Source organism: Taudactylus pleione, unplaced genomic scaffold, assembly GCF_031769625.1.
Source record: "Taudactylus pleione unplaced genomic scaffold, aTauple2 ptg001034l, whole genome shotgun sequence".
Taxonomy (NCBI): domain Eukaryota; kingdom Metazoa; phylum Chordata; class Amphibia; order Anura; family Myobatrachidae; genus Taudactylus; species Taudactylus pleione.
This window is the reverse complement of record NW_028285435.1, coordinates 187,958-332,136: the sequence shown is the minus strand read 5'-3', so window position 1 is coordinate 332,136 and position 144,179 is coordinate 187,958. Positions and strand designations below refer to the sequence as shown.

Here is a 144,179-nt window from a genome sequence, read left to right as displayed (position 1 = left end):
CGCTGATCACTGCTACACACACCACACACTGATCACTAATACACAGACCACACGTTGATCACTGCTACACACACCACACGTTGATCACTGCTACACACACCACACGCTGATCACTGCTACACACACCACACGCTGATCACTGCTACACACACCACACGCTGATCACTGCTACACACACCGCACGCTGATCACTGCTACACACACACCACGCCGATCACTGCTACACACACCACACGCTGATCACTGCTACACACACCACACGCTGATCACTGCTACACAGACCACACGCTGATCACTGCTACACGCACCACACGCTGATCACTGCTACACACACCACACGCTGATCACTGCTACACACACCACACGCTGATCTCTGCTACACACACCACACTGCTACACAGACCACACGCTGATCACTGCTACACGCACCACACGCTGATCACTGCTACACACACCACACGCTGATCACTGCTACACACACCACACGCTGATCACTGCTACACAGACCACACTGCTACACACACCACACGCTGATCACTGCTACACAGACCACACTGCTACACACACCACACGCTGATCACTGCTACACAGACACCACACGCTGATCACTGCTACACACACCACACTGCTACACACACACCACACGCTGATCACTGCTACACACACCACACGCTGATCTCTGCTACACACACCACACGCTGATCACTGCTACACACACCGCACGCTGATCTCTGCTACACAGACCACACGCTGATCACTGCTACACACACCACACGCTGATCTCTGCTACACACACCACACGCTGATCTCTGCTACACACACCACACGCTGATCACTGCTACACACACCGCACGCTGATCTCTGCTACACAGACCACACGCTGATCATTGCTACACACACCACACGCTGATCACTGCTACACACCGCACGCTGATCTCTGCTACACAGACCACACGCTGATCACTGCTACACACACCACACGCTGATCACTGCTACACACACCACACGCTGATCTCTGCTACACACACCACACCCTGATCACTGCTACACAGACCACACTGCTACACACACCACACGCTGATCACTGCTACACAGACCACACGCTGATCACTGCTACACACACCACACTGCTACACACACCACACGCTGATCACTGCTACACAGACCACACTGCTACACACACCACACGCTGATCACTGCTACACAGACCACACTGCTACACACACCACACGCTGATCACTGCTACACAGACACCACACGCTGATCACTGCTACACACACCACACTGCTACACACACCACACGCTGATCACTGCTACACACACCACACGCTGATCACTGCTACACACACCACACGCTGATCTCTGCTACACACACCACACGCTGATCACTGCTACACACACCACACGCTGATCTCTGCTACACAGACCACACTGCTACACACACCACACCCTGATCACTGCTACACAGACCACACTGCTACACACACCACACGCCGATCACTGCTACACACACACCACACGCTGATCACTGCTACACACACCGCACGCCGATCACTGCTACACACACCGCACGCCGATCACTGCTACACACACCACACGCTGATCACTGCTACACACACCACACACTGATCACTGCTACACACACCACACGCTGATCACTGCTACACAGACCCCACACTGATCACTGCTACACACACCACACGCTGATCACTGCTACACACACCACACGCTGATCACTGCTACACACACCACACGCTGATCACTGCTACACACACCACACGCTGATCACTGCTACACACACCACACGCTGATCACTGCTACACACACCACACGCTGATCACTGCTACACACACCGCACGCTGATCACTGCTACACACACCACACGCTGATCACTGCTACACACACCACACGCTGATCACTGCTACACACCACACACTGATACAATGCTAAAAAAAAAAAAAAGTGAAAAAACTCCAAACTTACCAGAGTCCAGTGTCCGGAGTTCGATGTCCTCCCTCCAGTTAGCTGGTCTCCCATTCTGCACTGCGGCCTGGTCATCACCTGACAGGGTCCCAGTGCATTATGAGATGTCAGCTGACCGGAGGAACAGAGGACATCACCGGAGGCTCAATAACTGCAGGTAATTAAGGGAGAGAGGGGGTCGTGGGGGGGAGGGGGGGGTAATGGGGGTCCACAATTGTGGGGCGGGGCTTAGCAATGGGGGTGGGGCTTGGCGACGGGGGGGTGGGGTAGCAGCGGCGGCCGGTCTGCGCATGCGCGGGGCACTTGTTATGGTATTTTTTGCGAAAATACCGTGATAAGGCTCCAGAGGGGATTCCCAGGAACAGAGCTTTATCGCAAGCTCTGTCCCTGCAATGGATTGTAGTAAATCCCTGTGATATCGCAATGCGAATTCAATCGGTAATATCACACTACAATCTGCAGTAGAAATGCGGATTGTAGTAAATAGAGCCCTTAGAGACGCCATAGACTCTCATTTCCCCAGGTAATGTCTCTCCAATGATCAGCCTGACACAGCTGCAAGCCCTGATTAGCCTCCTGTGAGGACAAAAACTCCAACTGGGCCTAATGAATGGATCCCGCCCCCTCTCCATCCATAAACCCCCCGGGGATCCCTCTCCCACATCGCTGTTACCCACAGACATTATCCTGGGGTTTTAGAACACATATGTCAGGAACATAGGAGAAATATAGCGACCTTCCACCACTATACCAGTGACCCTGTCACTATTATTTTATATATATATATATATATATATATATATATCTCACACACACAGTATATATGAGTTTATGTATTTTTAAAAATAATATGTTTGTATATGCGATTCTGTAAATAATTCGATATACATGTATTATGTACCTTTAATTATTTCTAGTGGGGTATTCAACAAATAATTTTATTTATAAATCTTTATTTCCAAGGACAGCAGAGAGAACGACAGGTGGCCCCCATCACCCCCTCCCATGTAAATTCTCACGCCCCTGCCCACCCAGCATCCCCTCCACACTCCGCCATCACACAATCATTTGCATAAATGGGTCCCAAACAGGACCCTACAAGGCAGATTGTCAATCACACTGCAGGTGGGCTGGTCTGCCAGGGAGAACGCAGGAACCATTCTGTGCTTAACGTATAGAATATATCCTGAGATGAACATACATCTCAGAGTAAGGGGTCTATTTACTAAGCAGTGTTAGGTAAGGTACCAGCCAATCAGCTCCTGTCATTTTTCAAACACAGCCTGTGAGATGGCAGTTAGGAGCTGATTGGCTGGTACCTTATCTCATTTCACTGCTTAGTAAATAGACCCCTTAGTCTTTAGTCAAGTCCTAATTTGATTGTGAGGCCCTCATTTATCATTTTGGGGCATATTCAATATGGGAGTGAAAAGTCTGCGCTGGACTTTTCGCTCCACATCGGAGGTTTGAGTGGGGATAAGTATTGGGTGCGTGCCCACTTATCCCCGTATTCAATTTAAAAGGTGCAGAATCTGGACCCGGCGAAATACTCACTGGCGAAAAGTCCTCTGAATTTTTGGGAATTGATCCTGGCACACCCCAAAGTATGTCCTGACATGGGGAATCACTATACGTACCCCCGATTTGGCCTTCTGCATGTTGTCAGGATTTTTAAATAGCCGCGACAGGTGTTTTTTCCCGACTTTGAAGAAGTAATGAAGAATAGTACTTCGTAAATTTTTGCCCAAAACGAAACCTATGCCCATCAAATTTGGGGTACGTGAATGGGTGAAAGCATATTTTTAAGTCCCTAAAGTGCATTTTGAAAATTCTTCAAAAATACACCTGCTGCTACCACCCGCATTCTTTTAAACACCTTCCGCATACTTAGGAACCCCCCCTGAATTAATTTTGTTATTTAAAAACTTGTTCCTCATATTTATTTATTTTTAACCCCAAAATTAAAATTATTTTTCTGGGTTGTCCTTATTTTTTTTTAAACTTTTTTTGACAGTTCATTTTTAGGGGCTATTCCCAGGGGTGCCGGCTATTTTTTTAAGCTTGCACCCCTAAACCCCAATTCTGCACTTTTTTTCGCCATGCGAAAAGTCTTTGAAATTGAATACGGGGATAATTGAAACAAGCAAAAATTATGTCATTGGTGATAAATTATCGCCGATTTTGACTTTTCGCAGCCAAATTGAATACGGCCCTTAGTTACAAAGATTCACAAGAAGTTTTGATAATTGTTGACAGCGGTTCTCCTGCTAATCACCGTCAAAATGTAATATTAAAGCTGCATACACACGTAAAGACTTTCTGGTAAGGTATGGGGGTAACTGATGATCAGCAATTTGCTCCTAAATGCCAGAAAACAGATGAAAATGATGTCAGACAAGTTTGAACAAATTGTTTAGATCAAACATTTAACAAACAGTTTTTGTCCATATTCCGGCGTTTGGGAGCAAATTGCTGATTGTCATTTACTTTCATGTTACCAGGTTTTCATTCTAACCAATCACCTAGTTGGCTGGTTGGACAGATGATCTTTACACGTGTACCCAGCATTAGGCAGATGCAACAGGAGGAAATAGAAGCAGGTGCGCAAAATAGTCTGCTGGAAGCCATCTTGTCAAATGAGCAGCTACACAAAGAGGGAACTGTAACCCACTAAAACAGAAACAAATGTGAATAAAGGAATGGTAACGCCGATTGACAAAATAAAAACAATTTATTAGAACACATGTAGCATATTGCAATGGGACAAATAAAACACAATGTGTCCATTCTATATCATAAGAGTACATTAAATACACCAGCTGCAAATCTAATCAGACCACGTATCTCCCTGATTGGTCCCTCAGTGGTTTTTCCCAATGGTGTATATGCAGAAATGAAGGAACAAATCCCTGTAAATAGATGATCTCACCTCTTTACAGATGTAGTTAGTAAGGCGTCCTTGTATACAAACCATTAAGCTTAATACTAAAATAATGACAATGACACCAATGCATTGGTTTAAAATACAAAGTTATTAATTTATTATTTGTAATTCACTTTATTCAAATAAGGGTGGCAAAGAAGGACGCTACCAAGAACCAGCTCTAGCCAATAGATTCTCTTAAAAAATTGGGTGATGACTAAAACGTCCCCCCTCAATAACGGCATAACCTGCGCTGTGCAGGACTCACCACCCTTTACTATGGCACAGTATGGACGCTCCGTAACAAAATGCCCACTGTCCTCCCACAGGGGTAGGACACACCCGCCGTCTTTCAAAAGGGTAAGTGCCCCACAGCGACCACTTATGCCACCTGTGGCCGCTGGCTATTAGTGCCTTCCTGCCACAGCTAGGTTCTAGAAACCGCAGCCTGCCACCCTTGAACAACCCCTATGCCCAACTGGACCCAGCCCCTACTCAATTAAGAAATGAGAAAATATCCTTCAGGAATAAACCTAAACCGAACTCAGTAAGATGCACCCCATCTAACCTAAAGTATTGTGGACTCTGTAAAGTCAACAATGGTTGTGTAATTCATACACCCCCATAAGAAGCCACAAACCTAAAAATGGCCGCATTAATATCTTTTTCATGGATTTGTCCATGGCCACCAGATCCCTGGAACGTCTCCAAACAAACCTAGGTATTAACTCCGACCATACCACATGAGCCTCAGGCCAGCGTGAGGCCACCTCTACCAAATCAGCCTTCACTTTTAAGATAAAGTCGATTCCTTTTACCTGCCCTACATCATTGACCCCAAGGTGCACAATTAACCAGTCTGACCTCCCTCAAAGTTGTTCCTTCCTGAAAATTATCTCCAAAAAAGCAGCCCACCTTAAACCTCGAACTCCTATCCAACTGACCCTTCGTCCCCCCAACAACAATGAGGCCTTCCTAGCTAACGAATGACGTTCAGCCCAAAATATGTAGGAGTGACCCACAATCCACACTTGTTCCGTTGATGTATGTGAAGCTGAAAAAGAAAGGAACGATGAACCAAATAACTGAGTTAGTGACAAACAAGAACCCAAGTGAAGGAGAAAACTTAAAAACCTCCCGTGGACCATAATATTCAGCCAATTGTAATTTAGGCCCCCTCAGATGAAAATTAAAAATCCCTTCACACCCCCAGTTTTTGAATGCTAGCCATTCAAAAACTGACGGGTAAGCAGCGTTTTTGGGTTAGCACAACATCAAACCTTATCAAGACATACATAAGCCTATGAATACCCATAAATCGCTAGAGAGAAATAATTGCTTTCCAGACTTTGATTGTGGTTCCAAAGCACAAAAAGTTCTTATTGCAACAAAAAGTAAGTTACACACTTTGATCTATCACAATTAGCGCAAAGACAATTAAATACAAAAGGTACAGCTTGATACATACACATGCGCACTGGTCCCAGTATACAGACATCAATCCTGAGGTCTGTGGTCATCCAAGAGAATGGCTACTGACTGGGACCGGTGAGCAGGTTATATACCCTACACATCATGATAACAACAACGTAGACAGACAATCATAATTCCATTGGTTCTTGCTCTTTGTAGTACGCTGTAGTTCATAGGACTGTTCACATGTTGTCACTAGGGGTATGTCCCAATTCTCCAACAGTGTCTTGAGATTACATGGTCTTTCTTTAACTGGTTTAAGACACTACATACAGAGTATACATTCTAACCAATAATTTCCTATGATCCATAACCATCGAACGTAAGATGCGACTCCATCATTGATAGATTTGAATATCTGGAAATAAACAGGGTGTCAGTATAGTACCAACATGCCATGTCTACCATGTTGTATACCTTAAATATCATATATGCACACTTTATACCATAATGATTGTCTAACAAAACCTTTTCTTTAAGTGCTTGCATAAGTAATAGTGAGATATTTACAGAAATACATAAGTATGTTTTGTGCATCTGAGCACAGCGCAAATGTTGCGATGCGTGTATGTGCACAACGCAATTATTCACAGAGTGTTTATGCATTTTATCTTACATACACTAATGTGCGTTGTGTGTCCTCATATTAAAATAGTTACAGGGTATGTTCATGGGTATGTGCGTGAGCATAAGAGCGTCTATGTGTTTGCATTGTGGATACACATGCAATAGTCTATGTTTATGCATGTGTGATATATATATATATATATATATATATATATATATCTTTATCCAATAACTGGTATTTTTGATTATATATATATATATATATACACACACACACACACACACGAATTTGTGCGCATCGGCTTGCTTCCGATTTACTCTTTATCAGCCGATTTCCTCTTTATCAGCCCATAACTACTAGATCGTCAGATAATAATTGTAAACAATCATAACCAATTATTTGACTTCGACAAGCCGAAGACTTCCAACGACCCATCTCCTGTGTAGCTGAAGCTGGTAAACCGCTGGCCGCTGCGCAAGTAGCCACTCCAATGCGAAAAGAGTGGGTGCCGCAGTCCTCACTCTTCAGTCCCAACTTAACCAGACACCGCTTGAAAACTGCTGCAAATTGAAATTTAGTAAGGGCTAGGGAATCCGTATGCAATAAAAACTGCCCACCTCCTGCTGGCCGCAAGAGCAAGTAATGCCCAGATAAGCACCCCATTGGCAAATCTCAGCCACTACATTATTTTTTTATAGACAACCACTTACCCCTGCCCATCTGATCCATGATTGAGTGAGGAATCTTACAAAGTACGGCCTCTCCCTTCAACACAACGTTTTTAAATAACAAACCTGTATCCCCTGATCTCTTATTTGAAGCCACTAACTCATTAATTCTAAAGGCCCCAAAGAAAGCAAAGGAAAAAGCCAGTTGAAACAGTTCAGCCTCAAATTCTGAATCTGCCACCGATTTCAGGACTACAAGCAGGTCTTGCAACAACTCCAAATCAATGGACCTACGGGAATCAGCCGGGGGCGGTTTTACTTTGGCCCATCCCTTCAGTGCCTTGGACAGGACAAATTACCTACTGGGATCATGAACGTGATTAATATTAACAAAGAAGGAAGTCCCAGCTAAAGCAGAAGCCATGGAAGATTTGGAACTTCCCCGATTATAGTGCCCCCAAACGAATACCAGCAAACATTCATCATCTGACTTACCCTCCTGCTGATACCTAACCTGATATGCTTCCCACTCGTGCCAGGCTGATGAATAGGCTCACAATGTAGATGGCGCCAAGGATTTCCGTGCCAATTCCGCTATGCCTGATTGATAATCTGCCAGGAGGACACGTTAATCCGGAGGGTTCCGCTTCCGGCACCAAAATGTGAAACTTATCAAAGTTGAACCGAGACAAAGCGTCTGCTATCTTGTTATCAACCCCTGGCACATGTTTTGCTATAAAGTTGATATTAAACTGTATACACTTCAAAATGAGGTGCTTTAAAGGACGAAGGGCCTGTGGTGAAGAGGAATGCTGGTTGTTAACTTCGTGAACCACTCCCAAATTGTCGCACTGAAAGACAATGCTCTGATTTGACAATTTTGTGGTCCACAGTTCAATGCCCACAATTATTGGAAACAAATCCAACAAAAGCAAGTTGGCTGAAAAACCGCGGGAGACCCAAGATGAGGGCCAGGGAGCAGCACTCCATTCCCTATGGAAAAAAGCCCCGAAACCATAAAAGCCAGCCGCATCAGTAAACAACTGAATGAACGAATTTGACACTGGCCTGGAAGGCCAGATCAATTCCAAAATGAAGTTAATCAAAAATTTAGACCATACCCTTAAATCTTCCTTTATTTCCTTTGATAATCTTATAGTGTGGAGTGGCTTGACAACCCCTGCAGTTGCCCTCTCTAGCTTCTGGCAAAAAACTTTCCCCATAGGAATCACTCTACAAGCAAAATTGGAGGAGCCAAGGAGTGATTGAACCTAATGCAGCTTCACCCTATCCTTGCTCAAGCACTTCACTATTTGGGCCAAAAGCTTTTGGACTTTGTCCACAGGAATGCGACAACCCACTCCTGTGTCCACCTCAATACCCAATTAAGAAAGGTAACACGTAGGGCCTTCCGTCTTGTGCAATTGGGCCGGCTGGCACGGGCCAAAAAGAAGAGATCTTGACAAACATTACTGCCTCTTGAGCCTATAAAGAGAAAATTGTCTAAATAATGTACAATTCCCTTATGGCCGGTGCCTGCTTTTATACACCAATGCAGAAAAGTACTGAATTTCTCAAAATAAGCACAAGAAACAGAACAACCAATGGATAAACATTTATCTAAGTAAAAGAGCCCGTCTAACTTGAAACCCATGAACCTCAGGGAATTGGGATGAAGCGGTAAGAGACAAAAAGCGGACTCGATGTCCAATTTCGCCATCAATGCCCCAGGGCCAAAACCCCATATCAAGTCGAGGGCCTTCTCAAACAACTGATACCAAACTCTACAAAACTCCTCAGGAATCACGTCATTAACAGAGGACACATGAGGGTAGGACAAATGCAGGATTAAGCGGAACCTCCTTGGGCACCACCCCTAACGGAGAAATGCACAAGCCGGGCATGGGCTCAAATGAAAAAATACCGCACATGCGGCCCAATTTAATTTCCGTCTCCACCTTTTGTCTCACCACATGAGGTAGTTCTCTTGCTGACCTTAAATTCCTGCATGCCTCAACCTGAACCGACTCAATAATGGGCAAACTGAAACCTAAACTAAACCCATCACCCAAAAATTGAGCATCTTCTCTCCTGGGGTACATTGCCAGCCATTTATTCAATTCAGACAGAACTACTGGGGATGAAGCCTTATTTATTACTTCCGCTACCTGTACCCATATTGGGCTAACTCCCCCCTGCTGGCGACTTACACTCTTTAGAAAAGGGAGGGGGTTTTAACCCCCTATTGTTCCTCAGCACACTGAATTGTACTAGCAACAACATATGAACACTATATGGTAATAGAAATCAGATATATTGGTTGCATGCATTTGCAAATACATGGGAAACTGCTAGGCCTCATCACGACTTCTCTGTCACTAGCAGTACCTAACACTAACGGGTTCACGTCTGGGGCACAGAGCACCCCAAAAAATGTCCAGCCCAGGACCCCCCCAGGGCATCACACAAAAATGGAAAAAGAGTGACAGTGCAGTGTAAAGTATAGATGTGTACGAGTAATCAATAAGTGTGGAATGAGAGGTTAAAATATATATGAAAAAATACATGAATAATAACCAAACATAAAAGGTGATGTGAAAAGTCACTATGTGTATTAAGTGGTGATGCCCTGAGGAGGCCCAGCCAGAGCAGCCTCGGGGGCCCTACGCCCAAACACTCACCCCAAATGTAATATATGCCAATTAAAGCCTCATAATAAAGGCACATATGTATTTTGGCAAATGTAAGGCCTCATGATAAAGGCACATACAGTACATAACTGCATCCAAATTGAGAGCCAGCTTACCTTGGAGTCACCCCTGGGAACTCCAACTAGCACTACTAGAACCAGCATGCCCTACTAATGCTGGCTCCTTCATGCATCTCATGACCACAAACAAAAAAATTGCAGCAGCTCAATCAATCTGGTAGTACTTTTTTCAGGTGCATGAAAGGGAGGGGTCATACCAAGTAGAAAAGGGAGGGGGTTTTAACCCCCTATTGTTCCTCAGCACACCGAATTATACTAGAAACAATATATGTACACTATGGGCCAAATGTAATAGGGTGAGAGATTAGAAAATGTGAGAGTTTAGCAGTAATCTCTCACATTGGTTGAGTTTTATCTTCAAAATGGGATAACATCTGAATGAGATTTTAAATCGTGAGAGTTTTCTAAGTCTAAAAAAAACATGCAAGTTCCCTCTGTTACTCTGTTTTTGGACTATTACATTTACAAAGTTTAAAAAGTGTCAGAAACTCTCACCCTATTACATTTGGCCCTATATGGTGATAGAATTTCAGATATATTGGTTGCATGCATTTGCAAATACATGGGAAGCATGCAACCAATATCTCTGAAATTCTATCACTATATAGTGTTCATATATTGTTGCTAGTATAATTCGATGTGCTGAGGAACAATAGGGGGTTAAAACCCCCTCCCTTTTCGACTGACACTCTTTGGCTGGAAGACCTGCTCCACAAATTCTACAGGAGTGTCGAAAACGACAACTCGTGCCCCTGTGATATTTGGAGTCATTGTACGCAAAGCATTTACTCTTCTGCCCGTACCCAGCACCTGCTTTGGAGACAGGGGTGTGTTTTTTATCCTGGCCCTCAAGCGCATTCCTGCTTTGTTGTGTGAACTCCAACCAAGCCTCCACGTCTTTACAACCTAAAGGCATGGTTGGGTTTCCGTCTTGCTTGCGATAACATATTTCATCGTATTCCCTCCATACGTAACCCCTTGATTTCATGAACATCTCATGAACTAAAAATATGTATTTTAAAATGTTGGGATGTTCATGTTTATTGGGCCTCGTATCTAAAGAAGATGTTGAAAAAAACAAGAAACCTCTCAGCCAGTGGTGGAAACTACGGAAAGCGTTTTCTCCCATGCCTCTCGCCTTTTTAGCCTTTTCAACATCCTGCCTCATTGCTTCGGTCAACGTAAACACATCTATGTACTGCCCCTTCTTTACCTTTTCCTTCATCCTTTTCCTTAGCCCCCTAGTCACTGTTGTGTTGGAGCAATGCACCATTTCTGAGATAAGCGCAGGCTTAGAGCGAGCTCCTGCTGAACACGTCTTTCTGCTTTGCAGCTTTTTTAGCCAACCTGTGCGCAATTAATTTAGCCAATTTTTGCGGGTGCTTGGGGGAACCCAAAGATTCGCTGCTAGTTGAAGATTCAGATGTTGAACTTACAGAAGACATATGAGAAACACCATGCTCACCAAATTCAGATGGCCCCGGAATCTCCAAAGCGTCCGCATTGGTTGCTACTACCGAACCAGATGGTCCTCCAGTTAATGCCACCTGTTCGCCGCCATCTGTCTCTTCCTCCGAACTGCCTCCCCCGGCACAACCTGCACCGTTGACGTGCTAGCTACAGCTTCAGAACCGGAAACAGAAATGAATGACTGGCTGGGAATAACGAGCTCTGCGGCTGGTGCAGGGGGAAGAGGGGGAGTTTCTACGCTTCCTGCAGCTGGGGGAACTGGAGGTAAAGGAGGTGCGGGGGGGCGTGAGTGAGGGGTGGGAAGGGGGAGCTGAAAGGAAAGGGTTGTGACTTGTGACAGTGTGAGCATGGGGATACCCAGGCAAACAAGGACTTGGCGTTGCATATCCAGATTGCCAAGGGTAATTGTATGGGCTTGGCGGTTGCTGCGCAAGGTTTGACGCTGGTTGCCAATACGGTGTCTGGCTAAAAACTGGTGTTGGCGGGGTAATGAATTGGTACGGTGCTGCCAATGCCAAAGGATGGGGGGGAGGTACAATATTCTGTTACACACTGGGACCACAGTGGGGCAGGAAACCACTGCAGGGAAATATGGGGCGGGCTGTCCCCAGCGCTCACGACGCTTAGGCCAGCATCATCTGTGTGGTAACTGTCCCGCTACTCGCCGGAGCTCGCAGGGAGCCTGGGGCCGCGGGGGAGAGGGGAGCGGTGACACAGACAGCCGTGAAGCCAGAGGGCACGAGTAACAGTAAGGGAGGGGAAGCGACGCTTCAATCCCGCTCCCCAGCTAAAGGGGAACAGGAGCCAGGGGATGCTCCGGGGATGACCTGCATGGCTGCGGTGAAAGAGGCGCCTCCATGCCGCTCCCCAGCTGGAGGTGAGACCTCACTCACGCTGGGGCGGCGGTAACCGGCGGACACCAGCGGGCGAGCTGCCTCAGCCAGGCACTGTGGGGGGAACAATTTGGTGTAAAAGGGTGGGAGGGGGATGTTCTGAGCTGTATAGGGGGTTGATTGCTGGGCAGCAGGGATGGAACAGGTAAAAAGGGGGGAAACATTTATAGAGAAAGGGAGGATTAGGGAACAATCAAAAGGAAGTAAAGAAAAGACTTGAATGCAATGAAATAAACAGTAGGAACTGAGATAATGACAGAGAATAGAACAGTATATGGGAAAACAACGTCTGAGGTAAAATAAATCTGACACAAATTCTACTCAGCCTGACTTCCAAACCGAGAACAGGCTGCACCGTAATCATATCTCACCTTATATAGCCCCTTCAAAGGTGTACGCCCCAAACCACACTCATAGGCCAATTCTTTACACCAGTGATTCCCAACCTCAGGGCCTGATTCAGAGCCGGACGCTCTGACCAGAGCGCTCGCTCTGAATCAGGGTCCTCCTCCATTAAAATGGAGCGTTCTCCTGGACGCTTGTATAGCTGTGGGTCACCACCCACAGCATATACGAGCGTGCAAAAAGATGGTCGCGATGGTCTTGACCATTGCGACCATCGGACTTGCGACGGAAACCCTGCGGTCGGGTTTCCCAGCCACAAGCCCTGGAGTGATTTTGGCTCTATCAGAGCCAAAATCACTCCCACTGACATCACTAGTGATGTCAGTGGGGCCGGCTTCAGACGTTAGGCGTTCCCATGGGAACGCCTCCGTCTGGCAGGCACGCCCGACAAAGGGGGCGTGCTGTCAGTCACAGCTTGGCTGTCGCAGTCCGGGTCTCGCGCATGCGCACGACGGAGCTCCCTCCGTCATGCGCATGCGCAGTGGGGAACATCGAACCAATTGCGAGCGTACTGCCGCTTGCGAGTGGGTCTGAATGACCCCCTCAGTCCTCAAGGCACACTAACAGTCCTGGTTTTGGTGATATCCATGCTAAAGCACAGGTGGTTTAATCAAAATAACTGATGTACTAATTAAGTTGCCTGTGCTCAATTATGGCTATCCTTAAAACCTGGACTGTTAGTGTGCCTGAGGACCGTGGTTGGGAACCCCTGCTTTAGACCAATCAATACGAACAGACCAACTAATTTGCTAGCAACAGGTTCCTAACCTCTGGCCATTACAAAACATTAGGCCACTTATATTGCTTTGTGCTTATCCAGCCCTCAGCTTAATGAATGTCAAATCCAGTGTATACAGAAATACTTGAATAATGAAGCCTGAAAGGTACAAAGGTGTAGTGGGGCTGCTAATACTGGGGTCAGAAATAACTGAGGGTGCTGGGGAATATTACCCGTACAGTGGTCCTGCGGCTCACCTCAGCCTTAACCGGCAAGCGATAGCAGTCTCCCGGGCTGTGATAGCTGTCTCTCTCCTGTACAGACTCCCGGGCTGTGATAGCAGTCTCTCTCCTGTACAGACTCCCGGGCTGTGATAGCAGTCTCTCTCTTGTACAGACTCCCGGGCTGCGATAGCAGTCTCTCTCCTGTACAGACTCCCGGGCTGTGATAGCAGTCTCTCTCCTGTACAGACTCCCGGGCTGTGATAGCAGTCTCTCTCTTGTACAGACTCCCGGGCTGCGATAGCAGTCTCTCTCCTGTACAGACTCCCGGGCTGCGATAGCAGTCTCTCTCCTGTACAGACTCCCGGGCTGCGATAGCAGTCTCTCTCCTGTACAGACTCCCGGGCTGTGATAGCAGTCTCTCTCCTGTACAGACTCCCGGGCTGTGATAGCAGTCTCTCTCTTGTACAGACTCCCGGGCTGCGATAGCAGTCTCTCTCCTTTACAGACTCCCGGGCTGCGATAGCAGTCTCTCTCCTGTACAGACTCCCGGGCTGCGATAGCAGTCTCTCTCCTGTACAGACTCCCGGTCTGTGATAGCAGTCTCTCTCCTGTACAGACTCCCGGGCTGTGATAGCAGTCTCTCTCCTGTACAGACTCCCGGGCTGTGATAGCAGTCTCTCTCCTGTACAGACTCCCGGGCTGTGATAGCAGTCTCTCTCCTGTACAGACTCCCGGGCTGTGATAGCAGTCTCTCTCCTGTACAGACTCCCGGGCTGTGATAGCAGTCTCTCTCCTATACAGACTCCCGGGCTGTGATAGCTGTCTCTCTCCTGTACAGACTCCCGGGCTGTGATAGCAGTCTCTCTCCTGTACAGACTCCCGGGCTGTGATAGCAGTCTCTCTCCTGTACAGACTCCCGGGCTGTGATAGCAGTCTCTCTCCTGTACAGACTCCCGGGCTGTGATAGCAGTCTCTCTCCTGTACAGACTCCCGGGCTGTGATAGCAGTCTCTCTCCTGTACAGACTCCCGGGCTGTGATAGCTGTCTCTCTCCTGTACAGACTCCCGGGCTGTGATAGCTGTCTCTCTCCTGTACAGACTCCCGGGCTGTGATAGCAGTCTCTCTCCTGTACAGACTCCCGGGCTGTGATAGCAGTCTCTCTCCTGTACAGACTCCCGGGCTTCTGATAGCAGTTTCTCTCCTTTACAGACTCCCGGGCTGCGATAGCAGTCTCTCTCCTTTACAGACTCCCGGGCTGCGATAGCAGTCTCTCTCCTGTACAGACTCCCGGGCTGTGATAGCAGTCTCTCTCCTGTACAGACTCCCGGGCTGTGATAGCAGTCTCTCTCCTGTACAGACTCCCGGGCTGTGATAGCTGTCTCTCTCCTGTACAGACTCCCGGGCTGTGATAGCTGTCTCTCTCCTGTACAGACTCCCGGGCTGTGATAGCAGTCTCTCTCCTGTACAGACTCCCGGGCTGTGATAGCAGTCTCTCTCCTGTACAGACTCCCGGGCTTCTGATAGCAGTTTCTCTCCTTTACAGACTCCCGGGCTGCGATAGCAGTCTCTCTCCTTTACAGACTCCCGGGCTGCGATAGCAGTCTCTCTCCTTTACAGACTCCCGGGCTGCGATAGCAGTCTCTCTCCTTTACAGACTCCCGGGCTGCGATAGCAGTCTCTCTCCTTTGCAGACTCCCGGGCTGGGATAGCAGTCTCTCTCCTTTACAGACTCCCGGGCTGCGATAGCAGTCTCTCTCCTTTGCAGACTCCCGGGCTGCGATAGTAGTCTCTCTCCTTTGCAGACTCCCGGGCTGTGATAGCAGTCTCTCTCCTGTACAGACTCCCGGGCTGCGATAGCAGTCTCTCTCCTTTACAGACTCCCGGGCTGTGATAGCAGTCTCTCTCCTGTACAGACTCCCGGGCTGCGATAGCAGTCTCTCTCCTTTACAGACTCCTGGGCTGCGATAGCAGTCTTTCTCCTTTACAGACTCCCGGGCTTCTGATAGCAGTTTCTCTCCTTTACAGACTCCCGGGCTGTGATAGCAGTCTCTCTCCTTTACAGACTCCCGGGCTGCGATAGCAGTCTCTCTCCTTTACAGACTCCCGGGCTGCGATAGCAGTCTCTCTCCTTTGCAGACTCCCGGGCTGGGATAGCAGTCTCTCTCCTTTACAGACTCCCGGGCTGCGATAGCAGTCTCTCTCCTTTGCAGACTCCCGGGCTGCGATAGTAGTCTCTCTCCTTTGCAGACTCCCGGGCTGTGATAGCAGTCTCTCTCCTGTACAGACTCCCGGGCTGCGATAGCAGTCTCTCTCCTTTACAGACTCCCGGGCTGTGATAGCAGTCTCTCTCCTGTACAGACTCCCGGGCTGCGATAGCAGTCTCTCTCCTTTACAGACTCCTGGGCTGCGATAGCAGTCTCTCTCCTTTGCAGACTCCCGGGCTGCGATAGCAGTCTCTCTCCTTTGCAGACTCCCATAACCTCTTCCTCAAGGTAAGTTGACATGTGGAGAAATATATCCAGGTATAAATAATCAAATATATACTAATCACGTTCATAAAACAGAGAAACCCTCGTGGTACAACGGCGTACCCCACTCACAGCAGAAACACGGTGTATACGCCTCAAATGGTTTCTTTATAAGGTACCATCACCCCGAGATTTCAGAAAAATAGACACAAAGACAAGTATCCTGCGTACATTACTCACATCTGAACAGATAAGGACACCACATATAAAGGTTTCTTTCATGGATAGATATAGCAGGCGTACCAAAACTCACATCAGAACAGATAAGGACACCACATATAAAGGTTTCTTTCATGGATAGATATAGCAGGCGTACCAAAACTCACATCAGAACAGATAAGGACACCACATATAAAGGTTTCTTTCATGGATAGATATAGCAGGCGTACCATAACTCACATCAGAACAGATAAGGACACCACATATAAAGGTTTCTTTCATGGATAGATATAGAAGGCGTACCAAAACTCACATCAGAACAGATAAGGACACCACATATAAAGGTTTCTTTCATGGATAGATATAGCAGGCGTACCATAATTCACATCAGAACAGATAAGGACACCACATATAAAGGTTTCTTTCATGGATAGATATAGCAGGCGTACCAAAACTCACATCAGAACAGATAAGGACACCACATATAAAGGTTTCTTTCATGGATAGATATAGCAGGCGTACCAAAACTCACATCAGAACAGATAAGGACACCACATATAAAGGTTTCTTTCATGGATAGATAAAGCAGGCATACCAAAACTCACATCAGAACAGATAAGGACACCACATATAAAGGTTTCTTTCATGGATAGATATAGCAGGCGTACCAAAACTCACATCAGAACAGATAAGGACACCACATATAAAGGTTTCTTTCATGGATAGATATAGCAGGCATACCAAAACTCACATCAGAACAGATAAGGACACCACATATAAAGGTTTCTTTCATGGATAGATATAGCAGGCGTACCATAACTCACATCAGAACAGATAAGGACACCACATATAAAGGTTTCTTTCATGGATAGATATAGCAGGCGTACCAAAACTCACATCAGAACAGATAAGGACACCACATATAAAGGTTTCTTTCATGGATAGATATAGCAGGCGTCACAAAACTCACATCAGAACAGATAAGGACACCACATATAAAGGTTTCTTTCATGGATAGATATAGCAGGCGTACCAAAACTCACAATAAAGATGGTGGTTATATGCCCAATCCTTTGATAAAGTGAAGGCTTTAGAACGAAAAGACCTTCTTAAAGATAAGAAAAGTCAACCATCTTTTAAAGATGATAAGTATCAATGGGCTTTCATTACTGATTATCCCAAGCAATATAGGGATATTGAAAAGATCCTCAAAAAACATTGGGGAATCCTTAAGAGAGACCCAATTTTGGCCACAATTTTACCGGATAAACCAACATGTATATATAGGAAAGCCCCGAATCTCAAAAACAAATTAGTAAATAGTTTTCTTGAACCATCTAAAAGTAAAACTAATGTCCTATCAAAAGGTTTTTTCAGATGTGGTACCTGTTTAGGTTGTAACTCCATCAAAGGGGATGGAAGAAATAAAATAGAAATGGTCCAAATCAATGGAGAGGATTTTCACGTTAAAGATTTTATAACTTGCAATAGCAAAAATGTGGTATATGGGATTCAGTGCAAGTGTAATAAATTTTACATTGGTCGCACTTCCAGACCATTAAAAGTCAGATATAGTGAGCATCTACGAAATATAAAGAAGGGTATGGAGACTCATGCCCTTTCAATGCATTTCAAGGAATTCCCTGGATGCTCTATAGATGGTAGAATTGGTTTTTATGGACTGAAAGCAATAAAGGGCAATCTTAGATCGGGAGACACAGCCACAATGTTAGCAAAGGCGGAAATGAAGTGCATTTTTTCATTAAAGACCCTTTACCTTTGGGGTTAAATAAGGACTTTGAGCTAAAATGGTTTTTGTAATTTGATATCATGTTTTTTATACTTTATTATATGGTCCTTAATGTAATTTGTTTTTTTATGGGATTCTATGAAGATTTATGGACTATATACTATCTGGGACAACCTTGAAAAATCAAGATCTGAACAGAACATCCTGTTCCATCCATTTTATGTGAAGCTTTTGTATGGAGGACCTGATACTAATATGTCATCGTGTATGCAATTTAAAGTCTCTTCTGCAAGTGTTCGGATAGTATTATGTTATGTTTGAGAATCTTTTATTATATTGTGTTTTACTGTGTGATGTCGGGTGACACATTCTGTGTTATTTGTGGCAGTCACCATAATTAAATATCCTTATGAAGATCTAATATATTTATCTTGACAGAATTATTGTTTTGTCTATTTTAGGGTTTTACCACGTTTCTGTAATTTACCAATAATATGCTATTTCCAGGTTTGATGTCTAGCGTTATTGTTTATACATTTGAGTTTATTTTATTTGCGTTTCACTGTTTGCCGCAAACATGTTTCCGGCGGCTGGCAATACGTCACTTCCGCCTGCCACATGACGTGGAGGAGTCCTTTGGCATTGTAAGGAACATCATATCCGGTTACTTCCGGTTTATTTAACAATTGACGTTACCAAACATGTGAGTTCAATGCATATGGATTGGTTATGGTTTAGAGGGCTTGCCCCACGGATTGCTGTGATTGGTGGACTTTAGTTTAAATAGTAGCTTGTCACACTATCCCATATGTCTTGACAAAGGCTCCTGCACGAGCCGAAATGCGCGTCGACTAGGAAGTGTGAGTTCATCTTTCAGATCCCCTGTGTTGAGGTATGTCCAATTAGGCTTTGGAGCACAATTTTTGTGAGAATTTTTGCCAAAGCATTTCATATTGTTGACACTACCCACAGGGAGATCATTTATCGTTTTTTGTCTATGTATTTTTAATTTTTATTGCTACCATTTTTAGTCCATTTTATATGTTTTAACATTGTTAACTTTGCGGTATTGTAGTCTATTTCCATACCGATAAATAGATAAATTTTTTTCTGATACGGTATCCATCGATTCCATCATTTGGAGAATATATTATATATATAAATAATCAAGAGGAGAAGAGGGAGAAAAAAAAGAAACTGTTATGGGCATATAACCACCATCTTGATTGTGAGTTTTGGTACGCCTGCTATATCTATCCAAGGTACCTTTATATGTGGTGTCCTTATCTGTTCAGATGTGAGTAATGTGCGCAGGATACTTGTCTTTGTGTCTATTTTTCTGAAATCTCGGGGTGATGGTACCTTATAAAGAAACCATTTGAGGCGTATACACCGTGTTTCTGCTGTGAGTGGGGTACGCCGTTGTACCACGAGGGTTTCTCTGCTTTATGAACGTGATTAGTATATATTTGAGTATTTATACCTGGATATATTTTTCCACATGTCAACTTACCTTGAGGAAGAGGTTATCTAACATCAAATTCCTGCTCAGATAATAGAAAAGAAGAGAATAAGAAGAAAGAAAAAAGACCTAATTTTTATATAGGATGTATATATCTCTGACTATCTAGATCTATTTACTAAGCGCCTAGGTGCTAGCTTGTGTAAGAGGGTTTCAATCCTCAGTCACTGCAGCCAACGCGTTTCTACCACCTTCTGGGTCTTTATCAAGGCTAAAGTGAGATGTGACGGATCCGGGTTTAAATACCCCTAAGATAACTCATTTCCTGTTCGGAGCTGACCAACAGGAAGTGGTTGTGGAACGTGAATATATCATGTATATGATTCTATAAGATGGCTTAAACTTTAGTTCCATATATGAGCTCCACGAAACGGGTTAAACCGCATATAAAATGTAAACAGCAAACATGTAAATACAATAAACGTCAGAAAAAAAAATTGATCAGAAGTGACATCACTTCCGGTATTCATGGTTGTCCTTTCAAGAAAGGGTTCCTTGCTATGCCTCCTCGTGGCTGAAGGACCTTGTATTTCTGGAGATCCCCATGGCTTTATGGGGTGGGATCTTATTGCTCAATGCATTTCTCCCGTCGATCGCGGTGTTTCCGGTTTCCGCCAGAAGTGACGTGACGCGGTATTCTGTAATCTCCTGAGGGCTGGTTTAATATGAAGACCCGTGGGCAGACATTTTGTATATGATACTTTATTTGGTCCTAAAGGTGAGGACCCAAGTAGTTCTAGGCTGCGAGAGGAACACTTTCCCTCATCCCCATGAGCGCCATGTCACATATCCTCAGAGTATTTTATATTTATCCAGGTTAGTCTGTCTGGTATAGCAGCAAAAAAAGCCCAAAAGCCTTATCGGGTTTCTCCAGGACTTGACTCCCAGTTTCTTCAGAAGGAGGGCATGAATAGTCTGCAGTCCCATAGTGGGCTTATATAGGTCTCAGAATACCCATCAATGAAAGGGGTGTGATTTTTAATAAACACCTGTGTTACTACTATGCTCTCACTTAGGATAATTAATTACAGTCTAAATACAAGGCAAAGTGAAGATACAATAAAAATAATAATAATAATACAAAACATAGCTATAAATTACAGTGATATAAATTAAAAGGGACATTCTCCACAACCCTGGGAAAAATGTCAGATATTCAAACAATGTTATTTTTAACTATGTGTCTATATCAAAAAAACCACTAAAGGCGGGTATTCACTAATAGGTATATCTAGTGATGTGCCTACATGGAACGTTCACTCGTTCAGTCCAGGCACATCCCACATCCCCGCACACAAGATTGTCAGGGTGACCAGCATGTACGGGCGATGTCGGATGTCGGAAGCGACCCGCGGGCACGCGCATTGCTGGTCGCTTCCGACCAAAACATGCCCGATGCATGCACAAAGCATACGCAATTTGTAAGCGATTGCAAGATAACGACGTCGTTATCGTGCAATCGCTTGGATAAATCGCTAAGTTGATACCCCCCTTAAGTCTAGTATGTTAGGAAGATAACCTGCAAACCTGCAATGCTAAATCAGAAAGAAAAAATCATGTTAGTTTAAATTATCTGGATTATATTGTAGCAATTCTATTAGACACATATATCTCTCTAGGTAGCTTTATAACAATTCTATTAGATACATATCTCTCTAGGTATCTTTATAACAATTCTATTAGATACATATATCTCTAGGTAGCTTTATAACAATTCTATTAGATACATATATCTCTAGGTAGCGTTATAACAATTCTATTAGATACATATATCTCTCTAGGTATCTTTATAACAATTCTATTAGATACATATCTCTCTAGGTATCTTTATAACAATTCTATTAGATACATATCTCTCTAGGTATCTTTATAAAAATTCTATTAGATACATATATCTCTAGGTAGCTTTATAACAATTCTATTAGATACATATATCTCTAGGTAGCTTTATAACAATTCTATTAGAATTGTTATAACGCTACCTAGAGATATATGTATCTATTAGATACATATATCTCTCTAGGTATCTTTATAACAATTCTATTAGATACATATCTCTCTAGGTATCTTTATAACAATTCTATTAGATACATATCTCTCTAGGTATCTTTATAACAATTCTATTAGATACATATATCTCTAGGTAGCTTTATAACAATTCTATTAGATACATATCTCTCTAGGTAGCGTTATAACAATTCTATTAGATACATATATCTCTCTAGGTATCTTTATAACAATTCTATTAGATACATATATCTCTCTAGGTAGCTTTATAACAATTCTATTAGATACATAGATCTCTAGGTAGCTTTATAACAATTCTATTAGATACATATATCTCTCTAGGTAGCTTTATAACAATTCTATTAGATACATAGATCTCTAGGTAGCTTTATAACAATTCTATTAGATACATATATCTCTAGGTAGCTTTATAACAATTCTATTAGATACATATATCTCTAGGTAGCTTTATAACAATTCTATTAGATACATATATCTCTAGGTAGCTTTATAACAATTCTATTAGATACATATCTCTCTAGGTATCTTTATAACAATTCTATTAGATACATATATCTCTAGGTATCTTTATAACAATTCTATTAGATACATATATCTCTAGGTAGCTTTATAACAATTCTATTAGATACATATATCTCTAGGTAGCTTTATAACAATTCTATTAGATACATATATCTCTAGGTATCTTTATAACAATTCTATTAGATACATATATCTCTAGGTATCTTTATAACAATTCTATTAGATACATATATCTCTAGGTATCTTTATAACAATTCTATTAGATACATATATCTCTAGGTATCTTTATAACAATTCTATTAGATACATATCTCTCTAGGTAGCTTTATAACAATTCTATTAGATACATAGATCTCTAGGTAGCTTTATAACAATTCTATTAGATACATATCTCTCTAGGTATCTTTATAACAATTCTATTAGATACATATATCTCTAGGTATCTTTATAACAATTCTATTAGATACATATATCTCTCTAGGTAGCTTTATAACAATTCTATTAGATACATATCTCTCTAGGTAGCTTTATAACAATTTTATTAGATACATATCTCTCTAGGTAGCTTTATAACAATTCTATTAGATACATATATCTCTAGGTAGCGTTATAACAATTCTATTAGATACATATATCTCTCTAGGTAGCTTTATAACAATTCTATTAGATACATATCTCTCTAGGTATCTTTATAACAATTCTATTAGATACATATATCTCTAGGTATCTTTATAACAATTCTATTAGATACATATATCTCTCTAAGTAGCTTTATAACAATTCTATTAGATACATATATCTCTAGGTAGCTTTATAACAATTCTATTAGATACATATATCTCTCTAGGTATCTTTATAACAATTCTATTAGATACATATCTCTCTAGGTAGCGTTATAACAATTCTATTAGATACATATCTCTCTAGGTATCTTTATAACAATTCTATTAGATACATATATCTCTAGGTATCTTTATAACAATTCTATTAGATACATATATCTCTAGGTATCTTTATAACAATTCTATTAGATACATATATCTCTAGGTATCTTTATAACAATTCTATTAGATACATATATCTCTAGGTAGCTTTATAACAATTCTATTAGATACATATCTCTCTAGGTAGCGTTATAACAATTCTATTAGATACATATATCTCTAGGTAGCTTTATAACAATTCTATTAGATACATATCTCTCTAGGTAGCGTTATAACAATTCTATTAGATACATATCTCTCTAAGTAGCTTTATAACAATTCTATTAGATACATATCTCTCTAGGTAGCGTTATAACAATTCTATTAGATACATATCTCTCTAAGTAGCTTTATAACAATTCTATTAGATACATATCTCTCTAGGTATCTTTATAACAATTCTATTAGATACATATATCTCTAGGTATCTTTATAACAATTCTATTAGATACATATATCTCTAGGTAGCTTTATAACAATTCTATTAGATACATATCTCTCTAGGTAGCGTTATAACAATTCTATTAGATACATATATCTCTAGGTAGCTTTATAACAATTCTATTAGATACATATCTCTCTAGGTAGCGTTATAACAATTCTATTAGATACATATCTCTCTAAGTAGCTTTATAACAATTCTATTAGATACATATCTCTCTAGGTAGCTTTATAACAATTCTATTAGATACATATCTCTCTAGGTAGCGTTATAACAATTCTATTAGATACATATCTCTCTAAGTAGCTTTATAACAATTCTATTAGATACATATCTCTAGGTATCTTTATAACAATTCTATTAGATACATATATCTCTAGGTAGCGTTATAACAATTCTATTAGATACATATCTCTCTAAGTAGCTTTATAACAATTCTATTAGATACATATATCTCTAGGTAGCTTTATAACAATTCTATTAGATACATATATCTCTCTAGGTATCTTTATAACAATTCTATTAGATACATATATCTCTAGGTAGCTTTATAACAATTCTATTAGATACATATATCTCTAGGTAGCTTTATAACAATTCTATTAGATACATATCTCTCTAGGTAGCGTTATAACAATTCTATTAGATACATATCTCTCTAAGTAGCTTTATAACAATTCTATTAGATACATATCTCTCTAGGTAGCTTTATAACAATTCTATTAGATACATATCTCTCTAGGTAGCGTTATAACAATTCTATTAGATACATATCTCTCTAAGTAGCTTTATAACAATTCTATTAGATACATATCTCTAGGTATCTTTATAACAATTCTATTAGATACATATATCTCTAGGTAGCGTTATAACAATTCTATTAGATACATATCTCTCTAGGTATCTTTATAACAATTCTATTAGATACATATATCTCTAGGTAGCTTTATAACAATTCTATTAGATACATATATCTCTAGGTAGCTTTATAACAATTCTATTAGATACATATCTCTCTAGGTAGCGTTATAACAATTCTATTAGATACATATCTCTCTAGGTAGCGTTATAACAATTCTATTAGATACATATCTCTCTAGGTATCTTTATAACAATTCTATTAGATACATATCTCTCTAGGTAGCGTTATAACAATTCTATTAGATACATATCTCTCTAGGTATCTTTATAACAATTCTATTAGATACATATATCTCTAGGTATCTTTATAACAATTCTATTAGATACATATATCTCTAGGTATCTTTATAACAATTCTATTAGATACATATATCTCTAGGTATCTTTATAACAATTCTATTAGATACATATATCTCTAGGTAGCTTTATAACAATTCTATTAGATACATATCTCTCTAGGTAGCGTTATAACAATTCTATTAGATACATATATCTCTAGGTAGCTTTATAACAATTCTATTAGATACATATCTCTCTAGGTAGCGTTATAACAATTCTATTAGATACATATCTCTCTAAGTAGCTTTATAACAATTCTATTAGATACATATCTCTCTAGGTAGCGTTATAACAATTCTATTAGATACATATCTCTCTAAGTAGCTTTATAACAATTCTATTAGATACATATCTCTCTAGGTATCTTTATAACAATTCTATTAGATACATATATCTCTAGGTATCTTTATAACAATTCTATTAGATACATATATCTCTAGGTAGCTTTATAACAATTCTATTAGATACATATCTCTCTAGGTAGCGTTATAACAATTCTATTAGATACATATATCTCTAGGTAGCTTTATAACAATTCTATTAGATACATATCTCTCTAGGTAGCGTTATAACAATTCTATTAGATACATATCTCTCTAAGTAGCTTTATAACAATTCTATTAGATACATATCTCTCTAGGTAGCTTTATAACAATTCTATTAGATACATATCTCTCTAGGTAGCGTTATAACAATTCTATTAGATACATATCTCTCTAAGTAGCTTTATAACAATTCTATTAGATACATATCTCTAGGTATCTTTATAACAATTCTATTAGATACATATATCTCTAGGTAGCGTTATAACAATTCTATTAGATACATATCTCTCTAAGTAGCTTTATAACAATTCTATTAGATACATATATCTCTAGGTAGCTTTATAACAATTCTATTAGATACATATATCTCTCTAGGTATCTTTATAACAATTCTATTAGATACATATATCTCTAGGTAGCTTTATAACAATTCTATTAGATACATATATCTCTAGGTAGCTTTATAACAATTCTATTAGATACATATCTCTCTAGGTAGCGTTATAACAATTCTATTAGATACATATCTCTCTAAGTAGCTTTATAACAATTCTATTAGATACATATCTCTCTAGGTAGCTTTATAACAATTCTATTAGATTCATATCTCTCTAGGTAGCGTTATAACAATTCTATTAGATACATATCTCTCTAAGTAGCTTTATAACAATTCTATTAGATACATATCTCTAGGTATCTTTATAACAATTCTATTAGATACATATATCTCTAGGTAGCGTTATAACAATTCTATTAGATACATATCTCTCTAGGTATCTTTATAACAATTCTATTAGATACATATATCTCTAGGTAGCTTTATAACAATTCTATTAGATACATATATCTCTAGGTAGCTTTATAACAATTCTATTAGATACATATCTCTCTAGGTAGCGTTATAACAATTCTATTAGATACATATCTCTCTAGGTAGCGTTATAACAATTCTATTAGATACATATATCTCTAGGTATCTTTATAACAATTCTATTAGATACATATATCTCTAGGTATCTTTATAACAATTCTATTAGATACATATATCTCTAGGTATCTTTATAACAATTCTATTAGATACATATATCTCTAGGTATCTTTATAACAATTCTATTAGATACATATATCTCTAGGTAGCTTTATAACAATTTTATTAGATACATATATCTCTAGGTATCTTTATAACAATTCTATTAGATACATATCTCTAGGTATCTTTATAACAATTCTATTAGATACATATATCTCTAGGTAGCGTTATAACAATTCTATTAGATACATATCTCTCTAGGTATCTTTATAACAATTCTATTAGATACATATATCTCTAGGTAGCTTTATAACAATTCTATTAGATACATATATCTCTAGGTAGCTTTATAACAATTCTATTAGATACATATCTCTCTAGGTAGCGTTATAACAATTCTATTAGATACATATCTCTCTAGGTAGCGTTATAACAATTCTATTAGATACATATATCTCTAGGTATCTTTATAACAATTCTATTAGATACATATATCTCTAGGTATCTTTATAACAATTCTATTAGATACATATCTCTCTAGGTAGCGTTATAACAATTCTATTAGATACATATTTCTCTAGGTAGCTTTATAACAATTCTATTAGATACATATATCTCTAGGTAGCGTTATAACAATTCTATTAGATACATATATCTCTAGGTAGCGTTATAACAATTCTATTAGATACATATCTCTCTAGGTATCTTTATAACAATTCTATTAGATACATATATCTCTAGGTATCTTTATAACAATTCTATTAGATACATATCTCTAGGTATCTTTATAACAATTCTATTAGATACATATATCTCTAGGTAGCGTTATAACAATTCTATTAGATACATATCTCTCTAGGTATCTTTATAACAATTCTATTAGATACATATATCTCTAGGTAGCTTTATAACAATTCTATTAGATACATATATCTCTAGGTAGCTTTATAACAATTCTATTAGATACATATCTCTCTAGGTAGCGTTATAACAATTCTATTAGATACATATCTCTCTAGGTAGCGTTATAACAATTCTATTAGATACATATATCTCTAGGTATCTTTATAACAATTCTATTAGATACATATCTCTCTAGGTAGCGTTATAACAATTCTATTAGATACATATCTCTCTAGGTAGCTTTATAACAATTCTATTAGATACATATCTCTCTAGGTAGCGTTATAACAATTCTATTAGATACATATATCTCTAGGTATCTTTATAACAATTCTATTAGATACATATATCTCTAGGTATCTTTATAACAATTCTATTAGATACATATCTCTCTAGGTAGCGTTATAACAATTCTATTAGATACATATCTCTCTAGGTAGCTTTATAACAATTCTATTAGATACATATATCTCTAGGTAGCGTTATAACAATTCTATTAGATACATATATCTCTAGGTAGCGTTATAACAATTCTATTAGATACATATCTCTCTAGGTAGCGTTATAACAATTCTATTAGATACATATCTCTCTAGGTAGCGTTATAACAATTCTATTAGATACATATATCTCTAGGTATCTTTATAACAATTCTATTAGATACATATCTCTCTAGGTAGCGTTATAACAATTCTATTAGATACATATCTCTCTAGGTAGCTTTATAACAATTCTATTAGATACATATCTCTCTAGGTAGCGTTATAACAATTCTATTAGATACATATATCTCTAGGTATCTTTATAACAATTCTATTAGATACATATATCTCTAGGTATCTTTATAACAATTCTATTAGATACATATCTCTCTAGGTAGCGTTATAACAATTCTATTAGATACATATATCTCTCTAGGTAGCTTTATAACAATTCTATTAGATACATATATCTCTAGGTAGCGTTATAACAATTCTATTAGATACATATCTCTCTAGGTAGCGTTATAACAATTCTATTAGATACATATATCTCTAGGTATCTTTATAACAATTCTATTAGATACATATCTCTCTAGGTAGCGTTATAACAATTCTATTAGATACATATATCTCTAGGTATCTTTATAACAATTTTATTAGATACATATATCTCTAGGTAGCGTTATAACAATTCTATTAGATACATATATCTCTAGGTAGCGTTATAACAATTCTATTAGATACATATCTCTCTAGGTAGCTTTATAACAATTCTATTAGATACATATCTCTCTAGGTAGCGTTATAACAATTCTATTAGATACATATATCTCTAGGTATCTTTATAACAATTCTATTAGATACATATATCTCTAGGTATCTTTATAACAATTCTATTAGATACATATCTCTCTAGGTAGCGTTATAACAATTCTATTAGATACATATATCTCTCTAGGTAGCTTTATAACAATTCTATTAGATACATATATCTCTAGGTAGCGTTATAACAATTCTATTAGATACATATATCTCTAGGTAGCGTTATAACAATTCTATTAGATACATATATCTCTAGGTAGCGTTATAACAATTCTATTAGATACATATCTCTCTAGGTAGCGTTATAACAATTCTATTAGATACATATCTCTCTAAGTAGCTTTATAACAATTCTATTAGATACATATATCTCTAGGTAGCGTTATAACAATTCTATTAGATACATATCTCTCTAAGTAGCTTTATAACAATTCTATTAGATACATATATCTCTAGGTAGCGTTATAACAATTCTATTAGATACATATATCTCTAGGTAGCGTTATAACAATTCTATTAGATACATATATCTCTAGGTAGCTTTATAACAATTCTATTAGATACATATCTCTCTAGGTAGCGTTATAACAATTCTATTAGATACATATATCTCTAGGTATCTTTATAACAATTCTATTAGATACATATATCTCTAGGTATCTTTATAACAATTCTATTAGATACATATCTCTCTAGGTAGCGTTATAACAATTCTATTAGATACATATATCTCTCTAGGTAGCTTTATAACAATTCTATTAGATACATATATCTCTAGGTAGCGTTATAACAATTCTATTAGATACATATATCTCTAGGTAGCGTTATAACAATTCTATTAGATACATATATCTCTAGGTAGCGTTATAACAATTCTATTAGATACATATCTCTCTAGGTAGCGTTATAACAATTCTATTAGATACATATCTCTCTAAGTAGCTTTATAACAATTCTATTAGATACATATATCTCTAGGTAGCGTTATAACAATTCTATTAGATACATATCTCTCTAAGTAGCTTTATAACAATTCTATTAGATACATATATCTCTAGGTAGCGTTATAACAATTCTATTAGATACATATATCTCTAGGTAGCGTTATAACAATTCTATTAGATACATATATCTCTAGGTAGCGTTATAACAATTCTATTAGATACATATCTCTCTAGGTAGCGTTATAACAATTCTATTAGATACATATCTCTCTAAGTAGCTTTATTTATTATTTATTTATTTATTAACAGTTTCTTATATAATGCAGCATATTCCGTTGCGCTTTACAATTGTAAACATTAATAGAACAAAACTGGGTAATAACAGACAGATATATAGGTAGGAAGGCCCTGCTCGTAAGCTTACAATCTATAGGGAAATAGCCACTGATACACAAGGATAGGTGCTATATATGATACACAGGGATAGGTGCTATATATTGCATTTTGGTCCGGCCAGAATGCAGAGTTTCTTGGTGACTGCATGATCCAGTCACCCAGGAATGTTGGCCAAATGTCATGAGGATGTGAGAGAAAGACGATGTGTGAGGTTGTGTGTGGACTGTAAAAAGGGGATGTAATTAGATATGGAAGCTATGAAGGTTATGTGGGAGGTTCTGGAATCTGATAAGCTTGCCTGAAGAGGAGTTTTCAGGGATCGCTTGAAGGATTGGAGACTAGATGAAAGTCTTATTGTGCGAGGTAGTTCATTCCATAGAGTGGGTGCAGCGCGAAGAAAGTCCTGTAACCGTGAATGGGAGCAAGTAATGTGTGGGGATGAGAGACGCAGATCTTGTGCTGAACGGAGAGGTCGGGTTGGGAGATATTTTGAGATGAGTGAAGAGATGTATGTTGGTGTAGTTTGGTTAATAGCCTTATGTGTAAGTAACAGTATTTTATATTGAATACGGTAGAAAACCAGCAACCAATGGAGGGACTGACAGAGCGGGGCAGCAGAAGAAGAACATTTTGCAAGGAAGATAAGCCTTGCAGCTGCATTCATAATGGATTGTAATGGTGATAGCCTGTTTTTGGGAAGACCAGTAAGGAGGCTATTGCAATAGTCAATTTGGGAAATAATAAGTGCATGGATTAGAGTTTTTGCAGTGTCTTGTGTGAGATATGGTCGAATTTTGAATATGTTTTTTAAATGTATGTAACATGATTTTGAGACAGATTGAATGTGGGGAACAAAGGACAGTTCAGAGTCAAGGATGACACCAAGGCAGCGAGCTGGTGGGGTGGATAGAGAGATCAGATTGGTAACTGTTATTGGCCTGTGGAAATACAATTAATTCTGTTTTAGAAATATTAAGTTTCAGGTGGCGAGATGACATCCAAGATGAAATGGCAGAAATACATTCAGTGACACGGACCAATACAGATGGTGATAAATCTGGAGAGGATAGGTAGATTTGAGTATCATCCGCATACAGATGGTACTGAAATCCAAAAGAGCTGATTAGTTTGCCAAGAGAGGTGGTATAGATTGAGAATAACAGAGGCCCTAACACAGAGCCTTGTGGTACTCCAACTGATAGAGGTAGCGAAGAGGAGGCAGAATCAGAAAAACGAACAGAAAAAGAGCGATCAGATAGGTAGGAAGAAAACCAAGAAAGAGCTGTGTCCTTAAGACCTAGGGATTGTAATGTTTGTATGAGAAGAGAGTGGTCAACAGTGTCACATGCAGCAGAGAGATCTAGAAGAATTAGGAGTGAGTAATGGCCTTTAGCCTTGGCAGTGACAAGATAATTTACTATCTTAGTCAGTGCTGTCTCTGTGGAGTGCTGGGAACGAAAGCCGGACTGAAGTGGGTCAAATAAGTTGTGTGAGTTAAGAAAGTGTGTGAGGTGGGTGTAGACAAGTCTCTCAAGTAGCTTGGAGGGGCATGGGAGCTGGGAGATAGGATGGTAATTTGAGAGAGTACTAGGGTCAGAATTTTGTTTTTTCAGAATGGGAGTAATCACTGCATGCTTGAACAGTGATGGAAAGTTGCCAGTAGAGAGAGAGAGATTACAGATTTTAGTTAGGGTTGGGATAAGCACAGGAGACAAAGCTTTACTGATTTGTGAGGGTATAGGATCTAGAGGAGAAGTAATAGAGGAGGAGGATGAGAAGAGTGTAGATACTTCATCTTCGTTTGTGAGATCAAATGAGGAGAATGTGCCAGAGGGTTCAGGTAGGGAATTGAGCAGGTCACTAGCTGAGGAAGAGCCTACTATTTAATTTTGGATCTTATCAATCTTATCCCTAAAATATGAAGCAAGATCTTGTGCACAGATAGTAGCAGGTGGTTTGGGTGATGGAGGGGTAAGAAGCAGTTTAAATGTATTAAAAAGTCGCTTTGGATTAGAAGCTTGAGCAGAGATTAGAGATTGGAAATATGTTTGTTTGGCAGTGTCCAGAGCAGTACGATAAGAATTGTAGATAGTCTTATATGTGAGGAAGTCACTTGGAGTATGAGACTATCGCCACTGACGTTCAACTTTATGTGAGAGTTTTTGTAGATGCCTTGTTAAGCTAGAATGCCACGGTTGACGTCTAACTCTACGTGGTGTGTGATGGGTAGCTGGAGCTACTTTATCGAGGGCTTTTTCTAGAATCTGGTTTAGGTGTGATGCAGCAGTCTCAGGAGAAGTGAATGTAGAAATTGGTGAAAGTTGTTGTTGTAGAGAGGTAGATAGTTGTTGAAGGTTATTGGCATTAATATTTCTACGGGTTTTGGGTTTAGGTTTTGTTGATTTCAGTGATGTTGATGTAATGGAGGAGAGTGTGCAGGTGATAAGGGTGTGATCTGAGAGAGGGAAAGGAGCATTAGTGACACTGAGGGTGATGTAATGGAGGAGAGCGTGCAGGTGATAAGGGTGTGATGTGAGAGAGGGAAAGGAGCATTAGTGAAATCAGAAACTGAGCATAGTCTGGTGAATACAAGATCAAGGCAGTGGCCCTCCTGATGAGTAGAGGAGTCAGTCCATTGGGAGAGGCCAAGAGAGGATGTTAAAGAGAGTAGTTTGGAGGCATGAGGAGATTGTGTACTGTCAATGGGGATATTGAAATCACCCATAATGATGGTGGAGATGTCTGAGGATAGAAAGTGAGGGAGCCAGGCAGAAAAGTGTCCCAGAAATTGTTGAGGTGGCCCAGGTGGGCGGTAGATAACAGCAACTCGCAGAGAGAAAGGGGTGAAAGTCCTGATAGAATGTACTTCAAATGATGTAAATGTGAGTGAAGGTACCTGTGGGAGAACTGTGAATGTGAAAGATTGGGAGAGTAATATTCCTACCCCACCTCCTTTACAATTACCAGGCCTGGAGGTGTGTGAGAAGTGTAGGTTACCATGTGACAGTGCAGCAGGGGAGACAGTGTCTGATTGTGTTAGCCATGTTTCTGTTATTGCCAGAAGGTTGAGGTTAGTTGAAATAAAGAGTTCCTGGATGGATGTTAGTTTGTTGCAGACAGAGCGTGCATTCCATAAGGCACATGTTAGTGACTTGGATGGTGAAGGGAGGCACGCAATGTTTATGAGGTTAGCTGGATTTATAGTTCGTTGTGGGTGTGGAATGTGGGTTGGGCCTGGGTTAGGTGATATGTCACCAGCTAATAGAAGCAGCAGGAGAGAGATATAAGTATAATGGTTGGATTTGTCCAAAAGATTTTTATGGCGACAGGTTGTGGATGTTATTGTCAGTGTGTATAGATAAGGTAAAAGCTCATATGTGTTTGTAAGTGGAGAGTAGATTAATGAGGCAGCAATATTATTATTATTATTATTATTATTATCAGTTATTTATATAGCACACACATATTCCGCAGCGCTTTACAGAGAATATCTTACCATTCACATCAATATGTACAGAAGGGTGAGCTGCAGGAAGATTAAAGGATATAGTCGCCTTAGAGAGGATTCCATGGAGTGAGATTATAAAAAGAAGTATTTGATACATTGTCTTTTTTTGTATTTGGAAAAAATAAAATTTTCTAAGTAATGGGTTTGTAATTACCTGGTCTTCAATGTTGTTCAACTGTTATTTAACTGTTCAGAAAGCACACTTGATTTTAACCACTTAATGCATAACCACATCAAGCTGCCCTAAGGCTGAATGGTAAGAAATATTATGGCTGATTAGGACCCTAGCTTACATCTGAGCCAATTGGTCAGCTGGTTGAAATGCAGATTGATCAGTAGACACATAATGCACTAAGTTTAAGTAAACAGGCAGTATGGCACTATACACTATGCTTCAGTGATCCCCATCCAAACACAGGGCATGACTATGGCTAGCAAGTCAAAAAAGATTCACAGACATTTAAACAATACTAATTACAAACATGTACAGCATTAAACACATACTTTAAATACACAGCTAATTTTGCATTAATGCAACTATAGATTAGGAGTTGTGGTTTGCAGGATGTCAAATAATATCACATACATTGCCTATACAGCTGATGGTGCATGGGGGTTACTGCAGGCTCTGGCAGTTTTACTCAACAAGCTTTATAACAATTCTATTAGATACATACAGTCAGGTGCATCAATATTGGGACATTGACAGAATTATCATATGTTGGCCTCTAGTCACCACCATAATGGCTTTGCAATGAAACAAACAAGATGTGATTTACCTGCAGACTTTCAGATTTAATTTGAGGGTAATTACATCCAAATCAGGTGAACGGTGTAGGAATTACAACGGTTTCTATATGTGTCTCCCACTTTTTAAGAGGCCAAAAGTAATGGGACAAACTAAACAATCCTAAATCTAACTTTCACTTTTTAATACTTTGTTGCAAATCCTTTGCAGGCAATTACAGCCTGAAGTCTGGAACGCATAGACATCACCAGACGCTGGGTTTCATCCCTGGTGATGCTCTGCCAGGCCTCTACTGCAAATGTCTTCAGTTCCTGCTTGTTCTTGGGGCATTTTCCCTTCAGTTTTGTCTTCATCAAGTGAAATGCATGCTCAATCGGATTCAGGTCAGGGGATTGACTTGGCCATTGCATAACATTCCACTTTTTAGCCTTAAAAAACTCTTTGGTTGCTTTTGCAGTATGCTTCGGGTCATTGTCCATCTGCACTGTGAAGCGCCGTCCAATGAGTTCTGAAGTATTTGACTGAATATGAGCATATAATATTGCCCAAAACACTTCAAAATTCATTCTGCTGCTTTTGTCAGCAGTCACATCATCAATAAATACAAGGTAACCAGTTCCATTGGCAGCCATACATGCCCATGCCATGACACTACCACCACCATGCTTCACTGATGAGGTGGTATGTTTTGGATCATGAGCAGTTCCTTTCCTTCTCCATACACTTCTCTTCCCATCACTCTGGTACAAGTTGATCTTTGTCTCATCTGTCCATAGGATGTTGTTCCAGAACTGTAATGGCTTTTATAGATGTTGTTTGTCAAACTCTAATCTGGTCTTCCTGTTTTTGTGGCTCACCAATGGTTTACATCTTGTGGTGAACCCTCTATATTCACTCTTGTGAAGTCTTCTCTTGATTGTTGACTTTGACACATATACACCTACCTCCTGGAGAGTGTTCTTGATTTGGCCAACTGTTGTGAAGGGGTTTATTTTCCACCAGGGAAATAATTCTTCTGTCATCCACCACAGTTGTTTTCCGTGGTCTTCCGAGTCTTTTGGTGTTGCTGAACTCTCCGGTGTGTTCTTTCTTTTTAAGAATGTTCCAAACAGTTGATTTGGCCACACCTAATGTTTTTGCTATCTCTCTGATGGGTTTGATTTGATTTTTCAGCCTAATGAAGGCTTGCTTCACTGATAGTGACAGCTCTTTGGATCTCATATTGCGAGTCGACAACAACTGATTCCAAATGCAAATGTCACACCTAGAATCAACTCCAGACCTTTTACCTGCTTAATTGATAATGAAATAACGAGGGAATAGCCCACACCTGTCCATGAAATAGCTTTTGAGTTGATAGTCCCATTACTTTTGGCCCCTTAAAAAGTGGGAGGCACATATAGAAACCGTTGTAATTCCTACACCGTTCACCTGATTTGGATGTAATTACCCTCAAGTTAAATCTGAAAGTCTGCAATTAAAGCACCTCTTGTTTATTTAATTTCAAAACCATTGTGGTGGTGAATAGAGGCCAAAATATGAAAATTCTGTCAATGTCCCAATATTTATGGACCTGACTGTATCTCTAGGTAGCTTTATAACAATTTTATTAGATACATATATCTCTCTAGGTATCTTTATAACAATTCTATTAGATACATAGATCTCTAGGTAGCTTTATAACAATTCTATTAGATACATATCTCTCTAGGTAGCGTTATAACAATTCTATTAGATACATATATTTCTAGGTATCTTTATAACAATTCTATTAGATACATATATCTCTAGGTAGCTTTATAACAGTTCTATTAGATACATATATCTCTAGGTATCTTTATAACAATTCTATTAGATACATATCTCTCTAAGTAGCTTTATAACAATTCTATTAGATACATATATCTCTAGGTAGCTTTATAACAATTCTATTAGATACATATATCTCTCTAGGTATCTTTATAACAATTCTATTAGATACATATATCTCTAGGTAGCTTTATAACAATTCTATTAGATACATATATCTCTCTAGGTAGCGTTATAACAATTTTATTAGATACATATATCTCTAGGTAGCGTTATAACAATTCTATTAGATACATATATCTCTAGGTAGCGTTATAACAATTCTATTAGATACATATATCTCTAGGTATCTTTATAACAATTCTATTAGATACATATATCTCTAGGTAGCTTTATAACAATTCTATTAGATACATATCTCTAGGTAGCGTTATAACAATTCTATTAGATACATATCTCTCTAGGTAGCTTTATAACAATTCTATTAGATACATATATCTCTCTAGGTAGCTTTATAACAATTCTATTAGATACATAGATCTCTAGGTAGCTTTATAACAGTTCTATTAGATACATATATCTCTAGGTATCTTTATAACAATTCTATTAGATACATATATCTCTAGGTATCTTTATAACAATTCTATTAGATACATATATCTCTAGGTATCTTTATAACAATTCTATTAGATACATATATCTCTAGGTAGCGTTATAACAATTCTATTAGATACATATATCTCTAGGTAGCTTTATAACAATTCTATTAGATACATATATCTCTCTAGGTAGCTTTATAACAATTCTATTAGATACATATATCTCTCTAAGTAGCTTTATAACAATTCTATTAGATACATATATCTCTAGGTATCTTTATAACAATTCTATTAGATACATATCTCTCTAGGTAGCTTTATAACAATTTTATTAGATACATATCTCTCTAGGTAGCTTTATAACAATTCTATTAGATACATATATCTCTAAGTAGCGTTATAACAATTCTATTAGATACATATATCTCTCTAGGTAGCTTTATAACAATTTTATTAGATACATATCTCTCTAGGTAGCTTTATAACAATTCTATTAGATACATATATCTCTAAGTAGCGTTATAACAATTCTATTAGATACATATATCTCTAGGTAGCTTTATAACAATTCTATTAGATACATATATCTCTAGGTATCTTTATAACAATTCTATTAGATACATATCTCTCTAGGTAGCTTTATAACAATTTTATTAGACACATATCTCTCTAGGTAGCGTTATAACAATTCTATTAGATACATATATCTCTAGGTAGCTTTATAACAATTCTATTAGATACATATATCTCTCTAGGTAGCGTTATAACAATTTTATTAGATACATATATCTCTAGGTAGCGTTATAACAATTCTATTAGATACATATATCTCTAGGTAGCGTTATAACAATTCTATTAGATACATATCTCTCTAAGTAGCTTTATAACAATTCTATTAGATACATATCTCTCTAGGTAGCGTTATAACAATTCTATTAGATACATATCTCTCTAGGTAGCGTTATAACAATTCTATTAGATACATATATCTCTAGGTATCTTTATAACAATTCTATTAGATACATAGATCTCTAGGTAGCTTTATAACAATTCTATTAGATACATATATCTCTAGGTATCTTTATAACAATTCTATTAGATACATATATCTCTAGGTATCTTTATAACAATTCTATTAGATACATATATCTCTAGGTAGCTTTATAACAATTCTATTAGATACATATATCTCTCTAGGTAGCGTTATAACAATTCTATTAGATACATATATCTCTCTAGGTATCTTTATAACAATTCTATTAGATACATATCTCTCTAGGTAGCGTTATAACAATTCTATTGAGAACATGATCTCAGTATTATCTCAATTACAAAAAGATGTTCATCATAATTTAGACAGGAGTAAGACGTTGGGTCACTTGTGTTGCTCACTGTAGAAAGTTAAAGAAAAGGAGAAGAAAACGAGGAAGAACGGTCGGAACCAATTGATTAAACGTAAATGAAGATCTCATCTGCTGGACTAGAATCAGCCTCATATATCCAGTTCAATATTCTCATTATGACCTTCAGGAAAAAGCGTATGTATAATAGGTGTCCACTAAGCTTCTCTTGCATGTTGTCTACAATATCCGTCACCCCCTCCTTGTGTGGGCTATACCTGCTCTATTATGGTGGCGTTTAAAAGTTCAGGGGTCGCATTCTGCGTCTCTGAGAAGTGGCGTAACAGACTATGGTTTTGAAATCTGTTCTTTATATTTCCGCAATGTTCGAGATACCCAATATGCAACATGATGCAAAATCTAATGTTTTATTATATGTATTTTTAAATGTCAGATGCAGAAAAATAGAGGGAGGACAGGGATACGACTCCGGGCAGAAGTGCACAATTTGCTCCAAAGTTTGGTTGAGATGTTCGGGTCTGTTGACGTATTTTAAATTTAATTTAAAACTTTTTTTAGTAGTATGTATAGATTATGGGGCAGATTCATCAAGGATGGTAATTGCTAATTGCACGCACGCAGCACGCAGGCATCCTCGCAGTGGCAATCCTTCCTATTATGCTAATGGAGCAGGAGGTGTATGACAACCCCGGCTGCATCTGTGACGCCAGCACAGTGACGGAGGCTGGGATTACGATTACAACCATCACCACCATCGGTGTTAGCTGGTTACAATGGTGTACAGTCCTGGCCTATGGACGTGTGTGTGAGTAAGCGTGACCCATTCTGCATGCTCAGAGGGGGGATGTAAATGCTCAGAGGGGGGATATAATTATTCTACGTTGCAAGTTTCCATGTTTAGACATGATGCCATTTACAGTCAGGGTTCTGGGGAGGAGCAGACAGCCTCCAGCTCTACACAATAACCTGTCATGTAGTGATTGCTGGTGTGGTGCAAAGTACATGGGAGAAAAATACAAATCTAACTTGATTGTTCGTAACCTAAAATGAATTCCATAAGGTCTGGAGTGTGTGTGTATTTATATTGTGATGACGGGGTAATTAGCTGGTAGATGGGTGTCAGTGGTGCAGTGTTTAATGTGCTCAATCACGGTCCAACACAGCTTTCTGGTAAATAAATGGAAAATAAATGGAATGGTCCTTTACTTTTCAGCATAAATCAGGTGCAACACAAATGAACAGAAAACAATAAACGCCCCTTGTTCAGGGCAACTAACTCACTTCCTCGCCTGCTGTTATGTCACACTGGGTTTCATTCAGACCCGCTCACGAGCGCAGGACGCTCGCAAGCGGGTCGATGGTACCCAAATGCGCATGCGCACAATGGAGGCTGCTCCGTCGTGCGCATGCACGAGACCCGGCGAGCGACGGGGAAGCCGTCGCTCGGGGTCTTGCACCAAAGGGTGCATGCTGTCGATGGTGAGTGACAGCACGCCCCCTTTGGTGGGCATGCCGGGGCGTGGCTGCCCAGACGGAGGCGTTCCCATGGGAATGCCTACCGTCTGGAGCTGGCCCCACTGACATCACTAGTGATGTCAGTGGGAGTGATTTTGGCTCTGATAGAGCCAAAATCACTCCAGGGCTTGCGGCAGCGAGACCCTACCGCAGGGTCTCGTCGCAAGCCTGATGGTCGCGATGGTCTTGACCATCGCGACCATCATCATGGACGCTCGCATAAGCTGTGGGTGGTAACCCACAGCTATGCGAGCATCCAGGAGGATGCACGAAATAAAAAAAACAAAAACGCCCTGATTCAGAGCGGGCGCTCGTTCAGAGTGTCCGGCTCTGAATCAGGCCCACAGTCTTTTGAAGTTTCAGGGTTCTCCCTACCTCCTGTAGGTCTGAACTCCGCTTCCTAGCCACCAGTGGCTTCCCAGCCCACACTGGTTTCCAACTGCAGTCCCACCTAGACTGGACACACAAGCCCCAGCCTGTCCTGACTGCAGAGTACTGCAGACTGAGGGGTATATTTACTAAAAAGTGTGGGTTTTCAGAAATGGATTTGTTGCTCATAGCAACCAATCAGATTCTACTCAACATTCATCTAGCACCTTCTTGAACAGTGGTTCTCAAACTTGGTCCTCAAGACCCCACACAGATCACATTTCCCAGGTCACCCAGCAGGAGCACAGGTGTATTCATTACTCACTGACATATTTCCCAGGTCACCCAGCAGGAGCACAGGTGTAATCATTACTCACTAACACATTTCCCAGGTCACCCAGCAGGTGCACAGGTGTATTCATTACTCACTGACATATTTCCCAGGTCACCCAGCAGGTGCACAGGTGTATTCATTACTCACTGATACATTTCCCAGGCCACCCAGCAGGAGCACAGGTGTAATCATTACTCACGGACACATTTCCCAGGTCACCCAGCAGGTGCACAGGTGTATTCATTACTCACTGACACATTTCCCAGGTCAACCAGCAGGTGCACAGGTGTATTCATTACTCACCAACACTATTCCCAGGTCACCCAGCAGGTGCACAGGTGTATTCATTACTCACTGACACATTCCCAGGTCACCCAGCAGGTGCACAGGTGTAATCATCATTCACTGACACATTTTAAAAGATCCACAGGTGGAGTAATTATTTCACTAATTATGTAAGGAGACTTGGAAAACATGAACTGTGGGGTCCTAAGGACCAAGTTTGAGAACCTGTGTTCTAGAAGATAATAGCTAGAATCTGATTGGTTGCTATGAGCAACATCTACACTTCTAAAAACCTGCACTTTAGTAAATATACCCGACTCTCTCTCACTACACCACGTAGGTGGCAAAGCTTAGTATTTCTACCGTGTGTGGGCGGATCTCTCTTGCTCCACGAAAAATCTGCTGCTCACCAGCGCCATCTCTCGTGATTCTGCCACATATCCCCCTCCCCAGCTTGAAACCCCTGGGTTCAGCGACATGGGACAAGGCACTTTCATGACAATGTCCCTCTTCACTCTCCTTGTGTGGGAAATCCACCTCATACAAGGTCATACAGACTCTTGTGATCTCTGGGGGTCTCATCCTCCAGGTTCCAGAGATTATCTTCCTCCTAACCTTTTTTCTCACTGTATGGTACTCTTTGTACTCTTTGCTTTCTTTATGCAGTACTTGAGGGCTCATCCGCGGGTACCACGTTAGGCATTAAGAACTTGAAGTAACTTTTCCCAACTCTTCATCTTCACTGTTCTCAACTTCAGCAAAACCCAGCAAGTTTTCTTCCTCAGAATCTTCTGATTCAGACCAAGAGCAGCGTTTTCTTTGTTTATTTTTCTTAGAACAAAGGTTTCTATTGGTTAAGGTGCCCACACACATAGCGATATTTTACACGATCTGGCCGATTCCGACGCATTGGAACGACAGATCATGTAAAATATGGCCAAATCGTGAGTAAATTGTGAGACCCCACTCATGATCATGATGCAATGCGCGTCCCCGCTGGTCATACAACGCATCGTCAGATCTGCCGTGCTGTAGGACAGATCTGACAATCTGGGACCCGATGCACTGGAAAAAGTGTGAATGAGATCGTTTGAAGGTTGGACACTGCAAACACCAAATCATGTGCAGAGCTGCCGAGGAGAGTTTTCAAGGGAAATCGTGCACAATGTTGGATCGTGAGCACATCGCTATGTGTGTGGAACCTTTAAACCTTTTATAGGCACACCTTTTGGCCAACTTCTGTTTGTCACATCTTTAACCTTCAGCCTTGAATCCTTGTATTGGCATACTTCACTGGCAAATACTTTTCTTTCAAAATGCCACCCTCATCCTGAGAGTCACCAGCATCACAACTTCCGGTCCTTGGCTTTATGTCAACAGACCATGTATGGCTAGTTACTAAAAATCTTTGTCTCGGGCGACCATGTTGGGCCGGCCCCAGGAGGAGCCGTGCCCTGTGCAGACAAGGACTCCGACAACCCTAAACCCAAAAAAGGGGGCATGACCTTATTACCTGAGATCATGCCCCCTAAATTATGCTATTTAGGGGCGTGACCGTATGGCATGCCTCCCATTTAATGGTCAGGCTGGGGGTGAGCCCAGCACTCTGTCAGTAGCTGGGCTGCCCGCGGCATCCATTCCTCTTCTCCGGGGCCGGAACACAGCTGCGGTGGTGGAGTCATCCAACCTCCCGACCACCGGCGGGACACTTCAGCCCGTGTGTGGAACAGCAGGGCAGTGCCCAAAAAAATGGGACTGTCCCGCTGATATCGGGATGCTTGGGAGGGGTGCACCCTCTTTGGGGTGATGCCCCTGTTCGACGGCACTGGTGGAACGTGCCTCGAGCCGGCCCTGCATAAATGAGCAGAAGGATGGATTGATCTTTATAAAATTATAAAGAAAACTCTGCTGAACATCAGTTGCTGAAATCAATACATCCAGTAATTCACGTGTCTACAAAACCAGAATACAGATTATCTCTCCTCACCCTGCCAGCCACCTGGTATACCTATATGTCATACTTACGTGTGGCCCCTGGCATTCCCATCATCTCCATTAGGGTAAATAGATCCCATAGGCAAATACTGAATGTGATGCCCATTTCTGTGTACATAGAACATACAACCCTTAGCAATAGCATATCTGGCATAGGGGCTCACCACACTGTGGGCCTGATTCAGACCCGCTCACGAGTGCTTGCAAGCGGGTCGAAGTTGGCCCCGCGCGCATGCGCATGACGGAGCCGGCTCCGTCGTGCGCATGCGCGAGACCCGGATAGCGACGGACAAGCCGTTGCTCTGGGTCTCATACCACAGGTGGCGTGCTGTCGATGATGAGTGACAGCACGCCCCCTTTGGTGGGTGTGCCGGGGGCATGGCTGCCCAGATGGAGGCTTTCCCATGGGAACGCACAAGTGATGTCAGTAGGAGTGCTTTCGACTCTGATAGAGCCAAAAGCACTCCAGGGCTTGCGGCAATGAGACCCTACCACAAGGATCTCGTCGCAAGCCCGATGGTCGCAATGGTCTTGACCATCGCGACCATCTTCCTGGCCGCTCGCTATAGCTGTGGGTGGTCACCCACAGCTATACGAGCAGCCAGGAGGCCGCTCTAAAAATTAAGAAGGAAGGCCCTGATTCAGAGCGAACGCTCTGTATCAGGGCCTGTGGGACAGATGTATCAAGAATCGCATTTTGAATGTGATACATCCAATCACTTACTGCATGAATAGCGGCATTTACTGTATTAACACTGTATGCATGTAGATTTGCAATTAAAACTACAAATATTACTTCTTCCAACAAGAGCTGTCCATTGTGGTTATAGGACGTCTGCGCATCAACGACCATCGCATACGCGAGCTGCGGGGACCCTGCGAGCGATGCTATTGGATTCTTGTTGGGGAATTATGTGAAAAGAAGCCCAAAGACTTCTATAAGGCAATGCAATCCCCGTCACAGCAATAGAGTTCCCTTTACTTTCCACTTAATTCTCTAATCTGCTCACTGCCTACCGTTACTTTATCTCTCTCCATGCTCCTGTCCCTCGCTGCCTCTGTCTACACCATACATAACCTCTAACTGCCACTCATTACCATCACTGTACCCCTTATACCATAGTCACCTCTACCTGCCACTCATTACCATCACTGTACAACTTATACCACAGTCACCTATATCAACCCATCATCTCCCATCACTGTACGATTTATACCACAGTCACCTATATCTACCCTTCATCTCCCATCACTGTACCCTTATACCACAGTCCCCTATATCTGCCCATCATCTCCCATCACTGTACACCTTATACCACAGTCACTTGTATCTGCCCATCATCTCTCATCACTGTACCCATTATACAACAGTCACCTAAATCTGCCAATCATCTCCCATAACTATATCCTTATACCACAGTCACCTATATCTACCCATCATCTCCCATCTCTGTACCCCTATACCACAGACACCTATATCTGCCCATCATCTGCCATCACTGTACACCTTATACCAAAGTCACTTATATCTCTCCATCATCTCCCATCACTGTACCCCTATACCACAGACACCTATATCTGCCCATCATCTCCCATCACTGTATCCCTATACCACAGACACCTATATCTGCCCATCATCTCCCATCACTGTACCCCTATACCACAGTCACCTATACCTGCCCATCATCTCCGATCTCTGTACCCCTATACCACAGACACCTATATCTGCCCATCATCTCTCATCACTGTACCATTTGTACCACAGTCACCTATATCTGCCCATTATCACTCATCCCTGTACCCCTTATACCACTGTCACCTATATCTGCCCATCATCTCCCATCACTGTACCCCTTATACCAAAGTCACTTATATCTACCCATCATCTCCCATCACTCTACCCCTATACCACAGTCACCTATATCTGCCCATCATCTCCCATCACTCTACCCCTTATACCACAGTCACCTATATCTACCCATCATCTCCCATCACTGTACACCATATACAACAGTCACCTATATCTGCCCATCATCTCCCATCACTGTACCCCTTATACCACAGTCACCTATATCTGCCCATCATCTCCCATCACTCTACCCCTTATACCACTGTCACCTATATCTGCCCATCATCTCCCATCACTGTACCCCTTATAAAAAAAGTCACTTATATCTACCCATCATCTCCCATCACTGTACCCTTTATACCACAGTCATCTATATCTGCCCATCATCTCCCATCACTGTATCCATATACCACAGACACCTATATCTACCCATCATCTCCCATCACTGTACCCTTTATACCACAGTCACCTATATCTGCCCATTATCACTCATCACTGTACCCCTTATACCACTGTCACCTATATCTGCCCATCATCTCCCATCACTGTACCCCTTATACCAAAGTCACTTATATCTGTCAATCATTTCTCATCACTGTACCCCTAATACCACAGTCACCTATATCTGCCCATCATCTCCCATCACTGTACACCTTATACCAGTCACCTATATCTGCCCATCATCTCCAATCACTGTACCCCTTATACCACAGAAACCTATATCTGCCCATCATCTCCCATCACTGTACCCCTTATACCACAGACACCTATATCTGCCCATCATCTCTCATCACTGTACCCCTTATACGACAGTCACCTATATCTGCCCATCATCCTATCCCTTTATACCACAGACACCTATATCTGCCCATCATCTCTCATCACTGTACCCCTTATACCACAGTCACCTATATCTGCCCATCACTGTACCCCATATACCACAGTCACCTATATCTACCCATCACTGTACCCATTATACCACAGTCCCCTATATCTGCCCATTATCTCCCATCTCTGAACCCCTTATACCACAGTCACCTATACCTGTCCATCATCTCCCATCACTGTACCCCTTATACCACAGTCAGCTATATCTACCCATCATCTCCAATCACTGTACCCCTTATACCACAGTCCCCTATATCTGCCCATTATCTCTCATCACTGTACCCTTTATACCACAGACACCTATATCTGCCCATCATCTCCCATCACTGTACCCCTTATACCACAGTCACCTATATCTGCCCATCAACTCCCATCACTGTACCCCTTATACCAGTCACCTAGATCTGTCCATCATCTTCAATCACTGTACTCCTTATACCAAAGTCACCTATATCTGTCCATCATCTCCCATCACTGTACCCCTTATACTACAGTAACTAATTTCTGCCCATCATCTCCCATCACTGTACCCTTTATACCAATGTCACCTATATCTGCCGATCATCTCCCATCACTCTACCACTTATACCACAGTCTACTATATCTGCCCATTATCTCTCATCACTGTACCCTTTATACCACAGTCACCTATATCTACCCATCATCTCCCATCACTGTACCCCTTATACCACAGTCACCTATATCTGTCCATCATCTCCCATCACTGTACCCCTTATACTACAGTAACTAATTTCTGCCCATCATCTCCCATCACTGTACCCCTTATACCACTGTCACCTATATTTGCTCATCATCTCTCATCACTGTACCCCTTATACCAAAGTCACCTATATCTGGCCATCTCTCATCACTGTACCCGTTATACCAAAGTCACCTATATCTGTCCATCATCTCCAATCACTGTACCCTTATACCACAGTCACCTGTATCTGTCCGTCATCTCCCATCACTACCCCTTAAACCACAGTCACCTATATCTGCCCATCAGCTCTCATCACTGTACCCCTTATACCACAGTCACCTATATCTACCCATCATCTCCCATCACTGTACCCCTTATACCAAAGTCACCTATATCTGTCCATCTTCTCTCATCACTGTTCCCCTTATACCAAAGTCCCCTATATCTGTCCATCATCTCTCATCACTGTACGCCTATACCAAAGTCACCTATATCTGTCCATCATCTCTCATCACTGTTCCCCTTATACCAAAGTCAACTATATCTGTCCATCATCTCTCATCACTGTACCCTTATACCACAGACACCTATATCTGCCCAGCATCTCCCATCACTGTACCCCTTATACCACAGTCACCTATATTTGTCCATGATCTCTCATCACTGTACCCCTATACCACAGTCACCTATATCTGTCCGTCATCTCCCATCACTATACCCCTTATAACACAGTCACCTATATCTGCCCATCATCTCTCATCACTATACCCTAATACCACAGTCAGCTATATCTGCCCATTATCACTCATCGCTGTACCCCTATACCACAGTCTCCTGTATCTGCCCAACACTGTACCCCTTATACCACAGTCACCTATATCTGCCCATCATCTCTCATCACTATACCCCTTAAACCACAGTCACCTATATCTACCCATCATCTCCCATCCTTGTACCCCTTATACCAAAGTCACCAATATCTGTCCACCATCTCCTATCACTGTACCCCTTATACCACAGTCACTTATATCTACCCATCATCTCCCATCACTGTACCCCTTATACCACAGACCCCTATATCTGCCCATTATCTCCCATCTCTGTAAGCCTTATACTACAGTAACTAATTTCTGCCCATCAACTCCCATCACTGTACCCCTTATACCACAGTCACCTATATCTGCCCATCACCTCTCATCACTGTACCCCTTATACCACAGTCACCATCTATCTGCCCATCATCTTCCATCACTGTATCACTATACCACAGTCACCTATATCTACCCATCATCTCCCATCTCTGTACCCCTATACCACAGACACCTATATCTGCCCATCATCTGCCATCACTGTACACCTATACCACAGACACCAATATCTGCCCATCATCTCCCATCACTGTACCCCTATACCACAGTCACCTATACCTGCCCATCATCTCCCATCTCTGTACCCCTATACCACAGACACCTATATCTGCCCATCATCTCTCATCACTGTACCATTTATACCACAGTTACCTATATCTGCCCATTATCACTCATCCCTGTACCCCTTATACCACTGTCACCTATATCTGCCCATCATCTCCCTTCACTGTACCCCTTATACCAAAGTCACTTATATCTACCCATCATCTCCCATCACTCTACCCCTTATACCACAGTCACCTATATCTGCCCATCATCTCCCGTCACTCTACCCCTTACACCACAGTCACCTATATCTGCCCATCATCTCCCATCACTGTATCCATATACCACAGATACCGATATCTGCCCATCATCTCCAATCACTGTACCCCTTACACCACAGTCACCTATATCTGCCCATCATCTCCCATCACTGTATCCATATAGCACAGATACCGATATCTGCCCATCATCTCCCATCACTGTACCCTTTATACCACAGTCACCTATATCTGCCCATCATCTCTCATCACTGTACCCTTTATACCACAGTCACCTATATCTGCCCATCATCTCCCATCCCTGTACCCCTTATACCACAGTCACCTATATCTGCCCATCATCGTACCCTTTATACCACAGTCACCTATGTCTGCCCATTATCACTCATCACTGTACCCCATATACCACAGTCACCTATATCTGTCCATCATCTCCCATCACTGTGCCCCTTATACCAGTCACCTATATCTGCCCATCACTGTACCCCATATACCACAGTCACCTATATCTGCCCATCATCGTACCCTTTATACCACAGTCACTTATATCTGCCCATTATCACTCATCACTGTACCCCATATACCACAGTCACCTATATCTGTCCATCATCTCTCATCACTGTACCCCTATACCACAGTCACCTATATCTACCCATCAACTCCCATCACTGTACCCTTTATACCACAGACACCTATATCGCCCCATCAACTCCCAACACTGTACCGCTTATACCACAGTCACCTATATATGCCCATCATCTCCCATCACTGTACCCCTTATACCAAAGTCACTTATATCTGCCCATCATCTCCCATCACTCTACCCCTTATACCACAATCACCTATATCTGCCCATCATCTCCCATCACTCTACCCCTTATACCACAGTCACCTATATCTGTCCATCATCTCCCATCACTGTACCCTTTATACCACAGTCACCTATATCTGCCCATCATCTCCCATCTCTGAATCCATATACCACAGACACCTATATCTGCCCATCATCTCCCATCAAAGTACACCTTATACCAGTCACCTATATCTACCCATTATCACTCATCACTGTATGCCTATACCACAGTCACCTATATCTGCCCATCATCTCCCATCACTGTACCCCTTATACCACAGTCACCTATATCTGCCCATCATCTCCATTCACTGTATCCCTATACCACAGTCACCTATATCTGCCCATCATCCCCCATCACTGTACACCTTATACCAGTCACCTATATCTGCCCATCATCTCCAATCACTGTTCCCCTTATACCACAGTCACCTATATCTGCCCATCATCTCCCATCACTCTACCCCTTATACCACAGTCACCTATATCTGTCCATCATCTCCCATCACTGTACCCTTTATACCACAGTCACCTATATCTGCCCATCATCTCCCATCACTGTATTCATATACCACAGACACCTATATCTGCCCATCATCTCCCATCACTGTACCCTTTATACCACAGTCACCTATATCTGCCCATCATCTCCCATCACTGTACACCTTATACCACAGTCCCCTATATCTGCCTATTATCTCTCATCACTTTACCCTTTATACCACAGTCACCTATATCTGTCCATCATCTTCCATCACTGTACCCCTTATACTAAAGTCACCTATATCTGTCCATCATCTCCCATCACTGTGCCCCTTATACCAGTCACCTAAATCTACCCATCACTGTACACCATATACCACAGTCACCTATTTCTACCCATCATCTCCCATCACTGTACCTCTTATACCAGTCACCTATATCTGCCCATCATCTTCCATCACTGTACCCCTTCTACCACAGTCACCTATATCTGCCCATCATCTCCCATCACTGTACCCCTTATACCACAGTCACCTATAACTACCCATTATCTCCCATCACTGTACCCCTTATACCACAGTCCCCTATATCTGCCCATTATCTCTCATCACTGTACCCTTTATACCACAGTCACCTATATCTGTCCATCATCTCCCATCACTGTACCCCTTATACCACAGTCACCTATATCTGTCCATTATCTTCCATCACTGTACCCCTTGTACTAAAGTCACCTATATCTGTCCATCATCTTTCATCACTGTACCCCTTATACCAAAGTCCCCGATATCTGTCCATCATCTTTCATCACTGTACCGCTTATACCAAAGTCACCTATATCTGTCCATCATCTTCCATCACTGTACCCATTATACCAAAGTCACTTATATCTACCCATCATCTCTCATCACTGTACCCCTTATACCAAAGTCACCTATATCTGTCCATCATCTCTCATCACTGTACCAATTATACCAAAGTCACCTATATCTGTCCATCATCTCTCATCACTGTACCCCTTATACCAAAGTCACCTATATCTGTCCATCATCTCTCGTCACTGTAACCCTTATACCAAAGTCACCTATATTTGTCCATCATCTCTCATCACTATACCCTTTTACCACAGACACCTATATCTGCCCATCATCTCCCATCACTGTACCCCTATACCACAGTCACCTATATCTGTCCATCATCTCCCATCACTATACCCCTTATACCACAGTCACTTATATCTACCCATCATCTCCCATCACTGTACCCCTTATACCACAGACCCCTATATCTGCCCATTATCTCCCATCTCTGTAAGCCTTATACTACAGTAACTAATTTCTGCCCATCAACTCCCATCACTGTACCCCTTATACCACAGTCACCTATATCTGCCCATCACCTCTCATCACTGTACCCCTTATACCACAGTCACCATCTATCTGCCCATCATCTTCCATCACTGTATCACTATACCACAGTCACCTATATCTACCCATCATCTCCCATCTCTGTACCCCTATACCACAGACACCTATATCTGCCCATCATCTGCCATCACTGTACACCTATACCACAGACACCAATATCTGCCCATCATCTCCCATCACTGTACCCCTATACCACAGTCACCTATACCTGCCCATCATCTCCCATCTCTGTACCCCTATACCACAGACACCTATATCTGCCCATCATCTCTCATCACTGTACCATTTATACCACAGTTACCTATATCTGCCCATTATCACTCATCCCTGTACCCCTTATACCACTGTCACCTATATCTGCCCATCATCTCCCTTCACTGTACCCCTTATACCAAAGTCACTTATATCTACCCATCATCTCCCATCACTCTACCCCTTATACCACAGTCACCTATATCTGCCCATCATCTCCCGTCACTCTACCCCTTACACCACAGTCACCTATATCTGCCCATCATCTCCCATCACTGTATCCATATACCACAGATACCGATATCTGCCCATCATCTCCAATCACTGTACCCCTTACACCACAGTCACCTATATCTGCCCATCATCTCCCATCACTGTATCCATATAGCACAGATACCGATATCTGCCCATCATCTCCCATCACTGTACCCTTTATACCACAGTCACCTATATCTGCCCATCATCTCTCATCACTGTACCCTTTATACCACAGTCACCTATATCTGCCCATCATCTCCCATCCCTGTACCCCTTATACCACAGTCACCTATATCTGCCCATCATCGTACCCTTTATACCACAGTCACCTATGTCTGCCCATTATCACTCATCACTGTACCCCATATACCACAGTCACCTATATCTGTCCATCATCTCCCATCACTGTGCCCCTTATACCAGTCACCTATATCTGCCCATCACTGTACCCCATATACCACAGTCACCTATATCTGCCCATCATCGTACCCTTTATACCACAGTCACTTATATCTGCCCATTATCACTCATCACTGTACCCCATATACCACAGTCACCTATATCTGTCCATCATCTCTCATCACTGTACCCCTATACCACAGTCACCTATATCTACCCATCAACTCCCATCACTGTACCCTTTATACCACAGACACCTATATCGGCCCATCAACTCCCAACACTGTACCGCTTATACCACAGTCACCTATATATGCCCATCATCTCCCATCACTGTACCCCTTATACCAAAGTCACTTATATCTGCCCATCATCTCCCATCACTCTACCCCTTATACCACAATCACCTATATCTGCCCATCATCTCCCATCACTCTACCCCTTATACCACAGTCACCTATATCTGTCCATCATCTCCCATCACTGTACCCTTTATACCACAGTCACCTATATCTGCCCATCATCTCCCATCTCTGAATCCATATACCACAGACACCTATATCTGCCCATCATCTCCCATCAAAGTACACCTTATACCAGTCACCTATATCTACCCATTATCACTCATCACTGTATGCCTATACCACAGTCACCTATATCTGCCCATCATCTCCCATCACTGTACCCCTTATACCACAGTCACCTATATCTGCCCATCATCTCCATTCACTGTATCCCTATACCACAGTCACCTATATCTGCCCATCATCCCCCATCACTGTACACCTTATACCAGTCACCTATATCTGCCCATCATCTCCAATCACTGTTCCCCTTATACCACAGTCACCTATATCTGCCCATCATCTCCCATCACTCTACCCCTTATACCACAGTCACCTATATCTGTCCATCATCTCCCATCACTGTACCCTTTATACCACAGTCACCTATATCTGCCCATCATCTCCCATCACTGTATTCATATACCACAGACACCTATATCTGCCCATCATCTCCCATCACTGTACCCTTTATACCACAGTCACCTATATCTGCCCATCATCTCCCATCACTGTACACCTTATACCACAGTCCCCTATATCTGCCTATTATCTCTCATCACTTTACCCTTTATACCACAGTCACCTATATCTGTCCATCATCTTCCATCACTGTACCCCTTATACTAAAGTCACCTATATCTGTCCATCATCTCCCATCACTGTGCCCCTTATACCAGTCACCTAAATCTACCCATCACTGTACACCATATACCACAGTCACCTATTTCTACCCATCATCTCCCATCACTGTACCTCTTATACCAGTCACCTATATCTGCCCATCATCTTCCATCACTGTACCCCTTCTACCACAGTCACCTATATCTGCCCATCATCTCCCATCACTGTACCCCTTATACCACAGTCACCTATAACTACCCATTATCTCCCATCACTGTACCCCTTATACCACAGTCCCCTATATCTGCCCATTATCTCTCATCACTGTACCCTTTATACCACAGTCACCTATATCTGTCCATCATCTCCCATCACTGTACCCCTTATACCACAGTCACCTATATCTGTCCATTATCTTCCATCACTGTACCCCTTGTACTAAAGTCACCTATATCTGTCCATCATCTTTCATCACTGTACCCCTTATACCAAAGTCCCCGATATCTGTCCATCATCTTTCATCACTGTACCGCTTATACCAAAGTCACCTATATCTGTCCATCATCTTCCATCACTGTACCCATTATACCAAAGTCACTTATATCTACCCATCATCTCTCATCACTGTACCCCTTATACCAAAGTCACCTATATCTGTCCATCATCTCTCATCACTGTACCAATTATACCAAAGTCACCTATATCTGTCCATCATCTCTCATCACTGTACCCCTTATACCAAAGTCACCTATATCTGTCCATCATCTCTCGTCACTGTAACCCTTATACCAAAGTCACCTATATTTGTCCATCATCTCTCATCACTATACCCTTTTACCACAGACACCTATATCTGCCCATCATCTCCCATCACTGTACCCCTATACCACAGTCACCTATATCTGTCCATCATCTCCCATCACTATACCCCTTATACCACAGTCACCTATATCTGCCCATCATCTCTCATCACTGTACCCCATATACCAAAGTCACCTATATCTGTACATTATCACTCATCACTGTACCCCATATACCACAGTCACCTATATCTGTCCATCATCTCCCATAACTGTACCCCATATACCACAGTCACCTATATCTGTCCATCATCTCCCATCACTGTGCCCCATATACCACAGTCACCTATATCTGTCCATCATCTTCAATCACTGTACTCCTTATACCAAAGTCACCTATATCTGTCCATCATCTCCCATCACTGTACCCCTTATACTATAGTAACTAATTTCTGCCCATCATCTCCCATCACTGTACCCTTTATACCAATGTCACCTATATCTGCCCATCATCTCCCATCACTCTACCACTTATACCACAGTCTACTATATCTGCCCATTATCTCTCATCACTGTACCCTTTATACCAGTCACCTATATCTGCCCATTATCTCTCATCACTGTACCCCTTATACCAAAGTCACCTATATCTGTCCATCATCTCCCATCACTGTACCCCTTATACCAAAGTCACCTATATCTGTCCATCATCTCTCATCACTGTACCCCTTATACCAAAGTCACCTATATCTGTCCATCATCTCTGATCACTGTACCCCTTATACCAAAGTCACCTATATCTGTCCATCATCTCTCATCACTATACCATTATACCACAGACACTTATATCTGCCCATCATCTCCCATCATTGTACCCTTTATACCACAGTCACCTATATCTGTCCATCATCTTCCATCACTGTACTCCTTATACCAAAGTCACCTATATCTGTCCATTATCTCCTATCACTATACCCCTTATACCAGAGTCACCTATATCTGCTCATCATCTCTCATCACTGTACCCCTTATACCAAAGTCACCTATATCTGTCCATCATTTCCCATCACTGAACCCTTTATACCACAGTCACCTATATCTACCCATCATCTCCCATCACTGTACCCCTTATACCACTGTCACCTATATCTGCCCATCATCTCCCATCACTCTACCCCTTATACCACAGTCCCCTATATCTGCCCATTATATCTCATCACTGTACCCCTTATACCACAGTCAGCTATTCCTACCCATCATCTCCCATCACTGTACCCCTTATACCACAGTCACTTATATCTACCCATCATCTCCCATCACTGTACCCCTTATACCACTGTCACCTATATCTGTCCATCATGTCCCATCACTGTACCCCTTATACTACAGTAACTAATTTCTGCCCATCATCTCCCATCACTGTACCCCTTATACCAAAGTCACCTATATCTGTCCTTCATCTTTCATCACTGTACCCCTTATTCCAAAGTCACATATATCTGTCCATCATCTCCCATCATTGTACCCCTTAAAACACAGTCACCTATATCTGTCCATCATCTTCCATCACTGTACCCCTTATACCAAAGTCACCTATATCTGCCCATCATCTCTCATCACTGTACTCTTTATACCACAGACACCTATATCGGCCCATCATCTCCCATCACTGTACCCCTTATACCAAAGTCACCTATATCTGTCCATCATCTTCCATCACTGTACCCATTATACCAAAGTCACATATATCTGTCCATCATCTCTCATCACTATACCCCTTATACCAAAGTCACCTATATCTGTCCATCATCTCTCATCACTGTACCAATTATACTAAAGTCACCTATATCTGTCCATCATCTCTCATCACTGTACCCCTTATACCACAGTCCCCTATATCTGCCCATTATCTCTCATCACTGTACCCCTTATACCACAGTCACCTATATCTGCCCATCATCTCCCATCACTGTACCCCATATACCACAGTCACCTATATCTGTCCATCATCTCCCATCACTGTACCCCTTATACCACAGTCACCTATATCTGCCCATCATCTCCCATCACTGTACCCCATATACCACAGTCACCTATATCTGCCCATCATCTCCCATCACTGTACCCCTTATACCACAGTTCCCTATATCTGCCCATTATCTCTCCATCACTGTACCCCTTATACCAGTCACCTACATCTGTCCATCATCTCTCATCACTGTACCCCTATACCACAGTCAGCTATACCTACCCATCATCTCCCATCACTGTACCGCTTATACCACAGTCACCTATATCTGCCCATCATCTCCCATCACTATACCCCTTATACCAAAGTCACCTATATCTGTCCATCATTTCTCATCACTGTACCCTTATACCACAGTCACCTATATCTGTCCATAATCTCTCATCACTGTACCCTTATACCACAGTCACCTATATCTGTCCATCATCTCTCATCACTGTACCCCTTATACCACAGTCACCTATATCTGCTCATCATCTCTCATCACTGTACCCCTATACCACAGTCACCTATATCTGTTCATCATCTCCCATCACTGTACCCCTTATACCAAAGTCACCTATATCTGCCCATCATCTCCCATCACTATACCCTTATATCACAGTTAGCTATATCTGCCCATTATCACTCATCGCTGTACCCCTATACCACAGTCTCCTGTATCTGCCCAACACTGTACCCCTTATACCACAGTCACCTATATCTGCCCATCATCTCTCATCACTATACCCCTTATAACACAGTCACCTATATCTACCCATCATCTCCCATCACTCTACCCCTTATACCACAGTCACCTATATCTGTCCATCATCTCCCATCACTGTACCCCTTATACCACAGTCACCTATATCTGCCCATCATCTCCCATCACTATACCCCTTAAACCACAGTCACCTATATCTGCCCATCATCTCCCATCACTGTACCCCATATACCACAGTCACCTATATCTGCCCATCATCTCCCATCACTGTACCCCTTATACCACAGTCACCTATATCTGCCCATCATCTCCCATCACTGTACCCCATATACCACAGTCACCTATATCTGCCCATCATCTCCCATCACTGTACCCCTTATACCACAGTCCCCTATATCTGCCCATTATCTCTCCATCACTGTACCCCTTATACCAGTCACCTACATCTGTCCATCATCTCCCATCACTGTACCCCTTATACCACTGTCACCTATATCTGCCCATCATCTCCCATCACTCTACCCCTTATACCACAGTCCCCTATATCTGCCCATTATATCTCATCACTGTACCCCTTATACCACAGTTAGCTATTCCTACCCATCATCTCCCATCACTGTACCCTTATACCACATCACTTATATCTACCCATCATCTCCCATCACTGTACCCCTTATACCACTGTCACCTATATCTGTCCATCATCTCCCATCACTGTACCCCTTATACTACAGTAACTAATTTCTGCCCATCATCTCCCATCACTGTACCCCTTATACCAAAGTCACCTATATCTGTCCTTCATCTTTCATCACTGTACCCCTTATTCCAAAGTCACATATATCTGTCCATCATCTCCCATCACTGTACCCCTTAAAACACAGTCACCTATATCTGTCCATCATCTTCCATCACTGTACCCCTTATACCAAAGTCACCTATATCTGCCCATCATCTCTCATCACTGTACTCTTTATACCACAGACACCTATATCGGCCCATCATCTCCCATCACTGTACCCCTTATACCAAAGTCACCTATATCTGTCCATCATCTTCCATCACTGTACCCCTTATACCAAAGTCACCTATATCTGTCCATCATCTCTCATCACTGTACCAATTATACTAAAGTCACCTATATCTGTCCATCATCTCTCATCACTGTACCCCTTATACCACAGTCCCCTATATCTGCCCATTATCTCTCATCACTGTACCCCTTATACCACAGTCACCTATATCTGCCCATCATCTCCCATCACTGTACCCCATATACCACAGTCACCTATATCTGCCCATCATCTCCCATCACTGTACCCCTTATACCACAGTCACCTATATCTGCCCATCATCTCCCATCACTGTACCCCATATACCACAGTCACCTATATCTGCCCATCATCTCCCATCACTGTACCCCTTATACCACAGTCCCCTATATCTGCCCCTTATCTCTCGATCACTGTACCCCTTATACCAGTCACCTACATCTGTCCATCATCTCTCATCACTGTACCCCTATACCACAGTCAGCTATACCTACCCATCATCTCCCATCACTGTACCGCTTATACCACAGTCACCTATATCTGCCCATCATCTCCCATCACTATACCCCTTATACCAAAGTCACCTATATCTGTCCATCATTTCTCATCACTGTACCCCTTATACCAAAGTCACCTATATCTGTCCATCACCTCCCATCACTGTACCCCTTATACCACAGTCCCCTATATCTGCCCATCATCTCCCATCACTGTACCCCTTATACCACAGTCACCTACATCTGTCCATCATCTCCCATCACTGTACCCTTATACCACAGTCACCTATATCTGTCCATAATCTCTCATCACTGTACCCTTATACCACAGTCACCTATATCTGTCCATCATCTCTCATCACTGTATCCCTTATACCACAGTCACCTATATCTGCTCATCATCTCTCATCACTGTACCCCTATACCACAGTCACCTATATCTGTTCATCATCTCCCATCACTGTACCCCTTATACCAAAGTCACCTATATCTGCCCATCATCTCCCATCACTATACCCTTATATCACAGTTAGCTATATCTGCCCATTATCACTCATCGCTGTACCCCTATACCACAGTCTCCTGTATCTGCCCAACACTGTACCCCTTATACCACAGTCACCTATATCTACCCATCATCTCCGATCACTCTACCCCTTATACCACAGTCACCTATATCTGTCGATCATCTCCCATCACTGTACCCCTTATACCACAGTCACCTATATCTGCCCATCATCTCCCATCACTATACCCCTTAAACCACAGTCACCTATATCTGCCCATCATCTCCCATCACTGTACCCCATATACCACAGTCACCTATATCTGCCCATCATCTCCCATCACTGTACCCCTTATACCACAGTCACCTATATCTGCCCATCATCTCCCATCACTGTACCCCATATACCACAGTCACCTATATCTGCCCATCATCTCCCATCACTGTACCCCTTATACCACAGTCCCCTATATCTGCCCATTATCTCTCCATCACTGTACCCCTTATACCAGTCACCTACATCTGTCCATCATCTCCCATCACTGTACCCCTTATACCACTGTCACCTATATCTGCCCATCATCTCCCATCACTCTACCCCTTATACCACAGTCCCCTATATCTGCCCATTATATCTCATCACTGTACCCCTTATACCACAGTCAGCTATTCCTACCCATCATCTCCCATCACTGTACCCTTATACCACAGTCACTTATATCTACCCATCATCTCCCATCACTGTACCCCTTATACCACTGTCACCTATATCTGTCCATCATCTCCCATCACTGTACCCCTTATACTACAGTAACTAATTTCTGCCCATCATCTCCCATCACTGTACCCCTTATACCAAAGTCACCTATATCTGTCCTTCATCTTTCATCACTGTACCCCTTATTCCAAAGTCACATATATCTGTCCATCATCTCCCATCACTGTACCCCTTAAAACACAGTCACCTATATCTGTCCATCATCTTCCATCACTGTACCCCTTATACCAAAGTCACCTATATCTGCCCATCATCTCCCATCACTATACCCCTTAAACCACAGTCACCTATATCTGCCCATCATCTCCCATCACTGTACCCCATATACCACAGTCACCTATATCTGCCCATCATCTCCCATCACTGTACCCCTTATACCACAGTCACCTATATCTGCCCATCATCTCCCATCACTGTACCCCATATACCACAGTCACCTATATCTGCCCATCATCTCCCATCACTGTACCCCTTATACCACAGTCCCCTATATCTGCCCATTATCTCTCCATCACTGTACCCCTTATACCAGTCACCTACATCTGTCCATCATCTCCCATCACTGTACCCCTTATACCACTGTCACCTATATCTGCCCATCATCTCCCATCACTCTACCCCTTATACCACAGTCCCCTATATCTGCCCATTATATCTCATCACTGTACCCCTTATACCACAGTCAGCTATTCCTACCCATCATCTCCCATCACTGTACCCTTATACCACAGTCACTTATATCTACCCATCATCTCCCATCACTGTACCCCTTATACCACTGTCACCTATATCTGTCCATCATCTCCCATCACTGTACCCCTTATACTACAGTAACTAATTTCTGCCCATCATCTCCCATCACTGTACCCCTTATACCAAAGTCACCTATATCTGTCCTTCATCTTTCATCACTGTACCCCTTATTCCAAAGTCACATATATCTGTCCATCATCTCCCATCACTGTACCCCTTAAAACACAGTCACCTATATCTGTCCATCATCTTCCATCACTGTACCCCTTATACCAAAGTCACCTATATCTGCCCATCATCTCTCATCACTGTACTCTTTATACCACAGACACCTATATCAGCCCATCATCTCCCATCACTGTACCCCTTATACCAAAGTCACCTATATCTGTCCATCATCTTCCATCACTGTACCCATTATACCAAAGTCACATATATCTGTCCATCATCTCTCATCACTATACCCCTTATACCAAAGTCACCTATATCTGTCCATCATCTCTCATCACTGTACCAATTATACTAAAGTCACCTATATCTGTCCATCATCTCTCATCACTGTACCCCTTATACCACAGTCCCCTATATCTGACCATTATCTCTCATCACTGTACCCCTTATACCACAGTCACCTATATCTGCCCATCATCTCCCATCACTGTACCCCATATACCACAGTCACCTATATCTGCCCATCATCTCCCATCACTGTACCCCTTATACCACAGTCACCTATATCTGCCCATCATCTCCCATCACTGTACCCCATATACCACAGTCACCTATATCTGCCCATCATCTCCCATCACTGTACCCCTTATACCACAGTCCCCTATATCTGCCCATTATCTCTCCATCACTGTACCCCTTATACCAGTCACCTACATCTGTCCATCATCTCTCATCACTGTACCCCTATACCACAGTCAGCTATACCTACCCATCATCTCCCATCACTGTACCGCTTATACCACAGTCACCTATATCTGCCCATCATCTCCCATCACTATACCCCTTATACCAAAGTCACCTATATCTGTCCATCATTTCTCATCACTGTACCCCTTATACCAAAGTCACCTATATCGGTCCATCACCTCCCATCACTGTACCCCTTATACCACAGTCCCCTATATCTGCCCATCATCTCCCATCACTGTACCCCTTATACCACAGTCACCTATATCTGTCCATCATCTCCCATCACTGTACCCTTATACCACAGTCACCTATATCTGTCCATAATCTCTCATCACTGTACCCTTATACCACAGTCACCTATATCTGTCCATCATCTCTCATCACTGTACCCCTTATACCACAGTCACCTATATCTGCTCATCATCTCTCATCACTGTACCCCTATACCACAGTCACCTATATCTGTTCATCATCTCCCATCACTGTACCCCTTATACCAAAGTCACCTATATCTGCCCATCATCTCCCATCACTATACCCTTATATCACAGTTAGCTATATCTGCCCATTATCACTCATCGCTGTACCCCTATACCACAGTCTCCTGTATCTGCCCAACACTGTACCCCTTATACCACAGTCACCTATATCTGCCCATCATCTCTCATCACTATACCCCTTATAACACAGTCACCTATATCTACCCATCATCTCCCATCACTCTACCCCTTATACCACAGTCACCTATATCTGTCCATCATCTCCCATCACTGTACCCCTTATACCACAGTCACCTATATCTGCCCATCATCTCCCATCACTATACCCCTTAAACCACAGTCACCTATATCTACCCATCTGCCTCTCATCTCCCTTTCCCATATCCCCCTTCCCCTAACACCATATCCTGGCCCCCAATCACCACTCTCTGCCCCTCATCTCCCCTTACCTTATTCCCCTACCCCTAACACCATATCCTGGACCCCCAGTCACATTCTGTCTGTCCATCATCTGCCCTCACTGTCCTTCCCTAAATTTTATTATACATCCTTGTCCCACTTCACCTATATCTAATTTTTATACATTATTGGATCTCCCCTTACCTCTGTGTGCCCCTAATCTTTCCTCACCACCTCTCCTAGCCCTTTCACCACATGCTGGATCACTATTCACCTCTATCTGCCCCTCATCTCCCTCACAAACTCCTTCTATCCCTTATAACGGGATCCGAACACATAATCGACTATGTCGATACCAGAATGTTGACATGGTTCAACATCCTCAGAATGTTGACATGTTCACAATGCTGACATTCTCACAATACTGACAGTTAGGGTTAGGCACAGCTTGGCGGGCAGGGTTAGGCGCAGCTTGGAGGGTTAGATGCAGCTTGGAGGGTTAGGGTCAGGGTTATGCGCAGCTTGGAGGGTTAGGGATAGGCGCAGCTTGGAGGGTTCGGGTTAGGCGCAGCTTGGAGGGTTCGGGTTAGGCGCAGCTTGCAGGGTTAGGGTCAGGGTCAGGCACAGCTTGGAGGGTTAAGGTTACCCGCAGCTTGGTGGGTTAGGGTTAGGCACAGCTTGGAGTGTTAGGGTTAGGCACAGCTTGGAGGGTAAGGGTTACACGCATTATGGTGGATTAGGGTCAGTGTAAGGTGCAGCTTGGAGGGTTAGGCACAGCTTGGAGGGTTAGGCGCAACATGGAAGGTTAGGCATTGCTTGGAGGGTTAGGAACAGCTTGGAGGGTTAGGGCCAGGGTTAGGCACAGCTTGGATGGTTAGGAGCAGCTTGGAGGGTTAGGGTTAGGCACAGTTTGGAGGGTTAGGGTTAGGCACAGCTTGGAGTGTTAGGGCTAGCCGAAGCTTGGTGGGTTAGGGTTACCCACAGCTTGGAGGGTTAGGGTCAGGTGCAGCTTGGAGGGTTAGGGTTATGTGCAGATTGGAGGGTTAGGGTCATGTTTAGGCATAGCTTGGAGGGTTAGGCACAGCTAGGAGGGTTTAGTTTAGGGTTAGGTACAGCTTGGAGGGTTAGGGTTAGGCACAGCTTGGAGGGTAAGGGTTACACGCATTTTGGAGGGTTAGGGTCAGTGTAAGGTGCAGCTTGGAGGGTTAGGCACAGCTTTGAGGGTTAGGGTTAGGCGCAGATTGGAGGGTTAGGGTCAGGGTTGGGCACAGTTTGGAGGGTTAGGCGCAACATGGAGGGTTAGGGTTAGGCATAGCTTACAGGGTTAGGAACAGCTTGGAGGGTTAGGCACAGCTTGGAGGGTTAGGTGCAACTTGTAGGGTTAGGCAGAGCTTGGAGGGTTAGGGTCAGGGTTAGGCACAGCTTGGAGGGTTAGGTGCAGCTTGGAGGGTTAGGGTTAGGCACAGCTTGGAGGGTTAGGGTCAGGGTTGGGCACAGCTTAGAGGGTTAGGCACAACTTGGAGGGTTAGGCATAGCTTGGAGGGTTAGGTGCAGCTTGGAGGTTTAGGGTTTGGCACAGCTTGGAGGGTTAGGCGCAACTTGGAGGGTTAGGGTCAGATTGGAGGGTTAGGCGCAGCTTGGAGGGTTAAGGTCAGGTTTAGGTATAGCTTGGAGGGTTAGGCACAGCTTGGAGAGTTAGGGTTAGGTGCAACTTGGAGGGTTAGGGGTAGGCTCAGCTTGAAGGGTTGGGGTTAAGTGCAGCTTCGCGGGTTAGGCGCAGCTTGGAGGGTTAGATTTAGGTGCAGCTTGGAGGGTCAGAGTTAGGTGCAGCTTGGAGGGTTAGGGTCAGGGTTAGGCATAGCTTGGAGGGTTAGTGTCAGGGTTAGGCATAGCTTGGAGGGCTAGGCGCAGCTTGGAGGGTTAGTGTCAGGTGCAGCTTGGAGGGTTAGGGTCAGGGTTAGGCGCAGCTTGGAGGGTTAGTGTCAGGGTTAGGCATAGCTTGGAGGGTGTCAGGTGCAGCTTGGAGGGTTAGGCTTAGGCACAGCTTGGAGAGTTAGGGTTAGGCAGAGCTTGGAGGGTTAGGCGCAGCTTGGAGCATTAGGGTTAGGCACAACTTGAAGGGTTAGGAGCAGATTGGAGGGTCAGGGTTAGACGCAGCTTGGGTTAGTGTCAGCGCAGCTTGGAGGGTTAGGGTTAGGCACAGCTTGCAGGGTTAGGCGCAACTTGGAGGGTTAGGGTTAGGCTCTGGAGGAGCTTAAAGTGGCCGTTTCAAAGTAACCACGATTTCGGCAACAGACAAACTGGTGGATACAGCAACACCCAGCTCTGAATCAGGCCTCAACTGTCCTATCACTTACATCCAGGGGTTAAAGTGGGCAGGAATGGGGTGGAACTGAGGGCCTGATTCAGAGCCGGACGCTCTGAACGAGCGCCCGCTCTGAATCAGGGCGTGTTTTTTTTAATTGCGAAGCGGCCTTTTGGACGCTCGCATAGCTGTGGGTTACCACCCACAGCTTATGCGAGTGTCCATGATGATGGTCGCGATGGTCAAGACCATCGCGACCATCGGGCTTGCGATGAGACCCTTGCGGTAGGGTCTCGTGGCCGCAAGCCCTGGAGTGATTTTGGCTCTATCAGAGCCAAAATCACTCCCACTGACATCACTAGTGATGTCAGTGGGGCCGGACCCAGACGGTAGGCGTTCCCATTTGAACGCCTCCGTCTGGGCAGCCATGCCCACCAAAGGGGGCGTGCTGTCACTCACCATCGACAGCACGCCCCCTTTGGTGCGAGACCTGGAGCGACGGCTTCCCTGTCGCTCGCCGGGTCTCGCGCATGCGCACAACGGAGCTCCCTCCGTCATGCGCATGCGCACTTGGGCACCATCGACCCGCTTGCGAGCGTACAGCGCTCGCGAGCAGGTCTGAATGAGACTTTGAGTTCCATCACCTCTAATGGTAATAATCTTATTGCCTTTGAGCTCTTTTGGCTTAATTTGTGCACATTGAGTTTGCCACAAGTCACGCTTCAATTTTTTTTTTTCTTTTTAAATGTTCTATCCCCATTTTGGTTTTAAAACTAGTTCCACCTTCACCAAGTCCCTGCACAGAAGTCCCACAGAGATCCACTCATTGTCTGCCTAGGAAGGCTCAATTTCTTCAGAGGCTTATTTCAGAGAAACCAGCATATAGGGAAGGTAAAGAATCAAATGAAGGAAATAAATAGGGGTTGCAAAAAAAACATTGGGCATCCAAGTGACATACACTAGTTTGTGGGGACCCCATAAAAAACTCAGAGGCACGACAGAAAAATAACACTGATGATAAGTGCCTAAGCGGCCCCCAGCCATTCATTTTACCGTTTCCTATACACAGTGTGTATGTGTTTGTGTAGAGAACAGTTTTCACACTTATTTTGGCCTGTCAGACTAGCGTGGGAGTAGGCGGCAGGAGAGAGGAGTTCCACCACTGCTCCAGGACTACTTTACGCCCTGCTTACATCACATTGTTTCCCCTCCACATCATCTATCACTGATTCCCCCCTCACCTACATCTCATATTACATCCCCTCCCTTACATTATATATTTGTACCCTCTTTACCCATATCTTCCCCTAATACTTCTCATCTGTATCTGCCCTTCACACCCTGATCCCCTCCCACGTCTCTCTGCTTCTGTCTCCCCCTCCCCACTTACATCATATCCTGGCATCCGCCTCACTCCAATCACCATCTCCCCTACATCACATCCCCACTCATTTCCATCCCTAAATATTATATAATGCCTTGGTCCCACAAATACCTCAATATTGCTTTAATTCCCCCTGCACTGCCCTAGACATCTTACCCTGGCCTCCCCTCTCACCTCTATCTACCACTTATCCCCTACATCATATACTGTCAGACCTCCTCCACCTCAATCAGCCCATCCTCTCCCCTACCCCACCCCTTACATTATATCTGTCTCCATTCACCTCTATTTGCCCCTCATTCCTCCTCACCACCTCCCCTACTCCTTATATGACATCCTGCTACCTCTATCTGTCCTTAATCTCCCCTCAACACCTCTCATACCTCTTAGATAACATCCTGTCCCCATTCACCTTTATCTACCCCTCATCACCTCCCCTACCCCTTATATCACATCCTGGTCACCCTCCCCTGTATTTGCACCTCATCTACCTTCAGTACCTCCCCTACCCCTTATATCACATCGAGGTCCCTATCACTTCTATCTGCCCCTCATCTCCACTAGTTCCCCTAGCCATTACATGACATGTTGCTCGCCCTCACCTCTATCTGCCCCTCATCTTGTGTCACCGTCTCCGCCGAACCCTTATACTCTCCATTATCTCCCCCTCACCACCTCCTGTAACCCTTATATCACGCCCTGGTCCTTTTTCACCTCTTCTCCCCTCACCACCTCCCCTACTCCTTACGTCAGACCCTGTTCCCTCCTCCTCACCACAACATACCCTGGTTCTTCTTCACCCTCATCTGCTCCTAATTTCCCCTCACCATCTTGTATAACCCTTATATCACACCCTGGTCCCTCATTACCTCAATCTGCCCCATTATATCCTTCCTCACCACCTCTCCTACATCTTACATCACACCGGGGTCCCCCTTCACCCCTGCCTGCCCATAATCTTTCCGCACATCCTCCCGCAACCCCGATATCACATCCTAGTTCCTACCCACCTCTAGCTGCCCCTCATCCCTACTCATTACCTCCCCACTCCTAATTTTACACCCTGCCCCCTCACCTCCATGTGCCCCACCCCTCACCACCTCCCCTACCCCTTACAACACACTACACCCTTCTCCCCTCCTCATCCTCTCCTATCTCTTATATCACACCTTGGTCATCGCTCACATCTGTCTATTCATTAGCCCCTTTCACCACCTCTCCTACCCATTCACCTCTATCTTCCCCTCATCCCTCCACACCATCTCTCCTACATCTTACATCACACCCTGGTCCCCCTTCATCTCTCTCTGCCCCTAATCCCCCTCACCACCTCCCGTAACCCTTATATTACACCCTGGTCCCTCCTCATCTCTATCGGCCCCCTCATCATGCCTCTCCACCTCCCTTACCCTTTATTTCACACCCTGCCCGCCCTCACCTGTATGTGCCCCTCTCCTTCCCCTTACATCACACCATGTCCCTCCTCCTCACCACCTCCCTTACTCCATATATCACAACATTGTCTCCCCCTTCACCTCTCTCTGCCCCTCATCCCTACTCACCACCTCTCCTACATCTTACATCACACCCTGGTCCCTTCACCTCTATCTGCCCCTAATCTCCCCATACCACCTCCAGTAACACTTATATTACACCCTGGTCCCCCCTCACCTATTGCTGCCTCTCATTCCCCCTCACCACCTCTCCTACCCCTTACAACACACCCTCACCTATATCTGCCCCTATCACCCTCATCACCTCCCCTACCCATCACATCACACCCTCATCCTCCCTCACCTCTATCTGCCCCCATTCCCCTCATCAAATACCCTACCCATTGCATCATACCCTTGTCCCCCCTCACCCCTATCTGCCCCTTATCCCCCTCTCACATCCTCCTCCCTCCCGCGCCACGTCTCTACCATACAAGGCAGTGATAATCGGGGCTGGGCGGTGTCTGGGTCCCGGGATATAAAGCTGGGGGTCCGGGCAGCTCTCCTCCAGCCCCCGGACTTCAGCAGCTGCAGCAGTAGCCGGAGCCCCGCTCTCAGACCCGGACCCAGCAGTAGCCGGAGCCCCGCTCTCACCCCCGGACCCAGCACAGCCGGAGCCCCGCTCTCACCCCCGGACCCAGCACAGCCGGAGCCCCGCTCTCAGACCCGCAGCCATGGACGCCATAAAGAAGAAGATGCAGATGCTGAAGCTGGACAAGGAGAACGCGATAGACCGGGCGGAGCAGGCGGAGGGCGACAAGAAGCAGGCGGAGGACCGGTGCAAGCAGGTACTACTACCCCCAGCCTGTCACTACTACTACCCCCAGCCTGTCACTACTACTACCCCCAGCCTGTCACTACTACTACCCCCAGCCTGTCACTACCACCACTCCCAGCCGGGATCTCACTATTACTACTACCCCCAGCCGGGGTCTCACTACTACCCCCAGCCGGGGTCTCACTACTACCCCCAGCCGGGGTCTCACTACTACTACTACCCCCAGCCTGTCACTACTACTACCCCCAGCCTGTCACTACCACCACTCCCAGCCGGGATCTCACTATTACTACTACCCCCAGCCGGGGTCTCACTACTACCCCCAGCCGGGGTCTCACTACTACTACTACCCCCAGCCTGTCACTACTACTACCCCCAGCCGGGGTCTCACTACCACTACTACTACCCCCAGCCGGGGTCTCACTACTACTACTACCCCCAGTCGGGGTCTCACTACTAATACTGCCTCCAGTCTGTCACTACTACCCCCAGCCGACGTCTCACTACTACTACCCCCAGCCGAGGTCTCACTACTACTACTGCCCCAGCCTGTCGTTACTGTTCCCAGCCTATTACTACAGCTCCTAGCTGGGGTCTACTACTGTTACCCCCATCGGGGTATAACTACTACTGCCTCCTATTATCCCCACCATGGTCTGACTACTACTGCCCCCAGTGTCCTCCTACAGCCAATCTCATTGTTACCACCACTACTACCCCCAATGGATTGCCTCTTTTTAAAAGATTATTAAACTCATCATCTCTGTACCCACAACACCCATTGCAAACCCCAGTACTCTCCCCTGGTGTCCTGCCTTACACTTTGCTCACTTTGGAATCTGCCAAGCAAGTGAAGCTGGACTGAGGAGCTAACAATCTACTGGACAGCAGACACACGTGGAATCTTGGCTATATATTTAGGACCTTTAATTGCAAACACAATATTGAAGTAACCAGTGTTGGTGAAGTTTATAACCAGTGAGATTATTGAGGTTGATTTTAAGCCAAAAGTTTTTACAATGTAATTAGTTTCTTACAGTCAAAATCTTTATTACATTCTGCATGTGGTGTTGCAGGGTAGTTATCTCACAGTGGAAATAGCCAGTTAGGGTGAGACGTTTGGCCCATTTATATATCTCTTGTCATGAAGCTGTGGGAAATAACCTGGTTAGTAGGTGAGTTTATCATATTTTGGATGGGGTGACCTCAGGTAGATGGCAAGAGGCCTTTTGGTGACCCCTAGGCACAGTAGATAAGAGGTCTGAAAATGCCTCTCAGGCAGATGATAAAAAGTATGGGGGTGACCCTCATTTAGCTGGTAAGAGGCCTGGGGGTGTCCCTCACGTAGATGGTAAGAGGCCTGGGGGTGACCCTCATTTAGCTGGTAAGAGGCCTGGGGGTGTCCCTCAGGTAGATGGTAAGAGGCCTGGGGGTGACCCTCATTTAGCTGGTAAGAGGCCTGGAGGTGTCCCTCAGGTAGATGGTAAGAGGCCTGGGGGTGTCCCTCAGGTAGATGGTAAGAGGCCTGGGGGTGACCCTCATTTAGCTGGTAAGAGGCCTGGGGGTGTCCCTCAGGTAGATGGAAAGAGGCCTGGGGGTGTCCCTCAGGTAGATGGTAAGAGGCCTGGGGGTGACCCTCATTTAGCTGGTAAGAGGCCTGGAGGTGTCCCTCAGGTAGATGGTAAGAGGCCTGGGGGTGTCCCTCAGGTAGATGGTAAGAGGCCTGGGGGTGTCCCTCAGGTAGATGGTAAGAGGCCTGGGGGTGTCCCTCAGGTAGATGGTAAGAGGCCTGGGGGTGTCCCTCAGGTAGCTGGAAAGAGGCCTAGGGGTGCCCCTCAGGTAGATGGTAAGAGGCTTTTGGGTGAGTGGTCTGGGGGTGATCCTGAGCTAGACAGAAATATACAGAGGACACACTAAGGGACACTTGGAGAAACTGCAGCCCAGTGTGCAGTGTTTGTCCTTGCACTATAGCGACATCTTGTGTTAGGTATTGCAATGTGCAGTGTATTTATCTGGCTATATATTTATATATACATTATTTATCCCCAGTGATGTCATCACCAGGGTTCCCAGTGATGTCATCACCAGGGTTCCCAGTGATGTCATTGCCAGGATTTATTCATCCCCAGTCATGTCATTGCCAGAGTTTATTAATCACCTGTGATATCATTGCCAGAGTTTATTCATCCCCAGTGATGTCATTGCCATAGTTTGTTCATCCCCAGTGATTTTCTTGCCTTTTCCGCTACAGCAGAGCCGGGCCCTCGTATGTTCCACATAATTTACTATATAAAAGCGAAAATTTGTCCTTCTGTCTTTCTATACAAATCCACAGTTTACAAGCCAAGATCGTGAAATTTTACATACGAGCATATTAAAACACGGCAGAGGCATCTAAAAAAATCGAATTAATGTTAATTTTGAATTAATTAAAAAACACAATTTTTGCTGGACGCTCATTGTGGAGCTTCACGGCATATGGGTAGGGCCTCGGAGCCTGCGTTTTGTGTTGTCATGTTTTGTCATGATCTTAAGGTTTATTATCGAAGAGAACTTTAGCAGGCTTTCCCAGCATTCTCAGCTCTCTGACTATACCAAATTATGCAACAACATTGACTTTTTTCTTCCCACTGTGTCAAAATTATGACTTTGCAAGGACCCTGCTGTACTGTGAGCTACCAAATTATTAAACATGGAATGCTCCTGGAAAAGTTTCTGTGCAGAAAACGGAGTCGCTGTAGATGGTCATCCTGGTATCAGAGCAACAGAAGCTCTTGGCCGTGTTTACACTGTACATCCGACACATTTTGAATGCTTCCATCTCCGAAGTTTGCTTTACACCATTACAGGTCCTACTTCCTTCGAAGACCATAGGGCTGTTGATGGGGAAGTTTGTCACACTTTTCGTGAGGCTCTGCCTTAGGACAGGTTTGGTGGAGGATGATGTTTAAACAAACATTCTTAAAATCCCGGTCAACGCCGGCTACTCCAGCTAGTTGTATATAATTCACAGAATTGCTCTGTCATAATTATTCTGTGGCAAATGTGAAGTCATTAGTGCAAATATTACTGCAGTCATTAAAGCAGGAACCCATGGAGGAATCATGCACAAGTCCATGTTGTATATGATGTGATAAATATATATTGCATATGATGTATATAAAATCTGTGTCTGCAGCTGGAGGAGGAGGTGATGGGGCTACAGAAGAAGACGAAGGGTACGGAGGACGAGGTGGAGAAGTACACAGAGTCTGTGAAGGATGCTCAGGAGAGGCTGGAACTAGCGGAGAAGAAAGCAGCCGATGTGAGTGCTTAATATTATTCCTGTATTACATCTATATTCCCTTATGCTTCATTACTCACCCCATATCTCCCATCCCCCATATTTCCATCTCACCCCATATCTCCCATCCCCCATATTTCCATCTCACCCCATATCTCCCATCCCCCATATTTCTATCTCACCCCATATCTCCCATCCCCCATATTTCCATCTCACCCCATATCTCCCATCCCCCATATTTCCATCTCACCCCATATCTCCCATCCCCCATATATCCATCTCACCCCATATCGCCCATCCCCCATACTCCACCATATTTCCATCTCACCCCATATCTCCCATCCCCCATACTCCACCATATTTCTGTCTCACCCCATATCTCCCATCCCCCATACTTCTATCTCACCCCATATCTCCCATCCCCCATACTCCACCATATTTCCATCTCACCCCATATCTCCCATCCCCCATATTTCTATCTCACCCCATATCTCCCATCCCCCATATTTCCATCTCACCCCATATCTCCCATCCCCCATATTTCCATCTCACCCCATATCTCCCATCCCCCATACTCCCCCATATATCCATCTCACCCCATATCGCCCATCCCCCATACTCCACCATATTTCCATCTCACCCCATATCTCCCATCCCCCATACTCCACCATATTTCTGTCTCACCCCATATCTCCCATCCCCCATATTTCTATCTCACCCCATATCTCCCATCCCCCATACTCCACCATATTTCCATCTCACCCCATATCTCCCATCCCCCATATTTCCATCTCACCCCATATCTCCCACATCATTAGTGAGCCTCCCATCCCCCAATACTTCCGTCTCACCCCATATCTCCCACATCATTAGTGAGCCTCCCATCCCCCATACTCCCCCCATATTTCCGTCTCACCCCATATCTCCCACATCATTAGTGAGCCTCCCACCCCCCATACTTCCATCTCACCCCATATCTCCCACATAGTTAGTGAGCCTCCCACCCCCCCCATACTCCACCATATATATATCCGTCTCACCCCATATCTCCCACATCATTAGTGAGCCTCCAATCCCCCATACGCCCCAATATTTCTGTCTCACCCCATATCTCCCACAGCATTAGTGAGCCTCCCATCCCCCATATATCCGTCTCACCCCATATCTCCCACATCATTAGTGAGCCTCCCATCCCCCATACTCCCCCCCATATTTCCATATCACACCATATCTCCCACATCATTAGTGAGCCTCCCACCCCCCATACTTCCATCTCACCCCATATCTCCCACATAATTAGTGAGCCTCCCACCCCCCCCATACTCCACCATATATATCCGTCTCACCCCATATCTCCCACATCATTAGTGAGCCTCCCACCCCCCATACTTCCATCTCACCCCATATCTCACACATAATTAGTGAGCCTCCCACCCCCCCATACTCCACCATATATATATCCGTCTCACCCCATATCTCCCACATCATTAGTGAGCCTCCAATCCCCCATACGCCCCCATATTTCTGTCTCACTCCATATCTCCCACAGCATTAGTGAGCCTCCCATCCCCCATATTTCCATCTCACCCCATATCTCTCACATTAGTGAGCCTCCCACCCCCCATATTTCAGTCTCACCCCATATCTCCCACATCATTAGTGAGCCTCCCACCCCCCATATCTCCTACATCATTAGTGAGCCTCCCACCCCCCATATTTCTGTCTCACCCCATATCTCCCACATCATTAGTGAGCCTCCCACCCCCCATATATCCTTCTCACCCCATATCTCCCACATCATTAGTGAGCCTCCCACCCCCCATACTCCCCCATATTTCTGTCTCACCCCATATCTCCCACAGCATTAGTGAGCCTCCCATCCCCCATATTTCCATCTCACCCCATATCTCTCACATTAGTGAGCCTCCCACCCCCCATATTTCAGTCTCACCCCATATCTCCCACATCATTAGTGAGCCTCCCACCCCCCATATCTCCCACATCATTAGTGAGCCTCCCACCCCCCATATTTCTGTCTCACCCCATATCTCCCACATCATTAGTGAGCCTCCCACCCCCCATATATCCATCTCACCCCATATCTCCCACATCATTAGTGAGCCTCCCACCCCCCCATACTCCCCCATATTTCTGTCTCACCCCATATCTCCCACATCATTAGTGAGCCTCCCACCCCCCATACTCCCCCATATTTCCGTCTCGCCCCACGCTCCCAGCACTTGCATGTTTGGCGTGAATTACATGTTATTTATAGGGTGTGAATAAAATGAGGATCTCAGTTACAGCCAGTGAGTATTTTCCCCAGACCACATTTCATCTACCAGTAAACACCTTTATATAACTCAGTATATAATGTATCCCCAACGCTTCCTATAAAGTCATACCCAACACCCGATAATTCACCACATCTAGTAATACTCGGTTATTAAAGTAACCATCCTCACTCACATAACCTTATGCCAGTATATTGGTAACATCATCCCAACCAAGTGTATAGTTACCTGTAATCCTCGCTGACAAAATAATACTCAGTTCTAACACTAAGCAATCCTCACTGGTATCATTATACCCTAGTATTATAGTCGCCAATCTTCATTATACCCTAGTATTATAGTCGCCAATCTTCATTATACCCTAGTATTATAGTCGCCAATCTTCACTGGTATCATTATACCCTAGTATTATAGTCGCCAATCTTCACTGGTATCATTATACCCTAGTATTATAATCGCCAATCTTCACTGGTATTATTGTACCCTAGTAACATAGTGTAACCGGGGCTTATCTGTACTTTCCGGTTACTGATTGATTAATTAATTGATGTATAATTTTTCAATCACACTCAGGGGTCTAGTTACTAAGCAGTGTTAGGAGACAGAGTGAAAAGTGATAAGGTACCAGCCAATCAGCTCCCAACTGTCTCCTAACACTGCATAGTAAATAGACCCCCTGTGGTACATTTACTAAGCTTGAATGACATCGAAAGCGGCAAAAATCGGACGTTAAATGCATATTCGTAATTTACTAAGCGCTAAAATCAGCCAACTTTGCTCTATTTGATGTCTAAAACCCAGTCGAGGACACCTAAATATCTGACGATAACATGTTTTCAGACAAATAGACCATCGATTCAACTTGGCAGCCTTTTGCCATAGATTCAATAGGACCTCAGAATTTACTAAGGATTCGTATGTTACAACGGCCCGATAAATAGTGCAAATCAGCCACAAAAAAGACGCCAAAACCACCCAAATAGAAATCTCAAATAGAACATAATTTCAATTTCAGTTTCACATCTCAACATACTTAATCCCCATCTATTAGGCACATAAGTTGTCAGTGATGGTTAAACACATGAACGATGTGATGGCCAATACAGATGAACGCATGGATCAGGAACATCCGTCTGTGCTTCTGGGTCTCACAAAATGAAAACCTGTGTGAAAATAAGAATAATAAAAAAAAAACCTGTGTGCCCCTCCCCCCTCCCCCCCCACCCCCAGCACTGTGCTCTGATCTGGTCCTGGTTATCGAACTAGAGGGGACAAAAAGCGTAGGGGTCCCCTGTAATTTCCATATCCAGCACCGGACTCTTCCTAGCGGGGGGGTAATGCCACAGCCAGGGGGACCCTTTCACCAGGTCCCCCAGCCAAAGCATTACCCCTGACTGCTAGTCAGCCCAGGCCGGGGATCCCTGGGGAGCTGGGGACCCCCCCAATAAAGGAACCCCTGGAGTGGAGGGTACCTGGTTGATTATTTAATGTGTGATGCGATTGAAAGAGTTAAGAATATTAATTTTTTGCAGTGAAACTACTGGCCCCAGCCAGCCTCCCCCGCATCCTGGTACTTGGAAAACCACAAGTACCAGAATGCGGGGCATTACAGAACCGCTGGTACCTGTAGTTCCACTGCAAATAAATACTTAATAAAATGTTACTGTCACGGTGGGTGTGTGTTTTGTGTTTTTTTTAAAACATACATGCACTCTCACTCTCTCACCTATGTATTCCTAAAGCCCATCACGCCCTCTTCTCCAGTAAGAATCCATAGGTACCTGTAAAAACATTCTATACTCACCTCTCACTATGTGCGGATCACGTCCTCTTAGTTCCATGTAGGCATCCATAGGGCTTTTCAAAACAGAAATCCGAAACTTCGCGGAGCACGGGACACTGGTACCAAGGACAGTACTACCCGAATGCCACCGGATTTCACTATAGAAATCCCAGTGCTGAGCGCTCATTGGCTGAGAGAGGCAAGCCTTCCATCTCTCAGCCAATGAGCGATTCCCACCATTGACTTCAATAGTGAGACCTGCAAAGGTAACGTAAGGTTACTTTCGCTGTTCTCACCATTGAGTGACAGGAAGTGCCATTTGTGGGTGGTGACGGGGGGTGGTCGGGGAAACGCGGCGTGCCAGTGCGTTTGAACACCGTTGTATGGGCTTGCATAAATTATCCACTGTGATGCCTTACACAGCCTGAGGCCTGATAGCGTGCGCTGAAGTTACCAATTCCTGAGTAAGGTCTGACATTGTGCACGTTTGCGTGAGGCTGCGATGGTACTCGCCGTTACCGATGGTTTTGCAGACTTGCTGAACATCATGGATGTAGTAAATGAAGCGGGCGTCCTTATGTAGTGCTGCGACGGCATAGCGAATGGATTAGCGTACTATCGCACATTTAGTCACATTTTATTTTACCACTGAAAATGTCATTCCTCTCCCACCCAGCGACAAACGGCATCGTCACTACGGCAACATAAATGTATATCTATGAATATCTAAATATTCCTGTTCATGGAAATCACGTCCTGTATGAGTCTACCTGAAACTCATTACGGCAATGTTATACCACTACCAGTAGCTTCCAATACAGAATTATATCATTTCATATAAATAACAATCAACACAATTATATATATATATATATATATATATATAGCGCAGCTTTTATAGTAATCCTTACGTATTGCAAGTCACCACAATAAGGACATTAGTCTCTATTTACTACAATCCGCATTCAAATGCAGATTGTAGTGTGATATTACCGACAGAATTCGCATTGCAGTATCACAGGGATTTATTAAAAATCTCTTGCAGGGACAGAAGTATATAGGTATATTACAGTAATAGCAGAGTATGGAGAGTAGAGGTATATAGATGTATATTACAGTAATAGCAGAGTATGGAGAGTAGAGGTATGGGAGTATGATCAGGATAGATAGTGATATATATGTTAGGTGTATATGTAGGTGTAATAGGTACAGTATGTGTGTATAGTATCTGTGGGAGTGTGATCAGGATAGATAGTGATATATATGTTAGGTGTATATGTAGGTGTAATAGGTACAGTATATATGTGTATAGTATCTGTGGGAGTGTGATCAGGATAGATAGTGATATATATGTTAGGTGTATATGTAGGTGTAATAGGTACAGTATATATGTGTATAGTATCTGTGGGAGTATGATCAGGATAGTGATATATATGTTAGGTGTATATGTAGGTGTAATAGGTACAGTATATGTGTGTATAGTATCTGTGGGAGTGTGATCAGGATAGATAGTGATATATATGTTAGGTGTATATGTAGGTGTAATAGGTACAGTATATATGTGTATAGTATCTGTGGGAGTGTGATCAGGATAGATAGTGATATATATGTTAGGTGTATATGTAGGTGTAATAGGTACAGTATATATGTGTATAGTATCTGTGGGAGTGTGATCAGGATAGATAGTGATATATATGTTAGGTGTATATGTAGGTGTAATAGGTACAGTATATATGTGTATACTGTCTGTGGGAGTATGATCAGGATAGATAGTGATATATATGTTAGGTGTATATGTAGGTGTAATAGGTACAGTATATATGTGTATAGTATCTGTGGGAGTGTGATCAGGATAGATAGTGATATATATGTTAGGTGTATATGTAGGTGTAATAGGTACAGTATGTGTGTATAGTATCTGTGGGAGTGTGATCAGGATAGATAGTGATATATATGTTAGGTGTATATGTAGGTGTAATAGGTACAGTATATGTGTATAGTATCTGTGGGAGTGTGATCAGGATATATAGTGATATATATGTTAGGTGTATATGTAGGTGTAATAGGTACAGTATATGTGTGTATAGTATCTGTGGGAGTGTGATCAGGATAGATAGTGATATATATGTTTGGTGTATATGTAGGTGTAATAGGTACAGTATATGTGTGTATAGTATCTGTGGGAGTGTGATCAGGATAGATAGTGATATATATGTTAGGTGTATATGTAGGTGTAATAGGTACAGTATATATGTGTATAGTATCTGTGGGAGTGTGATCAGGATAGATAGTGATATATATGTTAGGTGTATATGTAGGTGTAATAGGTACAGTATATATGTGTATAGTATCTGTGGGAGTGTGATCAGGATAGATAGTGATATATATATGTTAGGTGTATATGTAGGTGTAATAGGTACAGTATATATGTGTATAGTATCTGTGGGAGTGTGATCAGGATAGATAGTGATATATATGTTAGGTGTATATGTAGGTGTAATAGGTACAGTATATATGTGTATAGTATCTGTGGGAGTGTGATCAGGATAGATAGTGATATATATGTTAGGTGTATATGTAGGTGTAATAGGTACAGTATATGTGTATAGTATCTGTGGGAGTATGATCAGGATAGATAGTGATATATATGTTAGGTGTATATGTAGGTGTAATAGGTACAGTATATGTGTATAGTATCTGTGGGAGTGTGATCAGGATAGATAGTGATATATATGTTAGGTGTATATGTAGGTGTAATAGGTACAGTATATATGTGTATAGTATCTGTGGGAGTGTGATCAGGATAGATAGTGATATATATGTTAGGTGTATATGTAGGTGTAATAGGTACAGTATATATGTGTATAGTATCTGTGGGAGTGTGATCAGGATAGATAGTGATATATATGTTAGGTGTATATGTAGGTGTAATAGGTACAGTATATGTGTATAGTATCTGTGGGAGTGTGATCAGGATAGATAGTGATATATATGTTAGGTGTATATGTAGGTGTAATAGGTACAGTATATATGTGTATAGTATCTGTGGGAGTGTGATCAGGATAGATAGTGATATATATATGTTAGGTGTATATGTAGGTGTAATAAGTACAGTATATGTGTATAGTATCTGTGGGAGTGTGATCAGGATAGATAGTGATATATATGTTAGGTGTATATGTAGGTGTAATAGGTACAGTATATATGTGTATAGTATCTGTGGGAGTGTGATCAGGATAGATAGTGATATATATGTTAGGTGTATATGTAGGTGTAATAGGTACAGTATATGTGTGTATAGTATCTGTGGGAGTGTGATCAGGATAGATAGTGATATATATGTTAGGTGTATATGTAGGTGTAATAGGTACAGTATATGTGTATAGTATCTGTGGGAGTGTGATCAGGATAGATAGTGATATATATGTTAGGTGTATATGTAGGTGTAATAGGTACAGTATATATGTGTATAGTATCTGTGGGAGTGTGATCAGGATAGATAGTGATATATATATGTTAGGTGTATATGTAGGTGTAATAAGTACAGTATATGTGTATAGTATCTGTGGGAGTGTGATCAGGATAGATAGTGATATATATGTTAGGTGTATATGTAGGTGTAATAGGTACAGTATATATGTGTATAGTATCTGTGGGAGTGTGATCAGGATAGATAGTGATATATATGTTAGGTGTATATGTAGGTGTAATAGGTACAGTATATATGTGTATAGTATCTGTGGGAGTGTGATCACGATAGATAGTGATATATATGTTAGGTGTATATGTAGGTGTAATAGGTACAGTATATATGTGTATAGTATCTGTGGGAGTGTGATCAGGATAGATAGTGATATATATGTTAGGTGTATATGTAGGTGTAATAGGTACAGTATATGTGTATAGTATCTGTGGGAGTGTGATCAGGATATATAGTGATATATATGTTAGGTGTATATGTAGGTGTAATAGGTACAGTATATGTGTGTATAGTATCTGTGGGAGTGTGATCAGGATAGATAGTGATATATATGTTAGGTGTATATGTAGGTGTAATAGGTACAGTATATGTGTGTATAGTATCTGTGGGAGTGTGATCAGGATAGATAGTGATATATATGTTTGGTGTATATGTAGGTGTAATAGGTACAGTATATGTGTGTATAGTATCTGTGGGAGTGTGATCAGGATAGATAGTGATATATATGTTAGGTGTATATGTAGGTGTAATAGGTACAGTATATATGTGTATAGTATCTGTGGGAGTGTGATCAGGATAGATAGTGATATATATGTTAGGTGTATATGTAGGTGTAATAGGTACAGTATATATGTGTATAGTATCTGTGGGAGTGTGATCAGGATAGATAGTGATATATATATGTTAGGTGTATATGTAGGTGTAATAGGTACAGTATATATGTGTATAGTATCTGTGGGAGTGTGATCAGGATAGATAGTGATATATATGTTAGGTGTATATGTAGGTGTAATAGGTACAGTATATATGTGTATAGTATCTGTGGGAGTGTGATCAGGATAGATAGTGATATATATGTTAGGTGTATATGTAGGTGTAATAGGTACAGTATATATGTGTATAGTATCTGTGGGAGTGTGATCAGGATAGATAGTGATATATATGTTAGGTGTATATGTAGGTGTAATAGGTACAGTATATGTGTATAGTATCTGTGGGAGTGTGATCAGGATAGATAGTGATATTTATGTTAGGTGTATATGTAGGTGTAATAGGTACAGTATATGTATGTGTATATTATTTGGGCTCCTGGCATAGGTAAAATGACAGGCATCGGGATTTCGACGCCTGTCATTAAACCCATGCCGGAATTAGACAGTCGGGAAGCCGGCGTTCGGGAGCACCGGCCCTAACCAGTGTTAGGCAGCCTGAACCGTCTGGGCTTGTGCCCCTGTGTTCAGTACATTTCTTGTTATCAAGGCACCATTATATAATACTTATTTCTGGATAGAGTTAAAGTGGACGGAGATAATGAACCAGCCAATCAGTTCCTAACTGTCATTTTTCAAATGCAGCCAGTGACATGACAGTTAGGAGCTGATTGGCTGGTACTTTATCTCCGTCCAAGGCTTACTAAATAGACCCCTATGTGAGAACAGCACCTCTATAATACACACATTGAAATAACATTGTACATTAACATTATATACATATGATACTCTCCCTTCAACCTGACATATTCCCCATCTCCATACCAAATAGTAATCAACCTTCATTTGTATAATCCCACCCTAGTATTATAGTAATTAAAATCCCACCCCAGTATTATAGTTACAAATCAGTTATAATCCTACCCCAGTGTTATAGTAACCAGTATTAACAGGTCTAATAACTCCCTAGCATTATAGTAACAAATCTTCAATTATAATCCTCCCCGAGTATTATAGTAACCAATGATCACAGGTATAATCCTGCCCCAGTATTATAGTAACCAACGATCACAGGTATAATCCTGCCCCAGTATTATAGTAACCAACGATCACAGGTATAATCCTGCCCCAGTATTATAGTAACCAATGATCACAGGTATAATCCTGCCCTAGTATTATAGTAACCAACGATCACAGGTATAATCCTGCCCCAGTATTATAGTAACCAACGATCACAGGTATAATCCTGCCCCAGTATTATAGTAACCAATGATCACAGGTATAATCCTGCCCTAGTATTATAGTAACCAACGATCACAGGTATAATCCTGCCCTAGTATTATAGTAACCAATGATCACAGGTATAATCCTGCCCCAGTATTATAGTAACCAATGATCACAGGTATAATCCTGCCCTAGTATTATAGTAACCAATGATCACAGGTATAATCCTGCCCCAGTATTATAGTAACCAATGATCACAGGTATAATCCTGCCCTAGTATTATAGTAACCAATGATCACAGGTATAATCCTGCCCCAGTATTATAGTAACCAATGATCACAGGTATAATCCTGCCCTAGTATTATAGTAACCAATGATCACAGGTATAATCCTGCCCTAGTATTATAGTAACCAATGATCACAGGTATAATCCTGCCCCAGTATTATAGTAACCAATGATCACAGGTATAATCCTGCCCTAGTATTATAGTAACCAATGATCACAGGTATAATCCTGCCCTAGTATTATAGTAACCAATGATCACAGGTATAATCCTGCCCTAGTATTATAGTAACCAATGATCACAGGTATAATCCTGCCCCAGTATTATAGTAACCAATGATCACAGGTATAATCCTGCCCCAGTATTATAGTAACCAACGATCACAGGTATAATCCTGCCCTAGTATTATAGTAACCAACGATCACAGGTATAATCCTGCCCCAGTATTATAGTAACCAATGATCACAGGTATAATCCTGCCCCAGTATTATAGTAACCAACGATCACAGGTATAATCCTGCCCTAGTATTATAGTAACCAACGATCACAGGTATAATCCTGCCCCAGTATTATAGTAACCAACGATCACAGGTATAATCCTGCCCTAGTATTATAGTAACCAATGATCACAGGTATAATCCTGCCCTAGTATTATAGTAACCAATGATCACAGGTATAATCCTGCCCCAGTATTATAGTAACCAATGATCACAGGTATAATCCTGCCCCAGTATTATAGTAACCAATGATCACAGGTATAATCCTGCCCTAGTATTATAGTAACCAATGATCACAGGTATAATCCTGCCCCAGTATTATAGTAACCAATGATCACAGGTATAATCCTGCCCTAGTATTATAGTAACCAATCTCTGTGAGGTGATCTTTGGTTACTATAATACTGGGACAGGACGAGTACTGTAGTAATTTAACTTTTTATTTTACACTGGGGGTACGGGTGCCGGCCACCTGCTGTCACCTGTAGTTCCACTGTAAAATACAATAGTTTTGAACTATTTCCCCCATTATTATCCCTGTACCCACAGTCCACTACAAAGCACAGGGAGCAGTGATCCCTCTATGATCCCTTTACCACAGGTCACTATAAAGCACAGGGAGCAGTGATCCCTCTATGATCCCTTTACCACAGGTCACTATAAAGCACAGGGAGCCGTGATCCCTTTACCACAGGTCACTATAATGCACAGGGAGCAGTGACCCCTCTATCACAGATCAGTGTAAAGCACAGGGAGCCGTGATCCCTTTACCACAGGTCACTATAATGCACAGGGAGCAGTGATCCCTCTATCACAGATCAGTATAAAGCACAGGGAGCAGTGATCCCTCTATCACAGATCAGTATAAAGCACAGGGAGCAGTGATCCCTCTGTCACAGGTCAGTATAACGCATAGGGAGCAGTGTCAGGTCAGTATAAAGCATAGGGAGCAGTGTCAGGTCAGTATAAAGCATAGGGAGCAGTGTCAGGTCAGTATAAAGCACAGGGAGTAGTGATCCCTCTGTCACAGGTCAGTATAAAGCCTAGGGAGCAGTGTCAGGTCAGTATAAAGCACAGGGAGTAGTGATCCCTCTGTCACAGGTCAGTATAAAGCATAGGGAGCAGTGTCAGGTCAGTATAACGCATAGGGAGCAGTGTCAGGTCAGTATAAAGCATAGGGAGCTGTGTCAGGTCAGTATAAAGCATAGGGAGCAGTGTCAGGTCAGTATAAAGCACAGGGAGTAGTGATCCCTCTGTCACAGGTCAGTATAAAGCATAGGGAGCAGTGTCAGGTCAGTATAAAGCACAGGGAACAGTGATCCCTCTGTCACAGGTCAGTATAAAGCATAGGGAGCAGTGTCAGGCCAGTATAAAGCATAGGGAGCAGTGTCAGGTCAGTATAAAGCACAGGGAGTAGTGATCCCTCTGTCACAGGTCAGTATAAAGCACAGGGAGTAGTGATCCCTATGTCACAGGTCAGTATAAAGCATAGGGAGTCGTGTCAGGTCAGTATAAAGCATAGGGAGCAGTGTCAGGTCAGTATAAAGCACAGGGAGCAGTGATCCCTCTGTCACAGGTCAGTATAAAGCATAGGGAGCAGTGTCAGGTCAGTATAAAGCATAGGGAGCAGTGTCAGGTCAGTATAAAGCACAGGGAGTAGTGATCCCTCTGTCACAGGTCAGTATAAAACATAGGGAGCAGTGTCAGGTCAGTATAAAGCACAGGGAGTAGTGATCCCTCTGTCACAGGTCAGTATAAAGCATAGGGAGCAGTGTCAGTTCAGTATAAAGCACAGGGAGTAGTGATCCCTCTGTCAGATGTCAGTATAAAGCATAGGGAGCAGTGTCAGGTCAGTATAAAGCACAGGGAGTAGTGATCCCTCTGTCACAGGTCAGTATAAAGCATAGGGAGCAGTGTCAGGTCAGTATAAAGCACAGGGAGTAGTGATCCCTCTGTCACAGGTCAGTTAGAAGCACAGGGAGCAGTGTCAGGTCAGTATAAAGCATAGGGAGCAGTGTCAGGTCAGTATAAAGCATAGGGAGCAGTGTCAGGTCAGTATAAAGCACAGGGAGTAGTGATCCCTCTGTCACAGGTCAGTATAAAGCATAGGGAGCAGTGTCAGTTCAGTATAAAGCACAGGGAGTAGTGATCCCTCTGTCACAGGTCAGTATAAAGCATAGGGAGCAGTTTCAGGTCAGTATAAAGCATAGGGAGCAGTGTCAGTTCAGTATAAAGCACAGGGAGTAGTGATCCCTCTGTCACAGGTCAGTATAAAGCATAGGGAGCAGTTTCAGGTCAGTATAAAGCATAGGGAGCAGTGTCAGGTCAGTATAAAGCACAGGGTGTAGTGATCCCTCTGTCACAGGTCAGTATAAAGCACAGGGAGTAGTGATCCCTCTGTCACAGGCCAGTATAAAGCATAGGGAGCAGTGTCAGGTCAGTATAAAGCACAGGGAGTAGTGATCCCTCTGTCACAGGTCAGTATAAAGCACAGGGAGTAGTGATCCCTATGTCACAGGTCAGTATAAAGCATAAGGAGTCGTGTCAGGTCAGTATAAAGCATAGGGAGCAGTGTCAGGTCAGTATAAAGCACAGGGTGTAGTGATCCCTCTGTCACAGGTCAGTATAAAGCACAGGGAGTAGTGATCCCTCTGTCACAGGTCAGTATAAAGCACAGGGAGTAGTGTCAGATGTCAGTATAAAGCATAGGGAGCAGTGTCAGGTCAGTATAAAGCACAGGGAGTAGTGATCCCTCTGTCACAGGTCAGTATAAAGCACAGGGAGCAGTGTCAGGTCAGTATAAAGCATAGGGAGCAGTGTCAGGTCAGTATAAAGCACAGGGAGCAGTGTCAGGTCAGTATAAAGCACAGGGAGCAGTGTCAGGTCAGTATAAAGCACAGGGAGTAGTGATCCCTCTGTCAAAGGTCAGTATAAAGCATAGGGAGCAGTGTCAGGTCAGTATAAAGCACAGGGAGTAGTGATCCCTCTGTCACAGGTCAGTATAAAGCACAGGGAGTAGTGATCCCTCTGTCAAAGGTCAGTATAAAGCATAGGGAGCAGTGTCAGGCCAGTATAAAGCATAGGGAGCAGTGTCAGGTCAGTATAAAGCACAGGGAGTAGTGATCCCTCTGTCACAGGTCAGTATAAAGCACAGGGAGTAGTGATCCCTATGTCACAGGTCAGTATAAAGCATAGGGAGCAGTGTCAGGTCAGTATAAAGCATAGGGAGCAGTGTCAGGTCAGTATAAAGCACAGGGAGTAGTGATCCCTCTGTCACAGGTCAGTATAAAGCACAGGGAGTAGTGATCCCTCTGTCAAAGGTCAGTATAAAGCATAGGGAGCAGTGTCAGGTCAGTATAAAGCACAGGGAGTAGTAATCCCTCTGTCACAGGTCAGTATAAAGCATAGGGAGCAGTGTCAGGCCAGTATAAAGCATAGGGAGCAGTGTCAGGTCAGTATAATGCACAGGGTGTAGTGATCCCTCTGTCACAGGTCAGTATAAAGCACAGGGAGTAGTGATCCCTCTGTCACAGGTCAGTATAAAGCACAGGGAGTAGTGTCAGATGTCAGTATAAAGCATAGGGAGCAGTGTCAGGTCAGTATAAAGCACAGGGAGTAGTGATCCCTCTGTCACAGGTCAGTATAAAGCACAGGGAGCAGTGTCAGGTCAGTATAAAGCATAGGGAGCAGTGTCAGGTCAGTATAAAGCACAGGGAGCAGTGTCAGGTCAGTATAAAGCACAGGGAGCAGTGTCAGGTCAGTATAAAGCACAGGGAGCAGTGTCAGGTCAGTATAAAGCACAGGGAGTAGTGATCCCTCTGTCAAAGGTCAGTATAAAGCATAGGGAGCAGTGTCAGGTCAGTATAAAGCATAGGGAGTAGTGATCCCTCTGTCACAGGTCAGTATAAAGCACAGGGAGTAGTGATCCCTCTGTCAAAGGTCAGTATAAAGCATAGGGAGCAGTGTCAGGCCAGTATAAAGCATAGGGAGCAGTGTCAGGTCAGTATAAAGCACAGGGAGTAGTGATCCCTCTGTCACAGGTCAGTATAAAGCACAGGGAGTAGTGATCCCTATGTCACAGGTCAGTATAACGCATAGGGAGCAGTGTCAGGTCAGTATAACGCATAGGGAGCAGTGTCAGGTCAGTATAAAGCATAGGGAGCAGTGTCAGGTCAGTATAAAGCACAGGGAGTAGTGATCCCTCTGTCACAGGTCAGTATAAAGCATAGGGAGCAGTGTCAGGTCAGTATAAAGCATAGGGAGCAGTGTCAGGTCAGTATAAAGCACAGGGAGTAGTGATCCCTCTGTCACAGGTCAGTATAAAGCACAGGGAGTAGTGATCCCTCTGTCAAAGGTCAGTATAAAGCATAGGGAGCAGTGTCAGGTCAGTATAACGCATAGGGAGCAGTGTCAGGTCAGTATAAAGCATAGGGAGCAGTGTCAGGTCAGTATAAAGCATAGGGAGCAGTGTCAGGTCAGTATAAAGCACAGGGAGTAGTGATCCCTCTGTCACAGGTCAGTATAAAGCCTAGGGAGCAGTGTCAGGTCAGTATAAAGCACAGGGAGTAGTGATCCCTCTGTCACAGGTCAGTATAACGCATAGGGAGCAGTGTCAGGTCAGTATAACGCATAGGGAGCAGTGTCAGGTCAGTATAAAGCATAGGGAGCAGTGTCAGGTCAGTATAAAGCACAGGGAGTAGTGATCCCTCTGTCACAGGTCAGTATAACGCATAGGGAGCAGTGTCAGGTCAGTATAAAGCATAGGGAGCTGTGTCAGGTCAGTATAAAGCATAGGGAGCAGTGTCAGGTCAGTATAAAGCACAGGGAGTAGTGATCCCTCTGTCACAGGTCAGTATAAAGCATAGGGAGCAGTGTCAGGTCAGTATAACGCATAGGGAGCAGTGTCAGGTCAGTATAAAGCATAGGGAGCTGTGTCAGGTCAGTATAAAGCATAGGGAGCAGTGTCAGGTCAGTATAAAGCACAGGGAGTAGTGATCCCTCTGTCACAGGTCAGTATAAAGCATAGGGAGCAGTGTCAGGTCAGTATAAAGCACAGGGAACAGTGATCCCTCTGTCACAGGTCAGTATAAAGCATAGGGAGCAGTGTCAGGCCAGTATAAAGCATAGGGAGCAGTGTCAGGTCAGTATAAAGCACAGGGAGTAGTGATCCCTCTGTCACAGGTCAGTATAAAGCACAGGGAGTAGTGATCCCTATGTCACAGGTCAGTATAAAGCATAGGGAGTCGTGTCAGGTCAGTATAAAGCATAGGGAGCAGTGTCAGGTCAGTATAAAGCACAGGGAGCAGTGATCCCTCTGTCACAGGTCAGTATAAAGCATAGGGAGCAGTGTCAGGTCAGTATAAAGCATAGGGAGCAGTGTCAGGTCAGTATAAAGCACAGGGAGTAGTGATCCCTCTGTCACAGGTCAGTATAAAACATAGGGAGCAGTGTCAGGTCAGTATAAAGCACAGGGAGTAGTGATCCCTCTGTCACAGGTCAGTATAAAGCATAGGGAGCAGTGTCAGTTCAGTATAAAGCACAGGGAGTAGTGATCCCTCTGTCAGATGTCAGTATAAAGCATAGGGAGCAGTGTCAGGTCAGTATAAAGCACAGGGAGTAGTGATCCCTCTGTCACAGGTCAGTATAAAGCATAGGGAGCAGTGTCAGGTCAGTATAAAGCACAGGGAGTAGTGATCCCTCTGTCACAGGTCAGTTAGAAGCACAGGGAGCAGTGTCAGGTCAGTATAAAGCATAGGGAGCAGTGTCAGGTCAGTATAAAGCATAGGGAGCAGTGTCAGGTCAGTATAAAGCACAGGGAGTAGTGATCCCTCTGTCACAGGTCAGTATAAAGCATAGGGAGCAGTTTCAGGTCAGTATAAAGCATAGGGAGCAGTGTCAGGTCAGTATAAAGCACAGGGTGTAGTGATCCCTCTGTCACAGGTCAGTATAAAGCACAGGGAGTAGTGATCCCTCTGTCACAGGTCAGTATAAAGCACAGGGAGCAGTGTCAGGTCAGTATAAAGCACAGGGAGTAGTGATCCCTCTGTCACAGGTCAGTATAAAGCACAGGGAGTAGTGATCCCTCTGTCACAGGTCAGTATAACGCATAGGGAGCAGTGTCAGGTCAGTATAAAGCATAGGGAGCAGTGTCAGGTCAGTATAAAGCATAGGGAGCAGTGTCAGGTCAGTATAAAGCACAGGGAGTAGTAATCCCTCTGTCACAGGTCAGTATAAAGCATAGGGAGCAGTGTCAGGCCAGTATAAAGCATAGGGAGCAGTGTCAGGTCAGTATAAAGCACAGGGAGTAGTGATCCCTCTGTCACAGGTCAGTATAAAGCACAGGGAGTAGTGATCCCTATGTCACAGGTCAGTATAAAGCATAGGGAGTCTGTCAGGTCAGTATAAAGCATAGGGAGCAGTGTCAGGTCAGTATAAAGCACAGGGTGTAGTGATCCCTCTGTCACAGGTCAGTATAAAGCACAGGGAGTAGTGTCAGATGTCAGTATAAAGCATAGGGAGCAGTGTCAGGTCAGTATAAAGCACAGGGAGTAGTGATCCCTCTGTCACAGGTCAGTATAAAGCACAGGGAGCAGTGTCAGGTCAGTATAAAGCATAGGGAGCAGTGTCAGGTCAGTATAAAGCACAGGGAGCAGTGTCAGGTCAGTATAAAGCACAGGGAGCAGTGTATGGTCAGTATAAAGCACAGGGAGCAGTGTCAGGTCAGTATAAAGCACAGGGAGTAGTGATCCCTCTGTCAAAGGTCAGTATAAAGCATAGGGAGCAGTGTCAGGTCAGTATAAAGCACAGGGAGTAGTGATCCCTCTGTCACAGGTCAGTATAAAGCACAGGGAGTAGTGATCCCTCTGTCAAAGGTCAGTATAAAGCATAGGGAGCAGTGTCAGGCCAGTATAAAGCATAGGGAGCAGTGTCAGGTCAGTATAAAGCACAGGGAGTAGTGATCCCTCTGTCACAGGTCAGTATAAAGCACAGGGAGTAGTGATCCCTATGTCACAGGTCAGTATAAAGCATAGGGAGCAGTGTCAGGTCAGTATAAAGCATAGGGAGCAGTGTCAGGTCAGTATAAAGCACAGGGAGTAGTGATCCCTCTGTCACAGGTCAGTATAAAGCACAGGGAGTAGTGATCCCTCTGTCAAAGGTCAGTATAAAGCATAGGGAGCAGTGTCAGGTCAGTATAAAGCACAGGGAGTAGTAATCCCTCTGTCACAGGTCAGTATAAAGCATAGGGAGCAGTGTCAGGCCAGTATAAAGCATAGGGAGCAGTGTCAGGTCAGTATAAAGCACAGGGAGTAGTGATCCCTCTGTCACAGGTCAGTATAAAGCACAGGGAGTAGTGATCCCTATGTCACAGGTCAGTATAAAGCATAGGGAGTCGTGTCAGGTCAGTATAAAGCATAGGGAGCAGTGTCAGGTCAGTATAAAGCACAGGGTGTAGTGATCCCTCTGTCACAGGTCAGTATAAAGCACAGGGAGTAGTGATCCCTCTGTCACAGGTCAGTATAAAGCACAGGGAGTAGTGTCAGATGTCAGTATAAAGCATAGGGAGCAGTGTCAGGTCAGTATAAAGCACAGGGAGTAGTGATCCCTCTGTCACAGGTCAGTATAAAGCACAGGGAGCAGTGTCAGGTCAGTATAAAGCATAGGGAGCAGTGTCAGGTCAGTATAAAGCACAGGGAGCAGTGTCAGGTCAGTATAAAGCACAGGGAGCAGTGTCAGGTCAGTATAAAGCACAGGGAGCAGTGTCAGGTCAGTATAAAGCACAGGGAGTAGTGATCCCTCTGTCAAAGGTCAGTATAAAGCACAGGGAGTAGTGATCCCTCTGTCAAAGGTCAGTATAAAGCATAGGGAGCAGTGTCAGGCCAGTATAAAGCATAGGGAGCAGTGTCAGGTCAGTATAAAGCACAGGGAGTAGTGATCCCTCTGTCACAGGTCAGTATAAAGCACAGGGAGTAGTGATCCCTCTGTCAAAGGTCAGTATAAAGCATAGGGAGCAGTGTCAGGTCAGTATAAAGCACAGGGAGTAGTAATCCCTCTGTCACAGGTCAGTATAAAGCATAGGGAGCAGTGTCAGGCCAGTATAAAGCATAGGGAGCAGTGTCAGGTCAGTATAAAGCACAGGGAGTAGTGATCCCTCTGTCACAGGTCAGTATAAAGCACAGGGAGTAGTGATCCCTATGTCACAGGTCAGTATAAAGCATAGGGAGTCGTGTCAGGTCAGTATAAAGCATAGGGAGCAGTGTCAGGTCAGTATAAAGCACAGGGTGTAGTGATCCCTCTGTCACAGGTCAGTATAAAGCACAGGGAGTAGTGATCCCTCTGTCACAGGTCAGTATAAAGCACAGGGAGTAGTGTCAGATGTCAGTATAAAGCATAGGGAGCAGTGTCAGGTCAGTATAAAGCACAGGGAGTAGTGATCCCTCTGTCACAGGTCAGTATAAAGCACAGGGAGTAGTGTCAGATGTCAGTATAAAGCATAGGGAGCAGTGTCAGGTCAGTATAAAGCACAGGGAGTAGTGATCCCTCTGTCACAGGTCAGTATAAAGCACAGGGAGCAGTGTCAGGTCAGTATAAAGCATAGGGAGCAGTGTCAGGTCAGTATAAAGCACAGGGAGCAGTGTCAGGTCAGTATAAAGCACAGGGAGCAGTGTCAGGTCAGTATAAAGCACAGGGAGCAGTGTCAGGTCAGTATAAAGCACAGGGAGTAGTGATCCCTCTGTCAAAGGTCAGTATAAAGCACAGGGAGTAGTGATCCCTCTGTCAAAGGTCAGTATAAAGCATAGGGAGCAGTGTCAGGCCAGTATAAAGCATAGGGAGCAGTGTCAGGTCAGTATAAAGCACAGGGAGTAGTGATCCCTATGTCACAGGTCAGTATAAAGCATAGGGAGCAGTGTCAGGTCAGTATAAAGCATAGGGAGCAGTGTCAGGTCAGTATAAAGCACAGGGAGTAGTGATCCCTCTGTCACAGGTCAGTATAAAGCACAGGGAGTAGTGATCCCTCTGTCAAAGGTCAGTATAAAGCATAGGGAGCAGTGTCAGGTCAGTATAAAGCACAGGGAGTAGTAATCCCTCTGTCACAGGTCAGTATAAAGCATAGGGAGCAGTGTCAGGCCAGTATAAAGCATAGGGAGCAGTGTCAGGTCAGTATAAAGCACAGGGAGTAGTGATCCCTCTGTCACAGGTCAGTATAAAGCACAGGGAGTAGTGATCCCTATGTCACAGGTCAGTATAAAGCATAGGGAGTCGTGTCAGGTCAGTATAAAGCATAGGGAGCAGTGTCAGGTCAGTATAAAGCACAGGGTGTAGTGATCCCTCTGTCACAGGTCAGTATAAAGCACAGGGAGTAGTGATCCCTCTGTCACAGGTCAGTATAAAGCACAGGGAGTAGTGTCAGATGTCAGTATAAAGCATAGGGAGCAGTGTCAGGTCAGTATAAAGCACAGGGAGTAGTGATCCCTCTGTCACAGGTCAGTATAAAGCACAGGGAGCAGTGTCAGGTCAGTATAAAGCACAGGGAGCAGTGTCAGGTCAGTATAAAGCACAGGGAGCAGTGTCAGGTCAGTATAAAGCACAGGGAGTAGTGATCCCTCTGTCAAAGGTCAGTATAAAGCACAGGGAGTAGTGATCCCTCTGTCAAAGGTCAGTATAAAGCATAGGGAGCAGTGTCAGGCCAGTATAAAGCATAGGGAGCAGTGTCAGGTCAGTATAAAGCACAGGGAGTAGTGATCCCTCTGTCACAGGTCAGTATAAAGCACAGGGAGTAGTGATCCCTATGTCACAGGTCAGTATAAAGCATAGGGAGCAGTGTCAGGTCAGTATAAAGCATAGGGAGCAGTGTCAGGTCAGTATAAAGCACAGGGAGTAGTGATCCCTCTGTCACAGGTCAGTATAAAGCACAGGGAGTAGTGATCCCTCTGTCAAAGGTCAGTATAAAGCATAGGGAGCAGTGTCAGGTCAGTATAATGCACAGGGAGTAGTGATCCCTCTGTCACAGGTCAGTATAAAGCACAGGGAGTAGTGATCCCTCTGTCACAGGTCAGTATAAAGCATAGGGAGTCGTGTCAGGTCTGTGTACTGGGTGACATCTGTGTTCTCCCTCAGGATCAAACACATTACACTGTATTAGTGCTGGTTACACTGTATCTGTTGTATCATTGCCGGTAGTACAGAGCTGTACAATGTTACCAGTAGAAGGTAATGGAGGGAGAGGAAGGGTTAAGGGGCGGGGGGATAACAGGGAGTGGACATGATGGGGGCTGAGGAGGAGGGGGGGTCCTAGGAGGAGAGAGTAACTAGAAGAGACATTTCCACATCTGGAAGTCCTGACACACAGTGCAGGGTGAGCGAGCTGAGTGATACAGGATGAGGTATGAGGCACACTGTACCTGAGAGGGGACTTATCATATATTATTATTATACTGCTTTATCCAGCTTTTACGTGTTACATGTAATCGGTAATGCGGCAGATTCTCCCAGAGGCGTCTGATGGCGATAGACTGGTCATGTGACTTCCATTCTGCGTTATCCCCTCATTCTGCTGTCACAGGGACTGATTCAGCTCAGATCGCAGTTGCTAATACGCACTAAATCATCTGATTGTTGTGCGCGTGCGCATGTGCCAGCCGCCACTGCGATCGCAGACCCATTGTAGAGTGATTGACAGGAAGTGCCATTTGTGGATGGTGACAGGTGGGTGGTTGGAGAAATGCAGGCGTGCCAGTGCGTTCGCACGCCGTTTCAGGGGCGTGCATAAATTATCCATTGCGTGGCCATACGCAGTGCGAGGTTTCATAGCGTGCGTGGCCAGACGCAGTTTGAGGTTTCATAGCGTGCGTGGCCAGACGCAGTGCGAGGTTTCATAGCGTGCGTGGCCAGACGCAGTTTGAGGTTTCATAGCGTGCGTGGCCAGACGCAGTGCGAGGTTTCATAGCGTGCATGGCCATACGCAGTGCGAGGTTTCATAGAGTGCGTGGCCATACGCAGTGCGAGGTTTCATAGCGTGCGTGGCCATACGCAGTGCGAGGTTTCATAGCGTGCGTGGCCAGACGCAGTGCGAGGTTTCATAGCGTGCGTGGCCAGACGCAGTGCGAGGTTTCATAGCGTGCGTGGCCAGACGCAGTGCGAGGTTTCATAGCGTGCGTGGCTGGTAGCAATCTCTGAGGAAGGGCAGGGCTTGTGCACGTGTGCGAATGGCTCCGATGTTACCGATAATTTGGCTATATTCTCCCATCCTAACTCCCTGCTACATGCTCCTTCCTCCCCTGTACCCCATCTGTGTTACCTGTTTGTCTGTCCCTCCCCTTTAGAATGTAAGCTCTTACGAGCAGGGCCCTCTACCCTCTTGTGCTTCTCCTTACTTTACTTTCACCTACTTCTTACCCCGCACTAGGGCACCTAACACTCGGCTGCTTATCTGGGTGTTATGGTCACTAATGTAGCATTATATATTACCCATGTCCTGGTCCTGTACTGTACTGTAAGTCACTGGTCACTAATGTAGCATTATATATTATCCATGTCCTGTACTGTACTGTAAGTCACTGGTCACTAATGTAGCATTATATATTATCCATGTCCTGGTCCTGTAAGTCACTGGTCACTAACGTAGCATTATATATTATCCATGTCCTGTACTGTAAGTCACTGGTCACTAATGTAGCATTATATATTATCCATGTCCTGGTCCTGTAAGTCACTGGTCACTAACGTAGCATTATATATTATCCATGTCCTGTACTGTACTGTACGTCACTGGTCACTAACGTAGCATTATATATTATCCATGTCCTGTACTGTACTGTAAGTCACTGGTCACTAATGTAGCATTATATATTATCCATGTCCTGTACTGTACTGTAAGTCACTGGTCACTAATGTAGCATTATATATTACCCATGTCCTGGTCCTGTACTGTACTGTAAGTCACCGGTCAGTAATGTAGCATTATATATTATCCATGTCCTGTACTGTACTGTAAGTCACTGGTCACTAACGTAGCATTATATATTATCCATGTCCTGGTCCTGTACTGTACTGTAAGTCACCGGTCAGTAATGTAGCATTATATATTATCCATGTCCTGTACTGTACTGTACTGTATGTCACTGGTCACTAATGTAGCATTATATATTATCCATGTCCTGTACTGTACTGTAAGTCACTGGTCACTAACGTAGCATTATATATTATCCATGTCCTGTACTGTACGTCACTGGTCACTAATGTAGCATTATATATTATCCATGTCCTGTACTGTAAGTCACTGGTCACTAATGTAGCATTATATATTATCCATGTCCTGTACTGTACTGTAAGTCACTGGTCACTAATGTAGCATTATATATTATCCATGTCCTGTACTGTACTGTATGTCACTGGTCACTAATGTAGCATTATATATTATCCATGTCCTGTACTGTAAGTCACTGGTCACTAACGTAGCATTATATATTATCCATGTCCTGTACTGTAAGTCACTGGTCACTAATGTAGCATTATATATTACCCATGTCCTGGTCCTGTACTGTACTGTAAGTCACCGGTCAGTAATGTAGCATTATATATTACCCATGTCCTGGTCCTGTACTGTACTGTAAGTCACTGGTCACTAATGTAGCATTATATATTATCCATGTCCTGTACTGTACTGTAAGTCACTGGTCACTAATGTAGCATTATATATTATCCATGTCCTGTACTGTACTGTACGTCACTGGTCACTAACGTAGCATTATATATTATCCATGTCCTGTACTGTACGTCACTGGTCACTAATGTAGCATTATATATTATCCATGTCCTGTACTGTACTGTAAGTCACTGGTCACTAATGTAGCATTATATATTATCCATGTCCTGTACTGTACTGTACGTCACTGGTCACTAATGTAGCATTATATATTATCCATATATTGTACTGTACGTCACTGGTCACTAATGTAGCATTATATATTATCCATGTCCTGTACTGTACGTCACTGGTCACTAATGTAGCATTATATATTATCCATGTCCTGTACTGTACTGTACGTCACTGGTCACTAATGTAGCATTATATATTATCCATGTCCTGTACTGTACTGTAAGTCACTGGTCACTAATGTAGCATTATATATTATCCATGTCCTGTACTGTAAGTCACTGGTCACTAATGTAGCATTATATATTATCCATGTCCTGTACTGTAAGTCACTGGTCACTAATGTAGCATTATATATTATCCATGTACTGTACTGTACTGTACGTCACTGGTCACTAATGTAGCATTATATATTATCCATGTCCTGTACTGTAAGTCACTGGTCACTAATGTAGCATTATATATTATCCATGTCCTGTACTGTAAGTCACTGGTCACTAATGTAGCATTATATATTATCCATGTACTGTACTGTACTGTAAGTCACTGGTCACTAATGTAGCATTATATATTATCCATGTCCTGTACTGTACTGTACGTCACTGGTCACTAATGTAGCATTATATATTATCCATGTCCTGTACTGTACTGTACTGTACGTCACTGATCACTAATGTAGCATTATATATTATCCATATATTGTACTGTACGTCACTGGTCACTAATGTAGCATTATATATTATCCATGTCCTGTACTGTAAGTCACCGGTCACTAATGTGCCTATGTACTATGTAAGGCGCTGCGGAACACTTGTGGCGCCATATAAATAAAGGATAATAATATATTGCTAAAGTATACGGATGTAAGTAGGGGGAAGTGGGTGAGCTTAGGTCAGGCTGCGATCGCAATATGAATGCAATAATTTGCATATCATCGCTGATCTTAGTAACTGCGCTACATGTGTATTAGCAGAATTGCGATCCTTACTGAATCAGCCCCACAGTCTGCGGTCTCCCAGGACTCTCTCCTCACTACTGCTCCAGACTCCTCTGTTTCTTCCCGTCTCTCTCTTCCTGACTGTCTCTATAGACTCGCTCTCTCCAACACTATTTCTCTGGTCGCTCTCTCTCCCTTTCCCTGTCCTGGGTCTCTGATCTCTCTCTCTCTCCCAGCTCTTTATATGGAGTGTATACAGACTGACAGCTCTTTATATGGAGTGTATACAGACTGTTCCATGTAAGGATAACTTGTGCTGCAGAATGGGGGGAGGACAGAGGTTTCTCTGGTGTCTCTGGGGTGTCTCTCTCTGTCTCTCTCTCTCTCTATGGAGTGTATATAGACTGACAGCTCTTTATATGGAGTGTATATAGACTGACAGCTCTTTATACGGAGTGTATATAGACTGTTCCATGTAAGGATAACTTGTGCTGCAGAATGGGGGGAGGACAGAGGTTTCTCTGCAGCAGGATTAATAATTTTGGCATTTCAGGGTTCTCAGGAATCTTCATTGTTAGTTGCAGTGAGATCTACTTATACTCTATGGACCTGATTCAGAGCCGCTCGCTAGATGCGGCCGCTCGCTCCCAGCGTATGGAAATTCAGCTAAATGACGGCAAGGCATAAGCACAACCCACTATGTCTGGGCGAGCGATCACTTTGTGCTTACAGACGCCCACCAGCCTGTCTTTAGCCGCCCACTTGTGTACGACGTCTCCAGGAAGTATATACAACCATCGGTACATCGGGTTCCGTCGAATCTGACCACAGCGCTTGTTGTCTATACCCTACCGCAAGCACTGCGAGCACTTCAGTGTATAATTCAGCCTGGTGACGTGTACTATGACGCTGCCTGTTAATTATGCACGTCTCTGAAACGGCGTTGAAACACTCTGGCACGCCTGCGTCCGCAACTCCACTCCCCCGTTACTACTAGCCTTCCCCTGTTACCACCCACAAACGGCCTCACCTGTCACTCAAACCACTGGCTGTCTTTGCAGGGCGAGCACGAAATTTCCGATCCATCGCACTAGTTTACGCACTGCGAACTACACGAATGCGCACATTAGTAAAAATAGTCTGCAACAAGCGGCCGCTTGCTGGCGAGCAGGTCTGAATGAGCTCCTATATGTGTAGCCAGGTGGATGTTATATCTGTGTATATGCGATAACGGATGAGCTATAGCATAGGCTCACCGATAGGTCTGCCATGCCCGGTGCCAATTCCATAGCAGCCGTAAGGAAGAAGATCCAAAACCTGCAGCAGATGGTGGATAACGCTCAGGAGCGCGGGGACCGGCTGCAGAAGGAGGTGGATATGGAGAGAGAGGCGCGGGAGAGGGTAAGATGGGGGCGGTTATAGGTGTCAGCCACATGTGACACGTATGATAGAATGTGAGCCACCTGTGACACGTATGACAGAATGTGAGCCACCTGTGACACGTATGACAGAATGTGAGCCACCTGTGACACGTATGACAGAATGTGAGCCACCTGTGACATGTATGACGTATGATAGAATGTGAGCCACCTGTGACATGTATGATAGAATGTGAGCCACCTGTGACATGTATGATAGAATGTGAGCCACCTGTCACATGTATGACGTATGATAGAATGTGAGCCACCTGTGACATGTATGATAGAATGTGAGCCACCTGTGACATGTATGATAGAATGTGAGCCACCTGTCACATGTATGACGTATGATAGAATGTGAGCCACCTGTCACATGTATGACGTATGATAGAATGTGAGCCACCTGTGACATGTATGATAGAATGTGAGCCACCTGTGACATGTATGATAGAATGTGAGCCACCTGTCACATGTATGACGTATGATAGAATGTGAGCCACCTGTCACATGTATGACGTATGATAGAATGTGAGCCACCTGTCACATGTATGACAGAATGTGAGCCACCTGTGACATGAATGACAGAATGTGAGCCACCTGTGACATGTATGATGTATGATAGAATGTGAGCCACCTGTGACATGTATGATAGAATGTGAGCCACCTGTGACATGTATGACGTATGATAGAATGTGAGCCACCTGTCACATGTATGATGTATGATAGAATGTGAGCCACCTGTGACATGTATGACAGAATGTGAGCCACCTGTGACATGTATGACGTATGATAGAATGTGAGCCACCTGTGACATGTATGATAGAATGTGAGCCACCTGTGACATGTATGATAGAATGTGGGCCACCTGTCACATGTATGACGTATGATAGAATGTGAGCCACCTGTGACATGTATGATAGAATGTGAGCCACCTGTGACATGTATGATAGAATGTGAGCCACCTGTCACATGTATGACGTATGATAGAATGTGAGCCACCTGTGACATGTATGATAGAATGTGAGCCACCTGTGACATGTATGATAGAATGTGAGCCACCTGTCACATGTATGACGTATGATAGAATGTGAGCCACCTGTCACATGTATGACGTATGATAGAATGTGAGCCACCTGTGACATGTATGACAGAATGTGAGCCACCTGTGACATGTATGACAGAATGTGAGCCACCTGTGACATGTATGATGTATGATAGAATGTGAGCCACCTGTGACATGTATGATAGAATGTGAGCCACCTGTGACATGTATGACGTATGATAGAATGTGAGCCACCGGTCACATGTATGACGTATGATAGAATGTGAGCCACCTGTCACATGTATGACAGAATGTGAGCCACCTGTTACATGTATGACAGAATGTGAGCCACCTGTGACATGTATGACGTATGATAGAATGTGAGCCACCTGTGACATGTATGACAGAATGTGAGCCACCTGTGACATGTATGACAGAATGTGAGCCACCTGTGACATGTATGACGTATGATAGAATGTGAGCCACCTGTGACATGTATGACAGAATGTGAGCCATTGGTGACATGTATGATAGAATGTGAGCCATCTGTGACATGTATGACGTATGATAGAATGTGAGCCACCTGTGACATGTATGATAGAATGTGAGCCACCTGTGACATGTATGACGTATGATAGAATGTGAGCCACCTGTGACATGTATGACAGAATGTGAGCCACCTGTGACATGTATGACGTATGATAGAATGTGAGCCATCGGTGACATGTATGATAGAATGTGAGCCACCTGTGACATGTATGACGTATGATAGAATGTGAGCCACCTGTGACATGTATGACGTATGATAGAATGTGAGCCACCTGTGACATGTATGACGTATGATAGAATGTGAGCCACCTGTGACATGTATGACGTATGATAGAATGTGAGCCACCTGTGACATGTATGACGTATGATAGAATGTGAGCCACCTGTGACATGTATGACATATGATAGAATGTGAGCCATCGGTGACATGTATGACAGAATGTGAGCCACCTGTGACATGTATGACGTATGATAGAATGTGAGCCACCTGTGACATGTATGACAGAATGTGAGCCACCTGTGACATGTATGACGTATGATAGAATGTGAGTCACCTGTGACATGTATGACAGAATGTGAGCCACCTGTGACATGTATGACGTATGATAGAATGTGAGCCACCTGTGACATGTATGACGTATGATAGAATGTGAGTCACCTGTGACATGTATGACGTATGATAGAATGTGACTGACGTGTGATATGCTGGATGGTATAATGACATATGAGAACCATGTATGAAATGATGACACACGTATGTATCAGGAAGTTGTATGATTGTCAATATGAAGTCTGGAAACATTTTTGCCCTGTATTGGAAGCTTTCCTGTCCGGAGTCGCTGTATAATTTGAGGATGAAGAGATGATCTGAGTGTGTATATTTCTACCTGGGGGCACAGGACATGTATGACATCTTTCTCTGTATGGGTGACATGTCAGGTTACATCCACCCCCATATGTACTCTCATGGCTTCCCCCAGGGACCTACGGCCAAGACTGACATCTCTCCATATTCCTGAATAATTAAAGTCAGGTGACAGCTCCTCGGATGGCGCCGTTATCTGTATACAGTGTCCTCAGGAATAATTCATTACTGTATCCGTGCCCTGTCACATACCTGCACACAATGACATTACTAGTACTATGGGGGAGGTGACACCAGTATACGTATATACACACACAATGACATTACTAGTACTATGGGGGAGGTGGTGACACCAGTATACGTATATACACACACAATGACATTACTAGTACTATGGGGGAGGTGACACCAGTATACGTATATACACACACAATGACATTACTAGTACTATGGGGGAGGTGGTGACACCAGTATACGTATATACACACAATGACATTACTAGTACTATGGGGGAGGTGACACCAGTATACGTATATACACACACTGACATTACTAGTACTATGGGGGAGGTGGTGACACCAGTATACGTATATACACACAATGACATTACTAGTACTATGGGGGAGGTGGTGACACCAGTATACGTATATACACACAATGACATTACTAGTACTATGGGGGAGGTGGTGACACCAGTATACGTATATACACACACAATGACATTACTAGTACTATGGGGGAGGTGGTGACACCAGTATACGTATATACACACAATGACATTACTAGTACTATGGGGGAGGTGGTGACACCAGTATACGTATATACACACACAATGACATTACTAGTACTATGGGGGAGGTGGTGACACCAGTATACGTATATACACACAATGACATTACTAGTACTATGGGGGAGGTGACACCAGTATACGTATATACACACACAATGACATTACTAGTACTATGGGGGAGGTGACACCAGTATACGTATATACACACACACTGACATTACTAGTACTATGGGGGAGGTGGTGACACCAGTATACGTATATACACACACAATGACATTACTAGTACTATGGGGGAGGTGGTGACACCATTATACGTATATACACACAATGACATTACTAGTACTATGGGGGAGGTGACACCAGTATACGTATATACACACACACTGACATTACTAGTACTATGGGGGAGGTGGTGACACCAGTATACGTATATACACACACTGACATTACTAGTACTATGGGGGAGGTGGTGACACCAGTATACGTATATACACACAATGACATTACTAGTACTATGGGGGAGGTGGTGACACCAGTATACGTATATACACACACACTGACATTACTAGTACTATGGGGGAGGTGGTGACACCAGTATACGTATATACACACAATGACATTACTAGTACTATGGGGGAGGTGACACCAGTATACGTATATACACACACAATGACATTACTAGTACTATGGGGGAGGTGACACCAGTATACGTATATACACACAATGACATTACTAGTACTATGGGGGAGGTGGTGACACCAGTATACGTATATACACACACAATGACATTACTAGTACTATGGGGGAGGTGGTGACACCATTATACGTATATACACACAATGACATTATTAGTACTATGGGGGAGGTGGTGACACCAGTATACGTGTACAGGCCGGGTATACGCCACCATTAGAGGCACTCAGGCAGTAGCGGTATCACCGGGGTGTATATAGATGAAATGAGTTTCCCTGTATTACAGACGCCCTGATAATAGGACGGTTATTGGCTTCTTCACACTTCACTTGTTCACATTGTGAGGATGTCGACACGTTGCGCACATTGATGTGTCAGCATCATAACTATCAACATTATAATTGTCACATTGTCATCGTTAACCTTTTGACACCATCCCGATCATATATGGTAGAGTATAATAATCAGGCGCTATAGTATGTACAGGGGCCGGATTCAGCGATGGCGTCTAATGCGATCGCAGCTGTGAAAATATGCGAATCTCTGCGGACGCCCACTGCTGCCTTCTTACCTGCGTGTGACGACGCATACCTGCTTAAATATCGGTAACATCGGCGACCATCTTGGCCGTGGGACGTCTTCAGACAAGCAGAACTACATACAATCGCAGTGGCTAATTTATTCACGCCCTTTTGAACGGCATTTAAACAGTCACACGGCTGCGTTTCTCCACTCCCCCCCCCAACCTTCTCCTCTCCCCCCCCTAACCCTAACCTCCCCCCCCCAACCCTCCCCTCCCCCCCAACCTTAACATTACCCCCTGCCCATCCCCAGGGAATCTAGTATAACTTACACGAGTCTGGGGGTTCGGGATGCCGGCGTCGGTAAATCGGTTGCCGGCTATATAGCTCCATCCCCTGTATTAGGGAGGTAGCAGGGGTGGGAGAGCCAGACGCGGTCGTGTTGCTGTCGGCTCCCAGCGGCCATGACAGATGGAGAAATTCTCATAGATCGGTCTTTAATCGCACAACGGTGGATTGCGCCGCAGTTGGTGGCAGTCTCAGTACGAAGACCATCGGCCACAGCATTGGCATAGAGACGCGGCTGCAATAGCGAATAGCGTACATATATCCCGTACCTCTATATACTGCACTGTGATGTCATATACACCCCCTTATCTCCCGTACCTCTATATACCGCACTGTGATGTCATATACACCCCCTTATATCCCGTACCTTTATATACCGCACTGTGATGTCATATACACTCCCTTATCTCCCGTACCTCTATATACCGCACTGTGATGTCATATACACCCCCTTATATCCCGTACCTTTATATACCGCACTGTGATGTCATATACACCCCCTTATATCCCGTACCTCTATATACCGCACTGTGATGTCATATACACCCCCTTATATCCCGTACGTCTATATACCGCACTGTGATGTCATATACACTCCCTTATATCCCGTACCTCTATATACCGCACTGTGATGTCATATACACCCCCTTATATCCCGTACCTCTATATACCGCACTGTGATGTCATATACACCCCCTTATATCCCGTACCTCTATATACCGCACTGTGATGTCATATACACCCCCTTATATCCCGTACCTCTATATACCGCACTGTGATGTCATATACACCCCCTTATATCCCGTACCTCTATATACCGCACTGTGATGTCATATACACCCCCTTATATCCCGTACCTCTATATACACTGCACTGTGATGTCACATATACACTCCCTTATATCCTGTACCTCTATATACCGCACTGTGATGTCACATATACACTCCCTTATATCCCGTACCTCTATATACTGCACTGTGAAGTCACATATACACCCCCTTATATCCTGTACCTCTATATACCGCACTGTGATGTCATATACACCCCCTTATATCCTGTACCTCTATATACCGCACTGTGATGTCATATCTCCTCACTGCTTCCTACTCTGAATGTTTCAGGCTGAGGCCGATGTCGCTTCATTGAACAGACGCATCCAGCTGGTGGAAGAGGAGCTGGATCGGGCGCAGGAGCGTCTGGCAACCGCACTGCAAAAGCTGGAAGAGACCGAGAAGGCCGTGGACGAGAGCGAGAGGTAACAGGGCACCCACTCAGGACATGGCGCCCCCTCACTCACAGGGCACCCACTCAGGACATGGCGCCCCCTCACTCACAGGGCACCCACTCAGGACATGGCGCCCCCTCACTCACAGGGCACCCACTCAGGACATGGCGCCCCCTCACTCACAGGGCACCCACTCAGGACATGGCGCCCCCTCACTCACAGGGCACCCACTCAGGACATGGCGCCCCCTCACTCACAGGGCACCCACTCAGGACATGGCGCCCCCTCACTCACAGGGCACCCACTCAGGACATGGCGCCCCCTCACTCACAGGGCACCCACTCAGGACATGGCGCCCCCTCACTCACAGGGCACCCACTCAGGACATGGCGCCCCCTCACTCACAGGGCACCCACTCAGGACATGGCGCCCCCTCACTCACAGGGCACCCACTCAGGACATGGCGCCCCCTCACTCACAGGGCACCCACTCAGGACATGGCGCCCCCTCACTCACAGGGCACCCACTCAGGACATGGCGCCCCCTCACTCACAGGGCACCCACTCAGGACATGGCGCCCCCTCACTCACAGGGCACCCACTCAGGACATGGCGCCCCCTCACTCACAGGGCACCCACTCAGGACATGGCGCCCCCTCACTCACAGGGCACCCACTCAGGACATGGCGCCCCCTCACTCACAGGGCACCCACTCAGGACATGGCGCCCCCTCACTCACAGGGCACCCACTCATACCATAGTGTATAATGTCCTCTCAGCAGCTGTCACTCATACCATAGTGTATAATGTCCTCTCAGCAGCAGCAGTTGTCACTCATACCATAGTATATAATGTCCTCTCAGCAGCTGTCACTCATACCATAGTGTATAATGTCCTCTCAGCAGCTGTCACTCATACCATAGTGTATAATATCCTCTCAGCAGCTGTCACTCATACCATAGTGTATAATGTCCTCTCAGCAGCAGCAGCTGTCACTCATACCATAGTGTATAATGTCCTCTCAGCAGCTGTCCCTCATACCATAGTGTATAATGTCCTCTCAGCAGCTGTCACTCATACCATAGTGTATAATGTCCTCTCAGCAGCTGTCACTCATACCATAGTGTATAATGTCCTCTCAGCAGCTGTCCCTCATACCATAGTGTATAATGTCCTCTCAGCAGCTGTCCCTCATACCATAGTGTATAATGTCCTCTCAGCAGCTGTCCCTCATACCATAGTGTATAATGTCCTCTCAGCAGCTGTCCCTCATACCATAGTGTATAATGTCCTCTCAGCAGCTGTCACTCATACCATAGTGTATAATGTCCTCTCAGCAGCTGTCCCTCATACCATAGTGTATAATGTCCTCTCAGCAGCTGTCACTCATACCATAGTGTATAATGTCCTCTCAGCAGCTGTCACTCATACCATAGTGTATAATGTCCTCTCAGCAGCTGTCACTCATACCATAGTGTATAATGTCCTCTCAGCAGCAGCAGCTGTCACTCATACCATAGTGTATAATGTCCTCTCAGCAGCTGTCACTCATACCATAGTGTATAATGTCCTCTCAGCAGCTGTCACTCATACCATAGTGTATAATGTCCTCTCAGCAGCTGTCACTCATACCATAGTGTATAATGTCCTCTCAGCAGCTGTCACTCATACCATAGTGTATAATGTCCTCTCAGCAGCTGTCACTCATACCATAGTGTATAATGTCCTCTCAGCAGCAGCAGCTGTCACTCATACCATAGTGTATAATGTCCTCTCAGCAGCTGTCACTCATACCATAGTGTATAATGTCCTCTCAGCAGCTGTCACTCATACCATAGTGTATAATGTCCTCTCAGCAGCAGCAGCTGTCACTCATACCATAGTGTATAATGTCCTCTCAGCAGCTGTCACTCATACCATAGTGTATAATGTCCTCTCAGCAGCTGTCACTCATACCATAGTGTATAATGTCCTCTCAGCAGCTGTCCCTCATACCATAGTGTATAATGTCCTCTCAGCAGCTGTCCCTCATACCATAGTGTATAATGTCCTCTCAGCAGCTGTCACTCATACCATAGTGTATAATGTCCTCTCAGCAGCTGTCACTCATACCATAGTGTATAATGTCCTCTCAGCAGCAGCAGCTGTCACTCATACCATAGTGTATAATGTCCTCTCAGCAGCTGTCACTCATACCATATTGTATAATGTCCTCTCAGCAGCTGTCACTCATACCATAGTGTATAATGTCCTCTCAGCAGCAGCAGCTGTCACTCATACCATAGTGTATAATGTCCTCTCAGCAGCTGTCACTCATACCATAGTGTATAATGTCCTCTCAGCAGCTGTCACTCATACCATAGTGTATAATGTCCTCTCAGCAGCTGTCACTCATACCATAGTGTATAATGTCCTCTCAGCAGCTGTCACTCATACCATAGTGTATAATGTCCTCTCAGCAGCTGTCACTCATACCATAGTGTATAATGTCCTCTCAGCAGCAGCAGCTGTCACTCATACCATAGTGTATAATGTCCTCTCAGCAGCAGCAGCTGTCACTCATACCATAGTGTATAATGTCCTCTCAGCAGCAGCAGCTGTCACTCATACCATAGTGTATAATGTCCTCTCAGCAGCTGTCACTCATACCATAGTTTATGTCCTCTCAGCAGCAGCAGCTGTCACTCATACCATAGTGTATAATGTCCTCTCAGCAGCAGCAGCTGTCACTCATACCATAGTGTATAATGTCCTCTCAGCAGCTGTCACTCATACCATAGTGTATAATGTCCTCTCAGCAGCTGTCACTCATAGCATAGTGTATAATGTCCTCTCAGCAGCAGCTGTCACTCATACCATAGTGTATAATGTCCTCTCAGCAGCAGCTGTCACTCATACCATAGTGTATAATGTCCTCTCAGCAGCAGCTGTCACTCATACCATAGTGTATAATGTCCTCTCAGCAGCTGTCACTCATACCATAGTGTATAATGTCCTCTCAGCAGCTGTCACTCATACCATAGTGTATAATGTCCTCTCAGCAGCAGCTGTCACTCATACCATAGTGTATAATGTCCTCTCAGCAGCAGCTGTCACTCATACCATAGTGTATAATGTCCTCTCAGCAGCAGCTGTCACTCATACCATAGTGTATAATGTCCTCTCAGCAGCAGCTGTCACTCATACCATAGTGTATAATGTCCTCTCAGCAGCTGTCACTCATACCATAGTGTATAATGTCCTCTCAGCAGCTGTAGATTATGGTTTGCTATCACTGGGCGTTTGAGGTTGGACCCTGGGTGGTAAAGTGATGGCTGTTTTAGTCTGAGAACGCAGCAGGACATCACCACAACGCCCCCCTTTCCCCAGGGGACGCTGCGTCCCGTGGGTGGGGACGTCACTCAGCAGGCTAATACACTGGGGTGCCACCATAAAGGCAGAGGGTATTTTAGAGCTTTTAAATTGAGCAGAGCGCGGTGCCCTGATAAAACAGTCTAGCAAAACACTACATATGAAACAAATGCTGGGTCACACATGCGCTAAAGTTTGTACCAACATATATATTATACGACCTCACAAATTCCAATGATGTCATCCCATGATGTATATGTATACAACCGATAAATGGACACAATAGTGAAATACACACAGCGGGGTATAGATGAGTATAAGTAGGGAGCAGTGCACAGAGCGGGGTATAGATGAGTATAAGTAGGGAGCAGTGCACAGAGCGGGGTATAGATGAGTATAAGTAGGGAGCAGTGCACAGAGCGGGGTATAGAGGATGTCAGGGGCACTGTGAGTATAAGTAGGGAGCAGTGCACAGAGCGGGGTATAGAGGATGTCAGGGGCACTGTGAGTATAAGTAGGGAGCAGTGCACAGAGCGGGGTATAGAGGATGTCAGGGGCAGTGTGAGTATAAGTAGGGAGCAGTGCACAGAGCGGGGTATAGATGTCAGGGGCAGTGCGAGTATAAGTAGGGAACAGGCCTTAAGAAGACAATCTCGGCCTTATTTAGTAGGGATCGCTATATTGCTTAAACGATTTTGTACAGAATGCAGCAGCGATCATTTGCAGTTTCTGAATTAGATCCTCGATGTGGAATCTCTGGTACAGAAGCAGCAGGAGGTGGTGGTGGTGGTCAGTGCTCTGTAATCAGCAGGAGGAGGAGGAGGTGGTGGTGGTCAGTGCTCTGTAATCAGCAGGAGGAGGTGGAGGTGGTGGTGGTGGTCAGTGCTCTGTAATCAGCAGCAGGAGGTGGAGGAGGTGGTGGTCAGTGCTCTGAAATCAGCAGCAGCAGGAGAAGGAGGAGGTGGTGGTCAGTGCTCTGTAATCAGCAGGAGGAGGAGGAGGTGGTGGTGGTCAGTGCTCTGTAATCAGCAGCAGCAGGAGAAGGAGGAGGTGGTCAGTGCTCTGTAATCAGCAGCAGGAGGTGGTGGTGGTGGTCAGTGCTCTGTAATCAGCAGCAGGAGGTGGTGGTGGTCAGTGGTCTGTAATCAGCAGCAGGAGGAGCAGGTGGGGGTCAGTGCTCTGTAATCAGCAGCAGGAAGAGCAGGTGGGGGTCAGTGCTCTGTAATCAGCAGCAGGAAGAGCAGGTGGGGGTCAGTGCTCTGTAATCAGCAGCAGGAAGAGCACGTGGGGGTCAGTGCTCTGTAATCAGCAGGAGCAGGTGGGGGTCAGTGCTCTAATCAGCAGCAGCAGGTGGGGGTCAGTGCTCTGTAATCAGCAGGAGGAGGTGGGGGTCAGTGCTCTGTAATCAGCAGGAGGAGGTGGGGGTCAGTGCTCTGTAATCAGCAGGAGGAGGTGGGGGTCAGTGCTCTGTAATCAGCAGGAGGAGGTGGGGGTCAGTGCTCTGTAATCAGCAGGAGGAGGTGGGGGTCAGTGCTCTGTAATCAGCAGGAGGAGGTGGGGGTCAGTGCTCTGTAATCAGCAGGAGGAGGTGGGGGTCAGTGCTCTGTAATCAGTAGCAGGAGGTGGTGGTGGTGGTGGTCAGTGCTCTGTAATCAGCAGCAGGAGGTGGTGGTGGTGGTGGTCAGTGCTCTGTAATCAGCAGCAGGAGGTGGTGGTGGTGGTCAGTGCTCTGTAATCAGCAGCAGGAGGTGGTGGTGGTGGTCAGTGCTCTGTAATCAGCAGCAGGAAGAGCAGGTGGGGGTCAGTGCTCTGTAATCAGCAGCAGGAGGAGCAGGTGGGGGTCAGTGCTCTGTAATCAGCAGCAGGAGGAGCAGGTGGGGGTCAGTGCTCTGTAATCAGCAGCAGGAGGAGCAGGTGGGGGTCAGTGCTCTAATCAGCAGCAGCAGGTGGGGGTCAGTGCTCTGTAATCAGCATCAGCAGGTGGGGGTCAGTGCTCTGTAATCAGCAGCAGCAGGTGGGGGTCAGTGCTCTGTAATCAGCAGCAGCAGGTGGGGGTCAGTGCTCTGTAATCAGCAGCAGCAGGTGGGGGTCAGTGCTCTGTAATCAGCAGCAGCAGGTGGGGGTCAGTGCTCTGTAATCAGCAGCAGCAGGTGGGGGTCAGTGCTCTGTAATCAGCAGCAGCAGGTGGGGGTCAGTGCTCTGTAATCAGCAGCAGCAGGTGGGGGTCAGTGCTCTGTAATCAGCAGCAGCAGGTGGGGGTCAGTGCTCTGTAATCAGCAGCAGCAGGTGGGGGTCAGTGCTCTGTAATCAGCAGCAGCAGGTGGGGGTCAGTGCTCTGTAATCAGCAGCAGGAGGTGGTGGTGGTCAGTGCTCTGTAATCAGCAGCAGGAGGTGGTGGTGGTGGTCAGTGCTCTGTAATCAGCAGCAGCAGGAGGTGGTGGTGGTGGTGGTCAGTGCTCTGTAATCAGCAGCAGGAGGTGGTGGTGGTCAGTGCTCTGTAATCAGCAGCAGCAGGTGGGGTCAGTGCTCTGTTATCAGCAGCAGCAGGTGGGGGTCAGTGCTCTGTAATCAGCAGGAGGAGGTGGGGGTCAGTGCTCTGTAATCAGCAGCAGCAGGTGGGGGTCAGTGCTCTGTAATCAGCAGCAGCAGGTGGGGGTCAGTGCTCTGTAATCAGCAGGAGGAGGTGGGGGTCAGTGCTCTGTAATCAGCAGGAGGAGGTGGGGGTCAGTGCTCTGTAATCAGCAGCAGGAGGTGGGGGTCAGTGCTCTGTAATCAGCAGCAGGAGGTGGTGGTGGTCAGTGCTCTGTAATCAGCAGCAGGAGGTGGTGGTGGTCAGTGCTCTGTAATCAGCAGCAGGAGGTGGTGGTGGTCAGTGCTCTGTAATCAGCAGCAGGAGGTGGTGGTGGTCAGTGCTCTGTAATCAGCAGCAGGTGGTGGTGGTGGTGGTGGTCAGTGCTCTGTAATCAGCAGCAGGAGGTGGTGGTGGTGGTCAGTGCTCTGTAATCAGCAGCAGGAGGAGCAGGTGGGGGTCAGTGCTCTGTAATCAGCAGCAGGAGGAGCAGGTGGGGGTCAGTGCTCTGTAATCAGCAGCAGCAGCAGGTGGGGGTCAGTGCTCTGTAATCAGCAGCAGCAGGTGGGGGTCAGTGCTCTGTAATCAGCAGGAGGAGGTGGGGGTCAGTGCTCTGTAGTCAGCAGCAGGTGGGGGTCAGTGCTCTGTAATCAGCAGCAGGAGGTGGGGGTCAGTGCTCTGTAATCAGCAGCAGGAGGTGGGGGTCAGTGCTCTGTAATCAGCAGCAGGAGGAGCAGGTGGGGGTCAGTGCTCTGTAATCAGCAGCAGCAGGTGGGGGTCAGTGCTCTGTAATCAGCAGCAGCAGGTGGGGGTCAGTGCTCTGTAATCAGCAGCAGCAGGTGGGGGTCAGTGCTCTGTAATCAGCAGCAGCAGGTGGGGGTCAGTGCTCTGTAATCAGCAGCAGGAGGTGGTGGTGGTGGTGGTCAGTGCTCTGTAATCAGCAGCAGGAGGTGGTGGTGGTCAGTGCTCTGTAATCAGCAGCAGGAGGTGGTGGTGGTGGTGGTCAGTGCTCTGTAATCAGCAGCAGGAGGTGGTGGTGGTGGTGGTCAGTGCTCTGTAATCAGCAGCAGGAGGTGGTGGTGGTCAGTGCTCTGTAATCAGCAGCAGCAGGTGGGGGTCAGTGCTCTGTAATCAGCAGGAGGAGGTGGGGGTCAGTGCTCTGTAATCAGCAGGAGGAGGTGGGGGTCAGTGCTCTGTAATCAGCAGGAGGAGGTGGGGGTCAGTGCTCTGTAATCAGCAGGAGGAGGTGGGGGTCAGTGCTCTGTAATCAGCAGCAGCAGGTGGGGGTCAGTGCTCTGTAATCAGCAGCAGGAGGTGGGGGTCAGTGCTCTGTAATCAGCAGCAGGAGGTGGGGGTCAGTGCTCTGTAATCAGCAGCAGGAGGTGGGGGTCAGTGCTCTGTAATCAGCAGCAGGAGGTGGGGGTCAGTGCTCTGTAATCAGCAGCAGGAGGTGGGGGTCAGTGCTCTGTAATCAGCAGCAGGAGGTGGTGGTGGTCAGTGCTCTGTAATCAGCAGCAGGAGGTGGTGGTGGTCAGTGCTCTGTAATCAGCAGCAGGAGGTGGTAGTGGTCAGTGCTCTGTAATCAGCAGCAGCAGGTGGGGGTCAGTGCTCTGTAATCAGCAGCAGGAGGTGGTGGTGGTGGTCAGTGCTCTGTAATCAGCAGCAGGAGGTGGTGGGTGTCAGTGCTCTGTAATCAGCAGCAGGAGGTGGTGGGGGTCAGTGCTCTGTAATCAGCAGCAGCAGGTGGGGGTCAGTGCTCTGTAATCAGCAGCAGCAGGTGGGGGTCAGTGCTCTGTAATCAGCAGCAGCAGGTGGGGGTCAGTGCTCTGTAATCAGCAGCAGCAGGTGGGGGTCAGTGCTCTGTAATCAGCAGCAGCAGGTGGGGGTCAGTGCTCTGTAATCAGCAGCAGGTGGTGGGGGTCAGTGCTCTGTAATCAGCAGCAGCAGGTGGGGGTCAGTGCTCTGTAATCAGCAGCAGCAGGTGGGGGTCAGTGCTCTGTAATCAGCAGCAGCAGGTGGGGATCAGTGCTCTGTAATCAGCAGCAGCAGGTGGGGGTCAGTGCTCTGTAATCAGCAGCAGCAGGTGGGGGTCAGTGCTCTGTAATCAGCAGCAGCAGGTGGGGGTCAGTGCTCTGTAATCAGCAGCAGCAGGTGGGGGTCAGTGCTCTGTAATCAGCAGCAGCAGGTGGGGGTCAGTGCTCTGTAATCAGCAGCAGCAGGTGGGGGTCAGTGCTCTGTAATCAGCAGCAGCAGGTGGGGGTCAGTGCTCTGTAATCAGCAGCAGCAGGTGGGGGTCAGTGCTCTGTAATCAGCAGCAGCAGGTGGGGGTCAGTGCTCTGTAATCAGCAGCAGCAGGTGGGGGTCAGTGCTCTGTAATCAGCAGCAGCAGGTGGGGGTCAGTGCTCTGTAATCAGCAGCAGCAGGTGGGGGTCAGTGCTCTGTAATCAGCAGCAGGAGGTGGGGGTCAGTGCTCTGTAATCAGCAGCAGGAGGTGGGGGTCAGTGCTCTGTAATCAGCAGCAGGAGGTGGTGGTCAGTGCTCTGTAATCAGCAGCAGGAGGTGGTGGTGGTGAGTGCTCTGTAATCAGCAGCAGGAGGTGGTGGTGGTGGTGGTCAGTGCTCTGTAATCAGCAGCAGGAGGTGGTGATGGTGAGTGCTCTGTAATCAGCAGCAGGAGGTGTTGGTGGTGGTCAGTGCTCTGTAGTCAGCAGCAGGAGGTGGTGGTGGTCAGTGCTCTGTAATCAGCAGCAGGAGGTGGTGGTGGTCAGTGCTCTGTAATCAGCAGCAGGAGGTGGTGGTGGTCAGTGCTCTGTAATCAGCAGCAGGAGGTGGTGATGGTCAGTGCTCTGTAATCAGCAGCAGGAGGTGGTGGTGGTGGTCAGTGCTCTGTAATCAGCAGCAGGAGGTGGTGGTGGTGGTCAGCGCTCTATAATCAGCAGCAGGAGGTGGTGGTGGTGGTCAGCGCTCTATAATCAGCAGCAGGAGGAGGTGGTGGTGGTGGTGGTCAGTGCTCTGTAATCAGCAGGAGGAGGTGGAGGTGGTGGTGGTCAGTGCTCTGTAATCAGCAGCAGGAGGTGGTGGTGGTGGTGGTCAGTGCTCTGTAATGAGCAGCAGGAGGTGGTGGTGGTGGTGGTCAGTGCTCTGTTATGAGCAGCAGGAGGTGGTGATGGTGGTGGTCAGTGCTCTGTAATCAGCAGCAGGAGGTGGTGGTCAGTGCTCTGTAATCAGCAGCAGAAGGTGGTGGTGGTGGTGAGTGCTCTGTAATCAGCAGCAGGAGGTGGTGGTGGTGGTCAGTGCTCTGTAATCAGCAGCAGGAGGTGGTGGTGGTGGTGGTGGTCAGTGCTCTGTAATCAGCAGCAGGAGGTGGTGGTGGTCAGTGCTCTGTAATCAGCAGGAGGTGGTGATGGTCAGTGCTCTGTAATCAGCAGCAGGAGGTGGTGGTCAGTGCTCTGTAATCAGCAGCAGGAGGTGGTGGTGGTGGTGGTGGTGGTCAGTGCTCTGTAATCAGCAGCAGGAGGTGGTGGTGGTCAGTGCTCTGTAATCAGCAGGAGGTGGTGATGGTGGTGGTCAGTGCTCTGTAATCAGCAGCAGGAGGTGGTGGTGGTCAGTGCTCTGTAATCAGCAGCAGGAGGTGGTGGTGGTGGTCAGTGCTCTGTAATCAGCAGCAGGAGGTGGTGGTGGTCAGTGCTCTGTAATCAGCAGCAGGTGGTGGTGGTGGTGGTGGTCAGTGCTCTGTAATCAGCAGCAGGTGGTGGTGGTGGTGGTCAGTGCTCTGTAATCTGCAGCAGGAGGTGGTGGTGGTGGTCAGTGCTCTGTAATCAGCCGCAGTTGGAGGTGGTCAGTGCTCTGTACTCAGATGGGGGAGCTGAAATCTTGGTGTATGACCAGTAACTTGTGTTGTGCAGAGGAATGAAGGTCATTGAGAACAGAGCCACCAAAGATGAAGAGAAGATGCATGACCAGGATTTACAGCTTAAAGAGGCGAAGCACATAGCCGAGGACTCCGACAGGAAATACGAGGAGGTGAGTTCCTAAAGTCTGACAGTAAGTGGAGGTCTAAGGTTCATGTAAGATGGAGCTGGTCTGTCCAGTATGTTCCCCTCACATCTCTATACCTGTATCTCACCTGTCCAATACCTTCTCATTATATCACCACTATACCTGTATCTTACCTATCCAATACCTTCTTATTATATCACTATACCTGTGTCTTACCTATCCAATACCTTATTATATCACTATACCTGTATCTTACCTATCCAATACCTTCTTATTATATCACCACTATACCTGTATCTTACCTATCCAATACCTTCTCATTATATCATCACTATACCTGTATCTTACCTATCCAATACCTTCTCATTATATCATCACTATACCTGTATCTTACCTATCCAATACCTTCTTATTATATCTCTATACCTGTATCTTACCTATCCAATACCTTCTCATATCATCACTATACCTGTATCTTACCTATCCAATACCTTCTTATTATATCACTATACCTGTATCTTACCTACCTATCCAATACCTTCTTATTATATCTCTATACCTGTATCTTACCTATCCAATACTTTCTTATTATATCACCACTATACCTGTATCTTACCTATCCAATACCTTCTTATTATATCTCTATACCTGAATTTTACCTATCCAATACCTTCTCATTATATCACCACTATACCTGTATCTTACCTATCCAATACCTTCTTATTATATCATCACTATACCTGTATCTTACCTATCCTATACCTTCTCTTTATATCATCACTATACTTGTATCTTACCTATCCAATACCTTCTTATTATATCACTATACCTGTATCTTACCTATCCAATACCTTCTTATTATATCACTATACCTGTGTCTTACCTATCCAATACCTTATTATATCACTATACCTGTATCTTACCTATCCAATACATTTTTATTATCACTATACCTGTATCTTACCTATCCAATACCTTCTCATTATATCATCACTATACCTGTATCTTACCTATCCAATACCTTCTCATTATATCATCACTATACCTGCATCTTACCTGTCCAATACCTTATTATATCACTATACCTGTATCTTACCTATCTAATACCTTATTATATCACTATACCTGTATCTTACCTACCTATCCAATACCTTCTTATTATATCTCTATACCTGTATCTTACCTATCCAATACCTTCTCATTATATCGTCACTATACCTGTATCTTACCTATCCAATACCTTCTCATTATATCATCACTATACCTGTATCTTACCTATCCAATACCTTCTCATTATATCGTCACTATACCTGTATCTTACCTATCCAATACCTTCTCATTATATCATCACTATACCTGTATCTTACCTATCCAATACCTTCTTATCACTATACCTGTATCTTACCTATCCAATACCTTCTCATTATATCATCACTATACTTGTATCTTACCTATCCAATACCTTCTCATTATATCACTATACCTGTATCTTACCTATCCAATACCTTCTTATTATATCACTATACCTGTATCTTACCTATCCAATACCTTCTTATCACTATACCTGTATCTTACCTATCCAATACCTTCTCATTATATCATCACTATACCTGTATCTTACCTATCCAATACCTTCTCATTATATCATCACTATACCTGTATCTTACCTATCCAATACCTTCTTATCACTATACCTGTATCTTACCTATCCAATACCTTCTCATTATATCATCACTATACTTGTATCTTACCTATCCAATACCTTCTCATTATATCACTATACCTGTATCTTACCTATCCAATACCTTCTTATTATATCACTATACCTGTATCTTACCTATCCAATACCTTCTTATCACTATACCTGTATCTTACCTATCCAATACCTTCTCATTATATCATCACTATACCTGTTTCTTACCTATCCAATACCTTCTCATTATATCATCACTATACCTGTATCTTGCCTATCCAATACCTTCTTATATCACTATACCTGTATCTTACCTATCCAATACCTTATTATATCACTATACCTGTATCTTACCTATTCAATACCTTATTATATCACTATACCTGTATCTTACCTATCCAATACCTTATTATATCACTATACCTGTATCTTACCTATTCAATACCTTATTATATCACTATACCTGTATCTTACCTATCCAATACCTTCTTATATCACTATACCTGTATCTTACCTATCCAATACCTTATTATATCACTATACCTGTATCTTACCTATTAAAATACCTTCTTATTATATCACTATACATGTATCTTACCTATCTAATACCTTCTTATCACTATACCTGTATCTTACCTATCCAATACCTTATTATATCACTATACCTGTATCTTACCTATCCAGTACCTTCTCATTATATCATCACTATACCTGTGTCTTACCTATCCAATACCTTCTCATTATATCATCACTATACCTGTATCTTGCCTATCCAATACCTTCTTATTATATCATCACTATACCTGTATCTTACCTATCCAATACCTTCTCTTTATATCATCACTATACCTGTATCTTACCTATCCAATACCTTCTTATTATATCACTATACCTGTATCTTACCTATCCAATACCTTCTCTTTATATCATCACTATACCTGTATCTTACTTATCCAATACCTTCTCTTTATATCATCACTATACCTGTATCTTACCTATCCAATACCTTCTCTTTATATCATCACTATACCTGTATCTTACCTATCCAATACCTTCTTATTATATCACCACTATACCTGTATCTTACCTATCCAATACCTTATTATATCACTATACCTGTATCTTACCTATCCAATACCTTCTCATTATATCACTATACCTGTATCTTACCTATCCAATACCTTCTTATTATATCACTATACCTGTATCTTACCTATCCAATACCTTCTTATTATATCACTATACCTGAATCTTATCTGTCCTAACCTACCTTATATCTCTAAAGTTGCATCTAACCTTCCCAATTCTTTCTTCTCTATACCTGTATCTTACCTGTCCATCACCTGCCTCTCTTCTCTTTACCTGTATCTTGCAGTACCTCTCCAGTCGCTCCTTTTTTTCCCTATTTCTATCCCTGGATTTACCGGTCCTCCATGTCCGTCGTGTATCGCTATACCTGCATCTTACCTGTAAACCAGATTTAGTTTATAACTGTACCTGATACCAAGTTGTCCGCCGTACCCCTCTAATATCGCTATACTGTATTTCCATAACAAACTTAGGAATTTGGTTGTTTCTGGATCCTAAAGTTCAGATCTTGTATTTTCTAAGATGGTTCCAACCTGCACATGTTCTCTTGTATACAACAGGTGGCCCGCAAGCTGGTGGTTCTAGAGGGGGAACTAGAACGGTCTGAGGAGAGGGCAGAAGTAGCTGAGAGGTAAGTAACATTTTACAATGTGTACCGAATGTACTGAGGAACTGTATTTAAGGTGACCATTTACCAGCGATTGAGCAAAACAATAATTCTGGCTGTCAAAGATTATGGGGCGTATTTATCAGTGGAATAGCCGCAAATTTGTTTTAGATGGATATAATAAGGGCAGAGCCATGCACTCGGTGCCGACAGCCACTGGTAATTGCCGGCTGTAGCCATAGCTAGGGCTCTACTATGATAACGTCCCCAGTCCTTGCTACTTACCTAGTGCTTACCAAGGACTGGACCGCCGGCACTCTGTATATACCAGCTAGTTACTAAGATGGCGATAGCTAGGGCTCTACTGTGATAACGTCCCCAGTCCTTGCTACTTACCTAGTGCTCACCAAGGACAGGACCGCCGGCACTCTGTATATACCAGCTCCATACTAAGATGGCGATAGCAGATGTGATAAACAAGAAAAATAATGCTCTATTCTTATTATTTACTCACTTATTACCAGGTATTTATATAGCGCACATATATCCCACAGCGCTGTACAGAGAATATTTGGCCTCTCACATCAGTCCCTTCCCCAGTGGAGCTTACACTCTATGTTCCCGATCACATATACACTAGGGTTAGTTTTTGTCAGGAGCCACTTATCCTATCAGTATATTTTTGGATTGTGGGAGGAAACCCACGAGAACATGCAAACTCCACACAGTATATAGGTTAACTGGGGAGCAAGGTAAGAGCAGAGTTCAAGATCAGAGGGCAGGTGTCGCGATACTAGGAGAAGACAAGGCATGGATGTCAATCACTAAAACAGGGAGGAAGGAAGACGAGGTTTGGAGGGGAGAAGGCAGAAGTACCAGAAGAGGGGGAGGGGGATGAGATAGTTGAAGATAGCAAAAATCGGCCAAGAGAGGGAGGAGTTGAGGGACTATAAGAAGGACTGTGTTTGTAAGGAAAGTCCAGGACTGTAGGATGAAAGGGTGAATTTGAGGTGCAGGAAGTCAGTAAGAGAGGTCTCCAGAGGTACTCAGCCGATTAAGAGCACATTTAAAGATACTGGGTTGAAGTGAAATGTCAGGATTGACACGAGAATTAATAGACTGATGGTGAAGGATGTGGCAGTGGAGTCAAGGGCAGATGTGAGGGTAAGGTCACAGAGGGCGACACCTTGGTCAGGGTAGAAGAGACTGGAGAAGAAAGTCCATTGGAGTAGGCGCTGGGGGGGTTCAAGGCGTTAAGATTACACCTTTTGAGTGTTCCAATGTAGCCTTAACAGGAGAGGGGAGCAGAGGTGGAAGAATGATGCTGAAAGAGAAGCGGTTATGGTGGCAAGAAGAGGTGTTACTGACAGCAGCGACAGCGCACGGGTGGGAGAAAGTCAAGGGAGTGACTGCTGTGGTGGGAAGGGGAAGAGGACCATTGAGAAATGCCCAACGAGCAAGTTTGGATGTAGCAGGGTTGCTGGGATTGTCATCAGAAGGTCCCCTAGGATGGTGGTGGGAAGCCAAACAGAGAATTTACCCTGGAATTGGGCAACAGGACCATGAGAATGATAGATGGCGGAGATGCAAAAGTGTAAGGGAAGGAAAAGGGAGATGTAGTGGACCTTAGAGGAAGATAAGGAGAGAAGTAATATCTGATGCCCAGGGTTCTGCATCACCCAGTCTGCCAAGTGTCCTGGAGCTCTGCATATACTACATAAAGCAGAATAACTCTTACCAGACAGCTAGACTGGAGATTTCAATTATTAATGGTTGTTCTATACTTATCCTAATGGTGGTTTTGCATAGATGTAAACATAATGGACTGATAAACAGTTTCTCAACTGAGCTCTAATGTCTGTCTGACCCAATCATTAGTCTTCAGTTCCCCCGGTAATGGCCATGAGCTGAGGACACAGGCGTGTAGCCACAGCAAAGATGGATGATATACCTGAAGCCATGTCACCAAGCTGGGATTATTGTCACTGAAATGGAGATTGTGGGAAGAATCTAACATTCCCTCAATGTTCACAATCCTCTGTGTAGCAATAGAACATCTAATTATTAGAAGGACAGACATGACCTGCAACGTTCTCACCACTTTTCCTTTCCAAGTCGGCACAGGCAGCTAGAAGCAGAACTTCGAACCGTGGATCAGAGCTTGAAATCTGTCATAGCAGCAGAGGAGGAGGTACTGGAAGGGAGGACACATCTCCCATCTCTTCCTGTCTGTCCTCTGCCAATGTCTCTGATCCTTCAGCTCTATCACTCTCTGCTCTTTCCACAATGTGACATCTTCTGCTCACAATGATATACCTGAGATAGCCACAACATGGCAGCTCGAAGCAGAAGACAATCCACCAAAACCCATCAATTCTGACTTGTTCCTCATGCTAGTGACACTTTGTGGTTGTCGCTATGGCACACCTAACGTGTGTCTACTGTATGTAGTCAATATGGTATCCTCTAGTTTTTAGGTTGTAGGGTGGCATTATAAATCATAAGAGTAGATATATGGCACTTACTGATTTTATGGTCTTTATCTCAGATATTTTCTCCTCATCCCTCTGTGTTTATATGTCACAGCCCATCTATACTTCTGTATTTTGCTGTCACTTCATTGTCTGTTTTCATTTACACACAAACTTATTGTTGCTATTCTACCATTTTCTTTTCTCTCTCCTCTTTTGTCTCTATTACACCATTTTGTGTTCCCTGACACCCCCAATTTCCCCCTCCCTCCCATTTCCGTCCCTTGTGTTAATATCTTGGTACAGTAAATGTGGTGACTTGGAGGAGGAACTGAAGAATGTCACCAATAATCTAAAGTCCATTGAGGCTCAAGCTGATAAGGTATTAAGTGTTTGCCTACAGGATAGTCTGCCTGTTATAACACGTAGAGACCCCCCCATCCTCTAATACCTCAGGGATCCCAGTCTTATTTTCCTGTTGTATGCTGTGGAGCGGCCACCCCTCCAATATGTAGTGAACGCCAGTCTTGTCTGTTCTAACACGACGGCTCCAGCTTTCTAACACTGCTAATTCTAGTGCGAAACGCGTGATTCACAAATCTTCTTGTTCTTTGTCCCTGGTTTATGGAATTATTGTTGTCATTTTTCTGTTTACTGAGAGTTCTACAAATCCCTAATGTTACACATGTATCCTGTCATAGTATTCATCAAAGGAAGACAAATACGAAGAGGAGATCAGGCATCTTACTGAACGGCTGAAGGAGGTAAGACCAGGCTGGTGTAAGTACCAGAGTGGATCCACACTGATACTTTATGAGCGATACAAGGCTGCTGCATTGCTGGGTCTTTACACGCAGTTATGTTATTGTTTCTCAGACTGAAAGCAGAGTAGAGTTTGCAGAGAAATCAGTGGCCAAGCTGGAGAAGACCATTGATGATCTGGAAGGTAAAAGGATTTCTCAGTTGTCTATTGACCTTGCACCCTCATATACAGGAGCCTATTGTACTTTAAGCTTTTATCTGGAAGAGATATTTTGATTTTCTTACATATATTTCTTTCTATATCTTTTTACTTCCCATGTCATGTACTCGTCTCCGCTTGTTTCTCCTTGTTGTTATGTAACAATGTCTCATCCCACCCACTCTGTGTATATGTTTCTTCCTTCTGTGTCATCTTGTGCAATACATCTCCACCCCCGCTTCCTCTCTGCCACTTATGATGTCCCCTCCTATGCTTTGTGGTGATATTCTCCAGATGAGGTCTATGCTCAGAAGATGAAGTATAAGGCCATCAGTGAGGAGCTGGACAATGCCCTTAATGACATCACCTCACTCTGAGCCCTGGTTTCCACATGTTGTCTCTCCTGCCATGATCTGTCCCTTTACCACCTTCTCCTGCTGGCTGTATCTGCTGAACAACATGGCACCTTCCATCCTCTACACAAGACTCTTTCGCCTGCCTGTCTCTGGATTACTGCTACATGTTAGATTGACTGTCAGTCATATATCTTTTACTTCTTGCATGTCTCTCAGCTTTATCCAGCCATGGGGCATTTAGTATCCAGCCTGATGCCACGGCCTTCTACTTTTGGTAATGACTGTAGGAAATCCCAGTGTGTCACCAGCTCTTCGTGCCTTGTACATAAAGCTGGATCGGTCTCATTTACTGTGTAGTATGTGCGGGTTCCCATCTCTCTCATGGCGTGTGTATATGTGAGTGAGTGCAGGAGAGGGCTAGTGATGGGTACAGACTTACATGCTGGGGGCAGTGCTCTGGGGACACTAAGGTCACATCTCTCTGTGCCGACAATTAAATAAACTGTTTCTTCTCTAGCTACCTGCTTCTTATTGTGTCACTGTCTCCATCTTTCCTTCACATTCAGGGCGTTGTCCCATAAAACAGAAAATAATGAGCCTAAATGCCTTCACAGAACACCCCTCATGGGTAACACAGTATCATGTGTGATAGATAGGTAGATCCTGATTGTACATTGGTCATGTTGTGGTGTAGACCAATGTAGCAGATCATTCCTGTTGACTTTTAACTCAGATAAGAAATTCTCTGAACAAGATAAGAAAATTCTCCAGAAAGTGGGAAAATGCCAAACACTAGCAGATTCATCTCAAAGGGGGATATTCACTAACGTGTGGGTTTATAGAGGTGATGTTGCCCAGAGCAACCAGATTCTAGCTTTTATCTTCTAGAAGGTGCTAGAGAAATGATAGCTAGACTGATTGGTTGCTATGGGCAACATCTCCACTTCTAAAAAAAACTCACTTTAGTAACTGTACCCCATGGAGTGAAACGACGTTGGTTAATGTAAGAGATTTAAGCTATATTGAAAAATTCTAATGGTGCATACACACGGTCAGATCTGTCAGATGAATGATGAACGATTTTACCAACAATTTGATTGATTTCAGACAGTATTAACATAAATGAAATTGTCAAAATCTGACTGCAAACACAGACAAGGTCAGATATCGTTACCCGACATGCGGGAACGCGCATCGTTCATTGTTACAGGTTCACAAGTCAGATATGAATGAATTTTAAAATAGTTATTCATATCGGACAACAAATCTGACAGTGTGTATGCACCAAAGTCCTCAGTGAGTACGGTGCGTGGAGGAATTAGAGCGATAGACTGGAGAGGTACATTAGGATTGATTGGACAGGTAGGATATACTGGACATGTTTGATAGATTGGAAAGGTAGAATATATTAAACATGCAGTATAGAGTGGAGAGGCAGGATATAGTGGAGAGGCGGGATAGAGTGGAGAGGTAGGATAGAGTGGAGAGGTAGAATATATTAAACAGGCAGGATAGAGTGGAGAGGCAGGATATAGTGGAGAGGCCAGATAGAGTGGAGAGGTAGAATTTATTAAACAGGCAGGATAGAGTGGAGAGGCGGGATACAGTGGAGAGGTAGAATATATTAAACATGCAGGATAGAGTGGAGAGGCGGGATAGAGTGGAGAGGCGGGATAGAATTTATTAAACATGCAGGATAGAGTGGAGAGGTGGGATAGAGTGGAGAGGTAGAATTTATTAAACAGGCTGGATAGAGTGGAGAGACGGGATAGAGTGGAGAGGTAGAATATATTAAACAGGCAGGATAGTGTGGAGAGGCAGGATATATTAAACAGGCAGGATAGAGTGGAGAGGCAGGATAGAATGGAAAGGTAGAATATATTAAACTGGCAGGATAGAGTGGAGAAACGGGATAGAATGGAAAGGTAGAATATATTAAACAGGCAGGATAGAGTGGAGGAGGTAGTATATATTAAACAGGCAGGATAGAGTGGAGAGGCGGGATAGAGTGGAGAGGTAGAATATATTAAACTGGCTGGATAGAGTGGAGAAACGGGATAGAATGGAAAGGTAGAATATATTAAACAGGCAGGATAGAGTGGAGAGGCGGGATAGAGTGGAGAGGTAGAATATATTAAACAGGCTGGATAGAGTGGAGAAACGGGATAGAATGGAAAGGTAGAATATATTAAACAGGCAGGATAGAGTGGAGAGGCGGGATATATTAAACAGGCAGGATAGAGTGGAGAGGCAGGATAGAATGGAAAGGTAGAATATATTAAACTGGCAGGATAGAGTGGAGGAGGTAGTATATATTAAACAGGCAGGATAGAGTGGAGAGGCGGGATAAGTGGAGAGGTAGAATATATTAAACAGGCTGGATAGACTGGAAAGGCGGGATATATTAAACTGGCGGGACAGAAGGGAGAGGTGGGACAGAGTGGAGAGGCAGGATAGAGTGGAGAGGCGGGATAGATTAAACAGACTGGATAGAGTGGAGAGGTGGGATAGAGTGGAGAGGCAGAATATATTAAACAGGCGGGAGAGAGGGGAGAGGCGGGACAGAGTCTGATGAGGGTGGGGGGCTACTCATGGAATATGAAGCAGGTGCATTTAGAAACATGCTGCTTGAAGTGACATTTGTAGATTACGGTAAATTAGAGAATTTTAGGTGCTGTTCTATAAACAGATCATTGGTGAATTGAATGTACAGAAATAATGGAAGTAGAGGGAAGTTATTATTTATTATTATCATCATCCTTTTATTTATATGGCGCCACAAGTGTTCCGCAGCGCCTTACATAGTACATAGAACTAATAGGTGAACAAGAAACAAGTAACTTACAGTACATTACAGTGCAGGACAAGGACACGACTTATATACATTGCTGAAATAGTGATTAAAGCACTCACAATAAGCTGCCGGGAGTTGGCGGTCCCGTGTTAGGTGCCCTAATGGGGAGTAGAGAGTAGAAGAAAATGTAAAGAGAAGCACATGAGGGAAGAGGTCCCTGCTCGTGAGAGCTTACATTCTAAGGGAAGTGGTGGAGAACCTTGTAGAGTAAGTGACAATTATTGCTGGAGGAGACGATGAGGCAGCGTTATTTGCCTGTACGCTATTGCAGACCAATTTCATTAGACCCCTCATGGAAGGAGCATGAAGAATTGGGGGAGATAAAGCAGCAGCTCTGTATATAAGTGGTACATTAGTGAATAGCTGAGCTAATGGAATAATACAGTTACACAGTTTGGCTGTTGGTATAAGTTAGAAGCCGGAGTATCTGTGTAGACTGTCAGGTCCTGTGATGTCAGCGGGGGATGGTGGGTCCTGTGATGTCAGCGGGGGATGGTGGGTCCTGTGATGTCAGCGGGGGATGGTGGGTCCTGTGATGTCAGCGGGGGATGGTGGGTCCTGTGATGTCAGCGGGGGATGGTGTAAGCTCACTCTTCATACACAGGACTCTATTTCCATGAAAGGTCTGTCCGCTGTCCTCCTAAAACTACACGTTCCCTTTTCTATCTCTGATCCCATCTGTGCTGTATCATCATCATCATCATCATCATCATCTCTACATCCTACCTGGGATCCAGGTCTAACACATACAGAGACATGCTGGTACTCTTAGTGCATGGCGTAAGTATCACCATTGTATCATATAGGTGGATATCAGTGCACAACATTATGAAGATGTATATGAGACATAAGGGGCGACTCAGACCTGGACGTTAAGCCGCGATTGCGCGCATTCCAAAGGGGCCGGGTATGCAAAGTCTCGTGTAAGGACGCCCTGTATGTCTTAGAGAGCGACGGCAGAGCGAGCGCACGCTGGTATAAAGGTGTTCACCTTTCTCTTTTAGCACACGTCATCTCCAGGAAGTGTATGATTAATCAGTAACATCGAGAACCATCGGAGCTGCACGCAGCGCTTGAGGTAGACCCTGCCATAAGCACTGCGATCACTGCCGGCTGAAAAACAACCTAGTGACGTGTACAATGACGCCTCCATGCTAATTATGCACACCCGTAAAACTCCGCTTTGACGCCCAGACACGCCTGCGTTCACAAGCACCTTCCCCTGTTACCACCCACCAACGGCACTGTCACTCAAAGTAGCGCTCAGTCTTTGTGCTACTAGCGCACGATTCCTGATCGCAGTCACTGGTTCACGCACTGTGATGCATGCGCAGACTGGCAACAATCGCCCATAGCGAGCGATCACGGCTTAGCATCCGGATCTGAACCAGGCCCATAGGCCATTGGGATGGTCAGAATACCAGGTAACATATGGTCAGAAGATTCCTGTAAGACATAGGGGTAAATTTGCTAAGATTCGATTTGGTCCCGATTTGTCCCGTTTTTCAACTCTGATAGGATCGATCAAAAACTAACATTTTTTTCACAAAATTGTTTTTTCTTTTTTTAAATTTATAATATTATTATTATTATTATTAATTATTATTATCGGGAATTTACCAAGCTCCCGGTTTTGACAGGATCGTTTTGATTGATGGAGTATTTGGTCGATCCTGTCAATTTTGAAGTCCCGTTTTACCGGCCAAGTTTCTCTCCCGAACAAGTAGGCCGCACATATCAGTGAATTAGGTTATTTTTAGGGTTAATTTTGTTAAAAAAAAAAAAAAACCCACACTAACCAGCCCCGAACTTGCCAGCCTGTCCTGGTACTTAAAATTATGGGGAACAAAACGAGTAGGGTTCCACCGTAATTAATTTAGGTACCAGCACCAGGCTGCAAGGCCAGTCCTGGTTTTAATTATAGGGGGAAAAAAAAATAAATAATTTTGTAGGGGTACCCTCTTAAATAAAACCAGCACCAAACCCTTTCTTGCGTGGGTCTGATGCCACAGCCATGGAAGCCCTTTCACCGGGCCCCCCAGCCACAGCATCAGTCCTGACCGCGAGTCAGCCCAGGGATCCCTGGGGAGTTGGCCCCCCCAATAAAGGGGTCCCCCTCTCCAGGGCACCCCTGCCCTAGGCTGATAGCCAGGGGCTATCCCCGCCACCCCTGGGCAGTGGGTGCCGGGTTCATAGTGTATAAAAAATAGAATTAACAACATTGTCTTCACAGTCAAACTGCAGCTCCCAGCAAGCCTCCCCCGCATACTGGTACTTGGAGAACTCACTTCATTTTTTTTATTTTTATTTTTTTATTAACCCTTAGAACACACTTGCCATTCAGAAACATACACAAATCACATTGATTTGTGTATGTTCGATGGCAACTCGCAGCTCAGGAGTTGGTGCATGTAACACTTCTACTGAGTCCCCGATTTGAGTGTAAAACGGGCGACTTTAGCAAAACTAATAATGGTAAACTCCTGATTTTTATTAAAAAAAGTGAAAAATGAAGAAATCACCCGAATATAATGATCGTTAATATCACTTTTTTGCAAATCGGAAATTATCACCTGAAAATGCAAATCGGGCCAAACACGGATCTTAGTAAAATTTACCCCATACTCTTTTGGGATTGTCAGAATACACGTAACATATGGTCAGAAGATTCCTGTAAGACAGTGGGCCTGACTCAGAATCGCTCGCTAGATGCGATCGCGCGATGTGTATGCAAATTGCGTAGGCAGTGTTATCACACAGCAATGAATTAACACGCCCAGTATTTCTTAGAGAGCGATCACAGTGTATGCAGACACCCACCAGCCTGTTTTAAGACGCCCACTTGTGCACGTCATGTCCAGGAAGTGTATGCAACCATCGGTACATCCGATCTATCGCAGCGCTTGAGGTTGACCATACCCTGCCGCAAGCACTTCAGTGTAGAAACAAGTAAGGTGACGTGTACTATGACGCTGTCTTATAATTATGCGCACCTCTAACACGCCATTGAGATGCTCAGGCACACCTGCGTTTGCAAGTCCACTCCCCCGTTTTGAATGGCCAGCCCCTGTCACCACCTACAAACGGCTTCTCTTGTCACTCACTCTGATGGGCTGTCTATGCGCAGCGAGCGAATGCATTGTGTACTTTCGCTAAGGTATGTGCACGCGCACAATGCATACCATCGGCAGCAGCGAGTGTACGCATCTTAGCGAGCGGCTCTGAATCAGGCCCATAGTCCATTGGATTACAGATTACATACGGTCAGAGGATTCCTGTAAGACATAGGGCCTGATTCAGCTTTGGGAATAGAGTGAGAATTAGCACTTACAGTAACTGTGTACCTGAACAAACCATACTGCAATGCAAGGGGTGTAAATACATACATTTTATATTGCATGCAGGGTAAATACTGGCTGCTTTTACATGTAGCCCACAAATATTGCACAGCTTTATTATTGGCCTATAATTTAGATGTCAGTTTGGACACCTCCCTCCCAAATCTAAACCTCTCTGCACATCTTACATCTATCTGCCCCCCCCCTGCAATGCAGCCTGGTTACATCTTACATCTGCCCCCCCTGCAGTACAGCCTGGTTACATCTTACATCTGCCCCCCCCCCCTGCAGTGCAGCCTGGTTACACCTTACATCTGCTCCCCCTGCAGTGCAGCCTGGTTACATCTTACATCTGCTCCCCCTGCAGTGCAGCCTGGTTACACCTTACATCTGCCCCCCCCTGCAGTACAGCCTGGTTACATCTTACATCTGCCCCCCCCCCCTGCAGTACAGCCTGGTTACACCTTACATCTGCTCCCCCTGCAGTGCAGCCTGGTTACACCTTACATCTGCCCCCCCCCTGCAGTACAGCCTGGTTACACCTTACATCTGCCCCCCCCCCCCTGCAGTACAGCCTGGTTACATCTTACATCTGCTCCCCCTGCAGTACAGCCTGGTTACATCTTACATCTGCCCCCCCCCCTGCAGTACAGCCTGGTTACATCTTACATCTGCGCCCCCCCCCTGCAGTACAGCCTGGTTACATCTTACATCTGCCCCCTGCAGTACAGCCTTGTTACATCTTACATCTGCCCCCCCTGCAGTACAGCCTGGTTACATCTTACATCTGCCCCCCCCCTGCAGTACAGCCTTGTTACATCTTACATCTGCCCCCCCTGCAGTACAGCCTGGTTACATCTTACATCTGCCCCCCCTGCAGTACAGCCTGGTTACATCTTACATCTGCCCCCTGCAGTACAGCCTGGTTACATCTTACATCTGCCCCCCCTGCAGTACAGCCTGGTTACATCTTACATCTGCCCCCCCCCTGCAGTACAGCCTTGTTACATCTTACATCTGCCCCCTGCAGTACAGCCTGGTTACATCTTACATCTGCCCCCCCCCCTGCAGTACAGCCTGGTTACACCTAGATGATCAGTAAGTGCTAAATCTCACTCTATTCCCAAAGCTGAATCAGGCCCTAACGGGGCTCATCCACTAGACGATTTTATCCCTGTCCAACCTCTTAACGATTTTCCCTTGAAGTTTCCCCTGAAATTTGATCTTCCACAATGTGCAAACGATCCAACGATAAACGATGTTGTTTCATTCTGTGATTGAGAAGCTGTCAGCTATAGTGGGCAGATAGTGGTTCATCGTTTGATCGTTCAGTGTGATCGATTTGTAAGCAACCAAGTGAAATGGACCTGCATGTTCAGTCGATGGAGGAGACGATCATAAGAGTTACAGATGAATCATATCTCCAATACATCTGTGTGTCAGTAGGCGGGGAGGGCGCTGATGTCCCACTTACGGCTCTGTTAAAGATGGGCTATTTGTCTATAGCCGGAAGCGGCTGCACTGAGGTTTGATGGACTGTACGTGTGACAGGGAAACTAAAGGTAGCGCTAGACAAAAACAAAAAAAATTATATAATTGATAATAAAGACCTTCATTCAGAGGCGACCATACGGTCTACGACTGCCTCGATGTTTGTCTAGTGCGTATGCGCACGAGGGAGCCGGTTCCTTCGTGCGCATGCGTGAGACCCGCTACGACCGTAGCGGGTCTCTTTCCAAAGGGGGCGAGCTGTCTATGTTGATCGCCCCGTTTGGAAGGCGGGCTGGGGGGGGGTGGCAGCCCAAACTGAGGCGTTCCCATGGGAACGCCTGCCGTTTGGGGGAGGCCCCACTGACATCACTAGTGACAGAGCCAGAAGTGCTCCGGGGCTTACGACAAGCGAGACCCTACCCTAGGGTCTCGTCATAAGCCCCGATGGTCTATGACCATCGCGACCATCACCCTAGTGGTCGTTAGAGCTGTGGGTGTAAACCCACAACCCAACAACCGAAACAGAGGCGGCCGGTCAGGATGCTAGTGGCCGCCCAGTTTCTGAGCGACCGCTTGCATCCTCCGACCGCCTCTGAATGAGGGCCCAAATATCTTAGTTTATATATGTATTTTTAAACTGTCCATGTGTATTTTTGAATTAAGTACTGTATAATATATAACCTAAAAGCAGATAGCCCACTGTGCAATGGTTTAATAGATCTGCATAAATATCAGACCCTATATCCAAAGGATTTGTAGATGCAAAAAAAATTGTCAAATGATTATCCAAAAACATTCAATGTCAGTGATGGTAACAACATTGCACTTATATCAATCCGTCGTCTTGTATATCAGCATATTGTTACAGAAATAGAAATACAGTTGCAGGATTGAGGCCAACGTAATAGCACGTCCTTGGGGGAAGAAATCTCCCAGCATGCACTATTTCCCAGCATGCACTATTTCCCAGCTCCCAGCATGCACTATTACGCACGGACACTGTTGGCCTTAATCCTGCAACTATGGGCCTGATTCAGAGCCGGACGCTCTGACCAGAGCGCTCACTCTGAATCAGGGCCCTTCTCCATTAAAATGGAGCGTCCTCCTGGATGCTCATATAGCTGTGGGTCACCACCCACAGCATATACGAGCGTCCAACAAGATGGTCGCGATGGTCTTGACCATCGGACTTACGAAGGAAACCCTGCGGTCGGGTTTCCCAGCCACAAGCCCAGGAGTGATTTTGGCTCTATCAGAGCCAAAATCACTCCCACTGACATCACTAGTGATATCAGTGGGGCCGGCTTCAGACGGTAGGCGTTCCCATGGGAACGCCTCCGTCTGGCAGGCACGCCCCCAGCACGCCCACCAAAGGGGGCGTGCTGTCAATCAACATCGACAGCACGCCCCCTTTGGTGCGAGACCCGGAGCGATGGGAAGCCCGTCGCTCGCCGGGTCTCGCGTATGCGCACGACGGAGCTCCCTCCGTCATGCGCAGTGGGGAACATCGACCCACTTGCGAGCGTACTGCCGCTCGCGAGAGGGTCTGAATGACCCCTTATATGTCTAAAGATATTTATACAGATGTATTAAACTGTTGCACAGTGGGCTAATTGTTTTTAGGTTATATATTATTTTGAAACTGTCCATGTGTATTGCTGTTATTGTGTTTTTTTTTAATCAAGATATTTTTTTTTATTAATATTATTTTCATTCTTTGTCTAGCGCTACATTTTAATTTTTCCTATTTGGCATTGTGAGAGTTCAGCAGAACCCGTCTTACGTGTGTAGCTAGTTATCATTAACACATTTCTTTCACCATCAGGTTGATTAGATTATTTTAGTATAATTTATTCCACTATCTGGAGCGAGTTGTAAATTATTCTGCATGTGTGACATAGTCCTCTGAGATGATAGAAGTGGTATTTTAGTCATGTGTGAGATGGGCCATTCCATGAAACGTCCCATATGTGACACTGGAAAATAAAATTATAGCTCTTTCTATAGGTTTTCTTGAAAAATATAACAGGCTCTTAAAACAAAGAGTTGAGCTGAATTATCACCTAGAAGTTTCCTTTCTGTCCCGTACGTGACATGGAATGGTCAGATAAACCTGTGTGTCTCTGTACGTGACATGGAATGGTCAGATAAACCTGTGTGTCTCTGTACGTGACATGGAATGGTCAGATAAAGCTGTGTGTCTGTACGTGACATGGAATGATCAGATATTAAAGCTTTGTATCCCATACGTGACATGGAATGGTCAGATATTAAAGCTTTGGGTCTCTGTACGTGACATGGAATGGTCAGATATTAAAGCTTTGGGTCTCTGTACGTGACATGGAATGGTCAGATAAAGCTGTGTGTCTCTGTACGTGGCATGGAATGGTCAGATAGTAAAGCTGTGTGTCTCTGTACGTGGCATGGAATGGTCAGATAGTAAAGCTGTGTGTCTCTGTACGTGGCATGGAATGGTCAGAGCTGTGTGTCTCTGTACGTGACATGGAATGGTCAGAGCTGTGTGTCTCTGTACGTGACATGGAATGGTCAGATAGTAAAGCTGTGTGTCTGTACGTGACATGGAATGGTCAGATAGTAAAGCTGTGTGTCTCTGTACGTGACATGGAATGGTCAGATAGTAAAGCTGTGTATCTCTGTACGTGACATGGAATGGTCAGATAGTAAAGCTGTGTGTCTCTGTACGTGACATGGAATGGTCAGAGCTTTGTGTCTCTGTATGTGACATGGAATGGTCAGATAGTAAAGCTGTGTGTCTCTGTACGTGACATGGAATGGTCAGAGCTTTGTGTCTCTGTACGTGACATGGAATGGTCAGAGCTGTGTGTCTGTACGTGACATGGAATGGTCAGATAAAGCTGTGTGTCTCTGTACGTGACATGGAATGGTCAGATAAAGCTGTGTGTCTCTGTACGTGACATGGAATGGTCAGATAAAGCTGTGTGTCTCTGTACGTGACATGGAATGGTCAGAGCTTTGGGTCTCTGTACGTGACATGGAATGGTCGCATATTAAAGCTTTGTGTCTGTCTGATTGTTACACTTTGTGCCTCTAGAGACCCTTACGGTGGCTAAGGAAGAAAACATCACCATTCAGCAGACACTGGACCAGACCTTGCTGGAGCTGAACAACATGTAACAGACATCCCCCATGGGCCTCTTCACACCAGTCACGACCACCAGCACTTTGCTCCCATGGGGCACATTTTGTTTCACGCCATCACACGTACTCAGGATTCATCTGAGAAGCCAGAAGATACAGGAGGACCTCTCACTGTCTGCTGTGCTCCCACTAATCCTCATCCAGCCACAAATCCTACTCTCTGGTGTCCCAGTCACTGCCACGGCACATCCCCCATAGATGTGTATAAGTTATATGGCCACGGCACATCCCCCATAGATGTGTATAAGTTATATGGCCACGGCACGTCCCCCATAGATGTGTATAAGTTATATGGCCACGGCACGTCCCCCATAGATGTGTATAAGTTATATGGCCACGGCACGTCCCCCATAGATGTGTATAAGTTATATGGCCACGGCACATCCCCCATAGATGTGTATAAGTTATATGGCCACGGCACGTCCCCCATAGATGTGTATAAGTTATATGGCCACGGCACGTCCCCCATAGATGTGTATAAGTTATATGGCCAGAGGACAGTCTCCATGCTCATTTTCATTCTGGATGACATTTGCTTCCAAATCATTTTTAATCTTATTGCTCAGAAGGGTTTAACTAATTGTTTATAGGTGATTAAATCCCTGACACAAACTGTTTCACACTGCGCATTTTATTGTAGGTTAAAGATAACCGGTTCCAAGATGACAGGAGCGGGTACCATGGCCGATCTATATAACATGGCCCCACCTACCTACTACCTGTAATCCCAATCACTGACCTATGGCTGCCATACTCTTATATAATTATCACATATCTCATGTGTCCTGTAATCCCAATCACTGACCTATGGCTGCCATACTCTTATATAACTATCATATATCTCATGTGTCCTGTAATCCCAATCACTGACCTATGGCTGCCATACTCTTATATAACTATCATATATCTCATGTGTCCTGTAATCCCAATCACTGATCTATAGCTGCCATACTCTTATATAATTATCACATATCTCATGTGTGCTCTAATCCCAATCACTGACCTATAGCTGCAATACTCTTATATAACTATCATATATCTCATGTGTCCTGTAATCCCAATCACTGACCTATGGCTGCCATACTCTTATATAACTATCATATATCTCATGTGTCCTGTAATCCCAATCACTGACCTATGGCTGCCATACTCTTATATAACTATCATATATCTCATGTGTCCTGTAATCCCAGTCACTGACCTATGGCTGCCATACTCTTATAGAACTATCATATATCTCATGTGTCCTGTAATCCCAATCACTGACCTATGGCTACCATACTCTTATACAACTATCATATATCTCATGTGTCCTGTAATCCCAATCACTGACCTATAGCTGCCATACTCTTATATAACTATCATATATCTCATGTGTCCTGTAATCCCAATCACTGACCTATGGCTGCCATACTCTTATACAATTATCATATATCTCATGTGTCCTGTAATCCCAATCACTGACCTATAGCTGCCATACTCTTATACAACTATCATATATCTCATGTGTCCTGTAATCCCAATCACTGACCTATGGCTGCCATACTCTTATACAACTATCATATATCTCATGTGTCCTGTAATCCCAATCACTGACCTATAGCTGCCATACTCTTATACAACTATCATATATCTCATGTGTCCTGTAATCCCAATCACTGACCTATAGCTGCCATACTCTTATATAATTATCACATATCTCATGTGTGCTCTAATCCCAGTCTCCGATCTATAGCTGCCATACTCTTATATAATTATCATATATCTCATGTGTGCTGTAATCCCAATCACTGACCAATGGCTGCAATACTCTTATATAACTATCCCATATCTCATGTACTCAATTATACATTGTTACTCTACTAGAGGCTAAATTACCTGGTGGAGCAAGTCCACTAATTAACATGGGTGCTTGGTTTTATTCTACAGTAACTACATCCAGATTCGCCCTCCTGCCAATCAAAGTGGGCAGACACCACACCCCTGTGCCCGCCTTTTGTTGCCAGTGGGCTGTAACATACAGAACCAGTTCCTGCCAGTGATAGGAATGGCGTTGTATCTCTGTTCAGTAACCTACAATTAAGTTTTCCCAGTGGTAATAACTTACATGATTATCTCTTACAATAACATGTATTTCACCTTTATTAGACCTAAGGCAGCTCTCAATGAGTTTTAGACACTGGCCAGTACTTTACTCACCCATCACATGTGCATTAATGAGCTATATATAGAGAGTATTACCATCAAATTACATTATACAGCATTCCCAGGACTATGGTGTACTCACTGCAGTGCATTAATGAGCTATATAGAGAGGTTACATTATACTGCATTCCCAGGACTAAGGTGTACTCACTGCAGTGCATTAATGAGCTATATATAGAGTGTATTACCATCATGTTACATTATACAGCATTCCCAGGACTAAGGTGTCCTCACTGCAGTGCATTAATGAGCTATATATAGAGTGTATTACCATCATGTTACATTATACAGCATTCCCAGGACTATGGTGTACTCACTGCAGTGCATTATGAGCTATATATAGAGAGGTTACATTATACAGCATTCCCAGGACTATGGTGTACTCACTGCTGTGCATTAATGAGCTATACATAGAGAATATTACCATCATGTTACATTATACAGCATTCCCAGGACTATGGTGTCCTCACTGCAGTGCATTATGAGCTATATATAGAGAGGTTACAATATACAGCATTCCCAGGACTATGGTGTACTCACTGCAGTGCATTATGAGCTATATATAAAGAGGTTACATTATACAGCATTCCCAGGACTATGGTATACTCACCGCAGTGCATTAATGTGCTATATAGAGAGGATACATTATACTGCATTCCCAGGACTATGGTGTACTCACTGCAGTGCATTAATGAGCTATATATAGAGTGTATTACCATCATGTTACATTATACAGCATTCCCAGGACTATGGTGTCCTCACTGCAGTGCATTAATGAGCTATATATAGAGTGTATTACCATCATGTTACATTATATAGCATTCCCAGGACTATGGTGTCCTCACTGCAGTGCATTATGAGCTATATATAGAGAGGTTACATTATACAGCATTCCCAGGACTATGGTGTACTCACTGCAGTGCATTATGAGCTATATATAGAGAGGTTACATTATACAGCATTCCCAGGACTATGGTGTACTCACTGCTGTGCATTAATGAGCTATACATAGAGAATATTACCATCATGTTACATTATACAGCATTCCCAGGACTATTGTGTACTCACTGCAGTGCATTAATGAGCTATATAGAGAGGTTACATTATACAGCATTCCCAGGACTATGGTGTACTCACTGCAGTGCATTAATGAGCTATATAGAGAGGTTACATTATACAGCATTCCCAGGACTATGGTGTAGTCACTGCAGTGCATTAATGAGCTATATATAGAGAATATTACCATAATATTACATTATACAGCATTCCCAGGACTATGGTGTACTCACCGCAGTGCATTTTGAGCTAAATATAGAGGTTACATTATACAGCATTCCTAGGACTATGGTGTACTCACTGCAGTGCATTAATGAGCTATACATAGAGAATATTACCATCATGTTACATTATACAGCATTCCTAGGACTATGGTGTACTCACTGCAGTGCATTATGAGCTATATATAGAGAGGTTACATTAAACAGCATTCCCAGGACTATGGTGTACTCACTGCAGTGCATTAATGAGCTATACATAGAGAATATTACCATCATGTTACACTATACAGCATTCCAAGGACTATGGTGTACTCACTGCAGTGCATTAATGAGCTATATATAGAGAGGTTACATTATACTGCATTCCCAGGACTATGGTGTACTCACTGCAGTGCATTAATGAGCTATATAGAGAGGTTACATTATACAGCATTCCCAGGACTATGGTGTACTCACTGCAGTGCTTTAATGAGCTATATAAGAGTATATTACCATCATGTTACATTATACAGCATTCCCAGGACTATGGTGTACTCACTGCAGTGCACTAAAGAACTATATATAGAGAGGTTACATTATACAGCATTCCCAGGACTATTGTGTACTCACTGCAGTGCATTAATGAGCTATATATAGAGTATATTACCATCATGTTACATTATACAGCATTCCCAGGACTATGGTTTACTCACTGCAGTGAATTAATGAGCTATACATAGAGAGTATTACCATCATGTTACATTATACAGCATTCCCAGGACTATGGTGTACTCACTGCAGTGCATTAATGAGCTATATATAGAGAGGTTACATTATACAGCATTCCCAGGACTATGGTGTACTCACTGCAGAGCATTAATGAGCTATACAGAGAGGTTACATTATACAGCATTCCCAGGACTATGGTGTCCTCACTGCAGTGCATTAATGAGCTATATATAGAGAGGTTACATTATTCAGCATTCCCAGGACTATGGTGTACTCACCGCAGTGCACTAATGAGCTATATATAGGAGGTTACATTATACAGCATTCCCAGGACTATGGTGTACTCACCGCAGTGCACTAATGAGCTATATATAGAGTATATTACCATCATGTTACAATATACAGCATTCCCAGGACTATGGTGTACTCACTGCAGTGCATTAATGAGCTATATAGAGAGGTAACATTATACAGCATTCCCAGGACTATGGTGTACTCACTGCAGTGCTTTAATGAGCTATATATAGAGTATATTACCATCATGTTACATTATACAGCATTCCCAGGACTATGGTTTACTCACTGCAGTGAATTAATGAGCTATACATAGAGAATATTACCATCATGTTACATTATACAGCATTCCCAGGACTATGGTGTACTCACTGCAGTGCATTATGAGCTATATATAGAGAGGTTACATTATACTGCATTCCCAGGACTATGGTGTACTCACTGCAGTGCATTATGAGCTATATATAAAGAGGTTACATTATACAGCATTCCCAGGACTATGGTGTACTCACTGCAGTGCATTAATGAGCTATACATAGAGAATATTACCATCATGTTACATTATACTGCATTCCCAGGACTATGGTGTACTCACTGCATTGCACTAATGAGCTATATAGAGAGGTTACATTTTACAGCATTCCCAGGACTATGGTGTACTCACTGCAGAGCATTAATGAGCTATATAGAGAGGTTACATTATACAGCATTCCCTGGACTATGGTGTCCTCACTGCAGTGCATTATGAGCTATATATAGAGAGGTTACATTATACAGCATTCCCAGGACTATGGTGTACTCACTGCAGTGCATTAATGAGCTATACATAGAGAATATTACCATCATGTTACATTATACAGCATTCCCAGGACTATGGTGTACTCACTGCAGTGCATTATGAGCTATATATAGAGAGGTTACATTAAACAGCATTCCCAGGACTATGGTGTACTCACTGCAGTGCATTAATGAGCTATACATAGAGAATATTACCATCATGTTACACTATACAGCATTCCCAGGACTATGGTGTACTCACTGCAGTGCATTATGAGCTATATATAAAGAGGTTACATTATACAGCATTCCCAGGACTATGGTGTACTCACTGCAGTGCATTAATGAGCTATAAAGAGAGGTTACATTATACAGCATTCCCAGGACTATGGTGTACTCACTGCAGTGCATTATGAGCTATAGAAGAGTATATTACCATCATGTTACATTATATAGCATTCCCAGGACTATGGTGTACTCACTGCAGTGCATTAATGAGCTATATAGAGAGGATACATTATACTGCATTCCCAGGACTATGGTGTACTCACTGCAGTGCATTAATGAGCTATATATAGAGTGTATTACCATCATGTTACATTATACAGCATTCCCAGGACTATGGTGTCCTCACTGCAGTGCATTAATGAGCTATATATAGAGTGTATTACCATCATGTTACATTATATAGCATTCCCTGGACTATGGTGTCCTCACTGCAGTGCATTATGAGCTATATATAGAGAGGTTACATTATACAGCATTCCCAGGACTATGGTGTACTCACTGCAGTGCATTATGAGCTATATATAGAGAGGTTACATTATACAGCATTCCCAGGACTAAGGTGTACTCACTGCTGTGCATTAATGAGCTATACATAGAGAATATTACCATCATGTTACATTATACAGCATTCCCAGGACTATGGTGTACTCACTGCAGTGCATTAATGAGCTATATAGAGAGGTTACATTATACAGCATTCCCAGGACTATGGTGTAGTCACTGCAGTGCATTAATGAGCTATATATAGAGAATATTACCATAATGTTACATTATACAGCATTCCCAGGACTATGGTGTACTCACCGCAGTGCATTTTGAGCTAAATATAGAGGTTACATTATACAGCATTCCCAGGACTATGGTGTACTCACTGCAGTGCATTATGAGCTATATATAGAGAGGTTACATTATACAGCATTCCCAGGACTATGGTGTACTCACTGCAGTGCATTATGAGCTATATATAGAGAGGTTACATTATACAGCATTCCCAGGACTATGGTGTACTCACTGCAATGCATTAATGAGCTATACATAGAGAATATTACCATCATGTTACATTATAAAGCATTCCCAGGACTATGGTGTACTCACTGCAGTGCATTATGAGCTATATATAGAGAGGTTACATTAAACAGCATTCCCAGGACTATGGTGTACTCACTGCAGTGCATTAATGAGCTATACATAGAGAATATTACCATCATGTTACACTATACAGCATTCCCAGGACTATGGTGTACTCACTGCAGTGCATTAATGAGCTATATAGAGAGAGGTTACATTATACTGCATTCAAAGGACTATGGTGTACTCACTGCAGTGCATTATGAGCTATATATAAAGAGGTTACATTATACAGCATTCCCAGGACTATGGTGTACTCACTGCAGTGCATTAATGAGCTATAAAGAGAGGTTACATTATACAGCATTCCCAGGACTATGGTGTACTCACTGCAGTGCATTATGAGCTATATATAGAGAGGTTACATTATACAGCATTCCCAGGACTATGGTGTACTCACTGCAGTGATTTAATGAGCTATATAAGAGTATATTACCATCATGTTACATTATACAGCATTCCCAGGACTATGGTGTACTCACTGCAGTGCACTAAAGAACTATATATAGAGAGGTTACATTATACAGCATTCCCAGGACTATGGTGTACTCACTGCAGTGCATTAATGAGCTATATATAGAGTATATTACCATCATGTTACATTATACAGCATTCCCAGGACTATGGTTTACTCACTGCAGTGAATTAATGAGCTATACATAAAGAGTATTACCATTATGTTACATTATACAGCATTCCCAGGACTATGGTGTACTCACTGCAGTGCAATAATGAGCTATATATAGAGAGGTTACATTATACAGCATTCCCAGGACTATGGTGTACTCACTGCAGTGCATTAATGAGCTATATAGAGAGGTAACATTATACAGCATTCCCAGGACTATGGTGTACTCACTGCAGTGCACTAATGAGCTATATATAGAGAGGTTACATTATACAGCATTCCCAGGACTATGGTGTACTCACCGCAGTGCACTAATGAGCTATATAGAGAGGTTACATTATACAGCATTCCCAGGACTATGGTGTACTCACTGCAGTGCATTAATGAGCTATATATAGAGAGGTTACATTATTCAGCATTCCCAGGACTATGGTCTACTCACCGCAGTGCACTTATGAGCTATATATAGGAGGTTACATTATACAGCATTCCCAGGACTATGGTGTACTCACCGCAGTGCACTAATGAGCTATATATAGAGTATATTACCATCATGTTACAATATACAGCATTCCCAGGACTATGGTGTACTCACTGCAGTGCATTAATGAGCTATATAGAGAGGTAACATTATACAGCATTCCCAGGACTATGGTGTACTCACTGCATTGCTTTATTGAGCTATATCTAGAGTATATTACCATCATGTTACATTATACAGCATTCCCAGGACTATGGTGTACTCACTGCAGTGCACTAATGAGCTATATAGAGAGGTTACATTATACAGCACTCCCAGGACTATGGTGTACTCACCGCAGTGCACAAATGAGCTATATATAGAGTATATTACCATCATGTTACATTATACAGCATTCCCAGGACTATGGTTTACTCACTGCAGTGAATTAATGAGCTATATATAGAGAGGTTACATTATACTGCATTCCCAGGACTATGGTGTACTCACTGCATTGCACTAATGAGCTATATAGAGAGGTTACATTATACAGCATTCCCAGGACTATGGTGTACTCACTGCAGAGCATTAATGAGCTATATAGAGAGGTTACATTATACAGCATTCCCATGACTATGGTGTCCTCACTGCAGTGCATTATGAGCTATATATAGAGAGGTTACATTATACAGCATTCCCAGGACTATGGTGTACTCACTGCAGTGCATTAATGAGCTATACATAGAGAATATTACCATCATGTTACATTATACAGCATTCCCAGGACTATGGTGTACTCACTGCAGTGCATTATGAGCTATATATTGAGAGGTTACATTAAACAGCATTCCCAGGACTATGGTGTACTCACTGCAGTGCATTAATGAGCTATACATAGAGAATATTACCATCATGTTACAACATACAGCATTCCCAGGACTATGGTGTACTCACTGCAGTGCATTAATGAGCTATATAGAGAGGTAACATTACACAGCATTCCCAGGACTATGGTGTACTCACTGCAGTGCTTTAATGAGCTATATATAGAGTATATTACCATCATGTTACATTATACAGCATTCCCAGGACTATGGTGTACTCACTGCATTGCATTAATGAGCTATATAGAGAGAGAGAGGTTACATTATACAGCATTCCCAGGACTATGGTGTACTCACTGCAGTGCACTAATGAGCTATATAGAGAGGTTACATTATACAGCACTCCCAGGACTATGGTGTACTCACCGCAGTGCATTAATGAGCTATATATAGAAAGGTTACATTATACAGCATTCCCAGGACTATGGTGTATTCACCGCAGTGCACTAAAGAGCTATATATAGAGAGGTTACATTATACAGCATTCCCAGGACTATGGTGTACTCACTGCAGTGCATTATGAGCTATATATAGAGAAGTTACATTATACAGCATTCCCAGGACTATGGTGTACTCACTGCAGTGCATTATGAGCTATATATATATATATATATGAGAGAGAGAGAGATAGAGAGGTTACATTATACAGCATTCCCAGGACAATGGTGTACTCACTGCAGTGCATTAATGAGCTATATTTAGAGAGTATTACCATCATGTTACATTATACAGCATTCCCAGGACTATGGTGTACTCACTGCAGTGCATTAATGCGCTATATAGAGAGAGGTTACATTATACAGCATTCCCAGGACTATGGTGTACTCACTGCAGTGCATTAATGAGCTATATAGAGAGAGGTTACATTATACAGCATACCCAGGACTATGGTGTACTCACTGCAGTGCACTAATGAGCTATATATAGAGAGGTTACATTATACAGCATTCCCAGGACTATGGTGTACTCACTGCAGTGCACTAATGAGCTATATATAGAGAGGTTACATTATACAGCATTCCCAGGACTATGGTGTACTCACTGCAGTGCACTAATGAGCTATATATAGAGTATATTACAATCATGTTACATTATACAGCATTCCCAGGACTATGGTGTACTCACTGCAGTGCATTAATTAGCTATATATAGAGAGGTTACATTATACAGCATTCCCAGGACTATGGTGTACTCACTGCAGTGCATTAATGAGCTATATATAGAGAGTATTACCATCATGTTACATTATACAGCATTCCCAGGACTATGGTGTACTCACTGCAGTGCATTAATGAGCTATATAGAGAGAGGTTACATTATACAGCATTCCCAGGACTATGGTGAACTCACTGCAGTGCATTAATGAGCTATACATAGAGAATATTACCATCATGTTACATTATACAGCATTCCCAGGACTATGGTGTACTCACTGCAGTGCATTAATGAGCTATACATAGAGAGGTTATATTATACAGCATTCCCAGGACTATGGTGCTATATGTAGAGAGGTTACATTATACAGCATTCCCATGATTATGGTGTACTCACTGCAGTGCATTAATGAGCTATATATAGAGAGTATTACCATCATGTTACATTATACAGCATTCCCAGGACTATGGTGTACTCACTGCAGTGCATTAATGAGCTATATAGAGAGAGGTTACATTATACAGCATTCCCAGGACTATGGTGAACTCACTGCAGTGCATTAATGAGCTATACATAGAGAATATTACCATCATGTTACATTATACAGCATTCCCAGGACTATGGTGTACTCACTGCAGTGCATTAATGAGCTATACATAGAGAGGTTACATTATACAGCATTCCCAGGACTATGGTGTACTCACTGCAGTGCATTAATGAGCTATATAGAGAGGTAACATTATACAGCATTCCCAGGACTATGGTGTACTCACTGCAGTGCATTAATGAGCTATATGTAGAGAGGTTACATTATACAGCATTCCCATGATTATGGTGTACTCACTGCAGTGCATTAATGAGCAATACATAGAGAGTATTACCATCATGTTACATTATACAGCATTCCCAGGACTATGGTGTACTCACTGCAGTGCATTAATGAGCAATACATAGAGAGTATTACCATCATGTTACATTATACAGCATTCCCAGGACTATGGTGTACTCACTGCAGTGCATTAATGAGCTATATAGAGAGGTAACATTATACAGCATTCCCAGGACTATGGTGTACTCACTGCAGTGCATTAATGAGCTATACATAGAGAGTATTACAATCATGTTACATTATACAGCATTCCCAGGACTATGGTGTACTCACTGCAGTGCACTAATGAGCTATATATAGAGTATATTACCATCATGTTACAATATACAGCATTCCCAGGACAATGGTGTACTCACTGTAGTGTATTATGAGCTATAAATAGAGAGATTACATTATACAGCATTCCCAGGACTATGGTGTACTCACTGCAGTGCATTAATGAGCTATACATAGAGAATATTACCATCATGTTACAATATACAGCATTCCCAGGACTATGGTGTACTCACCACAGTGCACTAATGAGCTATATAGAGAGGTTACATTATACAGCATTCCCAGGACTATGGTGTACTCACTGCATTGCATTAATGAGCTATATAGAGAGAGAGGTTACATTATACAGCATTCCCAGAACTATGGTGTACTCACTGCAGTGCACTAATGAGCTATATAGAGAGGTTACATTATACAGCATTCCCAGGACTATTGTGTACTCACTGCAGTGCATTATGAGCTATATAGAGAGAGGTTACATTATACAGCATTCCCAGGACTATGGTGTACTCACTGCAGTGCATTAATGAGCTATATAGAGAGGTTACATTATTCAGCATTCCCAGGACTATGGTGTACTCACTGCAGTGCATTATGAGTATATATATATATATATATATATATATATATATGAGAGGTTACATTATACAGCATTCCCATGACTATGGTGTACTCACTGCAGTGCATTAATGAGCTATATATAGAGTAAATTACCATCATGTTACATTATACAGCATTCTCAGGACTATGGTTTATTCACTGCGGTGAATTAATGAGCTATATATAGAGAGGTTACATTATACAGCATTCCCATGACTATGGTGTACTCACTGCAGTGCATTAATGAGCTATACATAGAGAGTATTACCATCATGTTACATTATACAGCATTCCCAGGACTATGGTGTACTCACTGCAGTGCATTAATGAGCTATATAGAGAGGTTACATTATACAGCATTCCCAGGACTATGGTGTACTCACTGCAGTGCATTAATGAGCTATATAGAGAGGTTACATTATACAGCATTCCCAGGACTATGGTGTACTCACTGCAGTGCATTATGAGCTATATATAGAGGTTACATTATACAGCATTCCCAGGACTATGGTGTACTCACTGCATTGCATTAATGAGCTATATATAGAGAGGTTACATTATACAGCATTCCCAGGACTATGGTGTACTCACCGCAGTGCACTAATGAGCTATATTTAGAGAGTATTACCATCATGTTACATTATACAGCTTTCCCAGGACTATGGTGTGCTCACTGCAGTGCATTAATGAGCTATATATAGAGAGGTTACATTATACAGCATTCCCAGGACTATGGTGTACTCAATACAGTGCATTAATGAGCTATATAGAGAGAGGTTACATTATACAGCATTCCCAGGACTATGGTGTACTCACTGCAGTGCATTATGAGCTATATATAGAGAGGTTATATTATACAGCATTCCCAGGACTATGGTGTACTCACTGCAGTGCATTAATGAGCTATATATAGAGTATATTACCATCATGTTACATTATACAGCATTCCCAGGACTATGGTGTACTCACTGCAGTGCATTAATGAGCTATATATAGAGTATATTACCATCATGTTACATTATACAGCATTCCCAGGACTATGGTATACTCACTGCAGTGCATTATGAGCTATATATAGAGAGGTTACATTATACAGCATTCCCAGGACTATGGTGTACTCACTGCAGTGCATTATGAGCAATATATAGAGAGGTTACATTATACAGCATTCCCAGTACTATGGTGTACTCACTGCAGTGCACTAATGAGCTTTATATAGAGAGGTTACATTATTCAGCATTCCAAGGACTATGGTGTACTCACTGCAGTGCACTAATGAGCTATATAGAGAGGTTACATTATACTGCATTCCCAGGACTATGGTATACTCACTGCAGTGCATTAATGAGCTATACATAGAGAATATTACAATCATGTTACATTATACAGCATTCCCAGGACTATGGTGTACTCACTGCAGTGCTTTATGAGCTATATATAGAGAGGTTACATTATACAGCATTCCCAGGACTATGGTGTACTCACTGCAGTAATGAGCTATATATAGAGTATATTACCATCATGTTACATTATACAGCATTCCCAGGACTATGGTGTACTCACTGCAGAGCACTAATGAGCTATACATAGAGAATATTACCATCATGTTACATTACACAGCATTCCCAGGACTATGGTGTCCTCACTGCAGTGCATTAATGAGCTATACATAGAGAGGTTACATTAAACAGCATTCCCAGGACTATGGTGTACTCACTGCAGTGCATTAATGAGCTATATATAGAGTGTATTACCATCATGTTACATTATACAGCATTCCCAGGACTATG

At 43.7% G+C, this 144,179-nt stretch overlaps 1 protein-coding gene across 4 annotated transcripts; it reads left to right on the top strand.

The window, feature by feature from the left end:
- The first annotated feature begins 67,111 nt into the window (after positions 1 to 67,111).
- Positions 67,112 to 131,432, top strand: LOC148454027 (tropomyosin beta chain). 4 transcript variants are annotated; one of them, XM_088461332.1, is made up of 9 exons: positions 67,112 to 67,836; positions 71,005 to 71,130; positions 102,760 to 102,893; positions 112,687 to 112,804; positions 116,123 to 116,193; positions 118,285 to 118,360; positions 119,342 to 119,404; positions 119,517 to 119,586; positions 130,714 to 131,432. In XM_088461332.1, exons 1-9 carry the CDS (start codon positions 67,723 to 67,725, stop codon positions 130,794 to 130,796), a joined length of 855 nt encoding a protein of 284 aa, XP_088317458.1. In that variant the 5' UTR covers positions 67,112 to 67,722; the 3' UTR covers positions 130,797 to 131,432. The 4 variants fall into 4 exon arrangements, with proteins under 4 accessions (XP_088317458.1, XP_088317457.1, XP_088317456.1 ...); XM_088461331.1 differs by lacking the exon at positions 130,714 to 131,432 and adding an exon at positions 119,896 to 120,473 and having other exon boundaries at positions 67,117 to 67,836; XM_088461330.1 differs by lacking the exon at positions 118,285 to 118,360 and adding an exon at positions 118,947 to 119,022 and having other exon boundaries at positions 67,118 to 67,836.
- The last annotated feature ends 12,747 nt before the right edge of the window (positions 131,433 to 144,179 follow it).

What these genes read in the sequence shown, in the direction of transcription:
- LOC148454027 (XM_088461332.1), top strand. Translation starts at nt 67,723, where the DNA reads ATGGACGCCATAAAGAAGAAGATGCAGATGCTGAAGCTGGACAAGGAG. An exon ending in CGGAGAAGAAAGCAGCCGAT is followed by an intron (nt 71,131 to 102,759) that starts GTGAGTGCTTAA and finishes TGAATGTTTCAG; the next exon opens with GCTGAGGCCGATGTCGCTTC. An exon ending in GCCGTGGACGAGAGCGAGAG is followed by an intron (nt 102,894 to 112,686) that starts GTAACAGGGCAC and finishes TGTGTTGTGCAG; the next exon opens with AGGAATGAAGGTCATTGAGA.